Genomic DNA, 144179 nt, shown 5'->3' on the forward strand with positions numbered 1-144179 from the left:
TCCTGTCTGATAAAGACAGAAGTCTTTCCCACCACTCCAGTGGCCAGCACAGAGTACCAGTGTCCCCTGAGCATGGCCATTGCACACAGCGCCATGCAGGGGGCCCTGTGTCAGGGCCCCCAATGGCACTTAGAATCTTAAAATAAAATACTTACCTATACTTACCCTACTTACCTGGGATGGGGTCTCCATCCTCTGGTGTCCCTCTGGTGTGGATGGGGGTGTTCCTGGGGCTTGGGTGGGCACCTGTGGGCCCATTCCATGGTGTTTGGCCAAGAAAATGGGTCCCAGGTACCTTAACGCCTGGTCTGACCCAGGTGTTAAATAATGACGCAAAGCAGGCTTAGCGCCATTATGTAGGCTTGCCTACTACCTGTGCACCATTTTTGCACGGGGGATAAATATGGCGCTATGGGCTTAGAGTCATTTTTGGGTCGAGAATGCCTACCTTGCATCTCATTGACGCAAGGTGGGTTCACGCATCCCAAAAATGATGTTAACCTCCTATATTTTGACGTTAGGCTGGTCTAGCATCAAATTATAAATGTGAAGTTAAGTTTGCATCATTTTTGCATCAAAATAAATGTCTAAATATGCCCCAATGTGTCTGATGCACGCGCACACAAAATCATTTACACTCTACTCCCACTCCCACAGGTCCTCACCAAAGATAGATTATTTATTTTTTCCCAACCTGGTGCAGGGCGTAATTCTCCCTCAGGCCCTCACAGACTATGCCCCCCATTTGGATCAGATTTAGATGCCCTGCACACCTGTGGTCTGGTCTGTGGAGACTGAGGGCTTGGTGACTTTGAGTTACGGCCTTTGTCAAATTCTGCAGGCAAAAGACAGTAGACTACTTTGAAACTAGCAAGGGATCGGTTGAATCCCCAAGCTGTTGTGGTACTGAGAAGCTAGGTAATATCGTACTGAACAGTTGCCAAGTGCAGAAGGCAAAGTGGCATTTTGGAGGTAGAGGCGGATATAGATGGGCAGAGACAGAGATGACTGCAGCCCGAGTGACCAGCTAAGACATGATATTAACATGAAGCAGTTGTAGCTCCGATACAAATTACTTGATTCCGCATCTCCAGTTTGTGCTGTGGCACAATTTAAAATCTAGTAGGCTGGGTATACAACAGGGAAGTTGCTATATTGGTTAGAAACTGAGATCAGGAGCTTAGGATAAGTTAATCAGTGGCGTAGCTTGGTCAGATTGGGCAGGGATGGAGGGGGGGAAGGAAGGCTTTAAATTTCCCAACAATTGGGCTGGCATATAATATTAAACTTAAATTATATGACAGGCAGGGGCATGAGAGGGGCAAAAGGGGCAGTGAGAGACGAATGCTGGTTGACAGGAGCAAGAGATAGAGAAAAAATTATTTTGTAAAATACCTAACCTTGTTAAAGACTTTCAAAACAGAGAGGGAAAGAAAGTGTTTATGTGTTTTTTGTGTCTGTATGTAAAATTACTAGTGAAATCCGACAGTTACCTCACTATACCCGACTGCTGAAAGAACCTGTATCCAACTATTTAGAAGAAAATACATTTATTGGTGATGTGTAACACCACAACCCCCCCCCCCAAAGCTATGCCACTGACAATAATCCCCAGTATCTCTTCTCAGGTGGCATAAACCCCCACAGATGCCCAAGTTTAATGTTCAGGAATTCACACTCTGCTACACTCACCTCTATGTACAACAACCAACAGTTCCAGCAGAACAGAGCAATGCAATTGTTGATGATTTATTAGTACTGCGTCTTTCTGTATTAGGTATGGCAAGGACAGGAGAACCACTGACAGAGGGAGAAAATCTTGAAAGCCATAATTTTAATTACTGCTTGGAAAACAAACCACGGGTGACTACCATATTAAAGACTTTAAGAAATATGCTTTCCACCTGGCTACTTGATTATTGGGGCTGCATATAGAGGCCCTAAAGTCTGGGGAACTGCCATGTGAACTGTGAGGGGCCATAATTTTGGTAATCCTGAAGCCGGGGAACGAGATTTGTACAGACCCAACTCTTTACTAAGCCTGTGTTAGACCTGGCATCCTTGGCTTGCTTTTCCCCTAACTTTTTGCCTTTAAACCTCACGTTTTGCTGACTGTGGTTTTGCTGACTTTTGGACTCTGCACATTGTACCACTGCTAACCAGTTCCAAAGTGCTTGTGCTTGCTACTAAAACCTGGTAGAACTGGCTTTCACCCAATTGGCATATTTAATTTACTTGTAATTCCCTAGTAAAGTGGTACTGCATGTACCCAGGGCCTGTAAATTAAATACTACTAGTGGGCCTGCAGCACTGATTATCCCACCCATTTACATAGCTCTTTCACACGTCTCAGGTCTGCCATTGCATCCTGTGTGTGCAGTTTTAAATTGCTATTTAGACCTAGCAATATAAACCTTTTGCCAGGTCCAAACCTTCCTCTTTAATACATATAAGTCACCCCCAGGGTAGGTCATGGGTAGCCCAAAGGGAACGTGTAATGGATTAAAAAAGTTGGACATGCACTTTTAAGTTTTACTGTCCTGGTAGTGACATTTTTCACTGATGCAAGGCCTGCATCTTCCGTAGGATAACATTGGAGTTACCCTATACATTTAATACGCTGTAACTTCCAAATAGGGTCAGGTAATCAGTTCATGTTTGGTTTCTTTGGAGTTACATTGAGAAATCCTTTCTTATGGTAAAGTCGGATTTTAAATTGCAACTTGAAAGAGGCACCTGTAGAAAGTTGGCAATTTACTGCCTTAGTCCCTCACCGCCTGCAGCCTGTGTCTGGTTCGCATTACTGGGTGTAGTTGACAGTTGGGCTTTGTGTATTCCTCCTGGACAGCCACACACAATAGAGAGCTTAGGAATTCCTGGGTGGTGCATCACTGGCAGGATGGGAAGCCAGAGCTGGGCACAGCCCTACTTACACTAGAATAGGCTGTGTCCTGCCTCCACACTAAGGGCTGCATATCCCTTGTATTTAGTCAGAAGCCAGGGCAGGGGAGGCAGGAAATCTGTGCACTCCTGCCAAAGTTCTCGGAAAGGCCATCAACCACCAGCTCACAGAACACCTGGAGATTAGCAATCTTCTGGACCCCTCCCAATCCAGATTCTGCACCACCCACAGCACTGAAACTGCCCTGACCACTGCCACTGACATCAGAACCCTCCTTGACTGGGGAGAAACAGCAGCCCTCATCCTCCTTGACCTCTCCGCAGCATTCAACACCATATCCCAACAAAAACTTATCAAGAGGCTTCATTAAAACAGAAACCAAGGAGATCCCCTCAAATAGATCGCCACCTTCCTTACCTAAAAAAACCAGAGAATCTGCCTACTGCCTTTCACCTTGGAGCCCAAGAACATCATCTGCAGTGTTCCTCAAGACTCATCCCTTAGGCTTACAATGTTCAACATCTACATGAGTCCTCAGGCCAACATCATCAGAAGCCACAGATCGAACATCATATCCTATGCAGATGACACCCATCTCATTGTTTTGCTATCAGAAGACCCCACTACCACAAGGGCCAACTTTTTCAGGTGCATGACAGGCATTGCTGTCTGGATGAAAAACAACTGCCCAAAACTTAGCACAGACAAAACAGAAGTGCTGATCTTTGGGAACAACACCTCCCCATGGAATGACTCCTGGTGGCCTTTCAAACTAGAACCAACACCCACTCTGACAGGCCATGCACGCAACCTTGGCATCATCTTGGACAGCAAGTTCAGCACGAAAAACCAGATCTAGGCTGTATTTTCTGCCTGCTTCCTAATCCTTTGCATGCTCCATACAATCTTCAAATGGCTGCCCTTCAACACCAGATGAACCATCACTCAAGCCCTAGTTACCAGCATCATGGACTACAGCAACGTACTCTATGTAGGAATCACCACAAACATCCTGAAGAGACTACAGACCATACAGAATTCAGCAGCCGGACTCATCCTTGACCTCCCCAAATGGACCCACACCACCCCAACTCAAGAAGCTCAACTAGCTCCCCAGTCAGAAAAGATGTCAATTAAAGATTCTAACTCCTACAAGACCCTTCACAATCAAGGACTAGCATACATCAACCACGACCTGAACTTTTACCAACCTTACAGACACCTGTGCTCCATTTCCCACAAACCCCTGCATCCACTGAAGCAACAATGGAGGATGCTCTTTCTTCTACCTCGCTGCAAAATCCTGAAATGACCTCCCCCTTTACCTGCAGACCTCAACTTCTCATGTGGAATTCAGGAAAGGACTCAAGACCTGGCTGTTCAACTGAACCCCTTAACAGCTTTGTTCTCAGTACCTGGATACCCTTGTGAGGGACTAACTATGCTTTATAAATCCTGATTGATTGATTTATTGAGAAACCTCTAGAAGCTTCTCTCATTTCAAAGAGAGCACCTGGTATAAATATTGAAGTTTAGACACCAACTCTTCAGTATACTTCTGGACCTTGGGAGGCTCTGCCAGGAAGAAGGACGGCTGTGCTGCTGAAAGGACTGCCAATATGCTGGACTGCTGCCCTGCTGGACTACTGCCCTGCTGAACTGCTTCCTTGTCAGATTTCTGTACTCAGGTCACCCAGTGTGACTCCAAGGGTGAGCCTGTTTGCCTCCTATTCAGAGCCACAGGGACATAACAGGCTCCCAACCACCTGAACCAGCACCCAGATCCAGATGGAGCAAACCCTGACCACCAAGTGGTGTCCCCTCAGCTTCTGGACCATTGGTGTGGCCTCAATGGACTGAATTGAAGTTTCTGGGCTCTTGAAAATTGCAAACGGGCCCATTGGTGCCAAAACCTTGATTTTCACACTGCTCGCCAACATGAAGTTTTGGCAACTCGACCCTTCCCGCTACAGAATCGACCGCTCACGGTGAGTGTCACTGCAAAGCTTTGACTCAAACCTTCAGACGACAACAGGATCTTTGTGCTACTACAACAACCGCCCGTGACACTAGGCCTGCTCTTCGTGCTACATCAAAGACGATCCATGAAGCTTCCCTGCTCTTCATGAACAGAGATCTTTGCGCTGGACTGAGAAGGTAACTTTTCAGCAGTACTAATCTGGTCCCTGCATCTGACCCTCACTCCATTGCGGTTGGCCTGAACCTGTGACTTTTTCCTGGACTTGCATAACCAGATAGTTGTCAGTGGTGATTTGGGCTTTTTGGGACTATTTTCACTAAAAGGTTAAAAATTCATAACTTCGGTTCTGCTGATTGGAGTTTTGTTGTTTTTATGTCAAAATATTTGTTACATTTTTCTCTCTTGTCTTAAAAGTGTATAGTATTTTTCTTGTGTTGTGTTTTCACTTTATTACTGTTTGACATTCTGCGTAAATACTTCACACATTGCCTCTAATTTAAGCCTGACTGCTGTGTCCCAAGCTACCAGAGGGTTAGGCACAGGTTAATCTGGGGTTTGCTTATGCCTCACCCTGACAAGGATTGCGGTTACTGCGTGAGTAGGGTTTCATCCCCCTCAACCAGTAAGTCAAGTTCTCAGATCCTGGAAACTAAGATCCTTGAAAAAGTGCTGGCAAAGAGGCTGTGATAAGGATCACCAGAACTTTAATACACCTGGAAAATTGATTCAAGCCATGAAACGACACTTGCCTCTCTTAAATCACCTTTATAATGTGATGGTGCTCTCTGGGGGTGGAGGGGTATAGATAAATGGAGGGCCCTAATGTTCATAGGTTTCAAGAAGACCTTCCACGTGTTCCAGTGGCCCTTTTTATTCAGCCTGCTGGACCTTCTGACCCAGAGTGACGGCCCTCTTTTGCCATGAAGCCAGGTACTCCACAGGACTTCCCATTGTCACCTCATTTGTTTGCCCTGGTAGTAGAACCACTCATGGAGTGGGTCAGGCAGGATGGGCGATTGAGTGGCTTTCAGTGGCCAGGTGGCACAGAGGACAAAATATCATATAATGCTGATGATGTCCTTATTTATGTTACCACCCCAGAGAACCCCCTGCCTTGATTGATGCAAGTGCTCCGGATTTTCAGAGATGTGGCTGGACTGAAGTTCAAATGGTCTAAATCTATGTATTTCCCATTAATGGTTACGTACGATAATATTAAGACAACTGCCACCCCCTGATAAGCGAGAAAGTATTTTAGGTACTTAGGCATTTATCTTACAGTTCCAGGACAAAAGGCCTGAGATTTAAATCTTGCACCCCTGAGTGCTCTAGTATCTCAGCATATGGCCGCTGGGAGGATCGTCCCCTCCCTATAGCAGTTAGGGGAGCCCTATTTAGGATGATTTCTCTCCCACAACTGCTCTATACTTTGCAGAATTTTCCCGATGAAATACCACTGGCATTTTCCAATCCCTACAATCGACAATTACAAACTTTCTGTGGCCAAGAGGGTTAATCGAAAATCGCCTATCACAAATGTGCACTGACCCTGTATGATGGCGGTCTGGCGAATACTGACATTAAGCTGTATTATTGGGGCAGTCATGTTGTGATGATTAATAACAGGTTGCATGTTGATAGACGTGACCGAGCAATATCCGCTGGTCTTCGCTCCATCAACCACTATGGTATACTTAATCTACTGATGGTTTCTAAGGGCGCACAGCTATCCCCACTGCAACACAAACGTCTTTGGCATGCTGGCATTATACAATGAAAAGGGTGAAATAGAATAGGGTGCTGATAGTGGGGACCCAGTGTGGAGTGGCAATTTGTTACAGCACACCACGAAGTTGGAAGGTTTTCGGTCATGGGATACCATAGGAATATCCAAGTGGATATCTGTGTGGTGGAGCTCTATACACACATTTTCACATTTCACCATCACATATGATAGGCATAGGTCACAATTTACCACCACCTGCAGTTGAGACACACTCTTGAGACAAAGCAGGAAGAGTTACCAGCCCTCCCAGAAGCTAGGCCTCGGGAGTCATTGGTCACAGTGGAAGAATTAGGGGGAAAAGGGATCTCAAAGATTTACTGCACTCTAGCAAATATTACCCCATACCCATTGCAGTAGCTGAGGGAGAGGTGGGAGACTGATGTGGGCCCCTTGGAAGAAGAGGACTGGGTAGAGAAGATGGCTCCAGGATGCTGGTGGTTTCTATGAGACTTAGACTAATCCAACTTAGATAACTCTACTGGTTGTAATATAGCCCAATGAGATTAAGTCAGATGAGATTTGGATCCTCATTGATTGACATGCAAGGTAGAGTAGGCATGTTGTATCACATGATCAGGAAGTGTTCTGTAATACACCAATGTTGTGGTCAAACATGTGCCATCTAAACCAGGGTGGCGAATAGACCAGTTCTATCTGAACCAAAAATGGTAATACTAGAAGTGACGGATGAGTGCGGTGGAAGACAATCTATTAGACTGCTGGTGGCTATGGGACGTACCAAAGCTAAAAGACACATTACACTCCACTAGAGGTCAGAGGAGGCACCCTTGGTGGCAGAGTCGACCCCTGATATGAACTGCTGCATTAAAGCAGAACCGTTTGTGTTCAGGGGACACCCCGATAAGCACTGGTGGGGCACTTGGCAAAGTTACTTGGCAGACACTGGCACATGGGTTTGCTGTGGTCGAGCTAAATCTTGTACATCAGATGATGTTTAAGGACTACACTTGTAGTGCCACTGGTGTTTATACACTATTGATGCTTGTATTTGTATGTATTATCTTCATAAATCAAATAAAAGTGTTATAAAAAAAAGCTTGTCATTGGTTCTTTTTTGTTTGGCATTTTAGATCCTTCTTCAATCACATGGCTGTTAGGGTGTATTGAGAAGTGACCCTCATACTTCTCTCCTAACACATGGCGCAGAGCAGGCTTCCCCAACAAATAGCTTGTGAAATACTGGTAGCTCTCCACTTACTTGAAGCAGCTCTCCTTTGTACAACCCAGCCTACTAAATTATAAACGGTTGCAAGGTTGGATAAATATATATATCCCAGAATTAGAAAGTGTGCATTCAATGTAAAATGTGTGTATTTTCAGTTCTCCTAAGCTGATGGTTGGAGAAGAATTGGTTGAATATCGAAAATATTCTTGTAAATTATGCTGCGCTGGGGAGACGCATTACTGATATTATTCACTCGGGCCAGAGGCATTGCAGCTATGACTGTCATGTATTTACTCATGCAGAGGCATTCCATATTGACATAACATTTTTAACATTACTGCTGGCAACCCTGCCCAATGAAGGGAGGTGATAACTGCTTGTAATCTTGCAGAACGTGGACACTAAGGTAATCTTGTCCGATGTGCTCACTTTTACAGCATTTCTGAAGGTTCTCATTGAACTTAAGTAGCTCTTACTACATAACAGTTAAACCCCTGGCCTAGAGGGTGCTTACAGATAGTGAACATTAGGTGTGGGCATAACTTGCATAATTTACTTTTGCGTTATTACTTGATATTTTGGGAAAATCATGTGAAATTATACATAATTCTGTGAAATGTAAATTCGTCATTTAGCACAATAATTTAGCGCAAAATGCTTCCTTGCTTCAATTTTTGATGAAAGGATGCATTCGCACTGAAACCTTGTAAACAACAGCCAGTCACATTTTGGATGTGCACATTGTTCCCACATTCCTGTGCTATCATTTTGCCAAGTTCCCCGCCAGCATAATTTAACTTCCGCGCGGGCCTAAGAACATCTGGGAAGAAAGTGAGGGTCCACTTGGTGCCCCACATGACACACTGCATGCGGACTATATCCACACACCAGATTTGTGCTTGTTGGCTATGGTAGAAGAGGAAGGACAGGACCCAATCGAGGGCACTTCGTATTCATTGTTTCAGGTTGTAGAAGTGTCTCATGGTGTCATATAGCTTTTCGTAGTGTCTGTGCTACTTGAAAATCTGCATTTAGTGTCACAGGAAGCACCACTCTGATGTTTAATGGTGTGGTTAATTTACTCTGGAAAACTTAACACCTCACTGCTGGTCATGAAGTAGACATATTTATGATATTGTGGGGCAAGACACAAGCAGTGTTCGACTTCCAGGTAGATATGAGTATAGTGGTGTTAACATGCTGGAAAACAACCCTCAGAAAGTTGTTGTGTCTAGATATTTAGGCAGAAACAATGCAGAATATCGGGCACACTTCCAGTGCCCACATTTGGAATAGGAATTGAGTCCCAGATTTATTCAACTTTAACACATCTCAGCAAGACACCTTGCTGCACTGCACTGCGTGAAAGGGAGAAAGCAGAAATGAGCCGTATTTAACACTATCTGGCACATTCCTGTCCTTTCGCTACACTGGCTCACAATCGCTGTCTTGTGCCAATCCAGGCAACCTTGTGTCGTAGTGCAAGGATACCTGCCTTGTTGCCAGGATTGTTTTTGTGCACAATCGTCTGAGGCTCTCTCCTCTTTCTGTGTGTGCTGCAGAATGCAGCACATGTAGAAAGAGGAACAAATGAGAATAAACATATTTCTCCTCGCTATACCTCCCCTGGGAAGGCGTATCATGTTGACAGATTTCCAGGTTTACCTCTCATGGTAAATCTGGGCATGGGCTAAAATCCATGAGTGAATGAGTGGGAACACCCACTCTCCTCTCATGGAACCCCTCCCTGGAGCAGAGTAACGCAAGCCAATGACTTGAGCCGCCTTGCTTTACTCCAGATTTACAAAGGACTGCATAGCACAGGAGCAATGCACTACTGTGATCTAGCTGTGCTTGAATGTATACCAACCGGAAGTTCGACTTCAACACACCAAAGTTGCTCCTCCTAACGCACAGGGAGTCTCTTTTGTGGGAAGAAATCTCCAGCATCCTACTGATAAACTACAAATGTGGAAGAATGTTTCATGTCTTGCAAAGGTGGTGAACACCACACAAATGATGGACACAAATTGTGCAGCCAAAACTCGAAGTCAGCCCTCAATGTTCATGTTACTGTGAAACTGTGGGACTGAGTGGCAAGAATCTACACACACCACACATCGCAAGAGATAGGTTTGTAGTACACTGTAAATGGTAAAACGGATTGCCTTCTGTTCTGGATTGTAACGCTCATTTATCTGAATAGGGTTTACATCAGTTAGCATTTTTGACAGTCGTGATTAACTCATGGAAAGTTAACCACGGGATCATAGAATAAATAGGAAGCTATAACTTCCAGAAAGGGGCAAAGCATTCACTCTTAAAATGCAGATCACCATTAGTATGCCTTTATTTGTTTAATAGCTTTAAGATAAGTTAGTATGTACACATTTCCTTTTTAGATCGGGTTTAAAAGTGCACCTGTCTGCAAGGTCTATCGCTACTATTTGAAATATATGCAGGAAGAGTATTTCTCTCTCACCTATAGCTAGTGGCGCTTTGATATCTCAATCTACCTCCTATAGAGTGCTTGCATTCCATTGTAATGCACGAGGGACTGTTTTACAGCTGAAAAGTACACTGACATTTGTAGTGTCACGCCAGTGACGGAACTGGTCGCCCAACACTACCATGTAGCGTGGTGCAGAAGGGGTGCGTTACCCTCTTCTCACCTCGTGGTGTTTCCCCCTTTTCGCTGGGCTGTATTGGTGGTGACCCAAGGTCATGTGACCTAGGTCAATAAAGGTGTGGCTGGCCGGGGCGTGGGCAGAGGAGAGCCGCGCGATACACGAGCAAGGGCTGTGTCTTAGCGTGTGCGATATCTGAGCACGCAACCGGCCAAGGCACGAAATACAACTTAAAAGAGTCTGTCTCCTTATTTCAAAATTATCGTAGTGCCGGTCGTCGCCGACACTACATTATCTATCATAGATTTATCAAAGGTGCAATGAAAACACGAAGTAATCAATTTTTTTTTTGTTTTTCACTGTAGTGGGCTTTCTTTAAAAAAAAAATGTAGTCAGGAATTCCATTTTGCCTACTGGAGCATTCCAGGCACATTTATTACCAAGCATTTGCAAAGCTAATAAGAGCGATTTTAATAAGCCAACAAAGGCATGCACAAGTGTTCCCTGAATACTTTCACGCATTAAAGCCAGACTACTGGCTTTGGCAAAGCTTGCACATCCAAAGATACCGAGCTCGAGACCTATCTCAAAAGCCACTGTTCTTGCTGGCGCCTATTAAAAAGTCAACCTAAGAGTCCCTCGTCAATTACAAAAAATGAAACAAGAAGGCTAAATAAGAAAAGTTGAAGAGATAAAACACTTTGACAGCTGAGTGGCTGAGGGAAATGAAGACAATGATTCATACTGCAAAGCCGAAGGGCGATGTTATGCCCAAGGCTAATTCTCCAACCGTGGACTCCACACAGTGTGAACGTTTCCTCAGTGAGTCACTCACAGATTGCGGCAGCATCCAATTATATTTATCTTTAGTATGAATAGGAAGTCAGATTGAAAAACGATGTGTTTTTTTATTTTATTCTAAATATAAAATTTGTGAATGTCTCTTTAGTACTTTCAAACATCGCTGTGATTCTGAGGAGAGTGCAAACAGCCTTCTTAGCTGAACTCTTGAATGAAATTCAATAATTGTTGCAGTCTCGTCAATTAAAGCAGGTATGCAGCGAATTAACTACCAAAACTGTAGTTAATATAACATACATTGAAGTAAAAATAATGCAGGGTAATTTATATAGTAGATGTCACTTTACTTTATTGTGCAAAATTATTACTCTACATTTATCGCGCCTACGTCCAGAGAGTGCGAAATTTGACGCGCTGACGTCACTGGTGATGTTTTGTATACAGCAAAACACATGATACGCAGGAGGGACCCAGTATGTAGAATTCCTAGCTGCTTGGCATTCTCATAAGGGCTCATTCGAGGGAGCAGACAATTAAAAAAACGATGTTGAACTAAATCTCTGATGGCACCAAGAAAGCGAAGAAAGTGAACTCAACCACCCCTATTATGTCTCTTCCATCCAAGCATCTATTCATTCATACTTTCACCCTGATATCCACTATGACACCTATACATTCTGTCGTCCATTAATTATTTCATCCATCATTCAATCTTTCCCTAACCCATCCATCCATCCATCTATTGGTCTGTCCATCCATCCATCCACTCTGTCGTCCATCCATCCATCCACTCTGTCTTACACCCATTCATCGATCCATCCACTCTGCCATCCACCCATTCTGCCATCAACCCATCCATCCACTCTGCCTTCCACATATCCATGCATTTATCCATCCACTCTACGATCCAGTCACTTATCCTTTTACCCACTCATCCATCCATCCCCTTACTCTGCCATCCTTTCAGCTATCTACCCATCTGTCCATTTACTATGTCATTCTTCAATCAATCAATCAATCAGGAATTTGTAAAGTGCACTACTCACCCGTGAGGGTCTCAAGGCGCTGATTCACCTTCCCATCTGCCTATCCATTCACTCAGTCATTCATACATCCTTTAATCTGCCATTCTTTAACCTGCTCATCCACCTTGCCATTCACTCACCCTTCACCCAGTCATTCATCTACCCACTTACTCATTCACTCGTCCTTTCACTCAATATTCCTCCCATCTTTCCCTCTTCTGTTTATCTATATTTCGTTCCTCCATGCTCCTGCTCATTCTTCTGTTGACGCTCTATCGTCCAGACAGATTACAAGGAAACCTAGTCACCTTCACTCACATGTTTATTGTTGGGGGAGAGAGGGACTTCCACACCACACAGATGCATCATTCAGTGAAGAGAGTGTGACAAAGTTGATTTTCTGCTCAATAGGTACTCAATAGGTACTGTCAGGCTTAACCACTGTCAGAGGCATGATTCTATTCCCTGGATGGGGTAACTCAGGCTCGGCGAAGACTCTCCAACTCCTCCAGGGTGGAAAACTCTGAGAGGTTCCAGTAAAAGGTTCAACAGGCCCGGGTCACAAGCCATGGACCATTGGCTGCCAACACCTAACGTTAGTGTCCCAGACTAGCCAAGATATACTGCTGCAGGCCCATGGAGGTTCCTCTAACTCAGCGCAGGGATGAAAGCCCTGATTTATTCTCTCATCAGAGCTCTGGCAGGTCCATGGCGTGGGATCCTGGTGCTGTGCTCCATTGGTCCACCTATGGGGTCAAAGTGCCCAGGACAGGTTCCCATAAGCCCTGGATATGCTTTCCTGCTTTGATGGGATGAAAAGATTTGCCAGGCTCCAGTCAGAATTCCAGCAGGCCCGGTGGTGAGTGTCCCTGGATTTGGGATCAGTTTATTGGCCTATGGTGTCACACAATACCCAGCATCAGGTTCCAAAAGCAAAGGGAGGGCTCCACTACTTCAGCAGGGTAGGAAGTTCTGACCTTGCCCTAGTCAAAGCTTCAGCAGCCCCTTGGGCCTGTGATCCATCTGGTGGCTGGCTGTAGCAAAGTGTCCAGGACAGAGTTGCTATAGCCCAGGGAGGGCTCCTTTGATTTAGTAGGATGGCAAGCTCTAATCTGGCCATGGACAATGGCATTAACAGTGTGGTCTCTGGACATTGGCTCAATGCACCCATCTGTAGTGTCACGAAGTGCCCAGGATGTTATTCTACAGGTCTGCAGAGGGCTCCAATATTTCACTACTTCAGCAGGTTGAAAAGCTCTGACTGGGCCCCAGAGAGAGCTCCAGCATGCCCAGGAGACTGCAGGCTCTGTTCACAGCCATTAGTGTCACAAAGTGCCCATGATGAGGTTCCAAAAGCCTAGGGAGACCTCTCCTGCTTTAGTGGAATGGAAAAATCTGACTGTAAACTTTGCACTTGTATAGCGCACTACTCACCTGTTAGGGTCTCAAGGCGCTGTACTCATACCACTATGGAACCCCTCCTGGCTTTTCCCTGTGAGGTGCCCACTCCTGGGCACCCCCAGGGTGAAGCCAGGCATCCAAGCGCTGTTGGGGCCGTTGTGGAGATTAAGCAAGATATTGCCCAGAGTTGCACTCATTAATTAGATTAGGCACCGAGGCGAGAATTATCTGGTCCAAGGGAATTGAGCCCAAGACCTGCCGAAGCGGGACTTGAACCCTGGTCTTGAGCCAGAGCTCTGCTTCAGGGTCTGCCGCTCTAACCACTGTGCCACACTTCTCCACTGGGTCCCAGTCAGTGTTCCAGGAAGCACAGTGCCTCGCAGGTCCTGAGCCCATGCCCAGGCACCAACTGCACTATCCCTCTGCACTGGCTGGTGCCCCCCAAGAGCAAGCAGAAACTCCACTCATAAGAGAGGGTGAATCCAGATGTCCATTTTGAGTCCAGTTATTTGTATTAAATGTGTTTGTATTTTGGGTTTTGTAAAGCACTCTTCTAAATATACACTACAACTGCAAAGAGACATTAACATTGAGGAAATAACCATCTGGTCGCATGCACTATAGGAAAGCATGTGGCGCTCAAGATGGCCTGGCTGCCCTGGAAATCATGATGAGAACTTATTTGAAGATTGTAGAGTGCAGAGGTTACAATGAAGGCTTGTGGCCTTCCTCTTTATGAGTATATACAGGGTGATTGCATCATTTTATTTCTCCCTGTACAGTGCAATGGCTTCTGTCACCCCATACAAGGCCCTGACTGGCCCAGATACTCAGCTGTCTTTCTGATTTGTTCCAGAGGAACGTCTGAGCCTGCCTTCCAAGACAGCAGGTGAAAGCACCAAGCAGACATCCCAGACAGGGTACCGTGCTTGGGGATAGCCTTGCTCTGATTAGGGATGGACTGTTTAGTATGTCTTGACTTTTTTTTTTAAATAAATCAGTTCCACACTGCTTGGGAACATCCAACTGAGAGGTGTGCCTTACAGGGAGGCTGTGAGGGGGGTGCTCTGCTTGAGGGGGGTAAAACCCCACTCAAACAGCAACCACACTCCTTGTCAGGATGATGCACAAGCAAACCCCAAATTAACCTGTGCTCAACCCTCTGGTAGCTTGGCACAAAGCAGTCAGGCTTAAACTAGAGGCAATGTACAAGGTTATTTACGCAGCACTTCAAACAGTAATAAAGTGAAAACATAAAAACTCCCACACCAATTTGAAACACTAGAGCAGAATTGATTAAATAATTCAAGCCCAAACTTACAAAAACCCAATCAGAAGAACCAGAGATATGCAATTTAAAGGCCCGAGCATCACAGTAGCTCTCTCCGCAAGTGGTTGATGCTGTAGTATGAAATGTCAGGCGGAAGGAACTTCTCGTTGGAAGGCTATGCGAACAAGAAGGTTTTGGCACCAACAGGCTTGTTCAAGGTTGTGAAGAGCCCAGAAACTGCAATTCAGCATCTCTGAAGCCACACAAAGGGGACAGGACCTGAGGAACCCCACTTGGGGGCCAGGGGCTTGCTCTAGTTGGATCTGGGTATTGGTACAGGTGGTTGCGCGCCTGTTTTGTCCCTATGGCTCTGAACAGGAGGCCAACGGAAGCAGACAAGCAATGTTGGAGTCACTCTGGGAGTCCTGGGAGTCCTGGTTTTAGGTGCAGGTCCAGGCTCTCTGACTCAGGCAGGAGAGCAGCAGGCAGTAGCACAGCAATCCAGGAAGGCAGTAGTCCTGTAAGGCAGTAGCCCAGCGGGGCAGCAGTCCAGCTGAGTGACAGTCCTTTCAGCAGCACTGCAGTCCTTCTTCCTGACACACGGCACAGATCTAGACATGTACTGAAGGCCAACTATTCATACTAAGTGACTTCTTTGAAGTGGGAGAAGCTTTAGATTTTTCCCTTTGAAGTGTACAAGTTTCCTAACTCTCCTGTCGTAGTTCCAGACTAACTACAGAGTGTTTGCAGCCCTTTGTGTGGATGTAGGACAAAATCTAATCAATTGTAGGTAGGGCTGTGTCCAGCATCACCCTCCCATCCTGCCAGTGAAGGTCCATCCAGGTACCTCTAAGGTCTCTGTTGTGTGTACCTGTCTAGGAGGAATACTCAAAGCCCACTGTCAGCTACACCAGTCATCTGCCCCCAGGACGGGCTGCAGGCACTAAATGGCGAAGGCCGGAAAATGTGAATTTTCTAGAAGTCAAACAACAATAGAAACCTATGCTGATAACTATTTTATCCACACAGTTTTTGAAAGTGATCAAGTTTTTAATTTTCTTGACCTCATAGTTATTTGGTTAAACCTTTAGATATTTTAAACAGCACATTTATACACTTTCCATATTCTTAAGACAAACACCAAAAAACAAAGGACATAAATCATATATTATACATCAAACCAATAACAAATCATAGTACAATAAAAACAATTACATTATACCAGTCATTAATTCAAGAAATGAATGGAGTTGTCCTATTCTGCCCTATTATTAAGCAAACTCCTTAGAGGGGTTGTACAACCATGTTGTTTGGATAGAGCAAGGCACCCAATGTTCCTTTTTGGAATACCTTTGTGTGGTTATTGATTGTCGTCAACTCCCTTGCTCCCAACGCGTTTCAAATTCCCCTTAATATGGGTTATCCTCAGGACCAAGACTGGTTTCTAGACCAATGCCAGTGTTGAACTCTCCTTTTTAGGTCAAGCGCACAGGCGGTCTGGCATGTTGTAATCTCTGTGGGCTTTTAACCATGCCCATCGCACATCCATCACTATCTCTCATTTATGGGCTTGCATTTCAAAAATCCTTTGTTATCTTTCGTGAATGCTTTACGTTTGTGCCTCCATGGGACAGCTGTATTACTGCCTTGGCCATCGACCCTGTTACATGGATAATTGTACATTTGCCGATATGTTTGACTGTGAGCTAACTTCTTTTTCCTTTTGTGTCTCTCCTTCACGCTCACGCTCATGGCGGCTGTGGCGCTTTAAATTGCTTTGTTAGGATTTGTCTGTACAGCGCTTGTGCTGTGCTTGTGAAATCTACTGTATTTAATATAGATCTTAATAGGGGCTTACATCCCACCATCGCTTTTCGTTGGTTCGTGTGCTTGCCACTTTGTTTTCCTTTTCCTCTGTTTCTATTGGCTGTAGCATACTATTCCCTGTTGTTCCTCTGTGTGTTCCTCTTATCAGTCGTCCATCAGCCAAGTACTGTGTTCATCCACCTGGAGTGGGACTTCTTTTGTATGATCAAGCATGTCAGCCCCCGTGCTTACGCAATTATCAAGGGGCAAAAGAAGCAAGTGCTTCATCTGGGATGAGTGCTTTATCCCTTTACTTTCTTATCCCATCTAGAGCATGATGGGTGCTGTTGTCGGACCGGGCTGCCCGCACTGGTCTGCTTTCACGAGGTGTCTGAAACATGACTTGAAGCACAACCCCTTCAGTGAGGGGTCAGTGACATGCACTACCTGCATTCCCTTCTTGCCAGATCGCCACCTTTGTTGTGTGACAGCTTGGATCAAAGGCACGACCCTGGGGGTCACGGAGACATTGAAGTGCCAGGAGAAGATTTGGGGTGTGCCCCCACATTGCCGTGGTGATCCGAGACTTCCCCGGGATGTTGAACCCAGTCACCATAGCAACCAGGAACCATCACTGGACCAGCCCAACCGCCCGCTCCCTTGAGCAGTATTAACATGTTGCGCCTGCATTCTCAGCTCACCTGTGTCCAGAAGTTGCACTGTGGGGGCAAAATGAGTTGGTGCTTGTCACCGCGTTGTGTGTTAGCAGGCGGCTATGCTTGGGTCTTTCAAAATGCATGGGATCCCTTAAGTCTCCTTGCGGACTCTGCAGTTCTGACTCCACCACTGTTCTTTGCCACATACCTGGGGGGAGAGGCATTTGGTCCATGGGGCAATAGGCCAGTGACTCCGCATTCAATCAATCAATCAATCAATCATGGATTTGTAGAGCGCGGCTAATCACCCATCTCAAAGCGATGTATGTGGGCATGGTGCTCAGTCTAAGAACCAGTTCTTGAGGTCCTTCCTGAACTGCTTCAGAGATGCGGTCTGCCTGAGCTTGAAAGGTTGTGCGTTCCATGTCCGGGCTGCTAGGTAGGAGAAGGATCTTCCTCCTGCTGTACTTTTCTGGATCTTGGGGACGCTGCAAGAGTGACCTGGGAGGAATGGAGACATCTGTTGGATATGTAGAAGGTGGGGACGTGATTGAGGTATGCTGGTACTATGTTGTGCAGTGCCTTGAAGGTGTGGATCAGGACTTTGTACGTGATGCGCTTGTTGACTTGGAGCCATTGTAGGTCTCTGAGGTGGGAGGAGATGCGGCTGTGTCAGGGGATGTCCAGGGTGAGTCTGGCTGCTGCATTCTGGACTATTTGTAGTCTTGATTGAAGTTTCTTTGTGATGCTGGCATAGAGTGCATTGCCGTAGTCCAGTTTGCTAGTGATGAATGTGTGGGTGACTCTCTTCCTCGTGTCGTGGGGAATCCATTTGAAAATCTTCCACAGGACTTGGAGGATGTGGAAGCATGACGAAGAGATGGCATTGACTTGGCGGGTCATTGATAGAGAGGAGTCCAGGATGATGCCCGGGTTGCACGCATGGTCAGTGGGGGTCAGGGCATTATACAGAGCGGTGGGCCACCAGGAGTCTTTCCAGGCAGAAGGGGTGGAGCCGATCACGAGGCTCTCTTTCTTGTCCGAGTTGAGCTTGAGGCAGCTGGCCTCCGTCCAGGCGGCGACTGCTCTCATCCCTCTGTGGAAATTTGTCTTAGCTTGAGCAGAGTCCTGGGACACTGAGAGGATCAGTTGGGTGTCGCTGGCGTAGGAGGCTATGTTTAGCTCTAGTTGTTTGGTGATCTTGCCAAGCGGGTCATGTAGACGTTGAAAAACGTTAGACTGAGTGAAGATCGTTGGGGCACTCCGCAGCAAGTGTCATTAGGTTCTGACATGAACAGCAGTAGTCTGACCCTCTGTGTTCTTCCGGTGAGGAAGGACCTGATCCAGTCCAGGGCTTTGTCTCGGATGCCTGCGTCATGCAGTCTGTCGCAGAGGGTGGAGTGGGAGATAGTGTCAAATACAACAGAGAGGTTGAGAGGATGAGTGCGGCCGTGTCTCCGCGGTCCAGTATGATGCATATGTCATAAGTGGCTGCTAAGAGTGCATTTTCGGTGCTGTGGTTGCTTCTGAATCTGGATTGGGATGGGTCTAGGATACGGTGTGTCTTGAGGAATTCGGTGAGTTGCTGCTTGACCACTTTCTCTGTTACCTTGGCTGGGAAAGAAAGCAGAGAGATGGGTCTGTAGTTCTTCAGCTCCTTAGGGTCGGCGGTGGGTTTCTTGACTAGTGGGCTGATTTCAGCGTGTTTCCAGTCTGAGGGTAATGTGGAGGTCTCAAAGGATTGGTTGAGCTCTGGTGCTATGGTGGCACTGGCCAGTTTGAGGATGTGATGGGGGCATAGGTCCTCTATGGAAGTGGGTGTCCAGGAGTTCACTATCTGGTGAGGTGCTAGGTCCATGGTGGTGAACGGTGCTGGTGGGTTTTTGTTCTTGAAGCCTTCGTAGATGTCCTGAATCTTATGGTAAAAGAAGGTGGCGAGGTCTTGGAAGGGAGGGATGGATGAGATGTCTTCCCGGAGTTCGTGAACTATTTGACAATGGCGAAGAGCTCTTTGCTGTTGAGAGCGCTGGTGTTGAGGCATGCTTGAAAGGCGGCTTTTTTGGTGGCTCCGATGTTCTGGTGGTGGATGGTGACTGCATTTTTGTAGGCTGTGACGTCTTCGGTTGATTTGCTGATCCTCCATTTACGTTCCAGTCATCTGCATGAGCACTTGGATTCCTGTAGGTCTGTCATAAACCACTTGTGTGTTTTGCTCTGCCAATTCCCTGCTGTTTTCCTTAGGGGGGCTACAATGTTGGTGCAGTTTGAGAACCAGCGGTGTAGATTGCTTGTGGCTTCTTTTGTGTCTGCTGCGTCCAGTGGGAGGGAGTGGTTGAGAACGTTGGTGAGCTGTGCTTCCGTGACCTTGCCCCTTCATCTGCCAGGGGAATGGGGGGTGTAGTGGCATGTAGTGTTCTTTGTGTAGATAAAGTGGATGCACTTGTGGTCGGTCCAATGGTGTTCGGAGGTATGGGAGAGGGTGAAGTTGTCCCCTGGTGGGAAAACAAGGTCATGAATGTGTTTGGCTCTGTGGGTGGGGACTTTGGCAAGTTGATTGAGGCCAAGAGTTGTGAGGTTGTCCAGGAGGTTTGAAGTGTTAGGGTCATCGTAGGCATCAAGGTGGAAGTTGAGGACACCGAGTAGGATGTAGTCGGAGGAGGTGAGCGCTTGGGGGACAACAAGATCAGCGATGCCTTCGTAGAATTGGGTTCCAGGTCTGGGTGGCCCATAGATGAGGGTGCCATATAGGGAGATGATTGGGTTGGTCTGGATCTGGAAATGTAGGTGCTCGTGAGTTGACGGAGACTGCAACTTGATGGTGGCAGTCAGGCGGAGGTTGTTCTTGTAGATGATGGCAATGCCTCCTCCAGGCCAGTTGGCTCTGTCTTTGTGGATGATTTTGTATTTTTCTGGGATGGCCATGGTGATGTCTGGGGCAGCGAGGGGGGTGATCCACATCTCCATGAAGAAGGCGACATCTGTGGCTGTTGAGTAGAGGAGGTCCCAGACTTCTACAGCTTGCTTGACGAGGGAGCGTGTGTAGAGGAATATGCCCTTCTGGTGGTTGTCTGATCTTGGGGTGGGGTCATGGGGTGGTCCTTGGAGGGTGCTGGAGCAGTTGTGGCAAGAAAAAGGTCCATGGGTGTTCCTGGGATTGGCTTGGTGGCAGGCTGATGATCTTCCTGGGTTGGGGTGTGTGGAGTTCTGGCGTGAAACCGGCGAATGTAATGAGATCCAGGGTCCGACTGGAGGTGACAGGCTTGGCTTTGGCTCTCCAGTGGTGCTGCCGCATTGCGTCCGCCATTAAGAAGGGGAAGGAGGCGGGGGTCCGGTCAGCTGGAAGAGGGGATGGCGGCAAAAGGCGGGTGGGGTCACAGGGGCATCAGCGGCGCAGGGAAAAATGCAAGTGGGAGAAAAATGTTAAAAGAGACAGAAAACGTGACAGAAGTGAAAATACAACTAAAGGCAGAAATAAAAGGCAGGAGTAAAGAGAGTCAGAAGATACTTACTTGCAGGTGGCCACTAGGCCACCAAGGGCGAGGCGCAGGCAGGAGCCTGAGGGAGGAGGTGGGCCTCCAACTCAGAGCCAGGCAGGCTCTCAGTTCATCGCAAGCAGAGGCAGCAGCAGCAGGAGGGGCTACACTCAGGAGGGCAACAGACGCTGACCAGGAGGTCAGTGGAGTTGCCCTCTCACAGCACTGCGGCTGCCATTAAGAAGGGGGAGGGAGGCGGGGGTCTGGTCAGAGGGGAGATGGGAGGGTGGGAAAAGCACTTCGCGGGGAGGGAAGAGGGGCTGGGCCGCCGGCACAACAGCGGCAGAGGGAATAAAGCAAGAGGAAGAAAAATGAAAAAAGAGACAGACAAAGAGACAGAAGTGAAAAATAGAAGTAAAGGCAGAAGTAAAGAGAGACAGAAGATACTTTCTTGCAAATGGCCACTAGGCCACCAGAGATGAGGTGCAGGCAGGAGCCTACGGGTGGAGGTGGGCCTTGAACTGAGAGTCAGACAGGATCTCAGTTCATCCCAAGCAGAGGCAGCAGGAGGTGCTGCACTGGGGAGGGCAACAGGAGCTGACCAGGAGGTAAGAGGAGTTGTCCTCTCGGAGCACTGCGGCTGCCGTTAAGAAGGGGAGGGAGGTGGGGGAGTCCGGTTAGCTGGTAGGCGGGAGGGCGGGAAAAGTGCTTTGTTGAGGGGAGTGGGGGGGGGACATAGGGGCAGCAGTGGCGCGGGGAAAAACACAAGAGGGAGAAAATGTTTAAAAGAGGCAGAAAAAGAGACAGAAGTAAAAAATAGAAGTAAAGACAGAAGTAAAAGGCAGGAGTAAAGAGAGACAGAAGATACTTACTTGCAGATGGCCATTAGGGCACCAGGGATGAGGTGCAGGCAAGAGCCTGTGGGTGAAGGTGGGCTTCGAACTGAGAGTCAGGAAGGCTCTCAGTTCGTCCCAAGCAGAGGCTGCAGCAGAAGGAGGGGCTGTACTGGGGAGGGCAACACACGCTGACCAGGAGGTCCCCATTTCAGTAGGTTAGGAACATACTTTTGCAGTATTGCAACTAATAGGAGCACAGGTGCTCCAGTGTTCTTGCTCACAATGACTACGAATCAGTAAGGCTTGCAGAATTACCATAACCAATGTAGTAGTTGGGCAAATGGTCTAGCAGCCTACTCTGTTGTTCAAATGCACTCTTGTCAGCTAAATGATAGAGCCTATTTGTGTTTTTTTTAATGACACATCTTATGAAAATGCTGTTTTATTCACACAATTCCCATACTGCTTTGAGGCACTTTCACCCTTTACTCAGACACTTATCAGCCTTCATTTATGCACCACTCACCCTGCACAATGAGCACTCACACCATTTTCTCTGCTCTCATATCCTGCCCCCACACCTCTTACCTTATTAATCCCATCGATGAAACCTAATGCATTTACAAATGCTTGCTCCCTTTTGAAAGGGGTTTTATGTCCAAAGATTGCATCAAGTACTTCAAGCCATCCTTAGGCTTTTTTTCCTTTGTTTCTATACGTTAGTTTTGAATTTTGGTTTGCAGTCACCATTTTTAAGCTTTGCCATGCCATTGTGGTAATTATTTGTTTTCCAACTTAAATTCAATTGCCTCTCTGGGTAAGTGCAGCCTTTCCCAACTTCAATCTGTAGCTCTGTGCCACGTTTTCTGTTAATAAAAAGTTTCTCATCTTCTCTCCGGTTGAACACCCTAGTTGCAGTATTCTCTGCCTCATGGCCACATTGTTAATTATATTTGCCAAACTTGATCACTTTCAAAAACTGTGTCGACAAAAAAAATATCAGCATATGTATCTATAGTTGTTTGATTTTTAAATGGCCCGACCTTGCTGAGTAAATAGGCCCAACCCGATCAATTCAGTAACTTTCTAAAAGTGGCATTTTTAAAATTGTAATTTAAATATGACTATCATAAGACAGGAGTTTTCATTACAATTTGTTATATACCAAACTCAACTTGATACCTATACCTTATTTGAAATTACTGTATATAATAAGATAACATCAATGTTATCCTATGCCAGAGGTAGGACTTGCAGTAGTGAAAAACAAATTTAAGAGTTTTTCACTACCAGGACATGTAAAACTTAAAAGTACACGTTAAACTTTCTGAATCACTCCACCCTGCCCTCTAGGCTGTCTAAAGACTGCCCTAGGGGTGACGTATATTCAAAAGGAAGGTTGGGGCCTGGCAAAAGGTTTATCTTGCTAGGTCAAAATGGCAGATTAAAACTGCACAAACAGGCTGCGATGACAGGCCTGAGACCTATTTAAAGGGCTCTTGGTTCACATAGTACATACCTCTTTCCTTAAACATACAGTTAAATTAAATATGCCAATTGGGTATTAGCCAATTCTACCATGTTTTATGGAGAGAACACACACACTTTAGCACTGGTTAGCAGTGGTAAAGTGTGCAGAGTCCTAAAGCCAGCAAAAACAAAGTCAGCAAAATAGGAGGGTTGAAGGCAAAAGGTTAGGGGGAAAGCCACACCAAGGATACTAGGTCTAACGGAGGCCATCTCAGAGTCCCTTCCCACCCAGCAAAAGCCACAGAGCACAACAGCTCACTGTCTAGTGGTCTGACCAGAGTGCATGGAATTACGTGGTACTAGTCTTGGATTGCACCAGTGTACTTTGGCCCATATATCACCTGTGGCCTTTCTTCACTCACCACATTTCTACAGCAGCTCCAAACGAGGGTTTCCCCACTACCTCTGTCAGTTGTAAGGCGAGAACTTCTATATCTCTCTCAAACTGCGCCTTGGCATGCCTGTACCTTCTGTCATTGTGGAGCAGGTTGGTTCAACCCTACCTAAGCAATCATCCCATCTACCCAGACCTTGAAAGCAGCAAAGCCTGCAAGCTGTCAAGGGTATGAAGGTCGGTCCGAGATGGGCATGTAGCTCCCTCTCCCAGCAGGAGTGGCTACCTGGTTTGTCCTGCTACTAGCATATGCGTGTCTCAAGAATTAAGTACCATTTTCATGCCCTTAACCATGTTCTTGGAGTAAATACAGTTTCCGAGGAACCAAAGTCTTTTGATTCTAGGGCGTAGAGGTGTAGGATGGTTGAAATTTAGAAGGCTTAATTGACTTAATTTGACTCCAGACGGCAAACCTCACCAAGCCCAGATGCTGAAAGGATTGATAGCTTTTTTTTCAATTGTTTGGATGGTGGTGCATGCGGGTTATTAGTTGGCAGAATAACTTGTATGGTTAAGTCTGATAACAAGAGAGCCCCTGTCATCTTAACTAGTTATATGCCCCCCAGTGGTGAACATTCAGCTTCTTAGAAGGACCAGTAGAGTTCAACCACATGGTATCAATTGAAAATAGGTCTGTGATGCCCTCAGATGTCTTGGGCTGGACATGCAGTACAATGAATGGATCATCATATATCTACCCTTCAATGTCAGGTGCAGGTGACCTGCTGAATCATGCTCCTGATAGTGATTGGATCTTACACGTATTTCCCATGAATGAGGAGTTCCCAGTAAGTGTGCATCATAAGCTCACAAGCACAGGTATTAAGCTTGCATTGATTAAGTTCCTGCCCTTTGTACATATCACCCGTTCCTATTACTAATTATATGGTTTAGTGAGGTACGTGGATCAGGTAATCACTTGGGTCCTCAACTGCCTTGTGGGGGCACCAACACTCAAATGTGCCAATCTAAAGGAAGTAAAAGTCATAACAACTGACTTCCAGATGAAGTATATGCATAAGGCTTGGCCCTCCCTTCGCACACTGGTCGATGGAGTGGCAAGCAGCTGCTTAGGCAAGGACTGGCATTGTGGTGTGTGTCTTCCCTAGAAGACCCCACCGTTGCCCAAGGGCCACAGAACATATGGGCAAGCTTGGCAGAATGGCCTGGCAGCAGAGGAGTGTAATGGTGTTAGTCCTGACAGCCTTAAGGTGGTTATCTCCCAATGGTTTGCCTACCTCCCTCCATTTTTCTGAGCCTGTTTTTGCTGGTTTTAGGACTCTGTACACTTTAACACTGCTGGCCAGTGTTAAAGTGCATGTGCTCTCTCCCCTAAACATGGTAACATTGGTTCCTACGCACTTGGCATATTTAATTTACCTGTAAGTCCCTATTAAAGTGCACTACATGTGCCCAGGGCCTGTAAATTAAATGCTACTAGTGGGCCTGCAGCACTGATCGTGCCACCCACATAAGCAACCCCTTAACCATGTCTCAGGCCTGCCATTGCAAGGATGGTGTGTGCAATCTCACTGCCACTTGTACATGGCATTTAAAACTACTTGCCAAGCCTTAACCTCCCCTTTTTCTTCATATAAGTCACCCCTAAGGTAGGCCCTAGGTAACCTATAGGGCAGGGTGCTATGTAATTAAAAGGAGAGACACGTACTTATGTGTTTTACATGTCCCAGAAGTGAAAAACTCACAAATTCTTTTTACACTACTGGAAGGCCTGCTCCTCTCTCATAGACTAGTATTAGAACTGCCCTCATATACTTTTAAGTGGTAGATTATGATCTGGAAGGAGTAGCCCTGTCATGTTTAGTAGTGCCAGAATAGTAATAAAAAGCCCTACTTATTGGTGAAGTTGGATTTAATATTACTATTTTAGAAATGCCACTTTTAGTGGGCATTTCTCTGCAATTATGCCATCCATGCTTTACATCCCTGAATCCAATCCATGTCTGGTCTGTGCTGGTTGACAGCTCCCGTGTGCATACCACCCACACAACCATAACCCCCACAGGGATCCTGGCAGACAGGACAGGGCTGAAAAAGGGAACTTGTGCACTTCAAAACCACTCTTTGAAGTTTCCCCCACTTCAAAGGCATTTTTGGGTATGTAAACCGGATCTCTGACCCCATCAAATCTGGCACTTCTGGATCTACCCATGAACTCTGTCAGAGGAGCTGCCTGGCTGCACAAAGGATGCATCTGGACTGCTTTGCTGAGAAGGACTTCTGCCCTCCTGTCGTCCTGCTGCCTGTTGGCCTCTGACTGTGCTGGAAAGATTCTGCCTTCCCCAAAAGTGCTCTTCAAGGCCTTCGATTGAGCTTGCCTCCTGTTTTAAAGACTCAGGGACAGCAAAGACTTCATCAACTAGCTTCTAGCTACCTTTCCGACTTCAGTGATGCCAAGAATAACTTTAGCGACGCCAGTACCAACGCTGCACCCTGCTCCCACTCCGTGGACATAGCTGCATGCAACAACTGATGCCTGCAGCACAAGTCCAACTTTGAAGAGACACAGCTGATGTCACGCAGTCTCATTGCGACACTGTGAAGTGGACACATCATGTCTTGACTGACTGGATCCATCAGATCTCAAGGAACCGACGCATTGCCACCGATGCTGCGCCAGCCCCACCTTCACCTCACCTCCCCTGCCTCGCAGTACGGAACAAATGCCTCATCTCCCCGGATGTTGTTTGTTTTCAAAGGTACTGAATCTGGGGGTCCGTGCGAGCCTGTGACCGGTGCCTGTGGCGTCAGACTATTGGGAACTACTCCTTCAATGATGCCGTGATAGCCCCAGTTGGAGCTATTGTGTTTCTAAGTGCTTTAGTTGGATTTAGGCCCATATTTATGCAGTTTTGCGTCAAAAAAGTTTAGCACCAACTTGCATCATTCCAGAGCGCAAGCCGGGCTCCAAATTTATGGAATCCCGCAAACCAGCGCTCAGATTGGGCTAGCTTCACGGGTAGGGGTGGCGGTACGAGGGAAGTGGGTATTGCCTTAAAAAATTATGCTAGACTGGTTAGAGGCAAAAAAAAATGCTTTTAACCAGCCTAGCGTCATTTCCTGACACAAAACCATCCATATCACATGACCCACCACCCTAATGGCCAGCACACCCAGTGCCATGTAGGGGCCCATTCCAGGGCCCCCAATGGCACTTTAAAATGAATTAAAAAAATACTTACCTATACTTGCCCTACTTACCTGGGATGGGGTCTCCCATCCTCTGGTGTCCCTCTGGTATGTCATGTCCAATGTGCCAGACTATTTGATCGGGGTTATGATGTCTATCACGTTCGTTATGGTTTATACCTTTTCTCTCAGACACCAATATATGTCTTTTTGTTTCTGTCTCTTACACAGGGCGACCTACCAACCGACTGACATTGACAATTAGTCCACGTACAGTAAGTGACTTTCTAGCACTCACCATTTGGTTTTTATAGGAGAAGTTACAATTTACGGTCCTGATGAAGCGCCGTTGGATCAATTTCTGACCGTCTAGGGGCAAAACATGTCGACCCCTTAGTGTTAGGACAGAGTACATCTCCTCCCCTTTTTCCAGGAGTACAGGGGGACATTATTCCCTACAAGTACTCCCTCGTTTATTTTTTTAATCTTGGCCTGATTCTCATTTTGAGTAATTAAATTGAGATACTGGGGGTCCAGAGCCAATTTTAACACATCTTTCACTCTCCTTCCTTTTCCTTGTCAGCATGTACTGCGGATTCCACTGGATCTGCGATACCATATTCGGTTGAGTGCCACCACCACTTGTGTGGTGGCCCGTCAGATGTTGCAGTGCCGGTCTGGCGAGGAGTTAGCCCAATGATGATGCTCTGCGTCTTAATTGATGCTTCAGGGCACTCCTACCATAGTACTGACTCTTTTCGTCCTTACAGACAGTCTCTTCTGGAACAGTGTACTCATTTCATTTTTAGGTCAATTGAATGGAAACAGACTCTTTATCATCGGATTAGCATCAGCATTTTGGGCTTCATGCAAAATGATTTAGTCAACATTAATTTGGAAAGCATCTAGCTATGGCTCTATCAACAGGCAGCAGTTGGTACCTAGAAACAAAAGACAAATGAATAGTAAAGACATTTGCAGATTAGGATACCTGTCCTTTATGGATCAGCAAAGGGTGATTAGACTTCGTCAGGCGAGCATTAGTTCGGGCAGCTTCAGCAACAGGACATGGAAAGGGGTAATGATTCAGAAATCAGGGACTCTAAGCTCTCTGAACCATTTAAGAGAAATCTCTAAGGCAGGCGGCAAAGGTGCATCGAGTTCTAAGCACTGAGTGCAAGAGTGAACACCGGCATTTATGCATGGAGCACAAAGATAGCAATAGAATAAGCTCTCAGAAGAAAAGTATCAAAGTGACCCAAAGAAGAGCTAATGAGAGTGGCCACAAGTTCTGAGTGCAGTGCAGTTAAGTTAAAGTTATCCTACGTTGTCATTAATCAGAAAATCATATGATAACTATTAGTCCAATAACATTCATATTCTAAATCAGACATATAACTAGACAGTCTTTCACACGTCAATGATTGGTTCTTCTCCCTTTATGCGCGTTAATGAGTTGTCAAGAAGCAACATTTAACGTTCTTCCGTTCCTTCTGTCAGTACATCCATTGTAAGTTCCTGGGAACATCACTTTCTCATACATCTCAAGTTAATAATTGTACCAACTTAAGTACATTCATGTTTCTACACACATTACCTACTACACAGTAGCTTATGAAGACAGAAAAAACATTTGCTCATTTGTATGATTTGATCAACCTTCAAAATCGAAACAATTATTTATCTTCTATTCAGCAAGCATGAGATCATATTTTATTCTGACAATGCATTTTCTAATAAATGATAGTGCAATACTAAGGCTTAGGCCTTGTTAGCTTGAGGCCTACAGTTAACTTAAGCAAATATAAAGCATTTAATCACAAGTATGACATATTACTGCATTTTATTATTAATGGAAAATCTAGATACACATTAATATATCTTTAATACGACATTTTATATTAGGTGGTGGCCATTCAAGTGTGCACATTTTACGAGTTACATGTTATTTTCTATGTTAAGTGATTTTCTACGCATATTCCGAATACAAGATACATACAATATTTATTAATACAATTTCAGCGCTCACAACCCCTCCTCTGATGGCTAAATATGGTATCACACAAATTTATCCCAAAAATGTATTTTCAAAATGTGGTCTCTTTTGTTTTCTTATTTCTTCTTTTCCCTCTTGAATTTTCCCTAAACCAATTTTCCATTTTAATTTCTTCCCTCCTCTGATACTTTTTCAGTTTAACCACATTATACATTTTTCCCATTCCCTATATTATGATTAAGCAAATCACAATAGCCAAAATCACTTGTATTATTTTCATTATTATCCCTTTTCCAAGGTTGCCAAGCCAATTAAACTTGGTTCAGTTAATTCTTTCAAGCCAGATTTATCTTTGGTTAGATTGTTATAAAACCTCTAATCTCTCTACTTTTATCTGGACTATATGAGCAACAATGTTGCAGACTCAGCAATTTACAAATTACACCCTCTTTTGCTAAAAGGATGTCTAATGCAAGGCGGTTCTGAAGAGTCACAGTTCTCAACGCAGCCAACTCTGTATCCACTAGGATAATGGCTCCTGGAAAATCTGACAGCATGTTATCCTCAATAGTAGACAACTTTCGAATCTTAATAGAATTCAGAACAACTCCTACTGAAAGAATTATTGCTCCAAATATGTCTCCAACAATGCCAGAAACTGATTCTTGCTTTTGTCTTTTATGATGTAATTAAATCATTTTAGGTAGTTTGTTTAAGTCTTTAAGATGGTAATTTTTGGGGAAAAATATCCTTAAGTAGCATGTGCCATACCATCCTCTAGGAAGACGGTAATATGCATTTGGTCCACAGATTTAATAAACAACTGGAACAGCCGGATACTGACCATTCAACATAAATGTCCATTTATACTGAAAGAATAAATACACATGCCTGCATACACATTTTGGCCTATATATACAAAGCTTTCCTACGTGTAGCGCATCTAAAGCTAATTTCCCTTGCACTATTGTGTCGCTAAATGCATGATTCTTTCCTGGTGTCCTTATCACTAACCCTTTTTCTATCCGTGCCTTCAATGCTCTTCTTCTATCTTCTGTGTGATCTAAAAAGCTCTTTTCTACTGGTGTAAGCAAACACGTTTGGTTATTCATATGCACGTAAGCATGTTAATATAGGCTCAAACAAATCTCTCACTGCTACTATGTTATGATCCTTAGCTATTTTATTCAGATCCCTAATTCTAGGAACAAACGAAAACACTACATCAAAATTAGCATAGAAATACTGGATATACTGTTAATTATAAAAACTTGTTAGTAAAAGACTATAACTTATGCCATAGGTTAGAGGCAGACTATGATATGTTTGTTACTCCTTCCTCGACTGAGGTAGGAATATGTGTACACGCATAACACTCTTCACATCCATTGTGTCAACGTACTCACGCAATAAGCAATAAAAAACATTAGAAAAAAGTTCTCCCTGTGTGTTATCTACATGCAGATATTTCTCATGTAACCTAAACTTATCCATATTTGAGAGCGTAGTTGTCTCTATAGTTGTAGTATGGTTGGCCTCATTTTCATCAAGAACAATCACACTTACAATCAATATCAAGCACAAAACCACACATACAATCGCCAAACCAATACCCATGAATTTACAGCATCTATTCTTTCTACTGTGCTGTTAGGATTACTCATGTTCTGTAAAGGATCAGAAAGAAGAAGCAATAACATTTTGAGGTATGCAACAAAAACTAAAATCTTCAATCTTCTTCAGCAAATATTTACAGCTTTCAGTATCATTTTCAGGACCCTTGTCAAATTCGATAACTTTGTCAAAATCAGTTTAGCAGCTTGTCACATCAGGCTATCAAAAATGTCTCTTCGGGTTAATCATAACAGTCTCTTTTCTTGCCACTTTTCAATTTTAGATTTTTCAACAGGTTCAGTTTATCAGTTCTCTTCATGTACCAAAATATTGACCTGAAATATCTTGATCAAAACAAAAAAGACAAAAATTCTGTCTGCCACTCACTGGGAGATACATACACCCATTCAGGACCTGAGTACCTTCGATTTGCATTTCTCTTTCTTTTCAGCCTTCGATCTCCACCTAGCTCTCCTTCACTTAAGACTTATTTTCTGGTGGTATCGACTTCTTCCTCGATTGTTGTCACTTTGATTGCTTTCTTTGTTTTCAGCTGTGATTCTGTCCATTTATCTCCTTTCAATGGCCCTCTCGTTCCTGCTCTTTTCAGTGCTGGACTTACAGATCTTTTTTGGCCTACAATACCTTTGTTTGACGTTCTCACAACCTGTTCAGGAGGTGTCAAATGTATGTGGCTTTGATCTGTCTCAACTCCTTCCCCTTTGGGGTCAGTCGTGTGTTCTATTTGCCTCTCAAGACAGTCTGCTTCTGGGAAAACCCTCCTCTAGTCAGGTTCTCCTATTGTTTCAGTAGATGTTGGTTCATTATCACTCTCCTGTATTCTTTCCACTTCGTCTCTCACAGGAGTGTTCATGTTGAATGTGATCCACTCAGTTACTGTCTCCAGTTCGCTTTCTCCTCTCTCCAAGCCTGGAGGTTGGCTGGACGTTGTTGCTAATCTCAACAACTCTGCTTCCTCATCAGAAGGATTATGTACTTTCCGAGTGTGGCTGGCATGAATTCAGAAGACCAGCACACTTTACAGCTATGGTTATGATCAGCACTATCTGGTAGGGGCCCTTCTAATGAGGCTCCAGGCACGACTTCCTTACATGCTTTCTGACCACAACCCAACCACCTGCTTTCAGGTTGTGTCCTTGATCTTGAGACAGTTACAGTTTGGTAGCATCCACCTGATGAGAGAAAGAGCGAAACACATCAGCCAGGCCTTTGCAGTAGTCCAACACCATATCATCTGTAATGTTCACAAGAGCATTTGCAGGGACCGCTGGCAACCTCATCGCTCTGCCCATGAGGATCTTGTGTGGTGACAGATCTGTTTTCTTGTCGGGTGTACCTCTCATTGACATTAAAACTAAAGGTAGTGCGTCAGGCCATTTCAGATTTGTATACACACACATTTTTGCCATTCTTGACTTCAAGGTACCATTAATCTGTTCCACAAATCCTGATGCTTCAGGGCAGTAACTATAGTGCAGTTTCTGCTCAATGCTTAAGGCTGAACATAGCAATTTGATTACTTCATTGTTGAAGTGACTTCTTCTATCTGATTCTAAAGAAACCGGAAACCCAAACCGTGGTATGAGTTCCCCAAGAAGTAACTTTGTTACTGTAAGGCTGTCATTTCTTTGTGTAGGGTAAGCTTCAATCCAATGGCTAAAGATGCCCACAATCACCAACACATATCTCAGATCTCCACATACAGGCATCTCAATGACATTCATCTGCATTCTGCTGAATGGAACTCCGGCTTTTCCAATGTGACCCACATTGACTACTGTTCCCTTCCCTACATTCATCTGCTGGCATACAACGCATCTATGGCAAATTGCTTCAGGTACCTGTCTAAATTTTGGATTGAAACAATTTTGCTTGAAAGTGCGAACCATTGCATCCTATCCAATAAGTGCTTGACCATGATAATATCTAGCCATTTGAGCAAGTAGACTTTTCAGCAAAACTACCCTTTCTTCCTCTGACATCCAAATATCCTCTTCCCTCTGAACACATTTCATCTGAACCCACTCCCTCTTTTCTTCCTTTGACGCATTGTCCAGTAAAGCTTTTAATTCCTCCAGGGTATCTATAACATGTAAAACATAATGTGTAAGTACTTCAGTGTCCCAATTGTCTTTGAATGCCATACTGTTCATTGTGCAAAACCTTGTGAATTGATCCACATATCCATTTCCCATTAAAAAAAAAAATCTTGTGATATCTGATAAGCCCTGCATTTAACCACAGCAATCTTTTTGGTCAATTAAATAGTTTTTAACAATTCAAAAATTCTCTCGCCATCTCTTACTGGTGAACCAAAAGAGGTCAGGAAACCTCTCTGTGACCACAGTTGGCCAAAGTCATGGACTATTCCAAATCCATACTGCCTGTCTGTAAAAATTGTGACTTTAAGCTGTGAGGAAACATGTCTCTCTCTAGTAAGAGCTACCAACTCTGCCACTTGTGCAGAATATAGTCCTTGAAGCCAGTACGCTTCTAGTATCCCAGAGATAATACATACGGCATATCCTGCTCTTAATGCACCCATGTTATCTCTCAGGCGAGAGCCATCAACAAAGATAATTTGATCATTTTCTTCCAAACAAGTATCTCTAATATCAAGTCTTGGTTTTGTGCACAAATCAGTTACTTCCAGACAGTTATGTTAAATGTCATGAATTTTGTCAATTTCAACATTCTGATTCGGAAGTAAAGTTGCTGGGTTAAGCACTGTACATCTTTTAATTGACACATTTGGGGATCCCAAGCTAGTGGTTTCGTACTTGGTCAATCGAGCACTTGTTAAGTGCTGGGTCTTGGATCTAGTGAGCAAAACTTCAATTGAGAGAGTGACCAGTACCCTAAGGGGGTGTCCCATCACAATGCTCTCACTCTGAGTGAGACTCTGTTCAACTGCTGCAACGGACTTTAGACAATCTGGTAAGGCTGCTGCAACTGGGTCTAAGGTAGCTGAAAAATAGGCTACTGGGCGATTTACACTGCCATATGCTTGAGTCAGGACAGACAAAGAACATGCATCACATTCATGACAAAACAACATGAAGGGTTTTGTGTAATCAGGCATACCTAAAGCTGGTGCTTGGCACAGACCCTCTTTCAATTCCGTAAAGGCTTTCATACAGGCTTAGTCTAACTCTAGTGGGTCAGTAACCTCCTTGTGAGTCAGCTTTTGCAGGGGTTTTTAAATGTCCAAAAAATTTAGAATCCATTGGCGGCAGAAGCCCACCATTCCCAAAAACATCCTACCATCTCTCTGAGTAGTTGGAGGATTCATCTGTGATATAGCTGCAACCCTCTCTCTTGATATTTTCCAAATTCCTTTCTCAATTAGGTGACCCAAGTATTTTACTTCTCTCTGACAATATTGCAACTTCTCTGGGGACACTTTATGACTATTTTTCCCTAAATGATTCAGCAAGGCAATTGTATTGTGTTTGCATTCTTCCTTCGCTTTGGAAGCAATCTACAAATCATCAATGTACTGTACGAATGTTGACTGGTAAGACATCTCCAAAGACTCTAGGGCCCTCATTACAACCTTAGCGGACGGTGGAGAAGTGGCGGTAATACCGCAAACAGGCCGGCGGAAAAAAAATGGAATTATGACAATGGCGGTTACCGCCATGGTCATCCGCCACTTCTCCATTCCAACTGCCAGGGAGGTGACGACCGCTGGGCTGGAGACTTCGGTCTCCAGCCCGGCGGCTGTCAGCAGACCGCCGGCGGTATCACGACCCTGCAGACCGCCATGGATTTCGGGTGGCTTGGAACCGCCGTGAAATCCATGGCGGTAGGCACTATCAGTCCTAGGGAATTCCTTCCCTGGCACTGATAGGGGTCTCCCCCACCCCTCACCTGAGTCCTCCAACCACACCCTTCACCCCCCTGCTACCCCCCAAAGGTGGCAGGATCCCCCTCCCCACCCCTACCCCCAACATTGGAACACACCCCCACCCTACACGCATACAGACACCACCAATACACATACCCGTACTCTTACCAACAAACATACCAACAGACACACACACAGTCATACACGCACACATACATACAGACATACACGCACACATACTCACAGACATACAAACAGACAGACACGCACACATTTTCAAACACACAACACCCCCTGCATGCATACACGCACTCACACACCCCCTCTACATACTCACACGCACAACCCCATGCACGCACACAACACACAACATCCCCCCCACCCCCTCCCCTAACGGACGATCAACTTACCTGATCCGTTGATCCTCTGAGAGGGGAGGGGATCCATGGGGGCTGCTCCGCCGCCAGCTCCCCGTCATCAAAACACCGCCACACCGAATCATGGGATGTGATTCGTGGTCGATGTACTGATGATGGGGCGGTGGAGGTGAAGCAAACTCGACTTCCCCGCCGACCGCCAGTATGGCTGCTGGTGGCTCTCTGTCCAAAAAAGGATGGAGGGCTGCCAGCAGTCATAACTTGCCGAGCGGAAAACCACCTGCACTGGCGTTCTTGAGCACAGCGGTTCCTCAGCGGTCTTTGAAAAAGACAGCCGCGGTCTTAATGACCCCCTAGATTCTTTTTCAAGATCTGGTTGAAAATGGAAGGTGACTCTGAGAACCCTTGTGGTATCCTACACCAACAATAGACTTGATTTAAATTTGAAACAGAAGAGAAATTGTTTATCCTCATGAAGAGGAACAGAAAAGAATGCTTGTGACAGATCCACCACGGTGAACCACTCAGAATCACATGGAATTTGAAACATGATCACTGCAGGATTGGATACCACTGGGCAACATTTACACAAAATGTTATTTACTTTTCTCAAATCTTGATCAATTCGAACTTTCCCACATGGCTTTCGCAATCCCGTTATTGGTGAATTATATGGACTGCTCAGCACTTCTTTCAAAACTCCTTTGTCTAGGAATTCTTCAATTATGGGTGCTACACTTTTAGTTGTTTTCTTTGTCATGTGGTATTGCAGAACTTGGGGAAAAACTGCCTTAGGCTCAACTGTAACTTTAACTGGTTCAACCCCTTTTATCAGTCAATGTCTTTTCCTGAAAAAACCCACACCTTCGTTATAAAAGATCCCTGTAAATCAGAAGGAAGGTCTATCACAGTGAAAACTGGAAAGAAGCTAATCAGAGGGTATTTTTCAGTAACTGTGTTATTGTTTGTCTCTGTAATTAAGTCCTCTTCATCATCACTGTTTGTCTGAATTTCAATCCCATCATTTGAGCAAGTAATTGAGCATTTTGTTTTGCACAGCAAATCCCTTCCCTTTAGGGATTCAGGGCTCGAGTTACAAACCATGAATTTGTGCAATCCCTAAAAACGGCCAATATTGACCGGGATTGGTTCTGTAATTGGGTTCTTCAGATATTGTTTTGGATCTCCTAAAATTTGGACTATTCTCCCTGAAAGAGGCAGGCCTGGAACTTCTGCAGTTCCCACTGTAGAGCGTGTAGCTCCAGTGTCCACCAAAAATGAGACTTTGGCCCTCATTACAACCCTGGCAGTCGGTGATAAAGTGGCGGTAACACCGCCAACAGGCCGGCAGTAAACAAATCATAATCATGACCACGGCGGAAACCACCAGCACAAACAGCCACTTTAACACACCGACCGCCACAACAGTAGCAACAAACACCGCAGCGGTAACTGTCAACAGCCAGGCGGAAGACAATGTACTGCCCACTGCATCAAAACACGCCTATCCGCCAGCTTTTCCGGGGCGGTACCAATGCCAACAAAAGCACTGCGGAAACACTACTCTGAAGGGAAACAACTCACCTCTTGACACTCAAGAAAGAACCACGACGCCATGGAACCTGAGCTGCTGCTGTTCCCAATGGTGGTGTGCCTTCTCATACACTAGGAACATGAACGCTGGCGAAGACGACCATGGTGAGTACCGCACCTAGCACACAAGGGAAGGGCGGAGGAAAAAAAATGTGACACACACATGCAACACGCAACACCCCCACCCCCAATACCATACACACAAACAGATGCAACCATATTATATATACACCCTGTAACCCTCAGGAATAACGCAAGGACAACATTTATGGAGTAAAATGAGTGTAATAGTAAAGTCTTAGAAAAATACGTACTTAAATCAAGAAACAGTATGTACAATATATACAATATATTCAAAAGGAGGGACAATGCCCACTCTAAAATGTTCGTGGCCCACTGGCCCAAAAATACATAGGCCAAGGCCACAATTGACTCCTGCCTCATTACCGAGAGAACACTGCAGGGGCATCAGGTCTAAAACACACAGGCACCTCAAGGGGACGGGGAATGGGGGGGCACCTCACCTGGAAGATGGTACAAAGCCACTGGCCTGGAGGAGGCTCCATGCCCACTGCTTGCTCCTGGGGAGTGCAAGGCTACAGTCTCTCAAGTGGGTGGTTTGCCCACTGCTTGGTCCTGGAAAGTGCAAAGCCACAGTCTCTCAAGTGAGTGGTTTGCCCACTGCTTGGTCCTGGGGAGTGCAAATCCACAGTCTCTCAAGTGGGTGGTTTGCCCACTGCTTGGTCCTGGGGAGTGCAAGGCCACAGTCTCTCAAGTGGGTGGTTTGCCCATTGCTTGGTCCTGGGGAGTGCAAAGACACAGGGGGTCATTCTGACCCCGGCGGTCATGGACCGCCGGGGCCAGGGTTGGAGGGAGCACCGCCAACAGGCTGGCGGTGCTCCACAGGGTATTCTGACCGCGGCGGTTCAGCCGTGGCCAGAAAGGGAAAACCGGCGGTCTACCGCCGGTCTCCCGCCGGTTTTCCGCTGCCCTGGGAATCCCCCATGGCGGCGCAGCTTGCTGCGCCGCCATGGGGGATTCTGACACCCCATACCGCCATCCTGTTCCTGGCGGTTCGCCCGCCAGGAACAGCATGGCGGTATGGGCTGTTGTGGGGCCCCTGGGGGCCCCTGCAGTGCCCATGCCAAGAGGGCCCCACTTTGTATTTCAGTGTCTGCCTTGCAGACACTGAAATACGCGACGGGTGCCACTGCACCCGTCGCACCTTCCCACTCCGCCGGCTCAATTCTGAGCCGGCGTCCACGTGGGAAGGATGATTTGCACTGAGCTGGCGGGCGGCCTTTTGGCGGTCGCCCGCCAGCCCAGTGCAAATCCCAAAATACCCTCAGCGGTCTTTCGACCGCGGAGCGGTATTTTGGAGGGGGGAACTCTGGCGGGCGGCCTCCGCCGCCCGCCAGGGTGAGAATCACCCCCACAGTCTCTCATTTGGGCTTTTTGCCCACTTCTTGGTCCTGGGGAGTGCAAAACCACAGTCTCTCATGTGGATGGCTTCTCCACTGGTTCTGGAGGGGGCCTTGTGCCCAGTGTGCTTCATCTTGGCAAGGAGGGGCTGAGTGGATGGCTTCTTCCACTGGTTCTGGAGCGGGCCTTGTGCCCAGTGTGCTTCATCCTGGCAAGGAGGGGCTGAGTGGATGGCTTCTTCCACTGGAGGGGGCCTTGTGCCCAGTGTGCTTCATCCCGGATGGGGCAAGGTCACAGTCTCTCACCTGTGTGTCACCCCGACAGGTTTTGCAGGGGCCAGGATGCACTGCAGCCCATGTAGTCACCACTACACAGTGCTCGCCGGTGGTGACGGCTGCTCAGTGGATGCCAGTTGCGCTGCAGGCGGCGGTGCTGGCAGTGGGGGTGGTAGCCTCCAGGCCTTCACCTGCAGCCTCAGACGGCTGCCCACTGGGGTTGCTGCTGCTGGTAGTGGTGCTACTGGTGGCGGTGCATGTGGCGGTGCTGGCCGCAGTGCAGGTGGCGGTGCTGGCCGCGGTGCAGGTGGTGGTGCTTCCAGTGGTGGTGGTAGCCTCCAGGCCTTCACCTGCAGCCTCGGACGGCTGAAGTGTCATGGCTGGTGTTGTGTACCGCTTCCTGCCCCTGGCAGATGGTGGTGCCTCCTTGCTTCTGCCAGCAGGTGTTTTTTTCTTGCTGGCTGATGGTGCCTCCTTCCCTTTGCTGGCTGGTATCCCCTTCTTGCCTTTGCTAGGTGGCGGACCCTTCTTGGCCTTAGCAGGTGGTGCTGGCACACTGGCTGGGCTGACAGGTGCCTCCATGGAGCCTCTCACACCTGCAGTAGCTGCAGAAACCACAGTGGCCATGGACTGGGTGGCTGAGGTGCTGGGCTGGGATCTGGCCACCCTGGCCAGAGGTGAAAGACGGGGCAGGCAATAGGTCAATGTTGGTGAGGAAAAGCTTCATAGGGACACTGGGGCGGGAAGAGGGTGAAGGTTGGGGAGTGGAGGAAGAGGGAGTGGTTTTAGGAGGTGTCTGTCTGCTGTGTTTGGGTGCAGGTGCATGGGCTGGATGCTGTTGTGAGGTGGATGGCTGTTGGGTGTCTGTGTGCTTGCGTTTGTGTACTTTGGGAGGAGGGGGCACAGACACAGTGTGAGAGGACACAGGGGACGTGTGCATGGATGTGGGGTGGTGATTGCCAGTGAGGGGTGTGTAGTGATAGGTGTGCTGGTGATGGAGGTAGTGGATGAGGATGTAGTGCATACAGGTGTGAGTGGAGACGCTACTGGGAGGGAGGTGGATGAGGAGGAGGAGGGGGACACAGTGGAGGCAGTGGATGTTGGTGTGTCTGCATGTGGATGGTGCTTGTGTGAGTGCTTGTGAGATGAAGTGTGGTGCTTGTGCTTGCCTGAGCAACTTCTGTGTGTGGATTTGGGTGATTGCTGGTCTGAAGGTGTGCTTGGGATAGGCTGGGGTTGAAGGGATTGGGACTGGGTAGAGGAATTTGGAGGGGGGAGGCTGGAGGCTGGAGACAGGGACAATGGCTGCCATCAGTGCGTTGGCCAGAGCCTGGAATGCTCTTGGGCCGCCAAGCCAGAGTGAATGCCCTCCAGATATGCATTTGTTTGTTGTAAATGCCCTGCTACACCCTGGATGGCATTCAGTATGGTTGACTGCCCAACAGAGGGGGATCTCAGGAGGTCAATAGCCTCCTCAATGAGGGCAGCAGGGCTCACTGGGGCAGGGCCTGAGGTGCCTGGGGCGAAGGAGATGCCTACCCTCCTGGGTGAGCGGGCACGGGAAACTTGCTGAGGGGCTGCTAGGAGGGCGGTGCTGGTACGGGGGTGGCAGCTGTACCTGTAGTTGGGGTGGTCACAGAGGTGTCTGCCACCACCAGGAAGCTTCCATCGGAGGAGGTATCACTTTCAGAATTGTCCCCTCCTGTCTCCGCCGTGGTGCTCCCCACTGGTGCCCTCACCGTCAGTGGATTGGGCCTCAAGGCCCATGTGGGATGCAGCTCCCTCCGTCACTGGAGCCTCTGCTCCTCCGCCAGATGATGCTAATGCACACAAGGACAGGGTGACAAAACAAAAAGGGTGGGGAGAGACAGAGGATACACTTGAGGTAATACCTTTACGCACACAAAGTAGGGAATCAGAATCCGTACTCACCCCTTTGTGGCTGCTGTGATGCCTTCAAGCGCCCATCCAACTCCGGATAGGCCTCCGCCAGGATGCAGAACATTAGGGGGGTCAGGGTACGACGGGCACCCTTTCCTCACTGGGAGGCCAGCCTGAGATGGGCCTCCTCCGTCTTCCTTGCCCAGCGGCGCATGTCCTCCCACCGTTTGTGGCAGTGGGTGCTCCGCCTGTCAAAGACCCCCAGGGTCCACACCTCCCTGGCGATGGCATGCCAAATACCCTTTTTCTCATGGGCGCTGACCTGCAGAAAAAATACAGCAGAAAAGGTATTAGTCATACCGTCTGGACTGTTATACTCATGGCCCAACATATTCCCCCCAGCCCCTTACTCACATACATTGACCACCGTATATGCAGCACTCTGCCCAGGACCCCTCAGACCCACCCCCTACACCAGGCTTACACACACAGCAATCCATACATTCATGGCCCACGCATCATGCTCACAGTGTACTCACCTGTTTGTCTGGAGGACCATAGAGTAAAGTGTACTGGGGTAGGACCCCATCCACCAGTCTCTCCAACTCCTCCGAAGTGAAGACGGGGGCCATTTCCCCTGACACTCGAGCCATTGTCGCTTCCAGACACAGGTCACAGCAGCACTTGCAGTGTAGGTCCTCTCCTGTTGAAGGTCAGGTAGCAAGTGAGAGCACAGATAGAAAATGGCGGTCAGGTCAGCGGCGGTGCGTACCATCACCACTGGCATACATCGCTATTGGCTCCTAGAACCCATAGGGCCCAATGATAACCAATGCGGTGTTGCGTGGCGGTCATAAACCGCCGACCGCAACGGCGCACAATGCAAGCGGAATAACCTCATTTCCACTTGTCCCTCCTCACAGGTCAGACAGTCGCCATTTCAGGGGGGCACAGGACATGGCACCTAACTGTGTCACAGCAGACATTGGCACATCAACTGACTTTAGGGTTCACATACTGTTTCTGTGAAGCAAAAAAAGCATATTACGGTTGAAATATGTTTGAATATGACCATCTGTTCTCTCCCTAGAGTTCAACCACTGAGGATGAATATGAGATGGCGACATCCCCCGTGTACAGACCCCTGGTGGACCTTGCGACAATGGAGGACAGCCACATTATCCTGACCTACAGACTTGATAGGGCCACAATCCAAGAACTGTGTGCCCAATTGGAGCCAGACCTGATCTCAGCTATCCGCGACCCCACAGGTATACCCCCTCTAGTGCAGGTCCTGTCAGTGCTCCATCGCCTGGTAAGTGGTTCCTTCCAAGCGACAGTGGCCATGGCATCAGGGATGTCACAGCCTAAGTTCTCCAATGTGCTGACCAGAGTGTTGACTGCCCTGCTGAAACACATGCGCAGCTACATCATATTCCCCCAGGTGGAGGATTTGGCCACAGTGAAGGCTGATTTCTATGCACTGGGACATATCCCCAACATCATTGGTGCCATTGATGGTTCAAATATTGCATTTGTGCCCCCCCCCCGGAGAAATGAACAAGTGTTCAGAAATAGAAAAAGCTTCCACTCTCTGAATGTGCAGATGGTGTGTTTGGAGGACTAGTACATCTCCCATGTCAATGCCAAGTATCCTGGTTCTGTGCATGATGCCTTTATCTTGAGGAATAGCAGCATCCCATATGTGATGGCTCAACTCCAGAGGCACCGGGTGTGGCTAATAGGTGAGCCCATGGTCCCCACCCAGTTGATGTAGGTATATGGGTGTGGGGTTGGCCCTAAGGGTGAGTGTGTGGCTAACAGGTATCCCTCGATTTTGCAGGTGACTCTGGTTACCCCAACCTCTCATGCCTACTAACCCCAGTGAGGAATGCCAGGACAAGGGCAGAGGAACGTTACAATGAGGCACATGGGCGAACAAGGAGGATCACTGAGCGCACCTTTGGCCTCCTGAAGGCCAGATTCCGGTGCCTCCATCTGACAGGTGGATCTGTGTACTACTCACCCAAGAAGGTGTGCCAGATCATCGTTGCATGTTGCATGTTGCACAACCTGGCCTTGAGACGCCAGGTGCCTTTTCTGCAGGAGAATGAGCCTGGGGATGGTCGTGTGTTGCAGCGGTGGAGCCTGAGGACAGTGACGAAGAGGAGGCAGAGGAAGAAGATGTGGGCAACAGAACCACACTAATTCAGCAGTACTTCCAGTGACACACAGATTATACACAGTAACTTCACCTTCCATTGCAGTTTTGTGTTGGACATTGAACATGGCAGCCTGAATTCCCTCCTTTATATGGTCACTTACTGTACCCTTTGGCATCTCTATTTTCAGATCTCTGTGCCCCACTCTGGCTCCTGATGTGTTTACTGCTGGCCACTACTGGTCATACCTATGTAAATATTACAGTACATTTGAATTGCGATGTTTACAGTTTGTGTAACTAATACATTTGTGACACAATTGACAAAGCCCATATTTGATTTTGTTCCAAGGGTGTTTATTTAGGTGCTGATAAATGGAGGGGGCATTGCAATGGGCTGGGTTGATGATGGAGGAAAGTCCAGGGTAGAGTCCAGTATATTTGTATCACAGGTGCATTGTCCAAGGGGGAATAGGAAGGGGAGCAATGGCAGTTCAATGTGGACAGGGTGACAGAGTGGGACACAAGGGTGACACACAGGAGAGTCTTATTTCCTGGTGGGGATCCTTGCAATGTTCTCTTGCTTCTACCTGGATCGCAGGGACTGTTTGCATGGTGGTTTTCCTTCCTCAGGGGATGGGGTGCTGGTGGACTGTTGTTCCACTAGCATCGGCGGAGGTGGAGGGTTGTTCTTCGGTGTGGCTAGTGTCAGGGGCCCGTTGGTGTGCCACTGCCTTCCTCATGGTGTTGGCCATGTCTGCCAGCACCCTTGCAATGGTGATCAGGGTTATGTGGATGTCCCTCAGGTCCTCCCTGATCCCCAGGTACTGTACCTCCTGCAGCCGCTGGGTCTCCTGCAACCTGGCCAGTATCTGGCCCATGGTCTCCTGGGAATGGTGGTATGCTCCCACGATGTTGGTGAGTGCCTCGTGGAGAGTCAGTTCCCTGGGCCTGTCCTCCTCCTGTCACACAGCAGTCCTCCCAGCTTCCCTGTTGTCCTGTACCTCTGTCCCCTGAACCGTGTGCCCACTGCCACTGACCCCAGGTCCCTGATCATCCTGTGTTTGTGGGGTCGCCTGGGGTCCGTGTAGTGGAGGACACACTGCTGATTGACGTGTCCTGGGGACAGAGAGATGAGCCCGCTGGGTGGGTGCTGTGCTGGTGTTTCCCGAGGGGGGAGGCTCTGTGGTGGTTTGGGACTGTGGCTGGGTCACTGACTGTCCAGAGGTCCCTGATGGGCCAGGTTGGTCATCATGATCCAGACGTGCAGAGCTGCTGTCATCACTGTGGGCCTCTTCTGGGGGGGGACTGGGTGCAGCTGGCACCTCCTCTCCGGTGATGTTGAAAGGGGGTCCTGTGGGGTTGTAATTGCAGTTTTATTGTTTCTGCGTGTGCCATCTTGTGCATGGATATGTTTCCCTCTATGGTTGTTATTAGCAAGGCACCTTTGGGTTGCGTGAGATGTTATTGGTTTGCCTAAGTGATTGTGATTGTGATTGTGAATGCTGTAGTGTGTGCTGTCCCTGCAGGTCTGTGATGGGGGTCCATGCATTGTTGTTGCATGCAGGGCTTGGTATTGGGATGGGTGGGTTGTGATGGTGGGGTATATGTAAGGTGGTGGAGTGATGGGGGTGAGGGTAGGGGTAGGAGTTTGTGATGGCATGCTGTTAGGGGGTTGTTAGTAGTAAATATTTGACTTATCAAAGTCCAGTCCTCCTGCTACTCCTGCGAGGCCCTCAGGATGCATGATCGCCAAGACTTGCTCCTCCCATGTTGTTAGTTGTGGGGGAGGAGGCGGGTCCACCGCCAGTCCTCTCTACAGCTATCTGGTGTCTTGCAACCACGGAACGCACCTTCCCCCGTAGGTCGTTCCACCTCTTCCTGATGTCATCCCTTGTTCTGGGATTCTGTCTCACGGTGTTGACCCTGTCCACGACTCTCCACCACAGCTCCATCTTCCTTGCAATGGACGTCTGCTGCACCTGTGATCCGAATAGCTGTGGCTCTACCCAAATGATTTCCTCCTCCATGACCCTTAGCTCCTCCTCAGAGAATCTGGGGTGTCGTTTTGGTGCAATGGGTGTAGTGTGAGTGGTGTGTGTGAGGGAGTGTGGGGTGATGTGTTGGGGTGTGTGCTGTGAGGTGCATGGATGGTGTATGAGTGATGGTGTTTTGTGGCTCAGATTCAGAGGGTGCTCCTGGCTTGTCTCTCTCTCAGTTGGCAATATTTTTGTTGTTGTAAGGTGTTGTGGGTATTGTGGGTGTGTGTTTTATAGTGGTGTGGGTGTGGTATGTGTGTCAGGTGTGTGTATTTTGAATTGTCCAATGTGGTGTAGTTTTGTTAGTGTTTGTGTATTTTGAGCGCAGTGGTGTACTGCGGTTGAATGACTGCTGCGGTGATTCGTGGGTCATGATGCTGTAGGGGTATTTCTGTTGGCGTAACGGTGTGGGTTTTGGTACCTCCATTTTAGCACTGACCTTTGGGCTGGCGGACTTGTGTTTGTGTCTGTATAGTGGCGGATTTCTATGTGTGGGCCATAGCGGTATACCGCAGAGGTCGCGATATATTGTTGGCAGTCAACATGGCGGTAACCAGCACTTACCACCTATGTTGTAATGAGGGCCTTTGTGACCATTCACCTTTCCATTAATGTAGGGACCTTTCTGATATACTTCTAGTGATGCAGCCAACACGCATTCTTCCTCATCTGAGCTCTCACTCACACAATCATTGTTTATTCCATTCTCACTGTGTAGGGGGAATTGGTATACAGTGTTGTTATTATTCTGGTTAAACTTTTGGCCTGCGACCATCTGAGAAAGCATCACTTGCTGCTGTTCCATTGGGGCTTGAGGTATTTGGATTTGTTGTCTAGGCACCATTTACACTTGACTTTGCATTGCCTTTGTCTGATGTACTTGTAATTGAGGCAACTGCACCTGCAGCATGGGTTGAAAACCTTCATTTGATTCACACTATTCTGGAAATTTGGACTTGGACCACTCATGCTCAGCCCTCTCATATTTTGGAAAGAATTGACATCACTCATTTGCTGAACAACACCTCCCTGATTTATCATTGGGCACTCCCATTTCCAATGCCCGAGCCTCTGCAAGCATGACATGATAACATTCTTTTCATACCTTGTGCTTCACCTTGCACCACCACTGTATTCAAGTCAGGACAGCGATTCACACTTTCCATTCCTCCACGGCCTCGACCTCTGCCTTGACTTTGAAACACCATGTTTCCCTACTGCGGCTGTAGTGGAAAACTTCCCAGAATCCCTGTCCATGCTGCTTTACTCTGCATCACCATTGCCTTTTCCTTCAACTTTCTCTGTTTCAATTCAATCTCATCACTACAGTATTTTGCATACTGCAACACTTCATCAATTTGCTTCGCTTGCCAGCAAATCAAATGACTCTTAATCATGTGGCTAATTTCAGGTCCCCATCCTTTGACAAATCTGAACACAAAATGAATCATGTCTTTTGGCTCAATTGTTTCTCTACCACTGTAATGCTTAAACGCTTGCAACAATCTCTAATAGTATGAATGGATCGACTCTTTCGTTTCCTGGGTTGTCCTATCTATGCGCTGTCAGTCAATGTTCTTCGGCGAAATCCTTGTCTTTAAAAATTCGATCACCTTATAGTAATATTTACTTACTTCAGGAGATGGTGCACCTGCCGCTGGATCTCTCTCTCTTTGGTTCCCTTGTTGGCCAATCTACACTCCTCTTGCATGCTACTATCTCTAACATAGTGTTTAAGTCTTCCCATTGGCATTTTACAAGTTTCACAAACCTGTCTGTCTGCTGGTACCATTCTATGGGCTTCTCCCTCAGTCTGGGGTAATCATTTGTAAATGACAGACTGTCACTTCAGCTCCAAGTAACACAAACAAAGTTCCCTCTTGGAATTTCTCTCATCTGTAGTATTTTTATTGCTTCCTCTGCCTGCAGCATGTTTGCAGGGGGAATTTCAGAATCTCTTTCTTTTCTCTCGTTTCTTCACCCATCTGCCTTCCCATTTGTCGAATGATCTCCATATTTGAAAGCTTTGAAGTGATTCCCTAAAGTGCTTTTCATTCCTGCAGTTCTCATGTTTTCGAAGTCTTTTGCATCAAATTCTAACCTGTTACTCCTCTTCAAATGTTTAGTTTTCTCAAGGTCTATGTCATAATTGTCTGCTACCTCTACAATTTCCGATGCACAATTCCTGCTGTCTTAGTGACTATTGGACACAAATATCTCAGTTCACCTTCTGTGTATGATTCAAGTCTGTTTTCTCCCACTGTCCCTTCAATCAGTTCCTCTACTTACATCAGAAGTCTAGTATAGTTTAGGTAATCCCCCCATTGGAAACACCTTGCGGACTATTCAACTTTTCCAACAATTCAGTCAATTGTTGGGCTATCAAACCTTGCAGTGAAATGCTATTAGTCTGTGTATTTGGCAACTGCTGTGCAGTTAGCTTGGGAGGTTGCAGTGTCATTAACTTCAGATTGGAACTGACGCATGACCGTGCTTCAGTATTTGGAGGAACTCTGTAAGGACTCAAGTCTAATAAAGATCCTGCTTCATCAAGGGTCTGTCACATGGGGGATACTATTCCTGAATTTCCATCAAGTCTTTCTCCCAATATATTCTGACTCAGGATTCCCTGGCCATTTGTCCCATTGATTCCTTGAGCAAACAATGGTATGACTGGACCAATAGTAGTGGGTACTGACACTGCGTCTGGACTTGGTCAAACATTCAGGTTCTGAGAGCACATCATTCATTCTGGCTCATCAGTACGGACATCTGTCTGTGTTTGTGTCACGGGGGTAAACTTTGGAATTGTTTGTGGCAGTATTTGAGGCAATAAGTGTGGTGTTGACTCTGTCTGAATCAATGTCAGACTCAAGTAAACCTCTCCTGTCGGCACCGTTAAGTTTGTTGCAGTATCTGCAATAGGCACATCTGGATAAGTTCTAGGAATACTCGGCTGTGACATTGGATTTTGGGTTCCCGATGTAGTAGGTATACTCGGACTACTCTGTACCGGCCTCTGTGTCAGGTTAACTTGTGTCTGAGCTGTAGGATTTACATTTGTGCTCAGACCTCTTTCTTGTGCTGCATATGGTGGGGGACGGTTCCTCAGTAACTGTAAAATGAACTCATCGTCATCTGACTCTTCTTCTTTAGGTGTCAAAGACTTCCTAGTCTCTTTTGATTTCTGCTCTCTACCATCGAAAGGGCTTTTATTTGCCTTCAGGTAGCTTTCCTCCCTTCTTTCCCATTATCCTGTGTAATCACAGGAAACAATTTAATTCCCTGTACAGTCTCAGATCTCCAAAACATCTGATCGCTGTCCCATCTTGCCTCCACTAGTGTCTTTTCTGCCTTTTTTATTCTTCTCTAAAATTTTTACTGTTGTTGCTGTCTAGCTACTTGTTCCCAGATTGCTAATGCTTCGAACTGTGCTGGTCTCGGGAGGGGATTCATTTCATACATCACTCTCCTTAAGTTTTCTAAAATTCTCAAATTAAATGTCCCATATGTTGGAAATGCTAAACTCCCATCCTTTTCTGTTGCTTTGAACCACTGTTTTAACCAAAGGCATGGTGCAGCACCCCGCTCTTCGAATACTACATATGCTGGTGTACCTTCTGGTGGAGTAACTTCCCCTATTGACGCTGGAATATACACTTCTCCTCTTAGGGCACTCTTTAGAGCTTTGAAAACTTTCATCTTTGCAATTTGATGCTACTTCAATCAAATCAGAAAGTGACTTTTAATCCCAAAATCTTCTTCGCCTAGCTTCTTAACCAATTGCGCTTCACGTTTGCTAGCCAATCCGTGCGCAACTCTTCTCACTAACCAACCTATCCCAGCGTGGCTCTAATGATGTCACACTCACATGTACAGTGGCTGACAAAGTCTTGCGGCTTGCCCTTCTAGGTTCAGATTCACACTAGACTAATGCAAAATCTTTGCGATCACTTCAATGAAATCAAAAATCTAACTTGCCTATTTACTACAGGTAGGGTAACACAATTGCTTCAGAACCCTTACGTATTTTTCACTGACAGCTTTTCGCTCTAGCAGCTACTCTTTCTTTCTCAGTTTCCCTGATTCGCAAGCAAACTTCTACCTGCAAATTTTACTCTCAACTGGTCAGTGGGTCTATCCTGGTGCACATAGGACTCGCCAGATCTCAGTCTAATTTTTTTTTCACTCACTTTGATTCACACCAACTTGACGACCACGCCCTATCAACCGACTAAACAGACAAATTAAACAAAAAACAAGTGTCTCATACACTTTTTCAATATATTCCAGAGTCTTAGACCTCGCAGGGCCCGCATAACAACAAGCACGTGGACAATTTTTTAGCACAAAGCGCCACACACAGGTGATGTTCGAGGACTTCCCTACTCTCACACTTTGGAGTACTGAAACTCCTTCTACAACTTCATTTGGAGTATGCAAACTCCCCTAAACTCTCACAAACATCACAATTCACCTGCAATTTGCATAAGCGCAATACCTATTTCATTCACACTGTCACTAGAACGGCGAGAACAATTTAAACAAGAATAGTCAAACTCTGAGGCCCTGGAAAGTCATCCTAGGCTTTTAGGGACACATTGGCCCTCATTCTGACCTTGGCGGTCGGCGGAGAGGCGGCGGTCGGACCGCGAACAGACCGGCGGTCAGAAAAATGGCATTCTGACCGCGGCGGTCACCGCCGCGATCGACCGCCACTTCCCCACTCCGACCGCCACGGCGGTCATGACCGCCGGGCTGGAGTTTGCGCACTCCGGCCCGGCGGTCGTCCCAAGACCGCCAACGGTATCATGACCCTGCCTACTGCCGCGGTTTCTGGCGGTCGGGAACCGCCATGCGAACCATGGTGGTAGGCACTATCGGGGCCAGGGAATTCCTTCCCTGGCACTGATAGGGGTCTCCCCCACCCCCCACTACCCACCCGAGTCCTCCCCCCACACCCTCCACCCCCCTGCCACCCCCCAGAGGTGGTACGAACCCCCTCCCCACCCCCACCCCGACATGCACATACATGCACCCCGACATGCACACACCCCCAACATGCACATATACACACCCCTACACACACATACACAACGGGGACACATACCCGCACACATACATGCAGACATGCGCACCTGCCGAACAGCACACATTACCCATAGACACAGCAGCACCCCCCGCCCGCATACACGCACTCACACACCCCCTCTACACACTCACACGCACACCCCCATGCACGCCCACATCACACAACACCCCCCTCCCCCTCCCCTCACGGACGGTCAACTTACCTTGTGCGTTGGTCCTCCGGGAGGCGACGGGAGCCATGGGGAGGTGACCGCCAACAGAACACCGCCAACAGAAGACCGCCACACAGATATGTGGGTCGTAATTCTGTGGGCGGTGTTCTGCTGGCGTGGCGGTGGAGGTTGACCAGTCTCCACTTTTCCGCCGTCCTCCAGTGTGGCTGCTGGCGGTTTCCCGGCGGAACGCTCCCAGCGGTCGGAATGCGCACAGCGGCATACCGCCGCGGTCGGCGGTCTTCACCGCGGCGGTAACTCGGCGGTCTCGCGAAAAGACCGCCAAGGTCAGAATGAGGGCCATTGTCTCTCTATTTTGCATCATAAACCGAAAATCTCAACCAAATCAAATTTTGATCTCTTATCTTATCTAAAGGACTTTATGGCGATCTCTTAAGGAGACAATCCATAAACTGTAATCAAGGATGTGCTCTTAAAGAGACAAACCATCCTCTGCTACCATTTCTGTTGGTGCGTCTGACCTAATTGGTTTATTGCAATAAGTTAATAAGGGGACACGTATATTGGGTCGATGGAGCCTTGGACCCATTTAAGACGTTCACACCCTCAAGTCACCCTCAAGTCTGTACATCCCATGAATATCAACAAAACAATCAATGAAATTATTTTAGAGACAGTACATTTCACACACCATGACCCATTTGGTCACAAATAACCACATCTTTAATATCAGTTAGAAAGTTTTTTCCCCCTAGATTAACAATACTAGTATCATGTAAATTAGTCTAAAAAACACATGATATAAGTACAGAAACAACACTGGTTGACCAAATCTTCTAAAGAATCTCAACTTAATTAAAGCATTTACAATCAGTCCTTCTAAGATCAGAGTACAGAACAGCAACAAGAGTAATTGCACAATAGAAATAACATACATTGAGGTATTCAGCAATTGAGCAACATCAAACCAGTTGTTAATTGAATAGAAACAGACTCTCTGTCATTGGATTTGCATCAGCATGTTGGGCTTCATGCAAAAAAGTTTTATTCAACAACAATTTGGAAAGCATCTAGCTATGGTGCTATCAACAGGCAGCAGTTGGTACCTCAAAACAAAAGACAAATACATAGTGAAGACATTGGAAGATTAGGATACCTGTCCCTTATGGATCAGCGAGGGGTGATTAGTCTTTGTCAGGCGGGCATCAGTTCTGGCAGCTTCAGCAACAGGACATGGAGAGGGGTAATGGTTCAGAAATCAGGGACTCTAAGCTCTCTGAACCATTTAAGAGAAATATCTAAGAAAGGCAGCAAAGGTGCTTCGAGCTCCAAGCCCCGAGCGCAAAAGTGAACACCGGCATTTACGCATGGAGCACAAAGATAGCAATAGAGAAGGCTCTCAGAAGAAAAGTATCGAAGTGACCCAAAGAAGAGCTCATGAGAGAGGCCGCAAGTTCTGAGTGCAGTGCGGTTAAGTTAAAGTTGTCCACATTGTCATTGGTCAGACAATCATACGATAACTATTAGTCCAATAATATTAATATTCTAAATCAGAGATATAACTAGACAGTCTTTCACACGTTGATCATTGGTTCTTCTCCCTTTACGCACTTCGTTGAGTTGTCTAGAAGCAACATTAAACGTTCTTCCGTTCCTTCTGTCGGTACATCCATTGTTAGATCCTGGGAACATTACTTTCTCATACATCTCAAGTTAATAATTGTAACAAATTTAGTACATTCATGTTTCTACACACATTACCTACTACACAGTAGCTTATGAAGTCAGAAAAAACATTTGCTCATTCGTAAGATTTGGTCAAAACTTCAAAATTGAAACAATCATTTATCTTCTATTCAGCAAGCATGAGATCATATTTTATTCTTACAGTGCATTTTCTAATAAATGATAGTGCAATAAAAAGGCTTAGGCCTTGTTAGCTTGAGGCCTAAAGTTTATTTAAGCAAATACATAGCATGTAATCGCAAGTATGACATATTACCGCATTTTATTATTAAAATAAAATCTTAATAAATATTAATATATCTTTACTACAACGTTTTATATTAAGCGGTGGCCATTCAAGTGGGCACATTTTACGAGTTACATGTTATTTTCTATCTTGTTATTTTCTACGCATATTCAGAATACAAAATACATATAATATTTATTAGTAAAATTTCAGCGCTCACAATATTAATGTGTGTTCAAAAAAGAGACATTTTGGACCCATTATTTTTTAAAATACTGTTTCTGTTGTTTTGGGAGAAAGCACTCTGCGAAAGAACCTTAAGAACAATACATATTGTTAGCACTTTTAGTTGATGAACAGTTGATCCTCAAACAATGACAATGTGAAAATAACCTTGTAGAGTAACCAAGACAGTTTAGCTTTGCAGCAACAGAATGTTCACTTTATTTTTGATGAGTGAACCGTGAACTTTTTAAAACTGTGAACAAAATACGTTAAACCTAGATCCCTTTGTTAATAAAGACATTACAGGAAACATCTTATTAAGAAAATAAACATGAATATCTGATTTTCCCTTTCGTTGAGAAGTCCAGGAGTTATCAATAAAGTGGAGGATAGTGGAGTGTCAGGTACAGAGTGAAATTAGTCATAGTAAGGCTAGGTAAAAAACACAAAAACTAAACTTTAAAGAAAGTTAAAGATGTAGATTCAATCACAAATAATTTGCTTGATTCACACAGAACAAAACAATCAGAAGACCAAGCAGGTGCAAAGGACAATAACATTGTAGAGCAGTACTAGAAAATAGAGGTCAGTGGCAAGCCCAAACATACTTCATAATTTCTCTCATCCCACACCCTTTCCACTTACGTTACTGATCTTGGCCCTTATATGAACTTCACAGAGTGCACCCCGTTTGATGAGGAATCTGGGATTAGATACACCTCATCTCAAGAGACGCACTGGGTGGGTTTTCTGGGTTTTGACAGAGTAAATGTGCTTCTCCATCTCCGAAATGCCTCAGTGAGAGGTGGGTAAAGCTTGCACGGACGTTTGGGGCCTGGTCGCCTGTGTGGACTCCAGGCTCCAGCCAGAGTCACCTTCCCTGCGCAGGGCAGGGTGGTGAATGATCGGGGAGGACTCTTATGATCCTCCTGGCTGACCAGCTCCAAGAAGTCCTGGTGGTAAGTGGGAGGAAGCCAACTTGGATGCCTGGGGCACCGGCCCCTTATCTAGAACTCAGGGCATCGACCAAAGTCACCTAAAGTGTTGAAAAGACATTCAAGAGCCATTCAAGAGGTAATCAGGACAAAAGCAATGCACCAATAAAGTTTTTAAATAAGTAAGCCTTTTTCAAAGTGTTGTAATTTCAAGTGGGAGGCAGTCTAATATTTAACCAGATTGAGAGGTATTTGGTATTGGATACAAAGGGTAATTTTGCCTCCTTCTATTTAAAAACATAAACTGTAAACATTAATGCTAAAACAAAGATACAGTGTCTGCTTATAGAGACCTCCTTCCAGATCAGCTGATGCATAAATAGGAGCTCTAATAACTATTTTTTTTTCTAAACCAGTTGGCAAGGAGGGACCTGAAAACTTACCCATGATGCTGCACATGAAAAATGACTCAATTCACTTGATCTTGAAAACTCGTAATCTCACAATTATTGCTAAGTCAGGTTTCCAAAATTTTCACCAAATGTGTAGACTAATTTGTATATAGAAGGTTTAATAACCAAAACCACACAAAAATACATGTTACCCCACCCTAGAACCATTTGAGAAGAAAATCCTGGAATCTTACCTGTCTATGAGTTCTATGGCCTTGGGCACAAAATCTGACTTTATGTCCTTTTAATTGAAACTTAAAAATGTCACAATTCCTAACAGCCCAGAGGATAGGTACATGTCCTAGAGACCAATCTTAAGCTATTTGAGGTATATCAAGGGGTCCTGATTTCCAAAAGGACCCGTACAACTGTGATTATAATTTATAGTAATAATTAATTAGATGCAATGGAGGAAAGTAGCATCTTTCTGACAGAGTTACACCCACTTTTTGAATGGTGTTAGCATGTGTAGACTTTAATACACTAGGATCCTGTGAACCAGGACCCCAGTGTCAGTGTTCTCGCCTTTAAATTTAGTTGGTAAGTAATTTTTACACCCCACAATTAGCAGACTGCTGCACCCATGTAAGTCCTTAGTATATGATACTTAGGTACCCAGGGGTTTGGGGGTCCACCCTGGGCTAAAGCATGCATTGTGCCACTCAAGGGAGCCCATGCAAACTGTGACTACAGGCCTGCCATTGCAGTATGTGTGAAATCGTACATGCACCTTTCACCCCAGATATAAGGTTTACACTATATCACAGTCACTGCACTCTGATCCTATAAGTCACCCCTAAGGTAGGCCCTTCAGCCCAAGGGCAGGGTGCCTGGTTCGAAGTGTGAGGGCATCCCTGAAAAAGTAGATGTACCACTACAAGCCCCAGCCTCCATAATCTGGGCTTTGTAAGTGCGGGGAAGCCTTCTTAAGTTATGTAGTGGACACTAGTCCACACAAGATGTCCAACTACACAATGGTGTCACTGAACCTAGTCATGTTTGGTATCAAACATGTTAGAATCATGCAACTACACTGATTCCAGTGCTAGTTGCATGGTACCATGTACTCTGGGGGTCACCTAGGGGATCCCACATGTCTGTCTGTACATCCTTGCAGGGTAGGCATGCAAGCCCATGCTGCTGCTGGCCCCTGACACTGTTCTGCCCTCCTGCTGAGCCTAACTCAAGCAGGGGAAGGCAGAACAAAGGATTTATGTAGAGGTGAGGTGTTACCACCTCTACTTTTGTAATAGGTACCTCTGGACTAGGATGAGGGTACCCTCCATACATACATCGGTTTATTCTAGTTCAGGAGCCTCTGGCTCCCTTTCTGGCATGAAACCACACAAAGGATAGGGGAGTGACCACCCCCTGTCCAGCTCCTCCCCTAGGGAGGTGCCCAGAGCTCTGCCAAGTGGCCACTTCATTCTGCTATCTTGGAAATAAGATTAGCAGATGTCCTTGGGAGCATCTGACTGATTAGTCCAACTGGGTGATGTCCCTGACCCCCTGATAGGTGGGTCATTTCAGTAAGTGTCCAACCCCCTTCCTGAGTTACTTAAGGGCTCCCCTAAGAGTGGGACCCTAGATTCATCTAAGGATTTATCTCTGGAACCATCTGAAGACTCTTCTGCAGGACACTTCTGCAACTTGGACATTGGAATCATTGATGGACTTTGGGGGGTCCCAAGACAAGACTGCACCTAGTTGGAGGGCTCCTACTGCAAGTTTATTCCAGTGCATTGCAAGGACTCTGCAACCTCCATGACCGTGCATTCTCCGAAGTCACCAGGACTCTGCTTGCACTTAGGAAAGCAAGAAGGAATTTCAGTGTCGACAACCGGGTTGTGGATCCTGCCATCCCATTGACTCACCAAGATTCTACAAAACAGGTGGTGGTTCTGTGGCTCTCCAGAGGTCTGACCTGTCTTCTTTGCAACTGAGAGGTCTGTGGTCTGTCGCTAGAGCTGCTTAGCTGGAACTCTTGGGCACCGCGTCTGTTTGCCGTTGCCAAGGCTTGTTGGCTCTTCAGTCTGCAGACCTTCTGGCTCCAAGAAGCCCTATGTTCCAGCACTAGACAGCTCCAAGATTGACATACTATCTGCAGCTCCTGCAACATGAGTACCCCTCTTTGCTGTGCTGTTGAGATCTCCCTGCAATGTCCTTCTGGAGGCTCAAACAACTCCTCCTGGTTTTCATGCTTGCTGAGAGCTGGCCCTGACTTACCTGCAAAGGTTGAGTCTCCTGGACCTGGCTTGTCTTCAAAATTCTGCAATGTTTTCTTGCATTTGCCAAGGCTTGTTGATGGTCCTGCTGACCACTGACCCCTCTGTAATCCAGCGACTGGCGTGGAACGAATCGTGGATGACTCTTGGGATCCTCCTGCATCACCTTGATTCCACAGCTGCACGTCTTCAACCACCGCCAACATGAAATCATCACCAAGAAAGGTAGGCATTGCCCCTGCCCCGCCTTTACAACCCTGAGTGGTCTAAACTCTGTTCCCTCTTTCCATAGGTCCTCTTCTTCCAGAATCCACACCTGGGATCCACCACCCTGGTCCATGGGTCACAACAGCAGCTGGACAACTGAGGTCCCCATTGACTTCAACAGGAGGTTCTGACACCACTTCACCCTTATGCATCTGGGCTCCCTGGAGTAGGTACTCCTCTTCTCTGCGTATCTATGGGTGGGGGCACTCTTAAACCTTCCTTGCCCAAAAAGGGTTTCATTGTGGTCCTCTGGGAAGGATCCTAAAACTCAAAAACTCCAACAGCAACTTCCTCATGTTATCTTATGTATACCTAACCCGGGGTAAAATCTCTGCATATGGGCACCTAGGGAATCCTACCTACTTACCTTTGGTGTTCTAGTGCTTCCCCGTTCTTGAGGGTCCTTAGTGGTAGGTTTGATTAGTAGTGATTTTCGCACTGTATTTTTTTGTATATGGTTCCCCCCCCACATAGGGTCCCTTGTTATTCTATAACTTTACTTACCTGTTTCTGAGTATATTTTTGGATGATCATATCTCCGGTTAGGAGCTATAGCAAAGTTATTTTAGTGTTGGTGTTATAATAAATAATATATTATTTTTCTAACACTAGTGTTGTTCTTTCATGTGTGCACATCACTGACTGACCTGAGGTATTTGCAATTGCTTTACACCCTCTTGGATAAGTCTTAGATTCTCTCCAGTGCTACCCTTTGTGAACTCTTGTTATTTAGAACCTCTTACACTATCACTAAGGGTTGTCTGGACTCAGAACAGGGTGCCTCACCTCTAGGTGTACATCATATACTGAGCCAGCCTCCTACATTGGTGGCAGTGATAGGATAAAGACTTGCGTTGCTTTAACACTTGGTTATAGGTGAGTTTCCACAAGAAACCACTGCTGACTTAGGAACAAACTGTCCTTTGTTTTGTGCAAATTGGTATTTCTTTTTTGGGGGGGATTGTGTGTAAGGGGCCTAGCATAGCCCTTTCTCCAATCCCTGAAAAGTTTAGAACACTAGGTTAGTTGTAGGTACAAATACATGCACAACACTAGTACCATGCCTTCAGTTGATTGAGCTGACCAGACTCAGGAATCTAGGTACAGTGGCCTTATGTTCCAGGAACATAGGAGCATGTGTAGAGCAAGAAAACTGAAGACAGATAGTCACCCTCCTAAACCTCATCTCCTAAAGATGCTCATGCATCATGACCTCTTGAATCATGAGGAGCAGGTAGAGCAGGGAGACCAAGGTGGAAGTGGTGACCCCCCCCCCCCCCCAGAGTTGAAGAAGAAAGTACCTGGTACCTCAAGCTTTCACTCTGAACATGTCCAAGAGGACTTAGAAGAGGGCCTTGAGGACAGCTCTGGGCCTTTAGGGTGAAGTATTGATAGGACTGAGGGGGCCACATAGGTAGGGCCACTTTCTCTCTCCGTGTTTTGGTATAAAGGATTACCAGGAGGAATAGATCCTCCTCAACTTCATCCTCACTCTCCTCAGCATCCACTGCTAAGTCCGCCCATTCTAACAACTCAGAGGAGTTAGCTTTAACCCCTTCCCCGCCACGGACGTAATGGTTACGTCCATGGCAGCGCCCGTGTGGCGCCATGGACGTAACCATTACGTCCAGGGACTGGCAGTCGGGGAAGCGCTAGCGCTTCCCCCGAGGGCCGCCCCCCAACACCCCCAGGCCAGGGCTGAAAGGGGAATCCCTTCCCCTTTCACGCCCACCCCCCCACCCCCCCCATGACGTCAGCGCGCGATCGCGCGCTGATTTCATGGAAAGGGGGAATGACGCGCTGGAAGCCATTTGCTTCCAGCGCGTCAAGGGAGAAGGTGAGTATTTCACCTTCCTGCGGGGTGGGGGTGCTCTCAGAGAGGCATCGAGGGAAAGGAAAGGGTTTTCCTTTCCCTCGATGTCTCTTTGAGCATTCCTGCTGCCCGATCGCGATGCGATCGGGCAGCAGGAATGCCCACTAGACACCAGGGATTTCTGTATGTGTGTGTGTGTGTGTGTGAATATTAGTGTAGGGGAGCGACCCCTTGGGCAAGGGTCGCTCCCCTTTGGGGGCACATGCATTTTACGTCGTTTCTGCCCCCCCTGGGGGCAGATTGACCCTATTTTTAGGCCGATCTGCCCCCAAGGGGGGCACAAAGCCACTAGACACCAGGGATTTTATTGTTGCTTTGTATTTTTTGTGTTGGGGGCGGCCCCTTGGGCAAGGGTCGCTCCCCTTTGGGGGCACATGTATTTTACGTCGTTTCTGCCCCTGGGGGCAGATTGGCCCTATTTTTAGGCCGATCTGCCCCCAAGGGGGGCAGAAAGCCACTAGACACCAGGGATTTTATTGTTGATTTGTATTTTTTGTGTTGGGGGGCGGCCCCTTGGGCAAGGGTCGCTCCCCTTTGGGGGCAAATGTATTTTACGTCGTTTCTGCCCCCCCTGGGGGCAGATTGGCCCTATTTTTAGGCCGATCTGCCCCCAAGGGGGGCAGAAAGCCACTAGACACCAGGGATTTTATTGTTGATGTGTATTTTTTGTGTTGGGGGGCGGCCCCTTGGGCAAGGGTCGCCCCCAGGGGCCCTCATGTATTTTTGGGCAGTTCTGCCCCCCTTGGGGGCAGAGAGGCCTATTTTTTTTAGGCCTTTCTGCCCCCAAGGGGGGCAGAATCCCAATAGCGCCAGAAATAGTATGTATGTATGTGTGCTTTGTGTTGGGGGGTGGCCCCTTGGGCAAGGGTCGCTCCCCCCAGGGGCGCAATGTATTTATTGTCGTTTCTGCCCCCCTTGGGGGCAGATTGGCCCTATTTTTAGGCCGATCTGCCCCCAAGGGGGGCAGAAAGCCACTAGACACCAGGGATTTTATTGTTGATTTTTATTTTTTGTGTTGGGGGGTGGCCCCTTGGGCAAGGGTCGCCCCCAGGGGCCCACATGTATTTTTGGGCAGTTCTGCCCCCCTAGGGGGCAGATATGCCTATTTTTTAGGCCTTTCTGTCCCCAAGGGGGGCAGAATCCCCATAGCGCCAGGGATACTATGTATGTGTGTGTGTGCTTTGTGTGGGGGTGTGGCACCTTGGGCAAGGGTCGCCCCCCCCCAAAGGGTGCAATGTAATCTGGGCGATTTCTGCCCCCTCCCCTTGGGGGTAGATTGGGCTATTTTTTTTTAGGCCCATCTTCCCCCAAGCAGAGAAGACTAGACACGGGAAAATGAAAAAATGGTTAGTGGCGGAGTGTTTGTCAACTGGCGAAGTATTTACTTTTATGATAATAACAGTTGTTCTCCTTTTTGTTTTAGTTCAAAGCTTTTGCTTACTTTGCTGTGGCTTGTTGCAGTTTTGGCAGTAGTTGTCCTGCGGTTTGCGCAGTTGCATGTTTTAGGTAAGTAAATAAATTTACTCCAAGTGAGTATTGTTGCAATGCATGAATGACATGTTTGTAGGTGGTGTACTGAATGCAGGATTGTGTGTGAAATTGTCCTTAGAGTTATGCACAATGATTATTGTGTTGTCTTATGTCTAATTTGTTTTTTTTTTTCTCTTTTCCCACTGGATATCGTTGGTGATTGCTGTGGCTGTGCAGAGTAGTTGCTGGTGAGTCAAGCTTTTTCAGGCAAGTGAGCAGTATAGTTTTTGAGTTTATAATTCTTAGTGATAAACCTATACTTTGTTACTTATCTTACACAGTGCTGGTTGTTGGTGGTGTATTTGTCCAGTTAATTTTAGTAGGAAGGATCATGGCCAGCCGTAGGATGACCGCTCAGCAGGTTGTTAGTGTGCTTTTTGAGTCATCTTCTGACCATGAATATGAGACTGACTCTGCATCTGAGGCAGAGGAGGAAGTGCAGGATTCTGGAAGTGAATTTTCTGTCAGAGATGAATCATCTGATGATGAAGCCACTCTCAGTGCTGATGAAGGGCCTGTTTTAGAGGAGGACAGTGATGTGCCAATGGTGCAGGAGCCAGCGGCTGAAAGGCTTCCCATTGGAAGACCTGACGCATGGGTTGCACCAAACATGGAGCAGCCACAGTTGCCTGCGTTTACTGGTTTTCCAGGGTGTCGAGTTAATACGGAAAACTTTTTGCCCGTCAACTTTTTTGAGTTGTTTATGGACGATATATTTTTGGAAGAGATTGTTGAGCAGACTAATTTGTATGCAGAGCAGTTTTTGAGGGACAACGCTGCCAGACTTAGGCCACACTCTAGAGCTAGCCGGTGGATTCCCACAAATCTGGAAGAGTTGAAAAAGTTCTTGGGTTTAACTTTTTTGATGGGGCTGATAAGGAAGCCGTCGCTGTCTTCTTATTGGTCTACTAGTCCCTTGATGGCAACTGCTATATTTCCTGCCATCATGAGTCGTAACCGGTATGAGCTTCTTCTTCGGATGTTGCATTTTGTAGATAATGCTTTAGCCTTGCCACGAGATCATCCTGATTCTGACCGTCTTTTTAAGATTAGACCTGTCCTTGATCATTTGGTAGATCGGTTTTCAGAGATCTATGTTCCAGGGAAAGAATTATCTGTAGATGAGTCTTTGGTCCTGTTCAAGGGTCGTTTGGTTTTTAGGCAGTACATTCCTAGCAAGAGGGCACGGTATGGAATTAAATTGTATATGCTGTCAGAAAGTAGTACAGGATATGTTTATAATTTCCGGGTCTACACTGGTAGGGATTCCAATATTGACCCCCCTGGTTGTCCTCCCACTTTTGGAGTTAGTGAGAAAATTGTGTGGGAACTTGGTAGACGACTGTTTAACAAAGGTCACCATTTATATGTAGATAACTTCTACACTGGAGTTCGGTTGTTCAAGGAGTTGTTCAGAGTGGACACTGTTGCTTGTGGCACAATCCGCTCTAATCGGAAAGGCTATCCAAAAGAGCTTGTCTGTAAAAAACTTGAGAAGGGACAGTGCAGTGCCTTGCGGAATGATGAGCTGCTAGCTCTGAAATTTGTAGACAAGAGGGATGTATACATGCTAAGCACCATCCATGATGAGAGTACTTCACCTGTGGCTGTTTGGGGTCAGGTTGCCGAAGTGCGCAAACCTGTGTGCATCTTAGACTATAATAAGCACATGGGTGGTGTTGATAGAGTAGATCAGAGGTTAGAACCTTACACTGCTGCTCGTAAGTCTTATGTGTGGTATAAGAAATTAGCGCTTCACTTGTTCCACTTGGCAACTTTTAATGCTTTTGTTGTGTTTAAGGATAGTTCTCCAGAGTCAAGGATGACATTTGTGAAATTTCAGGAGTCTATCATAGCTAGCCTTGTTGTGCTGGAACAGGCAAGAGTTCCTAGAGAAGCAGTGGTGGAGGATGTGGCTAGATTGAAAGATCGTCACTTTGCTGAGCACATTCCTCCCACGGCCAAAAAAAACTTTCCTGCTAAGAGATGTAGAGTCTGTGCTCGAAGAGGTATCAGGAAGGAGACTAGGATGTACTGCCCTGATTGTCCTTCAAAGCCTGGGCTGTGTGTGGGTGGCTGTTTCAAGAGCTACCACACACAGAAGAATTATTGGGAAATTCTGTGAGCGTAAACTGGTGTTTTATATTTTTATATGTTCGGTTTCACGGTTGGCATTAGTCATGTATTCAGTTAGAGCTTTTGTGTTTGTAGTTTTGTACTAATTTATGATTAGTGGTTTCTTTGTTGTTTAAAAACAAAAAAAAGGGGATGGCATGTGTAGAGTGGCGCTTGGCTGGCGGCGTGGGTGTGGTGGCGCTTGGCTGGCGGTGTGTGTGGGGTGGCGCTTGGCTGGCGGTGTGTGTGGGGTGGCGCTTGGCTGGCGGTGTGTGTGGGGTGGCGCTTGGCTGGCGGTGTGTGTGGGGTGGCGCTGGGCTGGCGGTGTGTGTGGGGTGGCGCTTGGCTGGTGGTGTGGGTGGGGTGGCGCTTGGCTGGCAGTGCCGGCCAAACGCCAGTCCACACACTCATCAGCTGGTGTGATTGCTGTATCAGGCATGTGGGCGTATGAAAGTGATGGGCCCTTGACTGGCGCTGTCTGTGGATGCGAGTCTTGTAATGTGCTGGGCCCGTGGCTGGCGGTGTGAATGGTCTAGTGCATGTCATGTATGAAAGGTGTGTGAATGGACTGTAAAGCGGTTGGTGCCTTGTCGTGGCTTTACAGCTCACGAGCTGTGAGTCATTGGTTCAGTTTTTTGGCCTTTCAGTTATTACCAGTGCATTTCACTTTTGTGAAATCTCTTGTTAATAAAATTTGATCTACTGAACCATCACTCACCCTCGTGCCAAATCCAACCAGTATGTGTGGTACAAATGACAAAACCTGCTCCGCTGTAATCAGGCGTCGCAGCACACTTGAGACACGCTAGGTGCCTCAGGTGGGACCCCGATGATGAAGCATGCCACCAACTTGGTTGGTGGGTGAGGGGTCTTCTTCACATAACCTAAGTGTGTTTCTTTTCACAATTTTAGTGTTTGGCACATCACGGACGTATGTGCACACATCAAAGTGATATATTCCAAAAATACCTGTGTTTGGGGGGGAGGGCCCACCTATGTTTTTGGTCCTGGGTGCGGCCGTCATGTAGGGAAACCTACAAAACCCAGAAACTTTTTAAAACTAGGCACCCCAAGGAGTCTAGGGAGGTGTGGCTTGTGTGGCTCCCCCAACATTTTCTTACCCAGACTCCTCTGTAAACCTCACAATTTGCATAAAAAAGCATATTTTCCTGATTTTTCTTAGTAGGATCACCGCTCCAGCACAAAATTCCTACTCCCCAGTTTTCCCCTCAGTCTCCCAAGTAAAATGACACCTCACTTATGTGGGTCCCCAAAGCAGAGTCCGTCTAAAGATGTATAAAAGAATATGCCCTTATAAACTTGCTGTGCTATCCCTTCTATCCCTTCAGGTTTTGGGCCTTATTATGTTGCAGGCACCTGGGCCACCCACACAAGTGAGGTATCATTTTTATCGGGAGACTTGGGGGAACGCTGGGTGGAAGGAAATTTGTGGCTCCTATCAGATTCCAGAACTTTCTGCCACAGAAATGTGAGGAACATGTGTTTTTTTAGCCAAATTTTGAGGTTTGCAAAGGATTCTGGGTAACAGAACCTGGTCCGAGCCCCGCAAGTCACCCCTCCTTGGATTCCCCTAGGTCTCTAGTTTTCAGAAATGCACTGGTTTGGTAGGTTTCCCTAGGCGCCGGGTGAGCTACAGGCCAAAATCCGCAGGTAGGCACTGTTTTCTCCCAAAATTGTGGATGTGTCCACGTTGCGCTTTGGGGTGTTTCCTGTCGCAGGCGCTAGGCCTACCCACGCAAGTGAGGTATCATTTTTATCGGGAGACTTGGGGGAACGCTGGGTGGAAGGAAATTTGTAGCTCCTCTCAGATTCCAGAACTTTCTGCCACAGAAATGGGAGGAACATGTGTTTTTTTAGCCAAATTTTGAGGTTTGCAAAGGATTCTGGGTAACAGAACCTGGTCCGAGCCCCGCAAGTCACCCCTCCTTGGATCCCCCTAGGTCTCTAGTTTTCAGAAATGCACAGGTTTGGTAGGTTTCCCTAGGTGGCGGCTGAGCTAGAGGCCAAAATCTACAGGTAGTCACTTTGCTAAAAACAGCTCTGTTTTCTGTGATATGTCCACGTTGTGTTTTGGGGCATATCCTGTCGCGGGAGCTAGGCCTACCCACACAAGTGAGGTATCATTTTTATCGGGAGACGTGGGGGAACACTGGGTGGAAGGAAATTTGTGGCTCCTCTCAGATTCCAGAACTTTCTGCCACAGAAATGTGAGGAACATGTGTTTTTTTAGCCAAATTTTGAGGTTTGCAAAGGATTCTGGGTAACAGAACCTGGTCCGAGCCCCGCAAGTCACCCCTCCTTGGATCTCCCTAGGTCTCTAGTTTTCAGAAATGCACAGGTTTGGTAGGTTTCCCTAGGTGGCGGCTGAGCTAGAGGCCAAAATCTACAGGTAGTCACTTTGCTAAAAACAGCTTTGTATTCTGTGATATGTCCACGTTGTGTTTTGGGGCATATCCTGTCGCGGGCGCTAGACCTACCCACACAAGTGAGGTATCATTTTTATCGGGAGACGTGGGGGAACGCTGGGTGGAAGGAAATTTGTAGCTCCTCTCAGATTCCAGAACTTTCTGCCACAGAAATGTGAGGAACATGTGTTATTTTAGCCAAATTTTGAGGTTTGCAAAGGATTCTGGGTAACAGAACCTGGTCCGAGCCCCGCAAGTCACCCCTCCTTGGATTCCCCTAGGTCTCTAGTTTTCAGAAATGCACAGGTTTGGTAGGTTTCCCTAGGTGCCGGCTGAGCTAGAGGCCAAAATCTACAGGTAGGCACTTCGCAAAAAACACCTGTTTTTTTCCAAAATTTAGGATGTGTCCACGTTGCGCTTTGGGGTGTTTCCTGTCGCCGGCGCTAGGCCTACCCACGCAAGTGAGGTATCATTTTTATCGGGAGACTTGGGGGAACGCTGGGTGGAAGGAAATTTGTAGCTCCTCTCAGATTCCAGAACTTTCTGCCACAGAAATGTGAGGGACATGTGTTTTTTTAGCCAAATTTTGAGGTTTGCAAAGGATTCTGGGTAACAGAACCTGGTCCGAGCCCCGCAAGTCACCCCTCCTTGGATCCCCCTAGGTCTCTAGTTTTCAGAAATGCACAGGTTTGGTAGGTTTCCCTAGGTGGCGGCTGAGCTAGAGGCCAAAATCTACAGGTAGTCACTTTGCTAAAAACAGCTCTGTTTTCTGTGATATGTCCACGTTGTGTTTTGGGGCATATCCTGTCGCGGGCGCTAGGCCTACCCACACAAGTGAGGTATCATTTTTATCGGGAGACGTGGGGGAACGCTGGGTGGAAGGAAATTTGTGGCTCCTCTCAGATTCCAGAACTTTCTGTCACAGAAATGTGAGGAACATGTGTTTCTTTAGCCAAATTTTGAGGTTTGCAAAGGATTCTGGGTAACAGAACCTGGTCCGAGCCCCGCAAGTCACCCCTCCTTGGATCCCCCTAGGTCTCTAGTTTTCAGAAATGCACAGGTTTGGTAGGTTTCCCTAGGTGGCGGCTGAGCTAGAGGCCAAAATCTACAGGTAGTCACTTTGCTAAAAACAGCTCTGTTTTCTGTAATATGTCCACGTTGTGTTTTGGGGCATATCCTGTCGCGGGCGCTAGGCCTACCCACACAAGTGAGGTATCATTTTTATCGGGAGACGTGGGGGAACGCTGGGTGGAAGGAAATTTGTAGCTCCTCTCAGATTCCAGAACTTTCTGCCACAGAAATGTGAGGAACATGTGTTTTTTTAGCCAAATTTTGAGGTTTGCAAAGGATTCTGGGTAACAGAACCTGGTCCGAGCCCCGCAAGTCACCCCTCCTTGGATCCCCCTAGGTCTCTAGTTTTCAGAAATGCATAGGTTTGGTAGGTTTCCCTAGGTGGCGGCTGAGCTAGAGGCCAAAATCTACAGGTAGTCACTTTGCTAAAAACAGCTCTGTTTTCTGTGATATGTCCACGTTGTGTTTTGGGGCATATCCTGTCGCGGGCGCTAGGCCTACCCACACAAGTGAGGTATCATTTTTATCGGGAGACGTGGGGGAACGCTGGGTAGAAGGAAATTTGTAGCTCCTCTCAGATTCCAGAACTTTCTGCCACAGAAATGTGAGGAACATGTGTTTTTTTAGCCAAATTTTGAGGTTTGCAAAGGATTCTGGGTAACAGAACCTGGTCCGAGCCCCGCAAGTCACCCCTCCTTGGATTCCCCTAGGTCTCTAGTTTTCAGAAATGCACAGGTTTGGTAGGTTTCCCTAGGTGCCGGCTGAGCTAGAGGCCAAAATCTACAGGTAGGCACTTCGCAAAAAACACCTCTGTTTTTTTCCAAAATTTAGGATGTGTCCACGTTGCGCTTTGGGGTGTTTCCTGTCGCCGGCGCTAGGCCTACCCACGCAAGTGAGGTATCATTTTTATCGGGAGACTTGGGGGAACACTGGGTGGAAGGAAATTTGTAGCTCCTCTCAGATTCCAGAACTTTCTGCCACCGAAATGTGAGGAACATGTGTTTTTTTAGCCAAATTTTGAGGTTTGCAAAGGATTCTGGGTAACAGAACCTCGTCCGAGCCACACAAGTCACCCCTCCTTGGATTCCCCTAGGTCTCTAGTTTTCAGAAATGCATAGGTTTGGTAGGTTTCCCTAGGTGGCGGCTGAGCTAGAGGCCAAAATCTACAGGTAGTCACTTTGCTAAAAACAGCTCTGTTTTCTGTGATATGTCCACGTTGTGTTTTGGGGCATATCCTGTCGCGGGCGCTAGGCCTACCCACACAAGTGAGGTATCATTTTTATCGGGAGACGTGGGGGAACGCTGGGTGGAAGGAAATTTGTGGCTCCTCTCAGATTCCAGAACTTTCTGCCACAGAAATGTGAGGAACATGTGTTTTTTTAGCCAAATTTTGAGGTTTGCAAAGGATTCTGGGTAACAGAACCTGGTCCGAGCCCCGCAAGTCACCCCTCCTTGGATCCCCCTAGGTCTCTAGTTTTCAGAAATGCACAGGTTTGGTAGGTTTCCCTAGGTGGCGGCTGAGCTAGAGGCCAAAATCTACAGGTAGTCACTTTGCTAAAAACAGCTCTGTTTTCTGTGATATGTCCACGTTGTGTTTTGGGGCATATCCTGTCGCGGGCGCTAGGCCTACCCACACAAGTGAGGTATCATTTTTATCGGGAGACGTGGGGGAACGCTGAGTGGAAGGAAATTTGTGGCTCCTCTCAGATTCCAGAACTTTCTGCCACAGAAATGTGAGGAACATGTGTTTTTTTAGCCAAATTTTGAGGTTTGCAAAGGATTCTGGGTAACAGAACCTGGTCCGAGCCCCGCAAGTCACCCCTCCTTGGATCCCCCTAGGTCTCTAGTTTTCAGAAATGCACAGGTTTGGTAGGTTTCCCTAGGTGGCGGCTGAGCTAGAGGCCAAAATCTACAGGTAGTCACTTTGCTAAAAACAGCTCTGTTTTCTGTGATATGTCCACGTTGTGTTTTGGGGCATATCCTGTCGCGGGCGCTAGGCCTACCCACACAAGTGAGGTATCATTTTTATCGGGATACGTGGGGGAACGCTAGGTGGAAGGAAATTTGTGGCTCCTCTCAGATTCCAGAACTTTCTGCCACAGAAATGTGAGGAACATGTGTTTTTTTAGCCAAATTTTGAGGTTTGCAAAGGATTCTGGGTAACCGAACCTGGTCCGAGCCACACAAGTCACCCCTCCTTGGATTCCCCTAGGTCTCTAGTTTTCAGAAATGCACAGGTTTGGTAGGTTTCCCTAGGTGGCGGCTGAGCTAGAGGCCAAAATCTACAGGTAGTCACTATGCTAAAAACAGCTCTGTTTTCTGTGATGTGTCCAGGTTGTGTTTTGGGGCATATCCTGTCGCGGGCGCTAGGCCTACCCACACAAGTGAGGTATCATTTTTATCGGGAGACGTGGGGGAATGCTGGGTGGAAGGAAATTTGTCGCTCCTCTCAGATTCCAGAACTTTCTGCCACAGAAATGTGAGGAACATGTGTTTTTTTAGCCAAATTTTGAGGTTTGCAAAGGATGCTGGGTAACAGAACCTGGTCCGAGCCACACAAGTCACCCCTCCTTGGATTCCCCTAGGTCTCTAGTTTTCAGAAATGCACAGGTTTGGTAGGTTTCCCTAGGTGCCGGCTGAGCTAGAGGCCAAAATCTACAGGTAGTCACTTTGCTAAAAACAGCTCTGTTTTCTGTGATGTGTCCACGTTGTGTTTTGGGGCATATCCTGTCGCGGGCGCTAGGCCTACCCACACAAGTGAGGTATCATTTTTATCGGGAGACGTGGGGGAATGCTGGGTGGAAGGAAATTTGTCGCTCCTCTCAGATTCCAGAACTTTCTGCCACAGAAATGTGAGGAACATGTGTTTTTTTAGCCAAATTTTGAGGTTTGCAAAGGATTCTGGGTAACAGAACCTGGTCCGAGCCACACAAGTCACCCCTCCTTGGATTCCCCTAGGTCTCTAGTTTTCAGAAATGCACAGGTTTGGTAGGTTTCCCTAGGTGCCGGCTGAGCTAGAGGCCAAAATCTACAGGTAGTCACTTTGCTAAAAACAGCTCTGTTTTCTGTGATGTGTCCACGTTGTGTTTTGGGGCATATCCTGTCGCGGGCGCTAGGCCTACCCAAACAAGTGAGGTATCATTTTTATCGGGAGACTTGGGGGAACATAGAATAGCAAAACAAGTGTTATTGCCCCTTGTCTTTCTCTACATTTATTCCTTCCAAATATAGGGGTGTGTGTAAAAAAGACATCTATTTGAGAAATTCCATGTAATTCACGTGCTACTATGGTCACCCCGGAATTCAGAGATGTGCAAATAACCACTGCTCCTCAACACCTTATCTTGTGCCCTTTTTGGAAATGCAAAGGTTTTCTTGATAGCTATTTTTTACTCCTTATATTTCAGCAAATGAATTACTGTATACCCGGTATAGAATGAAAACGCACTGCAGGGTGCAGCTCATTTATGGTCTCTGGGTTCCTCGGGTTCTTGATGAACCTACAAACCCTATATATCCCCGCAACCAGAGGAGTCCAGCAGACGTAACGGTATATTGCTTTCGATAATCTGACATTGCAGGGAAAAGTTACAGAGTAAAAAGTAGAGAAAAATTGATGTTTTTTTCACCTCAATTTCAATATTTTTCTTTTTCAGCTGTTATTTTCTGTAGGAAACCCTTGTAGGATCTACACAAATGACCCCTTGCTGAATTCAGAATTTTGTCTACTTTTCAGAAATGTTTAGGTTTCTGGAATCCAGCATTGGTTTCATGACCATTCCGGTCACTGACTGGAAGGAGGCTGAAAGCACAAAAAATTGCACAAATGGGGTATGCCCCAGTAAAATGCCAAAATTGTGTTGAAAAATTGGGTTTTCGGATTCAAGTCTGCCTGTTCCTGAAAGCTGGGAAGCTGCTGAGTTTAGCACCGCAAACCCTTTGTTGATGCCATTTTCAGGGGAAAAACCACAAGCCTTCTTCTGCAGCCCCTTTTTCCAATTTTTTTAAAAAAAACGAAATTTTCACTGTATTTTGGCCAATTTCTTGGCCTCCTTCAGGGGAACCCACAAAGTCTGGGTACCTTTAGAATCGCTAGGATGTTGGAAAAAAAGGACGCAAATTTGGCTTGGTTAGCTTATGTGGACAAAAAGTTATGAGGGCCTAAGCGCGAACTGCCCCAAATAGGCAAAAAAAGGCCTGGCACAGGAGGGGGAAAAGGCCTGGCAGCGAAGTGGTTAAATAGAGGGTACCCCTTGCTCAAACTTGAGAAGGCTAACTTTAAGTTGAAAAGGGAGCAGCTGGCCCTTGAGTGGGAAGCCCTAGAGGTGGAGAGAGAAAATAAGAATTTGGGGTTAGAACACCATGTTGGCAGCACTAGCGACTCCAGAGTCAGGGAGGAACACTCTGACTCTAAGAATCTCAGCAGGATAGTTCCCACTTACAAATCTGGGGATGACATCCACAAATTGGTAATTGCTCTGGAGAGGGCATTTAAAGTCCAAATGGTCTGCCGGAAGCAGTGGGCAGCTATCCTGTGGCTCTCATTTTCAGAAAAAGGTAGAGACAAACTTTTGGTAGTCAGATAAGAGGATGCAGCCAACTATCAGGATTTGAAAGAGGCACTGATTGAAGAGTTTGGGCGTACTACTGAGGAATACAGGATTAAGTTCAGAGAAACTCAGAAGAAGTCCTCTCAAGACTGGTTTGAATTTGTAAACTGTACAGTTAAGGCTCTGGAAGGCTGGTTACATGGTACTAATACACATGACTATGAAGGGCTGTACAATTTGATTATGAGAGAGCACATACTGTGTGTCTGACAAACTGAGCAAATGCCTGGTGGACACTGAGCTGACCTCCCCCCAAGAATTTGGGAGGAAGGCAGGCAAATGAGTTTGCACCAAGGTGGGTAAGAAAACCCATTGCGGGGGGTGACCAAAAGAAGGGTAGTACTTCCTCAGGGAAGGATGGGGAGATACCTAAAGACAAAATAAAAGAGTCTTCATCAGGTCTGCAAATTCCTTCTGGGTGGTGGGTCCAAATCCTCCTCTTCCTCTGCAAAGAAACCTTGGTGCTTTGCATGTAAAGTAAAAGGCCTTGGGACATCTGATCCCAGTTGTCCTAAAAAAGCACCAGTACTACTGCTACTCCCCTAGTGCCCCTAGCAGTAAAACTAGTAGTAGTACCACAACCAAGGGTGTAGCTGGGTTCACCTTGGGTACTGCAGTGGACCCTAGTCTAGTCATAGAAAGTGAGGCTGTCCTGAAATCAGAGGGTGGCATAGACCTTGCCACTTTGGCTGCCTTGCCTCCTAATATTAGGAAATACAGGCAGCAACCCTCATTAATGGTATTGAGGCAAACGCTTACAGGGACACTGGTGCTAGTGTCACCATGGTGACTGAAAAAACGGTATCACCTGAGCAGATCCTACTTGGGCACACTTACGAAGTAACCAACACAGACAACATCACCAAGTGCCACCTCATGGCAGTGGTTGATTCAGCTGAGGGTGGTTCCTGGCCCTAAGAAAGTTATTGTATCTTCATCCATTCCTGTAGAGTGTCTTATGGGCAATGATTTGGAGACGTCAGCATGGGCTGAAGTGGAGTTGCAGGCCAATGCGGCAACGCTGGGCATCCCTGAGAGCGTTTTTCTGTCAACTAGAGCACAGGTCAAGAAGCAGGGAGAACAGGGAGCATTAGAAACTAGAGCAATGGCCCAAGCAGCTCCTAAGAAGAGAGGTAGGAAGGGTAAGAAGTTATCCTCCCCCAAGACTTAATGTGAGAATCAATCTCCTCAGGAAGATTATCCTGCCTCTTGTGAGGGGACTGTCCCAGAGGAGCTTGGGTCTGACACGGCAGCACATTTAGGGGCAGAGGGATGCCCCCAGGGAGGAGCTGAGTCTGGAGCAGAAAACCTGCCCCTTCTTGAAGGCCTCAGGTATCAAGCTGCTGCATAAGAGGCAGGGGACATCAGTGGACCCCATAGGGTTTACTGGGAAGATGGGCTCCTATATTCTGAGGTTCGAGACCCCAAACCTGGTGCTACCAGGAGGTTGGTTGCTCCCCAGAAACTTAGCGAGTTCCTATTGACCATGGCACATGACATTCCCCTTGCAGTACATCCTGGGCAAAGCAAGACTTGGGATAGACACCAATGAGTTTTGTTGGCCCTGTGTCACCTGCCATGCCAGTGGCAAATCAAGTGGCTCTATAAAGGCCACCTTAATTCTACTAACAGCTGTTACGGTTTGCTTTGTGAGGGTTGGGATTGACATTGTTTGTCCCCTATACCCACCTATAGCCTCTGGGAATTGGTTTATTCTGGTGGAGTGGACCATGCCATCAGGTACCCAGAAGCTATTCTCCGTAGGACCACTTACAACACCTACAGTTGCAAAGGCCCTCTTAGGAATCTTTTCCAGGGTGGGTTTCCTTAAGGAGGTGGTGTCAGACAGAGGCGCAAACTTCATGTCTGGCTCCCTGAAAGCCACGTGGAAGTAGTATGGTGTCACTTACAAATTCACCATCCCCCCACCATCCACAAGGAAAAGGGTCAGTTGAAGATTCAACAGAACCCTCAAAGCTATAATTATGGGACTCTCTGAAAAAGTCGGGAAAAGATGGGATGTCCTACTACCTTGCGTTCTATTTGCATACAGAGAGGTTCCACAGAAGGAAGTGGGTTACAGTCCATTTAAGCTTCTGTTTGGACATCCAGTTAGGGGTCCGCTTTGTCTTGTGAAGGAGGGATGGGAGCAGCCTCTCAAACCTCCCAAACAGGAAATTGTGGATTATGTACTAGCCCTACATTCAGGTATGACTGAGTACACAAAGATGGACAATAAAAACAGTCAGGCCAGCCAAGAACTGCAAATGTTATGACATGACCAAAAGGTTGTTCTGACTGTTTACCAGCCAGGACAGAAGGTGTGGACAAATGGAACGGCCCCACACAGTTGTTGACAAGAAAGGTGAGGTCACCTACTTGGTGGACCTGGGCACTCCAAGAAGCCCCCACAGGGTGTTTCATGTAAATCGCCTGAAACCTTATTTTGACAGGGCTGACATGAGCTTGCTCATGGCCACTGATGACAGAGAGGAAGAAAACAGTGACCATCTCCGTGATCTTCTCTCCGACAACCCAATTGATGGTTCAGTGGATGGGGTATTCTTTGCTTACAGCTTCACTGAACATCAACATACTGACTGCAGACAGTTAGTCAGTTCACAGAACTATTTTCCCTGACACACAGAAAGATCACCTGGTGTGCCCACAGGTGATAGTCTGCCTGCCAAGAGTAAAATCTATAGGCAGCATGACCATGTCAGAGATTGCATCAGGGTAAAGGTCCATAAAATGCTAGAGTTTGGGGTTATTGAGCCATCAGACAGCCCTTGGACTAGCCCTGTAGTCCTTATACCCAAGCCTCATTCCCAGGGCAGAAAGGAAGAAAGGAGATTCTGTGCAGACTACAGAGGTCTCAATGCAGTAACTAAGACTGATGCCTATCCTATCCCCAGGGTAGATGAACTTGCTGATACTCAGGTCACAAGCTACTCGTATGGCTTAAACAGATAAAGGGTGAAAATCCCAAACTGTTGAGGTGGTCCATTTCAATACAGGGGATGGACTTTTCAGTGCAACATAGACCTGGGAGTAACCATGCCAATGCAGATGGACTTTCCAGATATTTCCACTTAGAAAATGAAGACTCACTTGGGTAAGGCTAGTGTTATCCTCTTTCGTTTGGGAGGGTGTTATGTAGGAAAAAAACATCTTTCTGACATAGTTACCCCACCTTTGTGCCTGGTATCAGTATGTTTAGACTGTAGTACACTGGGATCCTGCTAACCAGGACCCCACTGTCAATGTTCTCCCCCTTAAATTTAGTTGGCAAGTAACATTTACACCCCACAATTGGCACACTGGTGCACCCATGTAAGTCCCTAATATGGTACACCAGGGGGCCCTCATAGACTGCAGCATGTAATGTGCAACCCATAAGGGCCCTCACAAACTGTAAGTACTGGCCTGCCAATTCACCCTGTGTGAAATGGTGCATGCACCTTTCACCACACATATAACGTTTACCTTATATCAGGGTCACTGAACTCTGACCCTATAAGTCACCCCTAAGGTAGGCCCTTCAGCCCAAGGGTAGGGTGCATGGTTCTAAGTGTAAGGGCACCCCTGCATGAGCAGAGGCACTCCTACAAACCCCAGACTATATTTTCTGGGCTTTGTACGTGCGGGGAAGCTATCTTAAGGTATGTAGTGGACACAGGTCAACACAAGATGTCCAACTACATAATGGTGTCACCAAATCTAGTCATGTTTGGGATCAATCATGTTGGAATCATGCAACTACACTAATTCCAGTGCTAGTTGCGTGATACCATGTACTCCGGGGGTTCCCTAGGGGATCCCCCCTGTCTGCCTGTACTGCCTTGCAGGGTCTGCCTGCCAGCTCAAGCTGCTGCCGACCCCTGACACTGTTCTGCCCTCCTGCTGAGCCTAACTCAAGCAGGGTAAGGCAGACCAAAGTATTTTCCGTAGAGGAGATTAGAAATAGGTGTCTCTGGATTAGGGTGTGGGTGCCTCTGAGTGCCACCAGACTGCTTTAAAGGGCACATTCAGTGCCCTCCTTTCATAAATCAGTTTACTTCAGTTACTCCTGCTCTGGTGTGAAACCACACAAAGGAGAGGGGAGTGAACACCCCCCTGATTCTAGTGCTAGTCACATGATACCATGCACTCTGGGGGTTCCATAGGGGATCCCCCCTGTCTGCCTGGACAGCCTTGCAGGGACTGCAAGCCAGCCAGTGCTGCTGCCAACACCTGACTCTGTTCTGCCCTTCTGCTAGGCCTAACTCAAGCAGGGGAAGGCAGAACAATGGATGTTCTGTAGAGAAGAGGTGTTACCACCTCTCCTTTAGAAAAAGGGGTCTCTGGACTAGGGTGGGAGTGACTTTGAGCGCCACTAGACTGCTTTAAAGGGTACATTTGTTAATCTCCTTTCATAAATCGGCTTACTCCAGTGCAGGAACCTTTGGCTCCGTTGTGGTGCGAAACCACACAAAGGACAGGGGAGTGACCACCCCCTGTCCAGTTCCTCCCATAGGGAGGTGCCCAGAGCTCTGCCATGTGGCAACTTGATTCTGCCATCTTTAAAATAAGATCAGCAAATGTCCCAGGGAGCATCTGACTGATTAGTCCAGCTGGGCGACGTCCCTGACCCCACTGATAGGTGAGTCATTCCAGAAAATGCCCAACCTGCTTCCTGGGTGGGACCCTAGATTTGTTTGTGGATTCATCTCTGGAACCATCTAAAGACTCTTCTGCAAGACACTTCTGCAACATGGACATTAGAACCGCTGCTGGACTTCACCGGGACCCAAGACAAGTCTGCACATAGTAGGAGGGGTTCTCCTGCAAATTTGACCTCGTGCATTGCAAGTACTCTGTAACATCCATGGCCGTGCATCCTCCAGAGTCACAAGGACTCTGCCTGCACTTATGAAAGCAAGAAGGAATCTTCCTTGGAGTGAAGGAGTCACTCCCCTGCATCTCCTGCTTGCTGACGGCTGGCTCTGACTTAACTGCAAAGGTTGAGTCTCCTGGACCTTGCTGGTTTCCAAAATTCTGCAACACTCCATGCAACCTTTTCATGCATTTGCCAAGGCTTGTTGGTGGTCCTCCTGACCACTCTACAAACCTACAACTGGCATGGGATAGCTTGTGGATGACTCTTTGAATATTTCTGCATTGCATGGACACCACAGCTGCACTTCTTTGACCAATGTCCAACAGGAAAGCATCACCAAGAAGGGTGAGCATTGCCCCCTGTTCAGCCTCGGCATCCTGGGTAGTTTGGACTCTGTCCCCTCATTCCTTAGGTCCTCTTCTTTTGGAATCCATGCCTGGGTTCCACTGACCTGGTCTACGGGTCACAACAGCAGCTGGACAACCAAGGTCCCCATTGACTTCAATAAGAGGTTCCAACACAACTTCACCCCTATGCACCTGGGCTCCCTGGTGTGGATACTCCGCTTCTCTGGGTATCCATGGGTGGCGGTGCTCTTGAACCTTCCTTGTCCCAACGGGTTTCTTGGGGTCCTCTGGAAAGGGTCCTAAGATTTGAAAAATCCAACTGCGACTTGCCCATGTTATCCTTTTGACACCCAACCCAGGGTAACATCTCTGTACATGGACGCCTGGGGAATCCTACCTACTTACCTTTGGTGTTCTAGTGCTTTCCCAGTCCTGGGGGTCCTTGGTGGTAGTTTGGATTGGTAGTGATTTTCACATTCCATTTTGTTAGTATATCGTTTGCCCCTTCCACCTTATAGGAGCCTATGTTATTCTATGACTTTACTTACCTGTTTCTGAGAATATTTTTGCATTTTCATATCTAGAGTTAGGAGATATACTAAAGTTAGTTTAGTGTTTGTATTATAATAAATAATACATTATTTTTCTAACAATGGTGTGGTTCTTTCTTGTGTGTTCATTACTAACTGACCTGTGTGGTGTTTGCAATCGCTTTACACCCTCCTGGATAAGCCTTAGCTTCTCTCCACAGCTACGCTTTGAGAGCTCTGGTATCTAAAGCCTCTTACACTATCACCAGGGTTTACCTGGACTCAGTACAGGGTGCCTAACCTATTGGTGCACACCATATACTGAGGCAGTCTCCAATAGATGCAATATGTAAAAGCGTATGTAAATACACTTACTAGAAAGATCAACAGGTATGCTTTTTGGGGTCTAGGTATGTTTTGGACCATTTTAACTAGTCAGGGGAAAAGCTTGGAATACTGCACGGCATACAGTTCCATGACATTGTGTACAAAAGCATGCCAGGGGGCTGGATCCCACGGGCCACGGCTCCATTCACTAGCCAGAGCCACCTTCCCTACCCAGTTCAGACACACGTCAGTCCCCTGAGTTTTCAAAGTGTACAGATATGTGCCTATTAAACCTTGTCAGCTTCAAAATCACGTTTTACCTAAAATGTCACATAGGGACGATTTATTCTCAAGGCAAATCCGAGCAATAGACAAGTATGAGTGTCCCTTTCATGAACCACGTTTTCTTTTTTAACACAAATTGTCACCTCCCACGTAGGCGTCATTCATTTTGAACACCTTTAGACTGGAATAGGAAGACCGTCAAGGAAAGTGATCCAGCTGCAGATCCAGCACAGGCCGCCACAAAATGCTGAGCTCGTAGCTGTTGTCATTGGAGAGCCCTGGAGGATGTAGAGACATACGCATGCTTATTTAATGTTATTTTAGGCTCTAACTACGGGTGGCAATGTTTGTTAATATACCTAAGTAACAAGGCCCAAAAGAGGATCCAGTTTACTGATGGGAGCAAGGTCAAGTTCTGGAGACTCTCGACAGAAGTAAAACAGTTGCCATGTGTTGTTGCAGCAGGTAGTAGTGGTGAAACTCAACCACACAGGATAACGAGGCCCTGGTCCATGGCCCTGAGGTGGCATGCAAGACCTCGAGGGGAGCAGCAGAGAGGGATTACTGACATAGTTGGAAATGGGTGTAGGAATTCTTCTGGAAATCCAATGGGTAGCAACCGTGGACACTTTCGAGAAGGGTGAGTAGACTGCTTGAAGGCTAGGGCACTGATGGATATTGTGATGAGGGCATCACAAAAAGTGGGAGCACAGATGAAAAAATAACTGTATAGACATCTGGTACTTCACAGCTATGTGAACAGTTGGATGGAGTTGTGGAGAAATTGAAGCTTGAAGATGGGTATGCATGCAGTTTTGACCTGACAGTATTTAGTGATTTCTTAAATCAATCAAATGTGATGAAGACGGGGCTGATGGCTGATTGCAGAACTGGTTCTGGCAGAACCAGAAACTCTAACTGAAATCTCCTTGCGTAAGGCGCACTGTACCTTAAAATAACCCCAGACGGAAAAATGGAATAATTCATGGGAGCAAATGGTAGTGTGAGATTGGATGACAGAGTGCATGCCTGCCCTTATAGCTGGATACCGTCCATCCATGCTGAATTAACAGCCTATTACACCCGAAACAACTCCCTTGTAGCTGCATGTAGGTGTTTAGTTCTTGGTTTGTTTCTTCATATAGGCATTAGACATTTTGCATGTCATATGTGCGGCCGAGGAAAATTTTTAATTAATCCTGCGCCATTTGGGGAATTTGGCATTGTGCAAAATTCCAGAAATAACATCATTAAATTGTTGTTTACGGCAGACTGTCAGACTGTCAGAATGCGAGCGACTGTTCCTGACACCACTTCTGTTTTTTGTGCTATATTTCAACTGCCAAATGCATCCTTGTGTCAAAAGTTGACACAAGGACGCATTTCATGCTAAAATGTAGTGCTAAATGATAGCTTTCCATTTAGCATAACTACGCCTAATTTCACATAATTTACCTTAATTTCATGTAATTACACACACACAAATTACTTGAATTTTGCATATTACTAGTCATATAGCGCTTTATATTATATGCTTGCAAACATCATATTCTATACAGCACCAACCTGTAGGGTTGGCAGGGCACAGTGTTCTCTCACTTCTGAACCAATGGAAGGGTACAGCGCTTTCCTTGTAGCTTTATATAGGTGTCTATCACCTGGTTAGCCCCTCCATATAACTGTATAGCATCACAGCAGCCATATCACTCCTTATTGTATGTATTTGTGGATATCATATTTCATGTAGTGGTGACCTGTGACGTTGGTGGTGCGTGATCTTTTTTCCATGCTGGGCTCCTTTGGAGGCGGATAGCACCTCCTTGTGGGTCAGAGAAGGTGCATGGTACCTGGTTAGTTTCCTCATTTATGTGTATATCATCTCTTTAGTCTTATATTGCCTTACAGTATACGATTGCAAACATCATATTACATCTAGTAACTACTTGTGCCATCTGTGTGACTTGGCCCGTACTGGTATCCATTGTACATGTATTGCACCTCACTTGTGACTTGATGTAGGTGTATAGCAACTGTTTTGGTCTCCATGTAGGTGTATAATTGCTTGCTAGTTATATAGGGCCTGATAGGGTACTTTCAGTACACATCATATTCTGTGTACTATTGCGTTGTAGCTTTCAAAGGGGGCTTTCAAACAGTATGCCTCATGTTGGTGTTTAGAGCATCCCATGGGTTTGAATAACACCCGGATTGAGTACTATGTAACCACACTTTTACATTTTAAATATAGTCACTTACAATATATCTTTGCAAATGTCATATTCTATGTTGCATCGACTTATAGTCATTGTTGTGCCTTGCATGATATAGACTCTGTATCAGTGGGACGTAATTGCTGGAATAAAATTTATGAAAGCTTGGTTTAGAATGTTGGGGTTCACGGGTGCAGGCAGAGGATTAAAGATGTCTGATTTACAGCTGTGTGTGTGGCCTAGCTATTCGGCGGGTACCAGGCTGGGGAAGACACTACAGTCATATCACTTTTTATAATGATTCTCTGTTGACAAATATAGTTATCAATATGAACCATAGAGAGAGCTACTTTTTTCTTATCATATGGTTGCACAGATACAGAATAGAAGGAAAGCAAGTAAGATGGTGGCAATTTATACAGCAGATGCAAGGAAGACATAGACGTCTGTTGGGTGGGCCAGTAAATATACTTCCTGGGTACTTCTCCCACTTAGGAACAGACCTAGATATTGTAAAGTCCAAAGCATCTGCGGGTACGGTTGACTTTTTTCTGAGGCTGGAGACCTTTGTGTTCCTCACTGTCTTCATGCATCAGGTATTGAACATTAAAGAGATTTACAATTCAGCTAAATTGCTAATAAACTCACTAGTTAAGTTACAAATGTCAACTTTCGAGAAACCTTTCATACTCCATAACCTACATCAAAAAGGTAATTGTCTGACCGGATGCAGGGGCCACAGGCAAGCAGTGGCTACTGGGTCTCAACCAGGGGGGCTGAAGTTGCTTTCCTGTTTTGGCCTGGTGTATAGCCAACTACTGGGGCAAGTACCACTCCTTCAGCTCTTGATTCTCAGTGCTAATGGTGGAAAGCAACCACAAGCTTCTCAGGGAGATAGTTTGGTGTATTCAGCACTCATCAAACACACATTAGTATAAGGAATGAATTTCCAACCCACTGATGAGCTTTCAAGAAAGAAAGTACTTTCATACAAACCAGAATTAAATATTACTCATAGAAAAATGTAAATGATGCAATTTAGTACCCTAGCTCTACAGTATGTTGGTGCCTCTTCTTGCTATTGCCCTTGATCACTGTCTTATAGCCCAGGCAGTTCCCTCCCTGAGTCCATCCGTGGTGTGATTATGCACAGGTGCAGATCACTCCTATCCTATTTTTAAAGTTCACAGCCTTTATTGTCAGTCAACTGTTTCTCACCAAGTCTCTTGATCCATGATTGGTCGGCACTCTCAGGCACTGCCCTGCTCATTCCCTGCTCTCCCTCTTCCTTGCTGAGCATGAACTAGCCTCCTTGGCAGGTGTGTTGTTGGTGATGTGGCTTTCTGGTGTGGCAGCTTGGGGTTGTGCTGAATCTCACATGATGGGTACGGTGGGTGCTCAGTGTAGCCCTGTTTGGGCTGATCCATTCTGAATCGGTGAAGGGCATAAGGCCTGGCACAAGCAGGAGGTTGAATGGGAACTAAAGCTCAGATCATGCCAAAGTCTCAGGTCATGCAATGGCTTCACAATTCAGGTGTAGAAGCTCAGAACATGCTGCATCCTTATGATTCAAGAACTGTGGGTCAGGTTACGGCTCAGCTTCACATGTGAGACATGTGACACCACAAATTCACAATTTCCCTCAGGAATGGAAGTACAGAGTTTGGAGCCTCAAATACCAAGGCATGCAGATCAATCTCTGTCACCAACACCATAGCATGCAGAACACTCTCTGCAGTCTTCCTCTTCTGCAGACCCAATGCACCAGGGTTACACTTCACCTTTCGTGTCCTGGAAACTCACTCCTCCGGAAGGGATAGTATCAGCACTGGTTCCTCCTTTAGGGTGGAGGAGGGTCACCCCGCCTGCTGCGAGTGCAGCAGTAAACCAACATCAATACTAAAATGGTCTCATTACCATTTTATTATTTTCTGCATGCCACCAGCGAATGTGAGGCCGTGTCGGAGGTGATTCTCTGATTTAATTGGCAGAGCAGCAGAGAGGATAGATAAAGTGTGGAGTGCACATGTCGAATTGGCCAGCTGTTTTGGGCCAGCCAGCCCGACATGCACACTTCTGCCCGCACCTATCCAGCAGCTATTAGACAACAGCTGGGGGATTTCACAGGCCCCCAGTCTAAAAAAGATCACTGAGTTAGCCTGCTCAATCCTATCCCGATGCCTCTCTCATGCTGAAAACAGCATGAGAGTAGCTGCAGGACTGGTTAGGTTCACGTTGACGTGAACCAGGAGTTTCACCTGACCTCGAGTACTTGACTTACACCAGGCAGCAGTCTCAGACCCTAGGTAGAGCCGCCATTGCGGACAACTCATCATCTATGAAGTTGTGACACACGTCTTCACAAAGTTAGATAATCTGTCTTGGGGTATGGGGCAGCGTGGCAGAGAGGCCACCCATATAGGAAGCCTCAGTGTGTTAAGGGGGAGGGGCTAGGAGACTTTGCTTGGCTCCTTCTCTGCACTTTGCTCCCCTCTCTTTTGCAGGCATCTTTAAAGCGTGCCAGTTAACACGCAGACATAATAAAAACAAAGTGCCCTTTAAAAGACTAATAGCCTCAATCCCCTCCCCTTAACCAGCCTAGGTCTTTCTGGGACCAGCTGAATCATGGCATTCCTGCCCTGCTGGATGGAAAGGCCTGCCAATTCATTAACTTCTATAATGTAGATTCTCCTAGTTATTTATGAAGGAAAGTCTTAATTTTATTGAAGACAAAGAGGCGAGTATTATGCTTTTCTTGGTTAAATTTAATAGCAGCAGTCAAGAACAACAAATAAACCACAAATCCCAGATGCAGAACATTATATGCCAATGGGAAGAGAAATGTAGTACATGAATGGTAACCAATCAAAACATCATACACAGTATTATGACATCACTTGACTGCAAACAGCCCTCTTTTCGTGCTGGAGAAGTTAATAAGAACGAAATAACGGCAAAATAGACAATGAAAAAGGTAGAACCATAAAGACAGAAAGAAGTTTGTGACAAAAGTTCATAAATCCAGGAAAAGGTAAGTTGTCTGGAAAGATGGAACCAACAGGATTGCCAAGGAGAATTGAAGAAGAAGAGTCATTGTATTTGGAATTGACGAAATTGCCAGCAGGGTTACGAGGCAGGTTGAGAAGGAGTCGGAATTGCTGTCAGGGTGGTAAAAAACAAGAGGTTAATCATTGTGGTGGGATAATAACCACCTTAGTTGTAGAAGCATTGTCAACAGTTTTACAATAAAATACTCTAAACACCTTGACGTTAGACCAATCAGCTGATCCAAGAATGTCCCCCAAACGAGAACCAGACCAGAATGCTTTGGAAGCCGTAGCTCCTCTGGAAGAATGGGCCCCAAACATGGAAGTATCAATAGAGGGAGATTCCGACCAGGGAACCACAACTAGACGCTGACTGCCTCGTTGCAGATGCTGAACCAGATCACAGGCCTTTGCTCAGGTATGAGGGCTGATGTCTCCCCAGTGATTCGGAAAGGCAAGCTAGAAGCTTAACATGCTGTGCTCTAAATAGAACAAGCAGAGGGAGAGTAGAAACTGTTAGGCACTATGATAGCTTTGTTCTTATGTTTTACTCTCCTGGTGACTATTTCAATCCTACTATGTTGTATTGTTCTGGTTATTGCGGCTCACGCCTTATTATCTAAAATACAGTTGTTTTATTAAAACATTATATAAAACTTATAGGGGGTCATTCTGACCCCGGCGCCAGGGTCGGCGGGAGCACCGCCGACAGACCGGCGGTGCCCCGCAGGGCATTCTGACCGCGGCGGTTCGGCCGCGGTCAGATGCGGGAAACCGGCGGTCTCCCGCCGGTTTCCCGCCGCCCTGCAGAATCCCCCATGGCGGCGGAGCGCGCTCCGCCGCCATGGGGATTCTGACACCCCCTACCGCCATCCTGTTCCTGGCGGGTCTCCCGCCAGGAACAGGATGGCGGTAGGGGGTGCCGCGGGGCCCCTGGGGGCCCCTGCAGTGCCCATGCCCATGGCATGGGCACTGCAGGGGCCCCCGTAAGAGGGCCCCACAAAGTATTTCAGTGTCTGCCATGCAGACACTGAAATACGCGACGGGTGCAAACTGCACCCGTCGCACATACCCACTCCGCCGGCTCCATTCGGAGCCGGCTTCCTCGTGGGGAGGGGTTTCCCGCTGGGCTGGCGGGCGGCCTCCTGGCGGTCGCCCGCCAGCCCAGCGGGAAAGCCTGATTGGCCTCTGCGGTCTTTCGACCGCGGAGCGGCCATTTGGCGGTTCCCGCGGGGCGGGCGGCTTCCGCCGCCCACCCCAGTCGGAATCACCCCCATAGTGTCTTTGTCATTTGTATATGAGATCATATTGTAAATGAGAGAGTTGGTTTGGATCTGAGTGACCGCGACTTCCCTGAGAAGTTCCAAAGATGTCATGCGCTCGGCTGCCTAATCATTTCTTCCCCGTGGGAGAAATGAGGCACTGCTAGTTAGCCGGAGCAAAAAACGGATTTAGGGTGACAGAGTTCCTTACACGTGGGTCAGACTCAGTCCCCCACACCGTTATCGATCCTGCTACCTAGAAATCCAGTAGTCTCATTTAGGATAATGAGAGCCCACGCAACAGGTTTTTCTAAAGGAGATAAGAAGTTGAAAAACGGAGGACATTCTCAGATCAGTAGTTTTCTGTTCATAAATCTTTAAACATTGTGCAACACACAGTTTGGGACAATCAGGAAAATAAGGGTTAAAAAACCGATGTGAGGTTAGTTTTGGTACATTGAACCACTGTGAACAAAACACCTGTGGGACTAAATTGAGGACAAGAAACGTCAAAGGCTCTAACATCGGACAATCTTTTAATAGAAATGAGGCATAACAACATTATTAATTTTGCAGATAGCATTTTTAGAGAGAGAATAGAATTATTGGGCCATGACAAAAACAGATTTGAAACTATGTTTATGCCCAACAATTGACTGTATTTAGGAAGAGGAGGATTCAAGATTTTTACTCCCTTCAAAAGCCAGCAGACGAGAGGATGTTCACCCACTGGTTTTCCGTTGATGTAGTGATGATTAAGAGAAATTGCTGACCTGTGAAGGTTGATAGTGCGATAAGATTTCCCTTTGCTAGCTTCTGCCGCTAGGAAGTTAATAATAAAGACTACATCTGCTGAAATAGGGTTCAATGTCTTTTCCCAAGCATCAGCTGTGCCATAAAGACCAAGCTGACTTCTAAGCTTTTGTAGTTCCTGGCATCCAGGATTGTTTGATATATTTTGAAGCCTCTGACGAAATGAGTGGGAAAGGTTGAGGATTTTCGAAATTTTCCAAACAGAAAGAGTAAGAAGATTGTCTTAGATTAGGTTGTGAAGATGATTCAGAGGGTCCAACAGAATGTTTGGAAATGAAGGTAGTAGAAAGGGAAAGTCTATGGACAATTCCAGAAGGGTTGGAAACCATACCTGGGATTGCCAGAACTGAGCTATGAGTACCAGGGTAGTTTGTGGCTGCCTCACCTGTGCGAGTGACCTGCTGATCATGAGGAAAGGAGGAAAGGCGTAATTTAGAAAGGTTTAGCAATCCCGTAAAAAGGCATCTGAGGCTAACGCTAATGGATCTGGGTGCTAGCTGTAAAACTGAGGAAGTTGGGAGTTGAGCTGAGAAGCGAAAAGATCTATTATCAAAGGACCCCACTTGTTCTGAATTGACTGGAAAATCGAGGGGTGAAGTTTCCAGTCGCTTGAGTCTCGAAGATGACGTGAGTGCCATTCTGCTACAGAATTGAGATGGCCTGGAAGATATCCTGCATGAACCTCTTTTGCTAGTTTTACTAGGGGTTTGGATTTTGTTCCTCCTAAGTGCTTACAGCTGAAATGTTGCCCATCCTGAGAAGTATAGCACAGCGTACTCTGTTTTTTGCAAGGCTTCTGATTGCAAAGGAGCTGGCAAACATCTCTAAACAATTGATATGCAATCTGGACTCCTCTAGAGACCATGTACCTCCAGTCGATATTGGACCACAGCGGGTCCCCCAACCCGTGCAGCTTGCATCTGATTCTAATACAAGATCTGTGGCTGATGCAAAGATAGTTCTGCCGTTCCAGGCATCTAAATGGTCTATCCACCATTGACGTTCTATGCAAGAGTCCTGATCTAGGGAACTAGTGTCTGAATACATTAGACCTTTTCTTAAGTGCTGGATTTTTAGACTTTGCAATGCCCGGTAATGCAGAGGGCCTGGGAAGATGGCTTGGATAAAGGAGGAGAGAAAACCTACTTTTCGAGCTAGCGATCTTAGAGAAATCAAAGAGCTGTGAAGAATTTGAAGAATTTCTGATTTTATGGATTTTACTTTTGCCAACAGGAGATGAAGAGTGTCTGATACTGAATTTATCTCGAAACCCTAGAATTCTATTTGCTGGCTTGGAGACAAAAAGGATTTCTCTTTGTTGAGTATGAATCCTAGGTCTGATAAGAGTGAGCATGTTAGGGTGATGTGAGATTAAAGGGAAAGAGGACTCATTATTAGGATATTGTCTAAACAGAGCTCTGAGAAGAGCTACCACTAGTTTCATTAACTTGGTGAAGCTTCACGGGGATGAAGAAAGACCGAAGGGAAGGGAGGTAAAGTGGAAGAATTGGTTTAACCACTGAAATTTTGGAATGTCCTGTAATTTGAATGTATAGGAACAGTGAGGTACGCATCTTGCAAATCCAAACAAACCATCCAATCGTTTTGGAGCAGAGTGTCTCTGAGATGAAGAATCGTTTCCATTTTGAAATGTCAATAGACTACAAAATTATTGAAGTGTTTCAGGTTGATTACTCGTCGCATCTTTTTGTTTTTCTTATGAACTAGAAAAGATGGAACTAGTGAAACCTGATGACTCGTTTTGACAAAGGGCAATTGCTTTCTTTTGGAGAAGGGACTGTACTTCTAAGGAAATAATATTAAACATTTCTGTTGAAAAACGTGGAAGAAGATGTAGGAAAGGCTGAAAAGGTTTTGAGTAAAGCTCGATAGGATAACCTTGTACTGTGTTTAACACCCCAGGATCTACGGTGATTGACAACCATTTTGGAAGAAAAAAAACGAAGACGACTCCCAACAGGAGGAAGGCCAGGAGGTAGACTCACCTGTTTGGTTAGCATATCTTGAACGTTTATAACCTCTGTTACGGAAACCTCTGCCTCTTTGTGGATAGAATTGAGGCTTATATTCTTGGTAAGAGGCATTGAAGGATACTCTGGAACCTTGGTTGTTGTAGTTGCGGCCAGCAAAGTGGTTCCTGCATCTGCCAGCCCTGGCAAAAGCCTGTTGAGAAAACATTTTCTTCAGGGACTGCTGGGCTTTTTCTAATGTAGCAAAGGTAGACATGTATTTGCTCAGCTCTTTGATGAAAGAATCACCAAAAGAAGACCATCAGTTTTGACACGAGGATCTACTGTCACCAAATTCACCAACTTTTGATATAGTTTAAGCTGGATTCCTCTTCTGTGCTTGTGTGCGAAAGCCAAATTAGCGTTGCCTAGTGAGCAAAATGCCTCTTGGACCCAAAGTGAACGATCTTCAGGATCAATTGCACAATCTTCTAGCCTAGCAGCCGCAGGTAGGTCAAAAATGCAGGTAAGTGAGCCAACCATATCTAACATTTAGTCCTGACATCAGGACAATGCCTTGTTCACACCCTTGCGTGGATCCTTGCCAAATATCATAAAAAAAGGGCAGGAGAGCTGGATTGATGGTAGGGGTAATGATGACCTTATGAGGGAGAGAAGGACGTGGACATTCAGACTTTAGCTTGGCCCTAGTTTGCTTGTCCAGAGGAGAACATAGTCTGGATGCTACATATTCCCCAACATGATCCGCAGGAACCCATTCCCTGGAGTTCGGGTGGTGAATATGACTGGGATCAAACATAGTGATTCCGTCCGAATCTATGACAGTCTTAGGCTTAGAAATATCTTGTGGAGATTTTGTTTTGATTTTTTGTTGGGGGAGGAGATAAAGACTCTCCGTTGTCCTTGTCAGATAGGTCATTATCTGAATGCATGTCAGCCAAATCGTCATCCATGTCTGGAATGGAAGAGATTATGATAGGTGATGTGATGTGTTTGGACTTTGGTTTGCATTTCATAGATGATTTTTCTTTGTCCTGAATATTACCCTCCTTAGAAGGAGGACTGTGAGGAGCCACGTCCTCTGCCTTATGTGAGGAAACCTCACTAGCCAACAGCGCCAATTAATCTTGTTTTTTGGGATGAGTGTTGGCTGAAGGGCCCTTTCTGCTTTCCACTCGCAGACTGGGCCACAATCATCTTTGACATCATGTTGATAACAGAGTTTTCAATGTTTTTTGACAATTTGTCCATGGAGGCAGCCACTGCCTGTTGTACAGAGCCTTGAATAAAATTATTCAACTCCTCTTTAATGTTATTCTCCTCATCAAGGCCATCCTGCATCAAAGGAGAGCTATCAATCTCCATTACAGGAGGATAAAGCCGAATAAACAAAATGCGGAAAGATATTTTGCAGGGAGGGTTTCATTTTGAGGGAAAGGACTTTAGAGAGCAAGCTCCGCCTATGGACGGAAAAAAGAGAGCAGAAGCAAAAGAATGGGCGTGGATGGGCATATTAGGATGTGTCAGGGCGGGCCAAGGGAGACCTCGCTGCCGGGAAAGGAGCAGACGAGGCTTGGTAAAGGTGGAGACAGAAATACCCTTTTTCCAGCAAAGATGGGCAAAGGAGAAGTGATGAAAAGCAGCGTTGGGAAAATGCTTCAATCGTTCCTCAGAAGGGGAATAAGATAGAGACTGCTCTCTGAGGAACGTTTAAAATAGTTAAAACAGTTGGAATCCAAGCGCGAGAGGTGCAGTGCTCGCAAGCTATGTGGCAATGTGCCGTCTAAACGTTAAGTAAATAAAGACAAAATAGCGCGCAGCGCTATTTACAGACACATTGTTAAAACTGTAAATACCAAATAAAAGCATTCAATTAGGTAAATATGAAGAGAGAACGAATGTACTTAACTTGACTGTGAGCAGCAAGAAAAGAGGACTGTTTGCAGTCAAGTGATGTTATGATACCATGTATGATGTTTTGACTGGTTACCATTCATGTACTACAGCTCTCTTTCTATTGGCTTATGACATTCGCCATCTGGGATTTGTAGTTTATTTGTTGTTCTTGACTGCTGCTATTAAATTTAAGCAAGAAAATAAAAGCATAATAGGTGCCTCTGGTCTTGATTTACTATTATGCGTCTTATATCTTCTTCATTAGCTGATGGTTCCGCCATGTAGTAAATAATGCCACAAAGTCCTTTAGCAGTAGATGTACAAGCTGCTTTATGCATCCTCAGTGCTCCGAATAAAGGGCCTTTTCCTCTCTGCCCCTCCGGTCCATGGGCTACAGAGGGGCAGCGCTTTGCCAATGAAGCGAGTGACGCCCACTTTCTGCACAACGCACGGAAGTTTGACGGGTGAGTCGGGGAATCCAGACAGCTGCTTAGTGCTTCTGGGGTGGTAAACCGGCTTGTGCAATGTTAAAGACCTCATCTCATCTACATAGTGTTTAGGCATTTGGCGTGGACGGTGGAAAGCATTCTAAGTTGTGAGGTGCTGTGCAATGCAACAGTGGCACCTTTCATTTTTCTATGAGAAAATGGCTTCTTTATTCATCAAATGCCTTAGGTGTGTCTCAGAGAAATTAGAGACGTGGTTCTCAAACGTTTTTTTCCTAGAACAATTTTAACCACATTAGCTCACTTATTACAGTAATTTGAAGCATGTGATCTTATCCAAGAAGATAATAAATTAATGAACACAGTGGTTGATTAGATGTACTTGACGTCCTGATGGTTATCTTCAATCACCATTTATAATGATGAAAGAGCCAATATATACTTTGCCCGTAAGTGGCACTCAGGCCTGGGACTTTTTTAAAGCCAAGCTGGTCTGTGTGGAGATATGGTACAGAGTTGAAATACGAACTGGTATTAGAATAATGATCGATGCTTAGGCAACTGTCTTTGACATACATTTTGAGTTGAAACGTTTTCTCCTTAGTAAGGTATGAGGCCGTTTTTTATGTGTTTAAAAAGTTCAAGACAACACGTTCACAGTTGCTCTATAAACCTCTTTCCTTTCTCAAATATGATTTAAAATGCACCAATTTGCCACTGTTTTCTTCAAAATTTCAAATACTCTTTCTGTTGGTCGTTCTTGCACGCTTCGTAAGATTGCAATGTAACACTGATGCCAAACGTTTACACCCCACCACTTTTAAATGTCACCAGTCACCACTGGATGGTAGACTTCTTCCCTCACTCCATAGGCAGGCTGGCTTCTAGGCACTTCAGTATAGGTGAACAGCTTTTTGGTAAAGGGTAGACTCAGCTGATATGCCCTCCTCTCTGCTGCTTTTCAGGAAGACATCAGCTCTAGTTACACAGTGGTCCTCTAAGTACTCTGCAGAGCACTTCCTCCCTTGGTCATAGAGAACTTGGAAGTAGAACATCAAGTGTGCCCTTGGGTCTCACTTTGATACAGTAAAAACGGACAGGAAATGTGTGTCCACTCGCTGCACTTTCAGAACAGGTTTGATGTGGTTCTCCTTTCAAGTGTCCTCTCCAGGATGCTTTTCAGGCACACTTTGTGTAGGGCAATGCGTCTCACAGCATGGTAATCTCCAGCCTGGAGTACCCACAACTGAGGCACATAGAGGTATGAGCTTTCTGCACTTGTCTGTCATCCGCCAAATTGAATGGGTGTTCAGGTAAAGGCAAATGGTTGGGCCGCATCCAAGGATCCCGTTCACCTTGTACAACACAGCCTGTTCACTCCCACCTTCCACCAAATGCAAGTGCCTTAGGAAGGCTTATCAGCAGCGGTTTGCTCATTAAAAGCTGATCAAATTCCTATCAGAGAATTGCCTCCTCTCCCCTCACTTCAGTGTCTACGTGCTCTCCCTCCAGCTTCAGCAATGTCAGCAATACATTTCCACAGTCTATAAAAACAAGCTTACTTCTATTTTCTGCATACCACGAGGCTAGGAACATCCAAAATGGAACCCATAGGCCTCCATGACTCTTTTTTTCCTTGCACACACCATTCATGTAACATGCAAGCAACCCATACAAACACAAACAACATTCACTCTGGATGTTAGCACTAGGATGTGGGTAAGCACATAGAATCACAACTTTAAACAAGTGGGCCAGAAGGCCTCCACTACAGTGACACAAATAATAAGATCTAATCACAACTGTGGATTCCTAAAACATGGTACACTGCCACCACCGATCTATGTACTAAACCCATGACAGGCACAGTGATCCGCTCTCTGTACAATGAGGGCACAACTAGGATGCCTCCAGGTCACAGGACAAGTCCAGGGCCTCACCTCTTCCAAGGGACAGGCCTAGGCCTCTGTGATCAAAACAGATTAATGTCACTTTATGGTCAAAAATCTAAAACCAGGATCCCAGCTACACAGAGCAGGGGGAACACTGATGTACATCTGGAAGGGGGCATTCGCATCCCAACAGTCATTTATTTCACCTCAGACTCAGTTTATCCTTCATAGACAACCATGGCTTTTTCCTCTTAGATACAAAGCTGACTGTCTTTCAGCAAGGCAGGAAATCCACGCACCGTCCCCGGGGCGTCTGAAAACCCTGCAACCCGAAGATGATCCACAACCAAGTGCCGGAAATCGACGCACAGCCGTCCCTGCGTGGAAACTAAACGATGCATCACCGTGTGCGGCCCGAGAAATCAACGCACACCCCTTTGTTTCCACACTCCTCCTCCTCTACGTCCCTTTGCAGAGATTTTTCACGCAAACCAGGTACTTTGTGCTTGAAAGAGACTTTGGCGGTCATTCTGACCCTGGCGGTTGAAAACCGCCAGGGCAGAGTGCTGCGGAAGCACCGCCAACAGGCTGGCGGTGCTTCATGGGCAATTCTGACCGCGGCGGTAAAGCCGCGGTCAGAAAAGGGAAACCGGCGGTTTCCCGCCGGTTTACCCCTGCCCCAAAGAATCCTCCATGGCGGCGCTGCTCGCAGCACCGCCATGGGGATTCCGACCCCCTTCCCTCCATCCTGGTCCTGGCGGTAAAAACCGCCAGGAACAGGATGGCGGGAACGGGTGTTGTGGGGCCCCATGGGGCCCCTGCACTGCCCATGCCACAGGCATGGGCAGTGCAGGGGCCCCCTAACAGGGCCCCATAATGATTTTCAGTGTCTGCCTAGCAGACACTGAAAATCGCGACGGGTGCCACTGCACCCGTCGCACACCAGCAACTCCGCCGGCTCCATTCGGAGCCGGCTTCATCGTTGCTGGGGCTTTCCCGCTGGGCGGGCGGGCGGCCTTTTGGCGGTCGCCCGCCCGCCCAGCGGGAAAGTCAGAATGACCGCCGCGGTCATTGCGGTCTTCTGGCGGTCTCCCTTTGTTTGATTTTTAAAGACTTAAGACACTTTGGCGGTCATTCTGACCCTGGCGGTTGAAAACCGCCAGGGCAGAGTGCAGCGGAAGCACCACCAACAGGCTGGCGGTGCTTCATGGGCAATTCTGACCGCGGCGGTAAAGCCGCGGTCAGAAAAGGGCAACCGGCGGTTTCCCGCCGGTTTACCCCTGCCCCAAAGAATCCTCCATGGCGGCGCTGCTCGCAGCACCGCCATGGGGATTCCGACCCCCTTCCCGCCATCCTGGTCCTGGCGGTAAAAACCACCAGGAACAGGAAGCCGGGAACGGGTGTCATGGGGCCCCTGGGGGCATGGGCAGTGCAGGGGCCCCCTAACAGGGCCCCATAATGATTTTCAGTGTCTGCCTAGCAGACACTGAAAATCACGACGGGTGCCACTGCACCCGTCGCACACCAGCAACTCCGCCGGCTCCATTCGGAGCCGGCTTCATCGTTGCTGGGGCTTTCCCGCTGGGCGGGCGGCCTTTTGGCGGTCGCCCACCCGCCCAGCGGGAAAGTCAGAATGACGGAATGAGCCCCTTTGTTTGCTTTTAAAAGACTCAAGACACTTTACATCACTTTTCAGTGATACCTTTACATTTAGTTATTGCATCTTTGATCGTTTTCACCTGCATTTATCCAGATAAATATATATTTTTCTAAACACTGTGTGGTGTGTTTTTGTGGTGCCGTATGGTGTTATTGTATGATTTATTTCACAAATACTTTACACAAATACTTTACTTGTAAGTTAAGCCTGACTGCTCGTGCCAAGCTACCAGAGGGCGGTCACAGGATAATTTGGATTGTGTGTGACTTACCATGACTAGAGTGAGGGTCCTTACTTGGACGGGGGTAATTTGACTGCCAACCAAAGCCCCCATTTCTAACAACTGTCATATCTGCCTTGGATACCTGTTCCTACCGTGCATTTGGGTGGACTTGGCATTTGTGACTCCTACAGTGATTGTTCTCCCTGTCTTGCTGTACTTTCAGGACAATGTATTGGTGTACTATGGTCCCTGCCTGGCCTGTTGCCTCCCTTGACACATATCTCCAGCCACTGGCTGCTCCACGATTGACCTCCCAGCATTTTGCTCCACCCTTTGTCACCCTCCCATGCATGTGCTGGACGTTGGGTTGCCAGTTGTATACAGATTGGCAGTTCCATGGGTACTCATGACAAATAGATTCATTGGCATGAACTGTGCTCAATTGTCGTTTATTTGGGATAGACCAGTATAAGGGGTGATGAGTGGCGTCATGGAGGCGGAGATCATCAGAGTGATGAGGCCAGCTGTAGGTAGTCCAGGTCCAGTCTGCTGGCCATGGGTAGACAGAGATATGGAAGAGAACAGTCGACAGGGTGACACAGTCACACACAAGGGAGAATGTTCAGGAGAGGGTCACTTGCTGGCGGTGGCCGTGGCCTGGGCATCATGTCCGGCCTCATGTCTACTTGGACGTCCTCACTTGTGTGGGGGTTCCTCAACTACAGGGGTAGGGGTGCTGGGGTTCTACAAGTCCTGGGGCGGGCCTCCATGCCACTGGCTGCTGCTGGCGTGGAGGGCTGCGATGGGATGTGGGCAGTGGTAAGGGCCTGCTGGTGGGTGGTGGACTCACGCATGACAGTGGTCAGGTCCTTGAGCACCCCTACTATGAAGGCCATGGTGGTATTGTGGGCCTGCCACTGTTGCATGGCCTCCTGATGGTGTTGCCCCTGCAGCTGCTGGGTCTCCTGCACAGTAGCAAGCATCTGAGCCCCTGTGTCCTGGGTGTGCTGGTATACACCCAGGACTTGGTTGAGGGCCTCCTGGGCAGTTAGTTGGTGTGGTTGTCCCGAGCCTTGAACCATGGTTCCCCTCCCACTACCCAGGCTCCCTGTGCCTGTGCCCTTGGCACAGTGTGCCCACTCCCAGTAGGAACAGGGCCTAAATTGTCTGAGGTGTGTGCCCTTGACTCTGGCCCCTGTACTATGGGACACACCTCTGACTGAGAGGTCCCTGGGGCACAGGTTTGAGGTTCAGGGTCTGGCTGTGGTGTTGTTGCCACATGGGTAGGGGCATCCAGTGTGTCCAGGGTTGGTGTGCCGTTGGTGGACTGCCCAGTGGCCCCAGATGGCCCAGGCATGTCGTCCTCATCCAGACATCCAGTGGGGCCTTCATCTGGGAGGGCTGTCTGAGCCTGCCATCCTCTGCAGGGTGTCAGTGGCAGGGGTACCTGTGGATGGACATGGTACATGTTAGTTGTGTGACAGTAGTTGTTATGTCCCTGTTGTGATGTATGCAGTGCCTCAACTTGCTTCCCAGTGATGGCAATGACAGCTGCTGCACTGCAGACATTGATTTAGATTGGATTGTGGGAGCTGTGGTTCTTCACATTGTGGTTGTCATCCATTCATTAGGAGTGAGTGAGTAAGGATTGTGGGAGTAGGTTGGTGTGGCATGCAGAGGAGGGGCGTGGAGTATTTGTGACGGGGCCAGTGGGGTGGGTTGTAGGTGGTTGAAGAGTGGTGGGGAGGCATGCTGGGCATTGAGAAGTGTGGCTCAATGGTTAGAGCGGCAGACCCTGATGCAGAAATGTGGCCTGGGACCAGGGTTCAATTCCTGCTTCAGTGGACTCAATTTTCTCAGACCTGACAATTCTTGCATCGGTGCCTAATCTAATTCATGGGTCCCACTCTGTATCTCTGGGCAATAGCTTGCCTAATCTCCACATGGCCCCAACAGCGCTGGGATGCCTGGTTTCACCTTGGAGGTTGCCCAGGAGTGGGCACCTCACAGGGAAAAGCCAGGAGGGGTTCCACAGCGGTATGCGTACAGCGCCTTGAGACCCTAACGGGTGATTAGTGCGCTATACAAGTATGACGTTTTTTTTTACAGTTTACAGGGACGGTTGGTGCTTGGGGGGATTTGATGACTTACCAGAGTCAAGCCCTCCTCCCAGGATCTAAACTAAAGGGGAGTAGGGGGAGCCCACTGCCGGTCTTGTTGCTGGCCATCCTCTGCCTAGATGCCATGGACTGAACTTTCCCCCTGATGTCCTTCTTTGTGCGTGGGTATGTGCCACCTGAGTTGACCCTGTCGACGATCCTTTGCCATAGCGCTGTCTTTTTGGCTAAGGATGTTTGCTGTACCTGGACTCCCATGAGCTGTGGCTCTACTCTGATGATCTCATCCACCATGACCTGCGACTCATTCTCTGTGAACCGTGGGTGCTTCTGGTGTGACATGTTGTGGGGTGGGTATGTGGTGTGTGTGTGTCGAGTGCAGTGTGGGGTGTGTGGTGATGTGGGGGTGTTTGGCTGTGTGTGCTGGTGGGCTGTGGTGTTGATTTGTGCAATGCGTGCTGTGTGATATTTGTTTGCTGTGTTTGGGGTGTGCTTTGTCTTAAATGTGGCTGTGGCTGCTCGTATTTGCCGCAAGGGATTGTGGGCGTGTGTGGAGGGGTGTTATATGGTAGCGTGTGCATGGTTATCAGGTGTGGGGTATTCGAAATAGCCAATGTTGTGTTGGCTACTTTCCGCGGTGTGAACCTCCAACGGTTTACGCCATGCATGTTCCGCTGTACTGGAGGTTGCCTCTTAATATGATGGTCGGAATGGTCTTGGCGTGGTGGGGCTGGCGATTGATCAGTCATTCTTTTGCCATGGGTTGGACTGGCAGTGTTGGTTTTGTGTCTGTATTTGGGCTGTTTGTGTTTTGTGACTCGTAATCTGGCGGTCGCTATACCGCCACCACTGGCGGTATGGTGGTGCCATTTCACATGGCGGTCTTGCCCGGAAACCACCAACTCGTAATGAGGGCCATAGACTGACCTGCATGTGATTGCTCTGCTATTTTCATATGGAACTTTTCTTGGTTCATAAAGGCGCCCTGACTGAACTTACTTACCGCCATTTAATTTGTAGAGCTCAAATCTCCACAACAATTTATGTTCCTGCTTTTTATTCATTCTCATCAATTTACTGCTGTTGATCTATTTGTGATGGATAATAGATTATTGGAGCCACAGTTGTACTATCACGATTATATTTAATATATCTTTATTGGTGGTTCGGTAACCCATTCTGGTATTACCATGATTTAAGATTTACTTTTTGAATATAGCTATTATCATTCTACACCCTTGCTATGGTGATTTCTTTAATTAAAGGTTTTGATAACTCCACATATAGGAAAAACCAGGAATCTAAAATTACATACTCCTGTGATGTCAGTTGCTGAATCTAAAACCAAAGTTGATATCTTTAACTCTTTCTCTGTACTGGATAATATGGAGGAAAATATGGGTACCACTCATGACCATTGGCATCTTCCTCTAATATGTCAGCTGTATCCATGTCTAATACCAAGATATCCTTTAAACCTGCTTCAGAATCTGCTATTTCTGCAACCAAAAAAGATGCTCCTTCTCTGATTAAACCTAACTCAACAATATCAATGGAATTTATTCTTGAAAAGATCAGGGCAATTAAGCCTTATATGGAGGATACTAACAAACAGCTTCAATTGTTAGATAAAAAATGGTCTTTGGTGGAGAACAGAATAAGTCAAGTGGAGTGCAAAGTTGAATATCTTGAGGATTCAGTGCAGACTATTCATGCACTGTAAGCCAAAGTGTTATCTTTAAAAAAAACATGCGGAAGACATGAAAAATTTCACCAGAAGGACTACTTATGGTTTGGCCAAAGGATTAGAAGGTTTGGACCACATCTCCTCAGATTCTGGTTCTTTCCCATCAACTTCTTTAAGCACACTACAAGCACATAGAGTTGTTCATCCCTCTTGCATTGCTTCAATGTCACACAAACCCAGAGGAGTTATCATTTACTTTTTCGAGTACCCCAACCTCCTTACAGTTTACAAATCATCTAAAGCTAAAGATCATATTTCCTGGTCTGGTTCTAATTTATTTTTTGGGTAAGATTTTGCAAAAGCCACCGCATATAGAAAGAAAATATTTTTTTACATGCACTTACCTCTACGTTCACTCAATGCAAGATTTGGATTTTTCCACCCTTGTCTTTTGAAAGTGACTTACAACAATAAAACTACCACATATGAAGATCCTTCTCTTCTCCAAAACTTTATTGATAATCATATCCAATATCTTTTGCTTTGAATGTTTTGTCTTTTTACATACAATTGATGTGTCAGGATGTTAATTTTCCAGTTCTTGACTTCCCTATTAGTTGTTAACTGTTTGTTCTATAATTTTGGTTCTTGTACTTGTTAATATAATGTTCTACTTTTATTTTCCTTTCCAAGACATGTTCCATGTGTACAGAAGATTTCATTGAAGTTCCTTTTATGTGGTCTGCTTCTATCCTGTGTGTCAACTGGGTCAAGTTTTAGTTCTGTCTTCCCCTTATCTGGTCTCATCATCCTTGATTATTTGTTTGTTCTATAGGTATGATATTTTAATTGTTTTTTGTATATTTTTGCTATTTCTTGTTTATTTCCTTTTTTTATTCTTTATTCTGCAATTATATTTAACTTCTTAATATCCTTTCATTCTTTTCTCTCATTGCTTATTCTTGTCAATGTTACTTGGAAATTACAAGTTTATTATTACTTGCCTATTTATCCGATGATCATCTTGTTTTAAAATATTTATTAAATTAGAAATGTCTCTAAGAGGTATTTCTTGGAATATTAAGGGTATGAGCTCCCCTATGAAACTGCCAAGAGTCTTAACACACTTGTCTAAACTTAAAATATTGTCTTATTACTAGAGAATCATGTAAATCAATCAGAAATTGTTAACCTAAAAAAATAATGGGTTTGTCATGAATTTTCTTCCCTGGGTACTGGCAAACGTAATGGAGCGGCCATTTTGTGTAATAAATGTTTCACTGTTCAGGCTATTTCCCAACAGTCATATTCTATTGGCAGGTGGATTATTCTTTCTATTATTATCAATAAAATCTCCATTACAATTTATAATATATATGCTCCCACAAAACAAGATAAATCCCTTTGGCCTGAAAATGTTTCTAAATTAATGTCCATCACAAATAACTGCCTAATTTTTGGCAGCAATTGTAATATGTTTTTTGATCCTTATCTTGACAGACATTTCGCTTCTAAATTTGCACCAACCTGCATGCATATGCAATTTACTTGCACCATAAAACCAACATCTAGCGAGTTTGCAATCCATCCTTACAGGAATACATGTTTTTCTCTTCGGTTCATTCCTCCCAATCCAGAAATGATTATTGAGTGGTACCGAAACCTGAGAGGACTTTTGGCAACATTTCCAGCAACCCCACAGACAAAGCTGCTCTCTGCTGATGAAGGGCTTACCCAGAAACATGTGTCCAGAGATTGACAGCACTTGCTGCACCTACTAAGGTGAAAAACTTTAGTTTACTTTAAGGATAAAAAACAAACTTGTACTGCATTTACCATGATGCACTGGGGCTGACTGCATGCTGGAGTGTGAGGTAGGGTGCTCCCTTTCTGGTTTTCCAGAATTGATTATTTGTTTGTCTCTCAGCCTTTGGTACAGCATGTTTTACAATCAGAAATTGTCTCTATAGTAATTTCTGATCACACCCGGTTATGTTGAGCTTGGATCTTATTATATATACCTCTGAGGGTAGGAGATGGCAGTTCAATAGCTCCCTTCTTCTTGATACTAATTTTACTCAAGCTTTCAAAATGTTTGCCAATAATTTCTTTATTGAAAATGAATCTTCTGATATCTCCTTTCAGATGTTATGGGATTCTTTTAAAGCCACATCTAGAGACTTCATTATCTCTTTTGTGGCCCAGAAGAGGAAATATTCTTCTAAAAAACAGTTCCAACTTTTGAATCATATCAAACAATTAGAACATCAGTATTAGTTATCGAAATCAAGGGAGTGTTTAGATAAATTAATTCAAGCCAAATTCACTTTTAATAAAAATGTAACAGAACTCGCTAATTCTTATTCACTTAATTCTAGAGCCAAGTACTATTGGGGCAAAACGAATCAGGGAAATTATTGGCAATTTATCTTAAAAATAAAAAAACAACATATTAAAATTGACTCTATTTTGTCCCCCTCTAATATGCTTGTTCATAAAAATGAAGATACTGTATTTTAAATCAATTTGCTAATTATTTTAGCGCTCTACATACTCCTGAATCCCTGGCATCTCGAGAACATATTTCCCAATGTTTAAATTCCATCTCTCCACCTTGTTCTACACATATTGATTTTGCTCCTTTAAGCAAAGGCATTTCTCTTTTTACTATGAGATCTCTTAAGAAAGGATAGGCTCCAGGTCCAGATGGTTTTACCATAGAATTTTATTTGCATTTTCCCAAACTCCCAAATTACATTCCCATTTTACTCACATTATATCTTCCAGAATAACTGGAGGTTCGTTCCAGGATGCTCTAATTTGTCTTATTCCCAAAGAAAACAAAGATCTTACAATTATATACCCATCTCTCTTGTTAATTTATATTATAACATTTTTGCTAAGATTCTTGCTCTTTGTCTTGATCCTTTACATCCTCAATTAATAGGTCAGGAACAGTCTGGTTTTATTAAAGGTAGGAATGTCTTGGATAATACTCAATTATTTTTCAATGTCTTACGTATATCCAGAATCTATAAACAATCCTTAGCGGCTACTGCATTAAATGCAGAAAAAGCTTGTGATCGAGTCGCTTGGCCATTTATTTTCTCTACTCTCTCTTGGTTTGGCTTTGGCACGAGATTCATAAATCTTGTTTCTTTGTGATACTCCTTCCCCCAAGACATCTTTCATGGTTAGTGGTCTTGTATCTTCACAATTCTCCCTGCATTGAGGTGTTCGACAATAGTGTCCTTTGTCTCCACTTCTATTTATTCTTGCTTTAGAGACTTTTTTAACCAAACTTTGTCTAAATCCAGATATTCATGGCATTCAATATGGTGACCAGCAATCAAAACGTTCTGCCTATGCAGATGATATCTTTTTGTTTATGTCACAACCGCTCAGTTCTTTACCAGCTTTCTTAACAGAAGTCTTGTATTTTGCCTCTCTAGGGTATAAATTGAATTCCTATAAGTGTAAGATTCTCCCTTCAAATAAATTTCATTACCATGCTGATTTCTCTGATTCTAATATTCATAGGAATTAAGACAAAATCAAATATTTAGGTATTTGGTTTCATCCCACCATTGAAGATTAAGGGCCTGATTAGGATCTTGATGGAGGGGATTACTCCATGACAAACGAAACTGATATCCTGCCGGCTGCATCACAAGTTCAATTATATTCTATGGAACTTGTAATACGGCGTGTGGAATAGCCGTCACGTTTGTGACAGAGTAATCCCCTCCATCAAGATCATAATCAGGCCCACAGTCTCTACCAATATGAAAAAGATTCTCTCTTCTAAAGCTTCTCTTACCTCTAAAGGGAATCCTTTGTTTTTATCCTGGTACAGTAGGTTGGATTAATGAAAAATAATGCTAGTCCCCCTAGTACTATTTACTTTATCTAACATTCCTGTCAATATTCCCTCTTTTTATGCCCCAAGCATTTAGGAGGAGTTAATTTTCCAGATTTCTGCAACTATCATATTGCTTTTTTCCTTAAACAAGCTGCATTTTTACTCAATGAGAACATCCCTACTCAGGTTCTTCTCTGGGTTCATATTGAGCGCTTTCTCATCTCTCCTTTCTTTTCGAGAATTCCTTTCTTGCTCTCAAAAGCCTCTATCTATGACTCTTCCTATTTATAAGATTGCTTGTAAGCTTTTGCATTCAATTTTTATCCTTTCTAATGATTCTAAAAATCTATTTTTACAATCATCTATTTGGCATAATAAATTGGTTAGATTAATAACAAAACTATTTTTGGAGCGCTTGGTACACAAAAGGTTTGAAATGGATTTATCAACTTTTTAAAAATGATTCTTGACTCTCATTTGGTGTAGGTTAGCAAAAATTCTCCCTCCCTTCGTTATTCTCAAGTAAAAACAATTCTTTAACGTCAATTATATTTTCTGTTTATATTAATTTATCAAAATATCCCTCTCCACTTACTCCCTTTACTCATATAGTTTCTGCTTTCCTTTCCTTTCCTTCTGCACCACAATATATCAGGAAATCATGCCTTTTTCAGAGAAAAGACAGATATAGAATTGCAGTGGGAACAGGATTTAGGTATTTCTTTTGCTATTCCTCTTTAGAATAAAATTTGGCCAAAAATACAAAAACCTTCAAGGGCTAGTATCATTCAAACTTTATTCTTTATTTATAATCGCCTATTGTTCACACCATGCACATACTTCCTCTCCTTCTTGTTGGTACTGTAATGCATCGCATTCTGATCTTAAACATATGCTTTTTCAATGTGCCTCTATATATCAATTCTGGCTGAAGGTCTGGAGGCAGATAAATAATATTTTTAATACACATATTCCTTTTAATTTTAATAATTTATTTTTAGGCAGCCTCTCGGAATATTGGTCCCTTTACAGTGATAGAATTATCATTTTAGACTTAGTTCTTGCAATAGCATTTTAACAAATAACCAACATTTTTAAAAAGATTCTTCCAATTTATCTTTTCAAGCATGGTGGTATAGTGTTTGTTACAATCACAGATTAGACAGAGCATATGTTACTCCCATAACACTTATTATCAAAAGAGACCTTCTTTGGCTGCCAGTGACTGACCACTCCACGTAATCCCCGAATCCCCATGATTTTTGTAGTGCTATGCATGGCATTTGCTGAGGACCTGCCCCTTATGCTGTTGGAGAAGGTAAACCATGAAGTGGCACTGAACAGGTGAACAACTCCATTTGAAAAGGTTTAGGATCTCACTACCCTCCATATACTGAAAAGAACTGTGTGAACTGCTTTATTTTGAAGGATGAATGTTCATTCAGTGATTTATAAATGATTTGAGGCAGTAATGAGGCGGGTAAAGGGAAAGGATGGGGATGTCTTGTTGGCTGACATCCAACAGACATTTAGGCCCATATTTATACTTTTTGACGCTAAACTGCGCTAACGCAGTTTAGCGTCAAAAAATTTAACGCCGTCTAACGCCATTCTGAAGCGCCATGCGGGCGCCGTATTTATGGAATGGCGTTAGCCGGCGCAAGCAGACCGGCGCTGCCTGGTTTGCGTGGAAAAAAACCACGTAGACCAGGCAGCGCCGGCGTTGGGAAAAAATGACGTTAGGGCGTCTTAAAATGGGGCAAGTCAGGTTGAGGCAAAAAAATCGCCTCAACCCGATTTGCGCCATTTTTTTACGACGCCCAGACGCCATTTCATGACTCCTTTCTTAGTAAAGACAGGAGTCATGCCCCCTTGCCCAATGGCCATGCCCAGGGGACTTGTGTCCCCTGGGCATGGTCATTGGGCATAGTGGCATGTAGGGGGGCACAAATAAGGCCCCCCTATGCCACCCAAAAAAAAGTAAAAAAATATAAAAAATAATACTTACCTGAACTTACCTGAATGTCCCTGGGGTGGGTCCCTCCATCCTTGGGTGTCCTCCTGGGGTGGGCAGGGGTGGCAGGGGGGGTCCCTGGGGGCAGGGGAGGGCACCTGTGGGCTCATTTTGAGCCCACAGGCCCCTTAACGCCTACCCTCACCCAGGCGTTAAATAGTGGCGCAAATGCGGGGTTTTTTGACCCGCCAACTCCCGGGCGTGATTTTTGCCCGGGAGTATAAATACGACGCATTTGCGTCGCCGTCATTTTTTTACACGGGAACGCCTTCCTTGCATCTCATTAACGCAAGGAAGGCGTTCACGCAAAAAAATGACGCTATTTGCCAATACTTTGGCGCTAGACGCGTCTAACGCCAAAGTATAAATATGGCGTTAGTTTTGCGCCGAATTTGCTTCGAAAAAAACTACGCAAATTCGGCGCAAACGGAGTATAAATACAGGCCTTAGACTCCTGCATGTTCAGACTGAGAGTTACCTACTTTTGAGAATCTCAGTAGGGTATAAGTTATTTTTAGGACTTGGTGAAAGCTTAATAATGCTAGAGTAATCAGAGTAATTCTATTCATTCTCATTACTCTTGTGATGTGAAATTACCACAATTATGTTACTATGGTAGCTTGAGTAATTGAGAGTAATTTGGCGCAAAAATCCTACTGCAGGAGCACAGGAGCAACGATCTAAGAGAAAGCAAGTGGCTGCTGGGTACTGCTGTTCATGTCTTGTAGCCTTTACTTCTGTTTTCTTAGTGCAAAATGCATTCTTTGGCCCATTTTAGACAGAAGAGTGCATTTTGCGCTATGAAAATGCTGGATACATTTCTTATGTAATTACACATAATTGCAAGCAATTTTGCTGTAATTATGAGTAATTACACTAGAGAGAATTATGCCAGTTACTTCCAACCACCACTAGTGATATTATGTCAGATGCTTGCCCATGAGTTGTTCAGTGTATTTGAGAGGTTTAGCATTGTGTGGGAGCCGTGGCGTAGGCTGAAATGTGTTTTAGATGGAGCTGCTTCTTTGTTGGGTGATCTCTTGTTAGTGGTCAGGTGCAACACAAGCAAATGTGCTAGGGCAATGAGGATGTTTGAGGATTTGACTGATAGACTGTGAGTGCTTTATCCCATGAGAAGACTCAGGAATATAACTTTCTGTCCTGGATTTGAGTTAGATAATGTGAAATAGGAAATCTTTTCTCTTGAAACACAAGGTGGAGTTGCTCAGGTTCTGTTTATTGGCAAAGATAATGTCTAAGAACAGGTATGCAACTGCTCTTAGAAATACAAAGTCATGAGTGTTGAGAAGTCAGGAAGGGTGTTAGGATTCCAAAGTGATAAGTCAGGATAAGATGCATGGGTTACATCAGAGGCCACCTTGAGGCACCTGGTGTGCCTATTACATGTAGTACAGAAGCACCTTAGTGTAGGAGACTCGGGCCTCATTATAAGTTTGGCAGGGGGCGGAGGCCGCCCGCCAAACTCTTTGGGCCAGAAAAACACCACTCAGGTTTTCCGCCTACTGGCTCTATTATGAGTTTCTCACTGGGTCAACGGGTGGAAACATCCACTGCCAAGTGCATGGGCAGTGCAGGGGCCCCCATGGGCACCACAGCACCCCGTCTCCACCAGCCTTTGCATGACAGTGGAACCGCCATGCAAAAGCTGGAGGACACAGGAGTCGTAATCCCCAGGGCAGCGCTGTTTGCAGTGCTCCCCTGGCAGATTAATACCGCCGGCACCACCAGGCTATCGGCTGACCTAAAATTGGCCACGGTCGTAATATGAAGGTTGGACCTCCACTTTGGTGGTGGTCCAACCGCCACCGCGAGTGTGGCAGTCTTAAGCTTGCCACACTCGTAATGAGGGCCCCGGAGTGTGCATGCTGATGGACTAGGATGGTTCTCCTTGATCGACTACTATGTAAGGTCCATAATAAGGATCATCCTTACAGAATACAGCTGAGGCACAGCCAGTGCATACACATTCTTTCTGCATAGGGATGGCATCTGAAGCATTAACCGCCAGCATGTCGAAAGAGGCCATCCTCAAGTTGAACTGACAGAAGTCTCAGTGATTTTGGAATTGTGGTTATCTGCTAAGACTGGGGGGTCCCCGACACTTACTTCCATGTAAAGGGGTGCTGCCCTGGACTCAGCCGGTTACCACTAGTGGGGGAAAGGGCAATACAATTTCTCCCTGTCATTTTCTTATGTCTTAAGGGTGGTGGTTTTCACATCAACATGTGCAGAACGACCAATGGAGCAATGTCAGAGAAAGAGAGAAGTGAGAATGCTGCTGTAAAGTATAATACAAAAGTATAACAATCAAATCAGGTGGGTGAATAGCAGCACAAGGGATTTTCCCATTTAATGGTTAAGCTCTAGTTTGGCTGGTTGCATCACTAAACTTTTTGAAGACTGGCCCTGTTTCAGAGTGTTTTTGTCTGGGACTGGGAAAAAAGTAAAAGACAAATCTAATTAACTTCACTGATGCGTGTCAGAGGCGCTAAAGACTGTGATTGGTATGAGACAAGGTGAAGTAATAGTGTGTCTTTTTTGTTTTTTTGAGTGTCTTGAGAGAACATGCTAGTTGAGGCGAGAAGCCAAGGTAAGGTGACTGACCTTTACTGTTGCACGCATCGCACACACCCACCAGCAATTTTGGGACTGTCTATGTATGCTAGAGTTTTAGAGCGAGAGTTTAGCCAGTAGCAGAGATGGCATCTCATTGGATAACTGCTGCTCAAGCCCTAACTCGGGTTACAGAGGACAGCTCTGACATAGGATCAGAGACTGAGACAACAGATATTGAGACAGCATCTAAGGGATAGGACAATGGCGCAGACTCTGGGAATTATTATTCCGACAATTCCTCTTCCAGTGATTCTGAGGGAGTTGATGAGGACAGTCCTGCTGTCCCTTAGCAAGCACAGTCTGTGCAGCTGGACAATAGCGGGTTAGCCCAACCCAGAGAGCTGGTGCATGTGGCAGGAAGCACAGAGAGAGTGTTCTCTTGAGAGCTCCCCAATTTAGTTCAGCCCCAAATGCCACCACCCAAATCGTATTGTGGAGACATCAAAATTATCTATCACAAAACAACCTGGTTTTGCAAGGCAGGCACCTGCGTTTTTGGTCCTGGGCTTGGTGGCCATATAGGGAAACCTACCAAACCCAGACATTTCTGGAAACTACACACCTGGAAGAGTCCACTAAGGTGTTACTTGGGTGGATTCCCCAACGTTTTCTTACCCAGAATACCCTGCAAAGTTGAAATGTTGAATAAAAACTAAATTTTTTCTTGCATTTCTGTCACACAACCTACAGGAATATGCTGGGATCCACAAAATTCTTCACACCCAGTGTTCCCCCACCTGTCTTGATACAAACGCTACCCCACTTGAGTGCCTGTACCTAGTGCATGCGTCAGGAATGGATCACTCCAGGGTCAACAGTTGCCCTCAAATAAGGACTAAAATTGACAGTTTTGTGATCCATTCCTGACACGGGCACTAGGCCTACCCACACAAGTGAGGTACCATTTTTATTGTGAGACTTGGGGGAATGCTGAGTGGAAGGAAATCTGTGGCGCTTCTCAGATTTCAGAACTTTTTATCACCGAAATGTGAGGAAAAGGTGTTTTTTGCCAAATTTTGAGGTTTGCAAAGGATTCTGGGTAACAGAATCTTGTGAGAGCCCCACTATGAATTCATCTAGGTGTCTACTTTTAAAAAATGTATAGGTTTCCTAGGTTTCCCTAGGTGCCAGCTGAGCTAGAGGTAAAAAATCACAGCTAGGCACTTTTCAAAAAACACTTCAGTTTTTTGGGGGGAAATGTCCACATTGTGTTTCAGGGCATTTCCTGTTGAGGGCACTAGGCCTACCCACACAAGTCAGGTACCATTTTTATCAGGAGACTTGGGAGAATGCTGGGTGGAAAGATGTTTGTGGCTTTTCTCAGATTCCAGAACTTTGCAGCACCAAAATCTGAGGGAAAAGTGTTAATTGCCAAATGTTGAGGTTTGCAAAGGATTCTGGGTACAGAACCTGGTGAGAGCCCCACAAGTCACCCCATTCTGAATTCCCCTAGGTGTCTAGTTTCCCAAAAATATATAGGTTTGCTAGGTTTCCCTAGGTGCCGGCTGAGCTAGAGACCAAAATCCACAGCTAGGTACTTTCCAAAAAACACGTCACTTTTCAATGTAAAAATGTTATGTGTCCATGTTGCGTTTTGGGGCGTTTTCTGAAAAGGGCACTGGGTGTATCAACACAAGTGAGGTACCATTTTTATTTGGAAACTTAGGGGAATGCTGGGTGGAAGGAAATTTGTGGCTCCACTCAGATTCAAGAACTTTCCATCACCAAAATGTGAGGAAAAAGTGGTTTTTTTGGCCAAATTTGGAGGTTTGCAAAGGATTCTGGGTAACAGAACCTGGTGCGAGCCCCACAAGTCACCCCATTCTGAATTTCTCTCAATATCTACTTTTCCAAAATGTATAGCTTTTCTAGGTTTCCCTAGGTGCCAGCTGAGCTAGAGGTCAAAGATCACTGCTAGGCACTTTGCAAAAACACTTCAGTTTTCTTTGGGAAAATGTGATTTGTCCACATTGTGTTTCAGGGCATTTCCTGTCACAGGCACTAGGCCTAACCACACAAGTGAGGTACCAGTTTTATCAGGAGACTTGGGGGAATGCTGGGTGGAAGGAAGTTAGTGGCTCTTTTCAGGTTCCAGAACTTTGCAGCACCAAAATCTGAGGGAAAAGTGTTTTTTTGCCAAATGTTGAGGTTTGCAAAGGATTCTGGGTACAGAACCCGGTGAGAGCCCCACAAGTCACTCCATTCTGAATTCCCCTATGTGTCTAGTTTCTGAAAGTATATAGGTTTGCTAGGTTTCCCTAGGTGCCGACTGAGCTAGAGGCCAAAATCCACAGCTAGGCACTTTGCAAACAACACACCAGTTTTCTTTGGGAAAATGTGATGTGTCAACGTTGTGTTTTGGGGCATTTCCTGTTGCAGGCACTAGGCCTATCCACACAAGTGAGGTACCATTTAATCAGGAAACCTGGGGGAATGCTGGGTGGAAGGAAGTTTGTGGCTCTTCTCATATTCCAGAACTTTGCAGCACCAACATCTGAGGGAAAGTGTTTTTTTGCCACATTTTGAGGTTTGCAAAGGATTCTGGGTACAGACCCTGGGGTACAGACCCTGGTGAGAGCCCCACCAGTCAAACCATTCTGAATTCCCCTAGGTGTCTAGTTTCTCAAAATATATAGGTTTGATAGGTTTCCCTAGGTGCCGGCTGAGCTAGAGGCCAAAATACACAGCTAGACTCTTTGCAAAAAACACGCCAGTTTTCTTTGGGAAAATGTGATGTGTCCGCGTTGTGTTTTGAGGCATTTCCTGTCGCAGACACTAGGCCTACCCACACAAGTGAGGTACCATTTGTATTGGGAGACTTGGGGGAATGCTGGGTGGAAGAAAGTTTGTGGCTCCTCTCAGATTCCAGAACTTTGCAGCACCAACATCTGAGGGGAAAGTGTTTTTTTGCAAAATTTTGAGGTTTGCAAAGGATTCTGGGTAACAGCACCTGGTGAGAGCCCCACAAGTCCCCCCATCCTGGAATCCCTTAGGTGTCTAGTTTTGAAAAATGCACAGGTATGGTAGATTCCCTAGGTGCCGGCTGAGCTAGGGGTCAAAATCCACAGCTAGGCACTTTCCAAAAAACACGTCAGATTTCAATGTAAAAATGTGATGTGTCCATGTTGCGTTTCCTGTCACGGGCATTAGGCCTATCCACACAAGTGAGGTACCATTTTTATCTGGAGACTTGGGGGAACACAAAATAGAGGAACTAGTGTTATTGCCCCTTGTCTTTCTCAACATGTTTTTCCTCCAAATGTAAGAGAGTGTGTAAAAAAGACGTCTGTAATTCACATTCTAGTATCGGGACCCCAGAATTCAGAGATGTGCAAATAACCACTGCTTCTCAACACCTTATCTTGTGCCCATTTTTCGAAATACAAAAGTTTCCTTGATACCTATTTTTGACTCTTTATATTTTACCAAACAAATTGCTGTATACCCAGTATACAATGAAAACCCATTGCAAGGTGCACCTCATTTCTTAATCAACCTACAAGCCCTATGTATCCCACAACGAGAAGTGTCCAGCAGATGTAACGGAATATTGCTTTTGAAAATCTGACATTGCAGGAAAAAGTTACAGAGTAAAATGTGGCGAGAAATAGCTGTTTTTTGCACCTCAATTTCAATATTTTTTTATTTCAGCTGTTATTTTCTGTAGGAAAACCTTGTAGGATCTACACGAATGACCCCTTGCTGAATTCAGAATTTTTGTATACTTTTCAGAAAATTTTAGCTGTCCGGGATCCAGCACAGGTTTGACATCTATTTCTGTCACTAACTGGAAGGAGGCTGAAAGCACAAAAATAGTAAAAATGGGATTGTCCCAGTAAAATGCCAAAATTGAATTGAAAATGTGGTTTTCTGATTCAAGTCTGCCTGTTCCTGAAATCTGGGAAGATGGTGATTTTAGCACTGCAAAACCTTTGTTGGTGCCATTTTCAGGGAAAAAAACACATGCTTTCTTCTAGAGCCCTTTTTTCAATTTTTCCAAATTTGTGCTGTATTTTGGCTAATTTCTTGGTCTCTTCCTGGGGACTCTGGTTACCTTTAGAATCCCGAGGATGTTGGAAAAAAAGGACGTAAATTTGGCATGGATAGCTTAGGTGGAGAAAAAGATATGAAGGCCTAAGCGCGAACTACCCAGATAGTCAAAAAAGGGCTCAGCACTGGGGGTGAGGGGGAAGGCCCAGCAGCTAAGGGGTCAATTAAAATGGTGCATAAATTAAAAGGTTAATTCGATAACATAAAAGAAAACATAAAAGATCAATTAGATTAAATGGAGGGGAGGGGTATATAGTTTCAGCTGGGTACTGGATGGGAGAGTGGCATAACCTGAAGAGAACCCCTGTTTCATCATGTTTGGAGTTTTGTCAAGCGTGTGTCCATCTGTTACTTCTGAGTGTTGTCAGAAGAAAAAATAAAGCTGGCAGTTTGTTAAGTGAAGTTAAGTTCCAATAGGGGAAGAGAAATAATTGCCCCAAGTTATTTTAAATACGGATTACAAAATCCTGGGCAAGATATTAGCTAGGAGGCTCCCTCTAGGGCTGCCCGATGTAATCTACTTGGACTGAAACAGCTTTACACGAAGCCAAACTACCTCCCTAAGCAACGAGGAGACTGTTTAGTCTGAGCTTGAGCAGGGTTCTCCTTAAAGACCCAGCTCAGCCCTCATAGCCCCTGAGTTGGCAAAAACCCTTTACACCCTGAGCTGGCGATACCTTTTTGAGACCCCCAAACAAAATTGTTTCAGGTGGAGCATGATAAAATTGATAATGATAGATACCAAGCTTGTGGCCTTGAGCATGAAAAGGCAAATGTATATCTTGAAGGGAATTTGGCGACGCTGTCCACTGTCCACTCTAGCAGCAGTGCCCTTTGCGGTGTTTCCCCAGTAGAGGCGCAAGACTGAGGCATCTCACTGAGAGGGGAGACTCACTCTATGTCGCTTTATACTGATGACATGTTACTCTTTATAAGAGACTTGAAGGCTGATCTAACATCAATTGCACAATCTATTATGTTTTTCAGAAAGGTGTCTGGCTTGAGCATAAATTGGGCAAAGTCTTGTCTGTTTCCCACTGGCCCTGGAGGGGACTTGTTCAGTGGACACCTAAGTAGCACAGAGAAAGTGGAAACAGAAGACATTTCTCTATTTGAGATAAGGATGTATTGCTCTGATGCTGACTCGTTTGATATAACGTCAGGAATGCACTGAGTGTTGTGAAATCTCAGAGAGCATTTTGGAAAACTTGGCTTTTACAAATGATGAGGAGGCTTGAGCTAACCAAATGGTGACACAACCTCACCTTCTCTATTACTTTGCAAACCTTCCAAAATACTTACCTAGGAATTTGTTCAAAGAACTGCAAAACCTACCAGGCGACTGTGTTTGGAATACCAGCAATGTAGAGTGTCCATAGTGAAGTTGAAGCTTCCAACTGGACATGGAGGACTACTCAGGATGACAGAATCTGACTATGCTCTTTGCCTGCCTACCTACAATGAGCAACTGAGTTATTGTCTGTACATTATTTGTCTGAAATGTACCTAACAATTTCACAAATTTAGGAGGGACTACTGTATAGTTTGTTTCTTCTTCATCCTCCAAGCCCTCAACACCTGTCCCATCTGTGTGGGTGGTGTTTGGTTACCTCTGGAGCGGATTGTGAATAACACAACACATTAAACCATTAACTCTAGTGAACATACTGGTCGGTATCTCAAAGCATTAGGGTTTGGGTGTTTACCACAAAAGAACTAGCCAAATGGGAAACAGTTGACTGCACTACAATAGGGGACTTATTCAATGATGATGCCTCAGCCCCCTTTGATACTTTAGAGGAAGAAAGTGGACTCCATGGAGGATAATTATTAATATTCAGAACACTAACAGGCAAGCTATGAGAGACTGCAGGCATAAAAAAGCAGAAGACTGGTCAGTTGTTTTTTATAAACACTACTGGAACACACAGAAGTAGTCCTGGATAACTTCAGAGATAAATGGGAGAATGATTTAGGAGGTAACTCAACAACAAGCCTTGCCTTATCCCCACCGAGAGCCCCAAAAATGGCAAGTTTAGATTCAAATATATCCACTTCAACTTCTTGTATAGCACGTATCTCACCCCGAGGTGCGACAACAGAATGTACTAGAAGTAGAAGTTCACTGGCCAGGTTCACCCACCATTGGAGCAGGTTACAGACACATTATTTAGGCTGTTAGGATGTACAGACATATGCGATATGTAGTCTAGGTAAAAAGGTGCTGAGCTGAGTCAAGATTCCAATATCTAGCATTGCTACCAGCAAACAGAGTCATAATAATTTCATGGAAGGCCCGAGGCTCTCACCTCTTACCAGATAGCGAAAAGCAGTGTCACAATGGGTGAATGCTGAACTTCTTAGAAGAACATAATAAAAACAATAACATGCCACCATGACATACAGGAGACCAATGCAGCATTATCAAGATGAGATTAGACTTCTTGTGTATACAGCTGAAAGAGATTCATTCACCTGAAGCAAGGTCATAAACACTAAGAGGTGTACTGAGTAAATAGTCCCGATAGAACATGATACTTAGACTTGCTTAAATGCTGGCCCCAACATTTCATTGTGTCACTGAGTGTGCCTATTTGACATGATGAAGCTCACTCTTATTCCTGTATAAATTAATCTTACCCACATATGATACTAGCAAGTTAAGAGGTAAACTAAAGGATGCACTGATAAGGTTTATTGTGGTGGCACAAGTAAAAGATAAATGTGTAATGAAGGGCCAGTTAGGAAAGGGATGTCTTCACTGAACTAGGTGATGTAGATTACCCTAATTATTATACTATGGTAAACTCACAAAACACAGTTCAAAAAATAAGTAAGCATAGACAATATTTTTCAGTCGTGATCCCTATTAACGGATTATTCGCAAACCGAGTCTGAAAAGATCGACTTTAAAAACTTTGTTGAAGAACTTGCAGTTGAGTTTGAATCTGAAGTTCCAAAGTGCTAGCGCTTGTACACCCAGTGATCCATCACCATGTCTCTTGGGGGATCGATGCTTGCCCTAATATGCTTTGTGGACCCCGTGTAAGACGTTCATTTTAGCCGTGGTGTGAACTGGAAGCAAGTGGAGTGCTCAGAGGCCAGCTTCGCATTGTCCCACTTACAAAGGTTACTTACTGGCGGTCTGCTTCTGAAGCCTTTAGTGTTTGGCAATGAGTTTTTGGAGAGATTAGAATAAAACGTTTTTACAATCACCAAGGTGTGCTTGCGTCTTCTTGCCAGCTCAAGTAGTTAGTCTTGGAAAATGGAGAATTGCATATTGAGACTATTTGCCAGTGCATTGACTTGTGGGGCAGAAATTACTTTGGTATTAAAAGACATCCCCATGTCCCTAACCTTTTTTGAGGTGCGGAGAGGGCTGCCCAAACCCAGAGGCCTGTCGAAGGGGAATGCATCTGACTTGCGATCTTTGCATAATAGATTCTTGATATTTGTGCCATTCGCGTGGAACAAGCTCTTCTTTAGCCATTGCTAACACACAGTTCAGGCATGAGGTGATGTTGGTTGGGTTCTCCGAACCGTTTTCCAAGTGAACATGAACCTGATTGTTGCCAGGGACACGTGGGTGTTTATCATCCACCCCTTATGAACATGTGCCAAGATGCTTAAAGAAATATTGAGTAAAATACAAGAGAGGGATGATCCTTCAAAAACGCTAGAGTAGACTTGAATTGTGGACAAATCAACTGATCTAATCCTGAATTTTTGACTTTGGTTGGGGAGGAATGCCTGGACTGTTTACAATGCAGGATGTTATTCTACCTCAACCACCTAGTCATCCTGTCAAACGAATTCAGTTGTTCTCTGTTTTGAAACAGTAAGCAGAGTAAAATGTATATACATTCTCTTTATAACATGCCTAAGTTCCTAAGCCTTTAAAAGAATTTAAAAATCAGTGGTATATTTTTGCAGTTACGTTATGATTGGGGCAGTGGAAGGGTCCTGAGCGTCCCACTCCCTGAAGCATGCGAAATCCAGTTCCTGCTACTACTTCATGACCCAGAAACACTTTCAATGTTTTGAGCTTCACAGCCTGCATCTTTTAGGTGACTCCATGTCTTGCGTGTTAGTAGACACATTTTGCCTATTCTGGCAGCATTCTCACTGATGTTTTTGTTGCATTTTAAGATGAAGACCACGGCTCATCCTTTTATTGCAACCACCATGTTTATGAAGATTTAGGGGCAGGTTTAAGAGAAGTGGCGCTGCATCCAGTGCAGCACCACTTTTATTGCACCCCTTAGTGCCCCCCTACCGCCACCATGTGTGCGACGTATTTAAAATAGGGTGCACCATGGCACAGGGTAGTGGGCAGTAGCATCAACATTTTTGACGCAATTGATGTACTGTTCGGGGTTAGTACCAAAATGTTGGCGCAAACTCTGAACAGTACATAAAGGCCCATTGTAACCAATGGTGTTCCCTCTTTTAACGCTTGTTCTCAGCACGCGTTAAAAGTAGCTGCAAAAAATGATGCAGTGGAATCTCTTAGATTCAACTGTGCCGTTTTTGGGGTCCCTCTAACAAGGGAACGTCCCCTTTCCGTACATTATGCACAGTAAATGCTTAATGTGGCACAAAGGGTTACAGCGTGCGCAATGCATGCATTGTGCCACTTTGTAAATATCGCGTGGCAATTTTTGAAGCCAAACGCCACATCAACGTCAAACAAATGACGCTAATGTGGCACTCAAGCTTCTTAAATCTGGGCCTTAGTTTGGTGTCTTCACCCCTCTTCGCCTATATTTTTTAGAATCACTGTTTAATAGACTTTTCGAGCATGTTTAATAATGAAGCCTGCAACTTACCTTCTCTTACCAAAGTATACATTAGGTTATCTGTATTCCCTACTAACTATGTTACAGTGACTTTAAATTGGGTTACACACCTGTGGGTTCATCATCCAACATCCTGTTCCTTTACTGCCTGATCTGTAAGGTGCCATTCCCATCTTTCAAAGGAATTCTATTGATCACATGATTCCGGATGCTAAATTATATGCTTATTATTTTAGGATCGGTCAGCCAAACAACTACAACTTTATCACAATGCCTTTCATTGGGAAAGGGTAAGGATAGCCTAAATCTAAATGATTCTTAAGTGAGCCTCTGAGTACCTCATCAATGATGTGTACAAATAGTTACTCCCTTTAGACAAACATCAGTCCAGGAAAGGTTTGCAGTGCTAAATAGGGGCGGGGTGGGGCGCGTGGATGGTGCACATGTTTGGAGGCAAATCAATTTTAAAAAGTACCTCTGTTGTTGCCACTGCCGCATCATCACCTCCGCTGCTCCTCTCCTGCAGACAGGCTGCAGGCACAGTCTCCCAGCATGCCCTGCGGCCAATCCTGACGCTGCTTAGAGCAGCATTAGGATTGGCTGGAAGAACCCAGGCAGGGCTCTCCCACGCAGACTGTAAGCCTGTGCCTGCTCCACATGTGTGTTTGGCCGGCTCAAGATGCCCTGCCAAACATACATGTGCAGTGAGGGGGAGTTCTGTGCACTCCCCTTCAGTGCTCGTCACAGCCTGTGGCCCCGCCCCTTGTACCAAAAAACAATAATAAACATAGGGGCATATTTAAGTGCCCCTAGTGCCATTCCAACGCCACATTAGTGTCATTTTTTACGCTAATGTGGCATTAGAAGGCCAAAAACACTGCACCACATTTACAAAGTGGCGTAATGCATGCATTGCGCCACTTTGTAACCTTTTGCACTACATTATGCCTGTGCCAGGCATAATGTATGCAAAGGGACATTCCCCGGTTAGGGGGGCCAAAAAAATGGTGCAAGGAAATCTAAGAGATTTCTGTGCGCCATTTGTTTCAGCACTTTTAACGCCTGATCAGAGCGGGCGAAAAAAAAAAAGGCTTCTGGTGCGCGCGAGCCGCCAGGCAAGATGGCCGCCTGAACTTGGAGCTCCGCACGTCGGCAGACGCGTTTTGCACACAGGAATCGTTTTTATTGATTTAATGGAGTTTTGAACATTTTCATGTTTGTTGGAAGACTTGGTGAGCAGTTTACTCTTTTGGAAGCCGACTTATTCCTTTTTTTGTTGTTCTTAAACTGCTTTTTACATTTTACCTCACAAGGCGGTCATTTTAAATCTCAACTACTCATTATTACAGGTGCTCATCCGACTGGATTATGACTTTTTTGTGAGCAAATTCCTATTTCCTTTAACTAACGTTTCTTCTTTTTGATGTTCCATCAATATATATTCTCCTTTTTCAAGGCTTTTTACCTTATATGGGCAAATTAAAGAAACTTAAATCTTTGTCACATCAGTCCTCTTCCACCAATAAACTCTCACAATTTTTAAAGCTGGATACTTTTGTTACAGCATCTTCTTCTCCTGCGTCAAAGATGTCTTCGTCATCTTCTTCTCTGTCTAAGGCTTCTCAGAGTACTTCTTCAACTCCTCATAAGAGGATTAAACAGGATCCACCTTCACCAGTGAAATCTCCTTCACCGATTTCTCTTGAACTTGTGCTTGATGAAATACGCGCACTGCATCCTTTTATTGAAGAAACCAGCTCTCGGATGCAGAATTTAGATAATAAGTGGTCTCAAATGGAAGTGAGAGTTTCTGATTTGGAGCAAAGAGTTAGTGATGAAACAAATAAAATTAAAATTTTGGAGAAAGAAGTAACAACATTAAAGTCACTTACAGAAGAGTTGGAAAACAGAAATAGGCGAAATAATCTTCACCTTTATGGATTACTGGAAGGCCTTGAAGGAAGTGGCCCGATTTCATTTTTTGCTTCATTCTTTCCACAGTTAGTGGATTTACCATCTACAACAGTCTTGAACATTCACACGGCACATCGTATAGAACTCTCCTTTGTTTAGACCAAGAGGAGTGATTGTTTTCTTTCTTGAATTTACTGATGTCTTGAAAGTCCTTAATGCAGCAAAATCCAAAAAACAACTTTCCGGGCATGGAAATAAGATCTTCATTTCACCAGATGTGTCCAAAGTTACAGCAAATAGAAGGAAATAATTTTTGGATCATCGTCCACAGCTTTGTGATTTGGGAGCTCGTTTTGGATTATTCCAACCTTGTTTCTTTAAAGTGACATATCAGAATAAGACAACTTCATACACATCTCCTGCAGCTCTTCTTGATTTTCTGAGATTACACTCTACAAACTCTGTGGAAACAGCTGGGCCCTCTAGACGTTGATTATACGGTTCTCTTATTTTACTATGCTTTTGCTGCCGTTTATTGAGTTACAGCTGATGGTCCTTCATTTGGAGTTTATATATTATATATCTTGATGTTATTATGGTGGTCATTACAACCCTGGCGGTCGGTGTTAAAGCGGCGGTAAAACCGTCAACAGGCCGGCGGTAAAAAACAATGGAATCACGACCGTAGCGGAAACTGCCAACATAGACAGCCACTTTAACACTCCGACCGCCACAGCGGTACAAACAAACACTGCGGCGGTAACCGCCAACAGACAGGCGGAAGACAAGGTTCCGCCCACTGTATTACAACAGTCCAATCCGCCACCTTTTCCAGGGCAGATTCACCGCGAACAAAAACACGGCGGAAACAGGACATGGAAGGGAAAACGCTCACCTCTACACACCCCACGAGGAACCAGGACGCCATGGAACCGGAACTCCAGATACTGCCAGCCTTTATCTTCCTGCTTCTCTACCAGGAACAACAAAGACGGCGGCTAAGACCACGGTGAGTACTGCACCTATGACACAGGGGAGGAGTGGGAGGGAAAAAAGAGTGACACACACGCAACACTCCCACCCCCACCCTCAGGCACTACAACACACACACAAGTAAATGTAGTTACATTACATTAACAACCCCCAACTCTCCCTGGAAGAATGCAATTACAAAAGCAAATGAGTCGAACGTTTGTAATCTATTCAAAAACAGTAATCAAAAATATATACATTCATATACATATATTTACACTAGAAACAAATATATACACCAAGAATACAAGTCCAAGGTATTCCACCATCATAGTCCGTGGACCACTGGGCCCAAAATGCATGGGCGAGGCCCACACTCAATACCCGATCAAGACAGAGAGAACACTGCTGGGGCATCAGATAGAAATACAACAGGCACCTCAGGGGAAAGGGAAGGGGGGGCACCTCAGCCGGATGAGTGCACGACGCCAGATCCATGAGGGGGCTCCATGCCCATTGATGTATACTGGGGAGTGCAAAGCCACAGTCTCTCAAGTCTCTTCAGTGGGTGGTTTGCCGACTGCTTTATCCTGGGGAGTGCAAAGCCACAGTCTCTCAAGTCTCTCCAGTGGGTGGTTTACCCACTGCTTTATCCTGGGGAGTGCAAAGCCACAGTCTCTCAAGTCTCTCCAGTGGGTGGTTTGCCCACTGCTGCATCCTGGGGAGTGCAATGCCATAGTCTCTCAAGTCTCTCCAGTGGGTGGGTTGCCCACTGCTGTATCCTGGGGAGTGCAAAGCCACAGTCTCTCAAGTCTCTCCAGTGGGTGGTTTGCCCACTGCTTTATCCTGAGGAGTGCAAAGCCACAGTCTCTCAAGTCTCTCCAGTGGGTGGTTTGCCCACTGCTGCATCCTGGGGAGTGCAAAGCTACAGTCTCTCAAGTGGATAACAGTCTCCACTGGTTCTGGAGGGGGTTTTGTGCCCCAAGTGCTTCATCCTGCCAAGGACTGAGGTAGTGGATGTGAATCTCCACTGGTTCTGGAGGGGGCTTTGTGCCTAGAGTCCTTCCTCCTGCCAAGGACTGAGGCAGTGGATGCCTTTCTCCACTGGTTCTGGAGGGGGCTTTGTGTCCAGAGTGCTTCATCCTGCCAAGGACTGAGGTAGTGGATGCCTTTCTCCACTGGTTCTGGAGGGGGCTTTGTGCCCAGAGTGCTTCATCCTGCCAAGGACTGAGGTAGTGGATGTGAATCTCCACTGGTTCTGGAGGGGGCTTTGTGCCCAGAGTGCTTCATCCTGCCAAGGACTGAGGTAATGGATGCCTTTCTCCACTGGTTCTGGAGGGGGCTTTGTGGCCAGAGTACTTCATCCTGCCAAGGACTGAGGTAGTGGATGGAATGCTCCACTGGTTCTGGAGGGAACTTTGTGCCCAGAGTGCTTCATCCTGCCAAGGACTGAGGTAGTGGATGTGAATCTCCACTGGTTCTGGAGGGGGCTTTGTGCCCAGAGGGCTTCATCCTGCCAAGGACTCAGGTAGTGGATGGGATACTCCACTGGTTCTGGAGGGGGCTTTGTGCCCAGAGTGCTTCATCCTGCCAAGGACTCAGGTAGTGGATGTGAATCTCCACTGGTTCTGGATGGGGCTTTGTGCCCAGAGTGCTTCATCCTGCTCGTGGCGGCCTCAGTAGCGTCGGAATCTTTGGCGCTCACTGGACTGCGATGCTTGTTGCAGCGGTGTCCTGTTCAGCGGTGCTTGTGGCGGCGGTGTCCTGTTCAGTGGTGCTGGTGGTGGTGGTGTCCTTGGCAGCAGTGCTGGTGGCGGCAGTGTGCTGTTCAGCGGTGCTGGTGGCGGCGGTGTCCTGTTCAGCTGTGCTGGTGGCGGCAGTGTCCTTGGCAGCGGTGCTTGTGGCAGCGGTGTCCTTGGCAGCGGTGCTTGTGGCGATCTTGTCCGCCGTGCAGGTTTTCCCAGACTTGCCTGTTTTACTGTGACACTTCCCCACCTTGGATGGTGGCGCAGCTGTCTCCACACTCCCAACTGTATCCCTGGGAGAGGCTTTGGTGGAAGATTTTTTTCCTCTCTCTTGCCAGGCACTGGGCAACTTTTTGTGCTTTTGAGGTGGGGGACTGTCTGTGCTCTGGCTCCTTGGCACACTGGATGCCCTGCTGCCTGGTGCACTCCAGAAGCCGGATACTACAGGCACCACTGTTCCCGCTGATGTTGTGGCTGAGGCGCTGGGTTGGGACCTGGAGAGGCGGGCCCTAGGAGACCGAAGGGGTGGGGGAGGCCAGGTTCAGGTGCCTCCATATGACAGGTGGGTCCCTATTCTACTCACCAAAGAAGGTGTGCCAGATCATAGTGGCCTGCTGTATGCTTCACAACTTGGCTTTGCGACAACAGGTGCCTTTTCTGCAGGAGGATGGTCCAAATGGTGGTGTTGTGGCAGCTGTGGAGCCTGTGGACAGTGAAGATGAGGAAGCAGAAGAAGAGGACATAGACAACAGGAACACGGCGATCCAGCAATAATTCCAGTGAGACACAGGTAAGAAGACAACACTGCCTGCTACATCTGATTTAAATCTTCTACCTCTCATCTGTCTGTCATTTTCACCCAGTGTATGGACCCTGAGTTGTCACTTTCCCTTTCGATTTCACAGATGTGGGTCCCACTGTGTGACCTCTGCTTTGTTTCCGCATGGACTAGAGCTGTGTGACATAGGTATGTGGATATTGCATTGGATATAGCATTTTGCCACAGTTATTGCTAATACACATTTACGAAAGCACAGACTGACTCCAGATTGTTTTGTGATTTATGGGTGTTTATTTAAGTGCAAAATAGTGGAGGGGGTTGTAAAATGGTCAGGGGTGATGGTGGAGGAATGTACATGGCAGAGTCCAGTCTATTAGTCTCACAGGTGCATTGTCCAAAGGGGCATTGGAAGTGGAGCTGGGGCAGTTGATGGATGGACAGGGTGACAAAGTGGGACAGAAGGATGACAATCAGGGTGGTCTCATTTCTTGGGGGGACCGCTTGCGGGGTGGTTCTCCATCTGCAGGGAGTGGGGTGCTGGTGTTGTGGTCCTGTGGCGGTGCCTCCTGTCCACTAGCGCCGGTGGAGGTGGTGGGCAGTTCATCGTCCAGGCTAGTGTCAGTGGTCCCTTGTTGTGCCACAGTGTCCATCCTGGTGTTGACAAGCTCCTTCAGCACCCCTACAATGGTGCCCAGGGTGGAATTGATGGATTTGAGTTCCTCCTGAACCCCAAATACTGTTCCTCCTGCAGCCGCTGGGTCTCCTGAAACTTGGCCAGTACCGTTGCCATCGTCTCCTGGGAATGGTGGTAGGCTCCCTTGATGTTGGAGAGGGCCTCGTGGAGGGTGGGTTCCCTGAGCCTGTCCTCCCCCTGTCGCACAGAAGTCCTCTCAGTTCCCCTGTTTCCCTGTGCCTCTGTCCCCTGAACCGTGTACCCACTACCACTGCCCCCAGGTCCCTGGTGTTGTTGGGGTGGTGGGTTAGCCTGGGTTCCCTGTAGTGGTGGACACACTGTTGCTTGACGTGTCCTGGAGACAGAGGTATGGGCCCAGTGGGTGCTGTGCTCGTGTTTCCAGAGGGGGGAGGCTCTGTTGTGGCTTGTGTGCAATGGGTGGGTGACCCTGTACCCCAGTGCTTGCATTCTTGTGTGGGACCTTGTGTGATAATGGTTTAGGGGCTGTATGGGTATGTGCAGTGGACATGCTTTGGTGATGGGCGTCCATGCTTTGGTGTTACATGCAGGGCTTGGGTTTGGGATGTGTGGTTTGTGATATTGGGACATATGTGAGGAGTTGGAGTGATGGGGGTGAGGGTGAGGGTGGGGGTATGTGATAGCATGCAGGTGGGTGGGGGATGAAGTAGTTAAAGGTTTGACTTTCCAGAGTCCATTCCTCCAGCTACTCCTGCGAGGCCCTCAGGATGCAGTGTAGCCAAGACCTGCTCCTCCCATGTAGTGAGTTCTGGGGGAGGGTGTGGGGGTCCGCCGCCAGTCCTCTGAACCGCAATTTGGTGTCTTGAGACCACGGAAAGCACCTTCCCCCGTAGGTCGTTCCACCTCTTCCTGATGCCATCCCTAGTTCTTGGGTGCTGTCCCACTGGGTTGACCCTGTCCATGATTCTGCACCTTAGCTCCATCTTCCTAGCTATGGTGGTGTGCTGCACCTGTGATCCGAATTGCTGCGGCTCTACCAGGATACTTTCCTCCACCATGACCCTGAGCTCCTCCTCAGAAAACCTGGGGTGTCTTCGCGGTGCCATAGGGTGGTGTGGATGATGTGTGGGGTGGTGTGTGTTGTGATGTGTGGGGTGATATTTAGAGGTGTGTTGTGTGAGGTGCGTGGATGTTGTGTGAGTGATGGTGTTGAGTGCCTGTGGATGCTATTGTTCTTTCTGGTGGTGTCTCTCTATGGCCTTCTGTCGCAATTGTTGTCGTAAGGGTTTGTGGGTGATGTGGGTGTGTGTTTTATATTGTATTGAGTGTGTGGGAGTGGTGTGTGTATGTGTATCAGGTGTGTGTATTTCGAATTGTCCAATGTGGTTGTGTTTTGTAAGTGAATGTGTATTTTGAGCGCAGCGGTGTGTACTGCCAATGGAATACCGCGGTTGAAAGACCGCTGCGTGGATTCGTGGGTCGTGATAGTGTGGGCGTATTCCTGTTGGCGTGACGGTGTCGGTTTTGTTATCGCCAGTTTATCACTGACCTTTGGTGTGGCAGACTTGTGTGGGTGTCTAGATTTTGGCAGATTCCGAGCTGTGGGTCATAATGGCAGTGGTGGTATTCTGCGGCGGTGTGTTGGCTGTCTTCTGCACGGAGGTAAGCGGCTTTTACCGCCAATGTTGTAATGACCCCCTATATGTTTTATGTTTATGTTGTTAATATAACTGTTCTTTTTTACAGGTTCCTGGTGTTCTCTTTATTATTACTCTTGCACGTATCATTTGTCCGTTGATGTGTTCCGTTTCCTTGCTATGCCGTCTTCAATCTGTGCTGTCTCCACTTCTACCCTATTGTTCATTCATATCAGGTATGTTCTTACAGTCGTCTTTATTTGGCATGTAATGTCTTTTTTCTTTCTCTTGAATATGTTCCTTTCTTTTTCTTATTGTTTTTCTCTTCACTCTTTCTTTCCTTTGTTATTCCTGTTTTCCTATCCCTTATATATTTCTGCAGTTATTTATTTTACAAGACCCTTAGGGCCATATTTATACTTTTCGACGCACAACTGCGCCAACGCAGTTGTGCGTCAAAAAATCTAACGCCGGCTAGCGCCATTCTGAAGCGCCCTGCGGGCGCCGTATTTATTCAATGACGTTAGCCGGCGTTAGCCGGCGGCGCAGCCTGGTGTGAGTCAAAAAAAATGACGTACACCAGGCAGCGCCGGCGTAGGGGAATATGGAGCTTGGGCGCCAAAAAATGGGGCCAGTCAGGCTGAGGCAAAATTTTCGCCTCAACCCGATTTGCGCCACTTTTTTCGACTCCCAACCCCCATTGAAATGACTCCTGTCTTAGCAAAGACAGGAGTCATGCCCCCTTGCCCAATGGCCATGCCCAGGGGACTTTCGTCCCCTGGGCATGGTCATTGGGCATAGTGGCATGTAGGGGGGCACAAATCAGGCCCCCCTATGCCACAAAAAAAATAAAAATAATACTTACCAGCACTTACCTTAATGTCCCAGGGGTCGGTCCCTCCATCCTTGGGCGTCCTCCTGGGGTGGGCAAGGGTGGCAGGGGGTGTCCCTGGGGGCATGGGAGGGCACCTCTGGGCTCCTTCCGAGTCCACAGGTCCCTTAACGCCTGCCCTGACCAGGCGCTAAAAAAACCACGCAAAAGCGGCTGGACGTAATTTTTTTTGACCCGCCCACTCCCGGGCGTGATTTTTGCCCGGGAGTGTAAATACGGCGCACATGCCTCGGAGTCACTTTTTTAGACGGGAACGCCTACCTTGCATATCATTAACGCAAAGTAGGTGTCCACGCTAAAAAATGACGCAAACTCCATGGACTTTGGCGCTAGACGCATCTAACGCCAAAGTATAAATATGGAGTTAGTTTTGCGTCGGAATTGCGTCAAAAAAAACGACGCAATTCCGGCGCAAACAGAGTATAAATATGCCCCTTAGTGTGTACATATAGTTATGTAACGTAAATTCAGAGTTGTTTCCTGGAATGTCAAAGGTTTCATTAATCCGATAAAAAGGCAGAGAATTTTATCCCATTTAGCTAAATATAATCCAGACTTAGGGGGTCATTCTGACCCTGGCGGTCTTGGACCGCCAGGGCAAGAATGACGGAAGCACCGCCAACAGGCTGGCGGTGCTTCATTCCCTATTCTGACCGCTGCCCTGGGAATTATGACCCCCTTACCGCCAGCCTGTTTCTGGCGGTTTACACCGCCAGGAAGAGGCTGGCGGTAAGGGGTGTCCTGGGGCCCCCTAACAGGGCCCCGGCCTGCTTTTCACTGTCTGCATGGCAGACAGTGAAAAGCGCGACGGGTGCAACTGCACCCGTCGCACGGCCGCAACACCGCCGGCTCCATTAGGAGCCGGCTCCATTAGGAGCCGGCTCCTGTGTTGCGGCCTCATTCCTGCTGGGCCGGCGGGCGCAAACATGGTTAGCACCTGCCGGCCCAGCGGGAATGTTGGAATGGGGTCTGCGTTATTGCGGCCGCTTGGCGGTTCCCGTCTGCCGCCGCCCGCCAAGGTTGGAATCACCCCCTTAGTCCTTTTACAAGAGACCCATTTGACTGATCCTGAAGCATTGAAACTTAAAAGAGGCTGGGTGGGTAATGTTTTTACTTCTCCTACAGCCACAAAGAAAAATTGAGAAATTTTGCTTTGCCATAAACAATTATCAGTCAATGTTCTGTCTCAGGATTCAGATTCAGATGGTAGATGGCTCTTTGTGAAACTAATTATTAATAGAATTACACTGACTATTGGTAACATTTATGGTTCTACTCAATCAGATTATCTTTTTTGGCCTAGTGTTATTAAACAATGTATGCAATATAATGATGATTTTTTTCTACTTGGAGGGGATTGCAATCAAATTATTGAACATTTTATAGATAGGCAATCCACAGACAAATTTCCTCCCCACAAAATGCATAAACAATTCATGGCACTTCTATCACAATGCAATTTAGTTGATTCATGGAGAATTTGTAATCCTGATAGCAGGGATTTTTCGTTTTATTCTCCACCTCATGGCTCCTTATCTAGACTTGATTATATTTTTATTTCAAAATCACTTTCCCAAAACCTCATTAATTCCTCCATTGAACCCATGGTTATATCTGATCATGCTCCAGTCATTACAGATTTTGATTTACTCCCAGTGCATCCCAAGTCCAATAGATGGAGATTTGATAATTCTTTGTTGCTTGATCCCAAATTTTCCACATCCTTCATTGCTTTTGCAGAGGAATTTGTTTAATTCAATGATGATTCGCATATCTCCCCGCAATTGTTATGGGATTCCTTTAAGGCTGCAGCTCGTGGGCATATAATTAATTTTGTTTATAAAAAAAGAAAAGCTTATAATGCACAATACCAATCTCTACTTCTAAAAATTAAACGTTTAGAACATCAATACTATTCCTCTTCCTTCCCCTTTAAGTTGCGAGAATTTATTCAAGCAAAACTGCAATTTAATAAATTGTCCTTGGATAATGCCTCTTCCGTTCTCTTACGCAGTAGTGTCCGCTATTATGGAGGTCGAAATAGATCAGGAAAATGTCTTGCTAATTATTTTAAAGCCCGGAAACAATGCCACACAGTGAAGTTTATAACTACAGGTACCGGTAAATCTCTCTTTAAGGATGATGATATTTTATCTGAATTCATTAATTATTATCAAAAACTCTATACTCCTGAATTGGTCCAGTGTTCTTCACAGCTAGATGACTATTTAAAGAAAATTCCAAATCCGAATATGACTTGATTTGATGCTTCTTCTCTTGAAGTAGATATTACTTTGCCAGAAGTTCTTAATGCTCTTGTTTCTCTTAAAAAAGGTAAGACTCCTGGCCCAGATGGCTTTACTGTGGAATTTTTCCTTAATTTTTCAGATTTTCTACTTCCCAAACTTTTATTGCTTTTCCAGTTTTTCTCAGAATCAGGATATACCGGGGGAACGTTTCAAGAAGCCACTATTTGTCTTATCCCAAAGGAGGGTAAGGATCATTCTCTTTGTAAGAATTATAGACCAATTTCTCTACTTAATACAGATTATAAATTGTTTGCTAAATTGTTAGCCTTACGCCTTGATCCTCTTTTGCCTGCTATGATAGGGAAAGAACAAACTGGATTTGTTAAAGGTAGACTTGCTTCTGCTAATTCTAGAATATTTTTTAATGCACTTAGTAAAGCATCCACTCTTTCATGCTCCCTAGCAGCAATTTCCATAGATGCTGAGAAAGCATTTGATCGAATAGACTGGCCTTTTCTATTAAAAGCCTTAGCTTGGCATGGCCTAGGATTCCGTTTTTATTTCTTTTATTTCTTTGCTCTATCATTCCCCAATGGCATCGGTTTTAGTTAATGGAAAATTGTCGGGGGGTTCATCAAGGTTGTCGCTTTCTCCTCTCTTATTTATCTTAGCTCTCAAGCCATTTTTATCCTGTATTAGAAATAATATTAAAATTGAGGGCTTCCAATATGGTGAGAAACATTTAAAACTAACGGCATATGCAGATGACATACTTCTATATATTTCAACCCTGAAATCTCGATACCATCTCTACCCCAGGAGATAGAAGATTTTTCTTTGATTTCAGGTTATAAGGTGAATGCGAATAAAACTGAAATCCTCCCTCTTACAAAATTCTGTTTTAAATTACTGTTTGCTAATACTGGCTTTCATTGGAATACGTCCAAGATGAAATATTTAGGTATTTGGTTTACCTCTTCCATTAAAAAGCTTATTGAACTAAGGCCCGTATTTATACTCCGTTTGCGCCGAATTAGCGTCGTTTTTTTCGACGCAAATTCGGCGCAAAACTAACGCCATATTTATACTTTGGCGTTAGACGCGTCTAGCGCCAAAGTATGGGCAAAGAGCGTAATTTTTTAGCGTGAACGCCTTCCTTGCGTTAATGAGATGCAAGGAAGGCGTTCCCGTCTAAAAAAATGACGGCGACGCAAATGCGTCGTATTTATACTCCCGGGCAAAAATCACGCCCGGGAGGTGGCGGGTCAAAAAACCCCGCATTTGCGCCACTTTTTAACGCCTGGGTCAGGGTAGGCGTTAAGGGGCCTGTGGGCTCAAAATGAGCCCACAGGTGCCCTCCCCTGCCCCCAGGGACCCCCCCTGCCACCCCTGCCCACCCCAGGAGGACACCCAAGGATGGAGGGACCCACCCTAGGGACATTCAGGTAAGTTCACGTAAGTATAATTTTTTATATTTTTCAATTTTTTTTGGGTGGCATAGGGGGGCCTTATTTGTGCCCCCCTACATGCCACTATGCCCAATGACCATGCCCAGGGGACATAAGTCCCCTGGGCATGGCCATTGGGCAAGGGGGCATGACTCCTGTCTTTACTAAGACAGGAGTCATTTAAATGGCGTCTGGGCGTCGAAAAAATGGCGCAAATCGGGTTAAGACGATTTTTTAGCGTCAACCCGACTTGCGCCATTTTAAGACGCCCTAGCGCCATTTTCCCCCTACGCCGGCGCTGCCTGGTCTACGTGGTTTTTTTCCACGCACACCAGGCAGCGCCGGTCTGCTTGCGCCGGCTAACGCCATTCCATAAATACGGCGCCCGCATGGCGCTTCGGAATGGCGTTAGACGGCGCTACATTTTTTGACGCTAAACTGCGTTAGCGCAGTTTAGCGTCAAAAAGTATAAATATGGGCCTAAATATCTCTGATGCTTTAGAGAAAATCGATAGATCCCTTCTATTATGGAACCCTTTATTTTTATGTTGGTGGGGTCGTCTTGACTCGATCAAAATCATGATTTCTTCTATCATTTTATCTATTCTATCTATGATTCCGGTCCCTCTTCCTGTTACTTTTTTCAAACAACTTGATTCAAGATTGTCTAAATTTCTTTGGAACAATAAGAAATCTATAATTTCTTTTAGTCAACCCCGCCATCCTAAACAGGAAGGTGGTGCCAACTTTCCTGATTTTTTACTTTACCATAAATCTTTTTGTTTGCGTCAAGCTTCTAGATGGATTGCCTTGTCAGGTTCTCTGTTTACCCCTTTATGGCTGGATATTGAATGCTCTTTTCTTCTACCGTTTTCTCCTCGTGTGGTGGTGTATTTTTCTTATAAAGTTTTGGTTATCTCCTCCATGCTTCTTAAACATACTACGCTTTCATTGTTTTTCTCCATCTGTCACTTGTTCCTCTTTTTTAAACTCCCCTCTTTGGCATAATCATGTTATAACTATCAATAAAAAACCTCTATTTTGGAAATCCTGGAGACAAAAAGGCGCAATATGGGTCAAAGACTTATTTTCCAATGACACTCCATTTTCGTTCTCGCAATTCCAACTTATTTTTAACTGTCCTAACTCCTTCGTGCCTAAATATCTTCTTCTTATTAATATTATCCTTGATATTTTATTTTCATTGCAAAATTCCCCTTTTTCCACGGAGTTGCTGTCTTCTTTGGCTTCCTTTCTTGCCTCTTTTCCTACGGCATCAAATATCTATAAACTTTTTGATTCTCCTATATTGACAAGACCTAAATCAAAAATTTGATTTGGGATGTACCTGGACTATTCCTTTCTGGAACAGGATATGGGATAAGTCATATAAAATATCTAGATCAGCTTCTACTACACAATCATTGTTTTTTCTTTGTCACAGACTTTATTTTACCCCCTCCACCATAAGTAAATTTTCTGTATCTTCAACTCCATATTGTTGGTCATGTGACAAACAAAAGGGAGATCGTATGCCCATCCTTTTTGAATGCCCACCCACTAGCTCTTTTTGGAGGAAAGTTTGGCATCAGCTCACCTCCATTTTTCATTTGTGAACCCCATTATCTCCATCTGCGCTCTTCCTAGACAGTTTATCTGATGATATTGCTTCAGAAGATGATAACTTAAAGTTGTTAGATCTTATGTTAGCTCTAGCTTTTCAGAAAATTGCCCTTCATTGGAAAAATTATTCCAATATTTCCTATAAAGCTTGGTAGTATAATGTGTGACACTACTATAGGCTTGATACTTCATTTACCTCTTTATGCTGCCCTTCCATTAATAGGGATTTGTATTGGTTACCTTTGACTACTTATCTTGATGCTTCTGCTTGCAAACTTATTAATTGTACATTATCTGAAAATTTTAGGCCACCATAATTGGTTTGCTTTCTCCATGATTGATTGATTTTAATTTTAATTTTATTGTATGCTTTTAATTATAGCTAATGCTCTCTAGTTTTTTATATACATTGTCCCTCTTTTCTTTTTATTGGTCTTGTTCCTTTTATTGTTTCCCCTCACCCTTCTTCCCTGTTTATCACCCCTTGGATTTAAAATGTTAAACAGCTTTTTTTTCAGTTTCTTCTGCATTATACTGTTATCTTTGAGATTGACATTTGTATTGTTACTACGCGATTAATATGTTTTTGATTTCAATAAAGCTGATTTACCTTAAGAAAAGAAGGCTTCCATTGCTTGAAATTGACCTCTGGCTGCTTTGCCGTTTTAGCGTCAGATTTTTTTACGGTAATCCTGCAAAGTACCATACTAGCATAAAAAATTCAGACTCTAGTCCCCTAACTACCGCCATGGTGCACCGCATTTTAAATACGGCGCACATATGGTGGCGTTAGTGAGGCGCTAAGGGGCGCAAGTAAAGTGGAGTGCCACTTTTCTTAAAAATGCCCCATAGTGTATTATCGTTTTTTGGTAAACGTTTTGCAGCTTCTGCTGCTCGCGAGGGGTGATGCTCCTCCATCCTAGCGGAGGAGCCACGCCTGCATCAGACATCCATTTTATTGATGTTATCCATCCCACAGTAGCAAAGCATACCTCCACGTCAATGACTACAAAGACAACAGTCCTTTGAATACACTAGAACGGAGTCCACGTTCTGATGACCATGTTATTTAATGTGAAGTACTTCAAATTCAGCAATAAGGCAAGATTAGCTATAAGAAAGGTCACTTTGGGACCTATGTACAAAACAGTTTTGGAGTTTCAAACCTAGCGTTTCACAAACCACAAAGAATGTGTTGACAAGTACAAAACCTATGTTTATGAGCAGTATTTTCTTTCGAGCCCATTAAGAATTGAAAACAGAAAAGGATATGAAAGGGTAATTCCCCTTCTATTTGGGAATCGCAGCGGAATGTACCAATAATCTGCATTCACAATTATGAGAACAGACATTGCAAAGTGATTGAGATTTCTTCAGGGGACAACTTTCCCCTTGACATTCATGATGGGCAGCCTTCAGGGAGCAGAGAGTGAGCTAGAGAATCACTGGCCAATGTGTTTCCAAATGGCAACCTTTTTTGTAAAGTAGAACTTGTCTCTTCAATGGAAACAATGCACTTTAAAAAACATAATTTCCGTTTGGGAAAGCAATTGCAAGGAAAGTGGATTGCTGTCTCTTCCAGGCCATAAACTTTTCACAGGAGTCCCTAATTGTTAACTAGGTGAATGTTCATTATGCTGATCATTTGCATGCCCCTGTGAATGTAAAATCTGTGATGCAATCTCATTGGTGTAATTTATAATTGCATTCCCATTTTCAAACGAGTCCCTGAATATACTGGTTTCGGAATGAATTTTTGTAACTGTTCCTGGTATCTGTTAGGATTATCTGCAAAACTGGGTTATTAGGAGATAAGATACTGCATGAATATGAACACCTTTTGAGTAGAAATGAAATTCATTGAGGCACACAGACAAGAAAAGCATTTGCAGTGTAATAGGTCTCAAATTTGCTTGAGCTACAGCTATTGCCGTTGTAAGTGCATAACTGGACTTTTCTTGCCACATAAACTGGTCAACCCTGCCGCATAATTTGATCATCTCTGCCATATAATACCAGTGGCCCTGCATTTACCTTCTACCTCTACCTTCAGCAAAAAGTGAAAATATTGCCATTATTTATTATATTTTTAAATTATTATTTTGGGGTCCTCCAATCTAGTGTGGGGGCCCAGAGATGACTTAGACAGAATGAGCACATTGTGCGGTGAGCTATGGACAAACAATGTTTTGTAAAAGGAATGCCCCACAAAGCATTATGGGGTGAGTTTCCAAGTGCAGTGAATATTGTAGTATCTTCACTGCAATGCTCAGAACAGCCACTATTGGGCACCATAATGAAAATAGCATTTGGAAGAAACATGGTCATGTAACCTTATAGTCAGCCCCCAGTGGGCATAACGATATGAAAACAGACCGGAATAAAGTAATGCAGTGTAACCATTTATGTAACACCTAGAGGGCGTAGTGCCTTACACATTTTCAGGCCTAGCAGCAGTGCTTTAAATGGGCCGGTACTCTCCGGTACTGAGTACCGGCACTTTTTTATTTTGAGAGGCTGAGTACCGGCACACCTCAAGAAAAACGTAATACTTTCAATTGGAGAGTACCGGCACTTCTCAGAAACAAGCAGGTACTCTGGCACAGAGTACCTGCACTTTAATTTCTCCATTTCAAGCACTGCCTAGCAGGCTTACTGCAATACTATTACAAACAAGGCCCTTAAACACAAACTACTCTCAGCTGTAAAACAACTCATCAGAATGAGACCTTAAGACACTGGTGAACAAGGAGCAGCACCCAGTGCTTAATTTGATCCGGTGGTTGCCAGTGGGCAGACTTTTTCTGCAAGCAAGACAGGAAAATACACACAAAGGGGAAAGACGAAGGAAGTGAAAGATGGAAACCTTACAAAGGAAAAAAGGAGGAACCCATAAAAGAGAGCTAAAGGGGCACAGTGTGTCTGGCAGTGGATTAAAGAGGCTAGGGGTGGATTCAAGAGTACGCAACCTTGCTATTTGGAGCACTGACATTTATTAGCACCAGAGGGTAATTATGTTGTATGGTATGGATTTATGTGGGGTGGCTTGGATAGAATGTGGAAAGATGTTGAAGCATATTGTGTGGATTGAAATTATGTGGTGTGGAGTGGAATTATGTGGGTTTGAGTGGAAGTATGTGGCATGGAATTGTTTGACTTTGAATTGTATGTGGCTTGAATTGTGTGGCATTGACTGGAGCTATATGTATTGGAATTATGTGGATAAGAATTATATGGTATTGTTTATAGTGGAATTATGTTGCGTGGGATTGTGTGTCATGGAGTGTAATTATGTGGGGTGGTTTGTGTTGTGTTTTAGAATGGTGCAAGGGGAATTTATGTGCGTGGCATTGAATTATAGAGCATGATGTGGAATTCTGTGGTGTGTATTGGATGTACGTGGTGTGTAGTGAAATTGTGTGTCGTGGAGTGGAATTATGTGGTTTGGTGTGGAATTATGTGGTGTGGAGTGGAATTGTGTGGACTGGAATTATGTTGAGTGGTGTGGAATTGTGTGGCATTGAATTGTGCGGTGTTTTGTTTGACAAGGGCAGTAAAGCAAGTCAAAATGAGTGAAATGTAAGCGGTAAAGTAGCACTTCTGCCAGTTATATATCAGACAAAAAACAACAAGTGATGGACGGAATGCTGAACATTGTCAAACATTCACCCCCAGTACAGTGATCTGGGCCTAAATCCATCGTTTTTTTGCTGCCCATGCCATTCCAGTTTGGACCCAGCCATATGCAAATCAGTCTTGACCCTGTTCCCATTGGGAACAGTCCAGCCCGAACTGCTAGGCCAGGTCTTCCCTGGACTGGAAACAAGCATCCTGGGACCGGTTTCGGGGTTTCACCCCTCATCAGCCAGGCTAGCTTGAATCCAGTGGCATGGGAAGCACGGGACCCACGTCTGGGCATACCCTTCCCACTTAGGGCGACAAAGCAAAAAACAACAAGTGATGGACGGAATGCTGAACATTGTCAAACATTCACCCCCAGTACAGTGATCTGGGCCTAAATCCATCGTTTTTTTGCTGCCCATGCCATTCCAGTTTGGACCCAGCCATATGCAAATCAGTCTTGACCCTGTTCCCCATGGGAACAGTCCAGCCCGAACTGCTGGGCCAGGTCTTCCCTGGACTGGAAACAAGCATCCTGGGACCGGTTTCGGGGTTTCACCCCTCATCAGCCTGGCTAGCTTGAATCCAGTGGCATGGGAAGCACAGGACCCACGTCTGGGCATACCCTTCCCACTTAGGGCGACAAAGCAAAAAACAACAAGTGATGGACGGAATGCTGAACATTGTCATACATTCACCCCCAGTATAGTGATCTGGGCCTAAATCCATCGTTTTTTTGCTGCCCATGCCATTCCAGTTTGGACCCAGCCATATGCAAATCAGTCTTGACCCTGTTCCCCATGGGAACAGTCCAGCCCGAACTGCTAGGCCAGGTCTTCCCTGTACTGGAAACAAGCATCCTGGGACCGGTTTCGGGGTTTCACCCCTCATCAGGCAGGCTAGCTTGAATCCAGTGGCATGGGAAGCACGGGACCCACGTCTGGGGATACCCTTCCCACTTAGGGCGACAAAGCAAAAAACAACAAGTGATGGACGGAATGCTGAACATTGTCAAACATTCACCCCCAGTACAGTGATCTGGGCCTAAATCCATCGTTTTTTTGCTGCCCATGCCATTCCAGTTTGGACCCAGCCATATGCAAATCAGTCTTGACCCTGTTCCCATTGGGAACAGTCCAGCCCGAACTGCTAGGCCAGGTCTTCCCTGGACTGGAAACAAGCATCCTGGGACCGGTTTCGGGGTTTCACCCCTCATCAGCCAGGCTAGCTTGAATCCAGTGGCATGGGAAGCACGGGACCCACGTCTGGGCATACCCTTCCCACTTAGGGCGACAAAGCAAAAAACAACAAGTGATGGACGGAATGCTGAACATTGTCAAACATTCACCCCCAGTACAGTGATCTGGGCCTAAATCCATCGTTTTTTTGCTGCCCATGCTATTCCAGTTTGGACCCAGCCATATGCAAATCAGTCTTGACCCTGTTCCCCATGGGAACAGTCCAGCCCGAACTGCTGGGCCAGGTCTTCCCTGGACTGGAAACAAGCATCCTGGGACCGGTTTCGGGGTTTCACCTCCACAGGACCCACGTCTGGGCATACCCTTCCCACTTAGGGCGACAAAGCAAAAAACAACAAGTGATGGACGGAATGCTGAACATTGTCAAACATTCACCCCCAGTACAGTGATCTGGGCCTAAATCCATCGGTTTTTTGCTGCCCATGCCATTCCAGTTTGGACCCAGCCATATGCAAATCAGTCTTGACCCTGTTCCCCATGGGAACAGTCCAGCCCGAACTGCTAGGCCAGGTCTTCCCTGTACTGGAAACAAGCATCCTGGGACCGGTTTCGGGGTTTCACCCCTCATCAGGCAGGCTAGCTTGAATCCAGTGGCATGGGAAGCACGGGACCCACGTCTGGGGATACCCTTCCCACTTTGGGCGACAAAGCAAAAAACAACAAGTGATGGACGGAATGCTGAACATTGTCAAACATTCACCCCCAGTACAGTGATCTGGGCCTAAATCCATCGTTTTTTTGCTGCCCATGCCATTCCAGTTTGGACCCAGCCATATGCAAATCAGTCTTGACCCTGTTCCCCATGGGAACAGTCCAGCCCGAACTGCTAGGCCAGGTCTTCCCTGGACTGGAAACAAGCATCCTGGGACCGGTTTCGGGGTTTCACCCCTCATCAGCCAGGCTAGCTTGAATCCAGTGGCATGGGAAGCACGGGACCCACGTCTGGGCATACCCTTCCCACTTAGGGCGACAAAGCAAAAAACAACAAGTGATGGACGGAATACTGAACATTGTCAAACATTCACCCCCAGTACAGTGATCTGGGCCTAAATCCATCGTTTTTTTGCTGCCCATGCCATTCCAGTTTGGATCCAGCCATATGCAAATCAGTCTTGACCCTGTTCCCCATGGGAACAGTCCAGCCCGAACTGCTAGGCCAGGTCTTCCCTGGACTGGAAACAAGCATCCTGGGACCGGTTTCGGGGTTTCACCCCTCATCAGCCAGGCTAGCTTGAATCCAGTGGCATGGGAAGCACGGGACCCACGTCTGGGCATACCCTTCCCACTTAGGCGACAAAGCAAAAAACAACAAGTGATGGACGGAATGCTGAACATTGTCAAACATTCACCCCCAGTATAGTGATCTGGGCCTAAATCCATCGTTTTTTTGCTGCCCATGCCATTCCAGTTTGGACCCAGCCATATGCAAATCAGTCTTGACCCTGTTCCCCATGGGAACAGTCCAGCCCGAACTGCTAGGCCAGGTCTTCCCTGGACTGGAAACAAGCATCTTGGGACCGGTTTCGGGGTTTCACCCCTCATCAGCCAGGCTAGCTTGAATCCAGTGGCATGGGGAAGCACGGGACCCACGTCTGGGCATACCCTTCCCACTTAGGGCGACAAAGCAAAAAACAACAAGTGATGGACGGAATGCTGAACATTGTCAAACATTCACCCCCAGTACAGTGATCTGGGCCTAAATCCATAGTTTTTTTGCTGCCCATGCCATTCCAGTTTGGACCCAGCCATATGCAAATCAGTCTTGACCCTGTTCCCCATGGGAACAGTCCAGCCCGAACTGCTAGGCCAGGTCTTCCCTGGACTGGAAACAAGCATCCTGGGACCGGTTTCGGGGTTTCACCCCTCATCAGCCAGACTAGCTTGAATCCAGTGGCATGGCAGTTCGGTCTGGACTGTTCCATGAGGAACAGGGTCAAGACTGATTTGCATATGGCTGGGTCCAAACTGGGGTGGCATGGTGAGCAAAAGAACGATGGATTAAACCCAGATCTATGACTGGGGGTGAGTGTTTGACAATGTTCAGCATTCCGTCCATCACTTGTTGTTTTTGCTTTGTCACCCTAAGTGGGAAGGGTATGCCCAGACGTGGGTCCCGTGCTTCCCATGCCACTGGATTCAAGCTAGCCTGGCTGATGAGGGGTGAAACCCCGAAACCGGTCCCAGGATGCTTGTTTCTGGTCCAGTGAGGACCTGGCTTGGCAGTTCGTTCTGGACTGTTCCATGAGGAACAGGGTCAAGACTGATTTGCATATGGCTGGGTCCAAACTGGGGTGGCATGGTGAGCAAAAGAACGATGGATTAAACCCAGATCTATGACTGGGGGTGAGTGTTTGACAATGTTCAGCATTCCGTCCATCACTTGTTGTTTTTGCTTTGTTGCCCTAAGTGGGAAGGGTATGCCCAGACGTGGGTCCCGTGCTTCCCATGCCACTGGATTCAAGCTAGCCTGGCTGATGAGGGGTGAAATTCCGAAACCGGTCCCAGGATGCTTGTTTCTGGTCCAGTGAGGACCTGGCTTGGCAGTTCGGTCTGGACTGTTCCATGAGGAACAGGGTCAAGACTGATTTGCATATGGCTGGGTCCAAACTGGGGTGGCATGGTGAGCAAAAGAACGATGGATTAAACCCAGATCTATGACTGGAGGTGAGTGTTTGACAATGTTCAGCATTCCGTCCATCACTTGTTGTTTTTGTTTAGTTATATATAAGAATCAGCTATTACTGAATGGCCAGTAAGGCACATACATTTTATAGCACATAAATCATATAAATCCCATGCAATGCGATAGGTGCAAGTGTGTGTATAATACTAAAATCAATTTGGGTTTAGGAATTAAAAACTGAGCACGTCATGTGCACAGAGTGCCAGCTAGCAACAAGGTAACTTGTATAATGTATCATTTAGAACATAGAAGGTATAATTTAGAACATACTGATGCAGAATCAACCATATTAAATTTATGTACCATTTTGCTAAATTTGCAACAAATGGGGCTGTAAAAGGCTGATAGAGCATTAGAAATCACATGCCCTAGATCAGAGATGAGATGACTGCACTACCTCGTGTTGTGTAAACATCTAACAGAAATTGAAAAATAAGGCTAGAAACGTTTTGTTTTTTATTTTGACAGAAAGAAAGGTCTTGCAAGCATTCTTGCCTCACATTTCAATGAACAGAGCAGCCTGAGAAGATTTATGGCCCCAATAAAGGAGATAAGCAATGCCTGGTGTGTGAGTGAGGGCAGGAAGGGGCCTGCAGAAACAGCCTCGAGATACGATGCAAGGCTAAGCAAGTTTCACATCATTGCTTCTAGGTTTAGCTACATTCTACCACATATGGCACATATGGCAAAAAGTCAGAACTGACCACTAGCGAGCAAGAATTTTTAAATGACACTGCAGCCAACAAATGAAATCGCTTTAAGCCAAAAGAAGTATACTTAAAGTATACACGAGGTTGGACGCTTAAGCTCAACCTCAACCTAAAAAACTATGTGGTCTCTCCTATGCAACATCCTGAAATCTCAACAGGCCTGGAATGCCAAAGCATGGTGCTTGCACGATTCAGTCTTAAAGACTATGTAAAGACAATATTTATGGTGCAATAAGATAGAGAGGCATGAGATAGTTTGCACTAATTGCCAATACGTGGTTAGAGACTGCTGTTTTTTTGTTTTCTTTTTTGATAAAGGCAGATGTTCATATCTTGTGATGTTCAGAGAAGTTTTAAGGCATGGGCAAAGTGGGCTGTGGCCCAGGACCCTAGTCTTTCAGGGGGGTCCCTGATAGAGGCTGCTCTGTTCTGCAGAGAGTCTTGCCTTGATGAACTTGAATACTTTTTAAAACAGCGCTGTTAAAAATACTGTTTTCCTTGAATTTATTTTTCATCTGGGTGATGTTTGAGAGGCTATTACAGATATTTTGCACAGGAATGTTGTGTTGATGTTTCATGCAACATCCATTAAAACGTTTCTTGTAGTTCAAAACAGGGGACCTCACATATGAGAAATTTGAAGGTGTTACAGAGATTATTTGCAGTAATATTAGTTAGCCGCTGCTTTTTTACAGTATTCAAAGAACATGTCACTATCCCTGAATATTAGATGTAAATACTTTTAGAATTTAGACAAGCCTGTGCTCTGTCATTGGCCTGGACATAGAGGACACGAAAGAGCTGAAACTGGATCATAAATTTCAAGGTGTTCTGAACAGGGACCCCCAAAATACTTTTGGCCCACGCCCCCCAAAATCCTTAAGCTGTCTCTGGTCATGTTGCCCTTCTTAATTGCCCTAATGCTTCTGGGTACCTGGGTGTTTTCCACACAATCTGAAGTCAGTAGTTGAAGTATTAGTAGCCATTGAAGTATTTCTGGCTGTAGTTGGTGGGGCCTACTCCTGCAGCTCGACAACAACACAGCTGTAGGCAAACATGGACACAGAACATGGAGCTTAGAGACATGGACACAAGCACTGGGAAAGGAAGACACAGGAGTGTGTAAAGGGGCATAACAGGACTGTGGCACTGAGACACAAGCACAGTTTAAAAAAATAAAAAAAGTTAAAATTATAGAAGCCAATCAACTGTGGAAGAATAGCACGACCTAAGCAATGGACAAAATTATCATATCAGCGCCCACGCCCCTATCGTGTAGATGACAGCACAATCCTCCGGTCACATCAACTCCTTAGCATGGAGAGAAGCTTATTTTCACTTCAGAAAGCTAAGACTTTAGAATGAAATTTATAAGCTTTGTACAAAAAAGATGCTGAATACAAAAGTGTAGATAATTACACGCACTGGGCAGTCTGGCAATTCGGAATAAGTACTTTCTTCTTAGCAGAACAACTTTAATTATGTAAATTGTTGTACAGGCGGATTTTTTTTCTCTCACAGTTTGACTCTCTAAGACAATTCCAGGCGAGACATATTAACATATTTTTGCTATATTGCTAGGCTTTGAAAGTAGCATATTACTTGCCCTGAATTCTAGAAGCAAGCCTGACTTCTTCTAGAAGGGCACAGGGATCCCCCCGCTCCCTGGATAACATTTTGCACATTTTAGCGTGAAATTATGCAGTTTATTATCCAATTTTCACAACAATCTGTTCAAGACAAATAGGGTTTGAAAGGGCACTCATTAATATTCACAATGTGTGCCAAGCCAATGAAGCCTGATGCTTCCTAGGAATTGAGCACACTACTTTGTATCAACTGTGCAGTGGGTGTTCCCCTAATGTTAATAACTACTTCAATTGTTCTAGGGCCAGTATTTTGTCATGGGTATCTCCACATATGAAACGGGTGGTCCTTTACACTAATAATTATATAAAATATGCCAGCACCACATTTTGCCTTTGATACCCTAAATGTATACTATGGGTTGACCTCTATGTCAAATATCTATTTTAGACTATCAAGACCAGCATTTTGTAAGACTGCCTGCCCCCACACCTATCTGCCATGATTGCCCTCTCTAATGTGAAGTATTAGGTCCAGCATGCCAGTACCAGTATTTTGCCATAGTTGTCCTATTTGCCAAAAATACCTCTAATGTGTCAGAGCCAGCATGTTGCAATGGATACCGCTTAGGCCAAGAATCATCCCTAATATGCCAGCATTTTGCCTCAAATGCTCCTTATGCTAAGATTTACCTTCTAGTACTAGCCTTCCAATATGGGTACCCAATAGGCCAAGAAATACCTCCAAATTGTCAGTGCCAGCATTTTGCCATGTTGTGGCCCTTATGCCAAGAATTACTTCCAATATTCCTGCTCTGGGATGTTGCCACTGATACTCCAAATTTTAAAAATTAGTTCCAATACGCAGGCAACAGCATTTTGCAATGGATGGTCCCTTAAATTAAGAATTACCTTCAGTATGCCAGTGCCAGCATGTTTCCATGGTTACCTCATATGCCACAAATTCCCTTCAGCATGCTGGGGCCAGTGCCTTAGCAAAGACAGGAGTCATGCCCCCTTGCCCAATGACCATGCCCAGGGGACTTCTGTCCCCTGGGCATGGTCATTGGGCACAGTGGCATGTAGGGGGGCCCAAATTAGGCCCCCCTATACCACGTTAAAAAAAAATAAAAAATACTTACCTCACATTACCTGTACTTACCTGGGATGGGTCCCCCTATCCATGGGGGTCTTCCAGGGGTGGGCAAGGGTGGCCAGGGGTGTCCCTGGGGGCAGGGAAGGGCACCTCTGGACTCCTTCCGAGCCCACAGGTCCCTTATACCTGCCCTGACCCAGACGTTAAAAAACAGCGCACATCAGGCTGTGCAACGTTTTTTAAGGCCCACCCACTCCTGTGCGTCAAAATGACGCTGGGGTATAAATAAGGCGCACAGGCCTTAAAGTCATTTTTTGGGCGGGAACGCCTACCTTGCATATGTATTAACGCAAGGCAGTTTCCCGCCTCCAAAAAATGATGCACACTGTGGAATTTTGACGTCCGCGGGGTCGGGCGTCAGAGTTTAAATATGGAGCAAGGTTTACGCTGAATGTGCGTCAAAAGTTTTGACGCACATTCGGTGCAAACAGAGTATAAATTGCCCCTCAGTCTTACTCACTCTGACTCACTCTTTTTGTTCACTGACTCTACCTTACAGTTTGACTCACTCTCACTCATTCTCTCTGAGTGCCTCTATTGTTCATTTTTGTTGATTCACTCGCATTCACATACACACACACTTGCACACACACATAGACATGTTCTCTCACTCACTCTCATAGCTGCACGATGCACACATTTAACATTTTCTTTAATGACCTTCAACTACCGGCCCCGGTTCACTTCGGCTCTGCAGCTTCTGGTGCATTAACCCTTGGTGCAGGCAAACAGCTGCCTCCTACATCAGACACTGAAGTGGGAAACTGAAAAGAGAAATGTGTGCAGCACATGCAGTCTTCATCTTTCTGTCTCTTGGTTACCCCACTGTCTCACATCTCATCACAGAGTGGGGTAGGTGTCCCGGGCTACCTGTATGGGTGACACTGCAGCACATCACAGTTGGGGTGACAACTAGATATGCCAGAGCCCTGTGGCTTGTGCTGGGACAGCTCCATCCCTGGACAATCAGTTTAATGTTTGCCACAGGTGCCTCTATGTGCTTGCACCAGCCATCAGACAGATGCAATGCCCAGGGTGTCTGCTCAGACCTGGCTCAGGTATGCATTTTTATCATAATAATAATGAGTATTAATTAGGTAATTATTAGGTGAGTATTGAGTAAGAGTATTCACTACTGGTATTTGTTTTAAAAGGGCAGAAAACAAGGAGGTGGAACTCCAGTTTGTCTAATGACAAGCCGCCACTGCGACTGTTCCTCTATGATAATAGGGCCGACTCCATCACTTATCGCTGAAACAGTAGTCTTATTGTAAGACCAGCATAGCAGAATCATTGCTCAGTCTCAGTCTTAGTCTTGCTGCAAGCGTACAATTCCTTCAGTTATTTCTAAATGTAGAACGTTTGCCCTCTTTGTTTTAGAACTAGTCTACTTCAGGCTACCCTTTTCATCATAGAATGAGTACATCTCTGTAAAATGCCAAATAGACTATACGGTCTGATTCCCAAGTTGTTTTCTGTGAGTACATGCTTACTCACAGCTCTGAATGACAAGCTTTTATTCTGTGAGTTAGCATGCTTAACATCTGGAGAATCATATGACTCTAATTCAGGAATAAAATATAGCCACTTACATTAAAATGCTGTGTGAGTGAGGATTGGAAATACAAGGGTAATTCACACCCAAGACAGAAGGAAGACAAAACTACTGGTAGAAAACAGACTCAATTACTGATCGAAAACACTTTTTGAATCAGGTCCATATTCTTTATCAATACCATCTATATAATGAACTGAAGAAATTGCAGTTGTTAAATCAAACATCTCTAAAGTACCACCACCATGAGTCAGGACCTAAACCAGCACAGATTGCACACCACATACCTCGTCTGATGCCTTCCCTTTACTATTGAAATATTGTTAGAAAATGGCCTTTCCTCCAGGGTCATCCCCAAACGTTTTGCCTTCCTCTCCCTATTTTTTCTAATTTGGTGCTTGTTGGCTTTAGTACTCTATGCACTTCACCACTGTTAGTCAGTGCTAAAGTGTTGGTGCTCTCTCCTTAAAACATGGTGACATTGGCTTATGCCCAATTGGCATATTTAATGTACCTATAAATCCCTAGTAAAGTGCACTACATGGTACCTGGTTTGTAAATTAAATGCTACATGGAACCCGTTTAACCATGTCTCTGGCCTGCCATTGCAGAGCTTGTGCGTGCAGATTTACACTGCCATGTCAACCTGGTATAATAAACCTTTTGCCACGCCAAAACCTTCCTTTTTAATATATATGTCACCCCTAGGGTAGGCCCTGGACTGCTCGGGCAGGATGAAATGTATTTAAAAAGCAGGACATGTGCTTCTAGTTTTTACATGTCCTGGTAGTGAAAAACTCCCAAAGTCGTATAGAGCCATTTGGTGCCTGCTTCCTGTCTCTGGTCACTTGTCTGGGGTGGGGTGGGTGACAGCTGGGCTTTGTGTATTCTCTCTAGACAGCCACACACAATGGGAGCTTAGGTGTGACTTGATGGACCATCCTGGTAACGAGGAACTGGACCCAGCCACACTTACACCTGAATAGGCTGTGTTCTGTCCCCACACAAAGGGATGCATACCACCCTGTAGTGCCTCTGGAGTCAAGGCAGGAATGGCAGGACCTCTGTGCACTTCAAAGGTCTGTCTTTAAAGTCTCCCTCACTTCAAAGTCTCAAATGAGTATACGTACTGGACCTCTGACACTACCAACTCTGTACACTTCTGGACCAGTAACTACTCTGCCAGGATGAAGGACTTCTGTGCTGCTGAGGGACTGCTACTCCGATGGCCTGCTGCTCTTCTGGACTCCTGATTTGTTGCACTGTCCCGCTGCCTGCTGTTCCGCTGCCTGAGTAAAAAGGACTAGACTTGCATCCTTGAACCCAGAGGGACTCCAATGACTAGTTGGTTGGCCTCCTGATCTGAAGTCTCAGGGACATAACAGACTTCCAACCACCCTGCTCCTCGGCTCTGCAAGTCTGCCCCTTCCAGGCAGTGCCACCCCAGTCCTGGACCCTTGGAAGTGGGCCAAAAGTGCTAGCTCCAGCAGATCAGATGCATCCTCTGGTGCAGGAGCAGAACTGACTCATCGTCACTGGTGCATGGAGAAAATCAAAGCGTCACCTCTCCTGCGTGGGATAGAACATGCACAACCAGGATTGCATTTCAAAACCCAGCATATCGCCTTCGGAACCAACACTACTGAGTTTTTCTTGGTGCAAGGTCCTCACATCCCCATCAACAGCAGTCTCGCTGCTGACAGCATCACTGCCCCTGCACTCATCAGAACCGATGCATTGACTAAACTGCCAAACGCATCTTCAACGTTGACACAACCCAAATTTACGGTACTTTTGTTCACAGGGCCCAAATGGGTCTGTGTAACTGGCTCATGTTCCATCCCAGTTGGCCTAAACTTTTGACTTTGTCCCAGTCTGGCATGACCAGATATCCCTGCTTGGCACAGCTTGCTTCTAAGCAGTATTGTACAGTTTAATCTTTAAGAATTCAAACTCAAGATCTACTTATTGGATTTTTGTCATTCTGGTGTTGTTTTATTTATTAAATTCTGATCTAGTCTTCTACTCTGTGTGGTGTTTTCACTGTTTTTCACTTGTTTTTAGTGTTGCGCAATTACTTTACACAGTACCTCTAAGTTATGACTGACAGCTCTGTGCCAAGCTACCAGAGGGTGAGTACAGGTTCATTTAGGGTTTACCTGACACTTACCCTGTCCAATTTATAACACATATGAATTCAAACTTTAAATATGTTTGAGAGTTTGTGAATCGTGAAGACCTCAAAGATTTGTGTAATTTTTGGTTAGTGCAGATTGTGAGCTGGATATAGATTTTGGTGGGTGGTGATCTTCTTGGAAAGCTTGCTGAAAGTGGAATATGTGGTCTGCCTCTCTGGTGGGTCAAAGGTGTTCTTACAAATAGGTCCTTTCATGTTTCACAAACACCCTTTGCGTCTCCTGCCAGGCTCTTCCCCTGGGGCGTGCCTCAGGTTCTATATCATTGCCCTCATTTTATTGCCTTTGCCCTTAAATTGTGCCCTTAGCTCAACTAATTGAATCTTTTGGACTTAACTGTTATTTGTACACAGATGGTACCCAACTATTTGCTGGATTTGAGGATGATTATAATTTAGCAGCAGGGGACAGAAGTCCAGTCTTTAATAAATGGCAATTTTCTAAAACTGAATGACTCAAAAATCAAAATTCTCTGTTCTGCAATTACATTTATGTCATTTCCCTTGAAGATGTATGGCTCAGTAGCCTTGGAAATGTCCCTGATTGTTTAACCTCTGTCGTAACAAATCTTGGGGTGTTGATCAATGTCTCTTTATCGTTAAATGTTCAGGTGTCGGCTGATGTCAAATCTTCTATATTTCATACAAGAGTGCTTGAGGTGAATCATTTACCTTTTCACACCTGGCCAGAGATTTCTTATTTTGAAAGCTTTTGTATTGGTGCAATTGAGCTAATTGACCTGCTTGCCCGTCTTATTTATAAGTTAAAACTGGTCCAAAATGATGCTGCTAGATTAGCAAGTGGCCGGAACCAGTGTTCTTACATCTCTCGCTCGACTGCATTGGCTGCTGCTCAGGGAAAGGATCCTTTTCAGAGCTCTCTGTCTTGTCCATAAAGCCACCTACACACCTTTTATGTCTCCTATTCATTCATAGTTTACCCAAAACCATCTTGTAAACAATGTACATAATATGGATCTACACTCCAATTTACATGTGTGCACTTATCTGATGTTTTTGTTTTTTAAACACTTTTGCTATGACCTGTTAATGAGCCTTTCCCTGGCTTATGCTAACTAGGATGTCTTGGTCAAAATGAATGTCTCACCCTGCACATTCACTGTTTATTATTTCGACTATACATATTAATGCAAATCAAGATTGCTTATTTCCAAATGATGTTCTCAAAGACTTTCTAGCATCGGCTCAGTAATGTTTCAGTCTTCAAGGTTTCTTCCCCTTGCTCACTGTATTGCCTTCATTCACAATAGTTCACTGGTGTATTGTAACTAGTGTGTTAAGCAATCTCTGGTTAACATTAGCATAAAGGGAACCACATAAATACTTATGCAGTAGGACAGTGCTTAGGTGGTAAGGCAACATGACTTGTATTATGTTAATGAAGCTGCAGTTTACATGGTGTTCTATGAGAATAAATATACACCCTCAGGTTCAGGGGTGAGCCAGAGACCTCTCCGATGCTTTCAGAACACTGTCTGAGTTCTTACTAATTTGATGCTTATTGGGACTAAGAATATTCTTGATTTTGTCTATAATTCTGAATTGCCCTTTTAGTAAGTGCTTTCATGGCAATGAATTTATGCATCTGCACTTTGCAATGTCTTTATTGTACCGTATGTAATACACCTTTCTAAATGTTCTAATTCCACCCTTGACCTCACTTATTGAGTTTGTCCTTCCTTATTTTACTGTATTTATGTTTCTGTTTTGTACCTTATTTTGGGACAAGTTACCTCATGCATAGGAGGTTTAAAACCGTCCCCGCTCCACCCACTTCTGAGCTTGCCAATGAGGTGCAAGCTTTTAGAGGGTCCCTGCGCACACAGCGGCATGTGATTGGAACTACCTCAGCTCATCTGAAACTTTAAGGCCACCAGGTTAGCTGCTGCACTTCTGCTTCTGACTGGCCAAACCTCACTATTTCTGCCCTCTTTAGAGCAAGGATGGCAAAGTAGTGAAATATGAATGCTGAGAATATGTGTGCAACTTACAGCCACAAGGTCTAATGCCTGCAAGACTGGACAGTAGGTTAACACAGCGATGGGAGCGGGCTCTAAGAACCACGAGTTTGAATCCTAATAAGTTAGCTCATTGTGCTAATGCATCAGATGCAGAAATCAGTTAAGTAACCTGCAGGCCATAGTGTAATATGACGACAGGTAAAGCTTTTTTCTTGGTTGATAAAATGAGTGCCATAGATAGATAGGTATCATCTATTCTTAAAGTACAAACAGGATTTTTCACTTTAGGGTTGGGGCTATATAACTGGTCAATAAAAATATAAATGACATGATTAAGAAGTTACTAAAAGTCCCTTTCAAACATTAAAATGCCCTCTTGTGCATACTGAGAGATGCCAACTATGTAACATAACAGTTTCAAGTAATCTCCTCTCTTCTGACGATCCTTACTCCATATCAGGACACCAGCAAATTCTTAACCCTCCAGAAAAAGCAATTGCTACTTTATCTCATGCCTCTCTTGCCCTGCCTGTATACTGTAATTGTCAGGATGTTGTATCAGCGTTGCATATCGTTTGAATGTGCTGAGAATGTTAAGCTGACTTTTGGCAAAGAGCTGAGAATCTCACATGAATTGGTTAAGCCAAAAGTTCTGGCATTGGTGTCCAGCCATTTGACTTTAACGATGCTTCTCTTGCTTGTAATGGTTTCTGCAAAACTTTGTTGGAGAAGATGCTAGGCCCTTGTCTATCTAGCAAAAAAAATAACATTGGCTATTTTGGGCCCATATTTATACTTTTTGATGCAAAACTACGCTGGCGAAGTTTTGCGTCAAAAAGTTTAGCGCCGGCTTGTGTCATTCTAGAGCGCCAGCCGGGCGCAATATTTAATGAATGGTGCATGTCAGCGCTAAGCTTGGGCTACTGTAAACAAAAAAGATGCTAGCCAGGTGGGAGTGGCAGTATTGGAAAAGGAGGTTGTGCATCAGAAAATGACGCTAGGCTGGATAGTGGCAAAAGAAATGCCGCTAACCTGCCCACCATTATTTTCTGACGCACAACCACCCAAAAATGACTCCTGTCTTAGCAAAGACAGGAGTCATGCCCACCACCCTAATGGCCAGCACAGGGGACCAGTGTTCCCTGGGCATAGCCATTACACCCATTGCCAGGCAGATGGTCCCATGTAAGCCCCCCAAAAAATATATATAATACTTACCTTACCTGAGATCGGGTCCCTCATCCTCTGGTGTCCCTCTGGTGTGGGTGGGGGTGTTCCTGGGGCTAGGGGTGGGCACCTGTGGGCCCATTCCATGGTGTTTGGCCATGGAAATGAGTCCACAGGTACCTTAATGCCTGGTCTGACCCAGGCATTAAATAATGATGCTCGCGTCATTATTTGGGTCCGTCTCTCACCTGTACATCATTTTTACATGGGGATAAATATGGCGCTAAGGGCTTAGCATCATCTTTTGGATGGGAACGCCAACCTTGAATCTCATTGACACAAGGGTGGGTTCACGCCTCCA

The sequence above is a fragment of the Pleurodeles waltl genome, chromosome 1_1 (genome assembly GCF_031143425.1).
Source record: "Pleurodeles waltl isolate 20211129_DDA chromosome 1_1, aPleWal1.hap1.20221129, whole genome shotgun sequence".
Taxonomy (NCBI): Eukaryota; Metazoa; Chordata; class Amphibia; order Caudata; family Salamandridae; genus Pleurodeles; species Pleurodeles waltl.